This window comes from Mercenaria mercenaria, chromosome 4 (genome assembly GCF_021730395.1).
Source record: "Mercenaria mercenaria strain notata chromosome 4, MADL_Memer_1, whole genome shotgun sequence".
NCBI classification, from domain to species: domain Eukaryota; kingdom Metazoa; phylum Mollusca; class Bivalvia; order Venerida; family Veneridae; genus Mercenaria; species Mercenaria mercenaria.
In genome coordinates this window covers 53,669,035-53,813,213 of record NC_069364.1, presented here as the reverse complement: position 1 = coordinate 53,813,213, position 144,179 = coordinate 53,669,035, and the positions used below count along the sequence as shown (strand labels likewise).

The following is a 144,179-nucleotide window of genomic DNA, read 5'->3' as shown; positions in this document are numbered from 1 at the left end:
AAGGTTAAATATCAAAAGAGTTTTAAGTTCAAAAGGGGGAATAATTTGACCAAAATGCATATCAGTTATGGGACTTGCTGCTCTTAACTAGTTTTATAACCTCGAAGGCACATGTGAAGTTTCAATTCAATATCTGCATTCGTTTTGGAGATAGAAACTTGCATGTAAAACTTTAACCAGAATTTTCAAAGTCCAAAAGGGGGCATAATTTGCCCAAAATACATGCCAGAGTTATGGGACTTGATCCAGTGAGGTTAGTAATTGATCTAGAAAAAGAAAAAATAAGTTTCAAATCTATATGCCTTTTAGAAATAGCTGTATGTACTTGCACGCAAAACTTTAACCAGAATTTGCTAAGTCCAAAAGGGGGCATAATTTGGCCAAAATGAAGGTCAGAGTTATGGGACTTGCTGCTATCAACTAGTTTTATAACCCCGAAGACACATGTGAAGTTTCAAATCAATATCTGCATTAGTTTTGGAGATAATAACTTGCATGTAAAACTTTAACCAAAATTTTCTAAGTCTAAAAGGGGGCATAATTTGCTCAAAAACATGTCAGAGTTATGGGACTTGACCCAGTGAGGTTGGTAATTGATCTAGAGAAAGAAAAAGTAAGTTTCAAATCTATATGCCTTTCAAAAATAGCTGTATGTACTTGCACGCAAAACTTAAACCAGAATTTTCTAAGTCTAAAAGGGGGCATAACTTGGCCAAAACGAAAGTCAGAGTTATGGGACTTGCTGCTATCAACTAGTTTTATAACCCCGAAGACACATGTGAAGTTTCAAATCAATATCTGCATTAGTTTTGGAGATAGTAACTTGCATGTAAAACTTTAACCAAAATTTTCTAAGTCCAAAAGGGGGCATAATTTGCTCAAAATACATGTCAGAGTTATGGGTCTTGACCCAGTGAGGTTGGTAATTGATCTAGAAAAAGAAAAAGTAAGTTTCAAATCTATATGCCTTTTAAAAAAAGCTGTATGTACTTGCACGCAAAACTTTAACCAGAATTTCCTAAGTCCAAAAGGGGGCATAATTTGGCAAAATGAAAGTCAGAGTTATGGGACTTGCTGCTATCAACTAGTTTTATAACCCCGAAGACACATGTGAAGTTTCAAATCAATATCTGCATTAGTTTTGGAGATAGTAACTTGCATGTAAAACTTTAACCAAAATTTTCTAAGTCCAAAAGGGGGCATAATTTGCTCAAAATACATGTCAGAGTTATGGGACTTGACCCAGAGAGGTTGGTAATTGACCTAGAAAAAGAAAAAAATAGTTTCAAAGCTATATGCCTTTAATTGATGGCTGTATGTACTTGCATGCAAAAACTTAACCAAGGTGTGACGCTGACGCCGACGCCGACGCCGACGTGAGTAGAATAGCTAGACTATTCTTCGAATAGTCGAGCTAAAAATTGTATTAACAAAGTATTTATATATTGATAATAAATACAAGTTAAAATGGTATACAAGGGGCCTATGGACTCTACACTTCCATAACGGGTCCTGTTTCTGTTACATTTACCAATCTATTTCCAGATAATGTAAAGAAACAAACATATCAAACATGAGACCTGTAACAAGGAACCAAATAGCTGAAGAAAGCATTTTTTTTGCATAATTTTGTGTACTGTTGACTGAAGCAGGGATGAAATATATTGTGTCCGTAGCCCTATATTAGTCTGTATTTTAAGTATGCAACCATTCTATATTTGAATTCAGGAACTTCTTTTCTAGGTTTAAACATGTTTTATTTAAGAAATAATTTATAGCAAAACAGTGCTTTATCACTATTTATACACGATGGGCAGTTAATCAGCGGACATATTAATTTCACGAGGGCACAGCCCTAGTGAAATTATTTCGGACGACGTATAACCGCCCGAGTGTATAAATAGTGATTATGATAAAGCACTACTTTGCTATAAATTATTTCGATTATGATGATTTCTTTATTGTATAATTTATATCAAATATAATCATAATGGAACTGTTTCTTCGCGCAAGCATGGCGCCAATAGTAGGTCTTTGTTTATACACTCCAGGACCGGAACAGTAATACGTCTTGCGGTAGATTTGTTCATGTTCTTCTTATGATGAAACAGTTTGTTCACTTGTGTCTTTACACAGTTTAAATAATCTAAATGCCAAAAAAAAAAAAAATAATAAATAAAATAAATTTGTTAGTTACCGTACATAATGCTCTTAAATGATCTAAGAATTATAAGACTGTCAGAAAATGTCACTAATTCTGGAAACTGACTATGAAATATTATACTGCAGCAACTATTTTACTAGTACCCATACATGGATGTAGAGTCCGTAGGCCTTGATATCAGTTTGTATTGGGTTCTGTATCAGAAAAGTGTTTAAAGTTATTATCTGAAACCTTTAGTTCTATTTATATATATATTTCTTAATAGGTTTCAAGGAAGCTTGCCATACTCTTCTTAGTTTTCTGTTCAGAATGTAAATTGGAAGGCAGTGCATATTGTCTCATTTGATGGTACTTTGATATCCAGCTCTGGATATATTATGAAATTCATAAAATCAATTTTATATTCCATAAAGCAATATTGAAAACATCTTAATGCAACTATTTAACTTATTTTCAACACCATGAATAACGTTTTCTGTGTTATCTAGGTATGTTATGCTTTGGCATGTAGAGTCCGTAGGCCCTAAGAGGTGTGGTTCCTTGAGCATCCGTAACTTTTTTATTTCACATAATTGAAGAAAACCCTGATAGATTCTTGTGCTCAAAGGATGTACCTTGAAATCACATGATAAGATATGAAATTTTGATTGAGTTTAAAATTCACCATATGTGCAACATCAGGGGTACCCATTATCTTGGCTATGCTGATAAATAAAATCTTTCCCCGCTTAGAAAGGCTCTATCATTAGCGAAAAAGTACCAGATCATATTTAAGTAAAACATATAGTAATGGTAAATCTAAGTTATAATTACACCATTGTACTCAACAACTTGTCTGTAGTCAGAGCATCAAACCTTCTTTTGCGTTTTTCTCCACTATCTTAAAAATGGAGTTATACCGTCTTGGCATTAACCCCTCGAATTATGTCAGATCAAATTGTAATTTGCCTTTAAATGAAAATACAGTTCCTGATTTTGTATTTTTGTTTTCTGACATATTCTTAAATCTGGGTAGCTATTATACAGTTGTGTTGATTCAGTTTTGAACTTCACCGTATGAAAAAATACTTTAGATATAATTTAATGTTTTATATATATATTTATTTTATGTTTTCCAGTGAATTATAGAGTTTTCTCAGTGAAATAAAAGTGATAATCCACAGTTTTGAAACAGTAGATTATCATTTTTATTTTCACTGTTTTTGCCGAACTAGTTCCGGTCCTCCGTCGTGACTGAAGTCAAATTGTATACCGAGCGTTATGAATACCGGAGACCATAATGACGATGACGTCGTTAAAATGACGTCATTTGCGTTATGCTTTCTGTTGATCTTTCGCGCGATTTTCGACATTTTATAAATTACGCGACAAAAGTAGAGTTTTACACATGAAATAAAAAGAAAATTTGTTTGTGTCAGTGAAATATCAATTTTATTTCACTCGTGAGCACCAAAAAAAGTCATTTTCACTCGTGGCTACGCCACTCGTGAAAATATCAGTTTTTGATGCTCACTTGTGAAATAGAATTGATATTTCACTGAAACAAACAAATATCCTCTATATATTTCAGTTGTTTATCCAAAAGAACGTTTTTTTTGCCAAACATATAGTTAATGTAAAATTCTGACATGAATGTGAGACAAATAATGATTACAAATCTTTTGGGGAAAATGTACGTATGAAAAAGTTTTATTAAAGTATTAAAGTATGATATATTTCTGTACCAAGCCATTAATTAGAAATTATCTCCTTCTTGCTCTGAACAGTCCTCATTTAGAGAACTAAACAGTACCTAGTCTTGTTATGCATAGTGTTGGCATGTTTCAGTCCAGTGATTTTCAGTGGAGTTATCGCACTTTTTCGGCGACGCCGTCTAAATTCGTTTTCGTTAGCTATGCCACGTGACTTCAGTTTGCAAATCAAACTACTTGATAACGCATTATAGATAATTTATCAAAATGGAAGATTTATGTAACACTCTGCCTGATTGGACGAGAGTGTCATATTCTTTCACTCTGTTGATTGTGCTACGCTGAGTGAAATGTAGACAAAGCGTTTATCCTAAACGACGCTGTTCACAGTTTTAAAGCTAACTTTGGCTCAGCATATTTAGCAAGAATATTGATATATCTCAAAATGATAAGTAAGTTTAATAAATATGATAAAAATCTGTTCAAATACCAACATATATCAAATTAAAGAAAGAGCTGAATACGGTCTGCGTATCACATGAATAAGGGTGTGATAAGAGTCTTTTATGTAGAGAAGTGCTTTTTAAAAGATTTTACTTGTTACAATTGTCATCTGTATATAAAAAGGTTTCTTGCTTTTGTGATTTGTTCAGATTGCATATTAAAATGAGTACTTGTTTGCTTTGATATATTTGTTATAAATTATTTAACCGATTTATTATATATAAATATTTTTCTTTAGTATGGTATGCAGATATTGAACTCAGTTGAAATCTGTTTTATTATATATATGCTATATAATGACTGAATCTCATTACACTGAAATGAAGGTACGTACGCTGCATACAGTTTATCTATGTGATATGACTACGGTCAAACTTTGCTTATGAAACAGAAATATTGAAATAATTACAATTGTATGTTTTGCTTGACCGTCACTTTTTATAGGTGTGACGTCATTGTCCAAAGATTCATGAATTAGCGAATATGCATTTGTTAAAGCGGGATCAGTTGGCCTATTTTAGAAATAAATAAAAATAATAAATAAAAAATCCTTTAATTGATTTTTTCTCATGTATTCTAATAAAACTTGATTTGTAGCAGCTTTATTAGGCCCGCAGCCAACTTTTTTCAGCTGGGACATTTAACCCCTTTTAGGGGTTGCTAGAGCTAAAACTAGAAATGCCTTTATACAGCGTCTCATGAACAGCTTGGTGGATCTTTGTCATACTTGGTCTGGAGCATCATTATAAGGTCCTCTTCCAAATTTATTTATATAGGAACTTGGGCCCTATTAGGGACCACTATAGCTAAAAGTAGATATGCCTTTCTTCGCATTAACCACTAAAATGTAATGGGTTTTTATCAAACTCGATGTGTAACAATATCGTAAGGTCTCGTGCTATTTTGTTACAAATGGGGATAGGGGCCAATTTAGCTAAAAATATAAACACGTTTAATGACCTCTTCTCACGAACCGCTTCATGAATCTTCATCAAACTACTGCTGTAATTATTCGTTTAAGAATAAACGAAACAAAATTGCAACCCTACGAAACCTTTGCGAAAAATTAAAAGAGAACGATTTAAATTGTTAAAGTGTGGCGTTTTTTTGCAATTTGAAAAATGTTAGATGAAAGATGAATGGTAGATGAAAAATTCATAAACTTCTTTTACTTATTACAATTCGCCGACCATCATTTTTAAAGATATTTCTTGTTAGTCTTATTTACAGTGTTCACACTACTTGCTGTATATAGTTGGGTTGAAAGTCACCAAATTGAACGATTGATCGGTGTGAAGCGTAGTTGTGTACATCATTTGCATGTTCCAGTTTTGATGATTTTTAAGGGAATTACGACGTTTGATTTGTCAAATTCTATAAAGTCTTTGCTAATTCTCCTGGCTGGTATTCTGCAAAACTTCATAGGAATGATCAATGACAAGTCTAGTTACTATAAACAATGTACTAGTAGTTAGAATATTATGGGTCGAGATAAGTTCTTTAATTGTGGCATTTTACAATGTCGGTGAGTTAAGTTGTGGAAGCATACGTTCTTCGGAAAACACTCCCTTGCTAAGTACTAGTATAGACACAACTGAAATAAATAAAACGTGCGAGATTGATTAATAACATTTGATACGCTGCATACTACATCTCACAAAGTCACATTCCTGGTGGTAATTTGCAATGTACATGTCATTTGACAGCATGCATGAAAAAGTTCTTTACGGTTGAGGTTATTCCAGGGTTGGCTAGCGTATTTCCCTCCCCATTCCGACGCATGATATATTGCCAAAGCTGTTTTCCTAAAATTCCAAAGATGTTAGTACCGCTATTTGAAACTCATGGAAAACGTCAACTTCCTGCAATTCATTTTAATGCCCGCCAAATGAAACCCGAATCTGAATGTGGATAATCCCTGTGATTATTCCCCTGAATAATATATGGACCTGTGTATGGCGGGCTGAAAAAGATAAAGATATTGAAGGAGCAACTTTCCCTTTTGAAATAAAATATCTGCTATGAAATTTAAACAGACCTATCGTTTGTACATAATGTTTTATTTTTGAGAGAATCTAGAGTTACTTTAAATCCACTGTTACGCGGCCAACTGAAAAAAACTTAGTACACTTAGAACACAACGTACAGTTGAATGTTAACATCAAATAATCAAAGAAATATATGTCGAGCGATGGAAACAAGATTTTGTACGATCGAAATAAGATTTCGTGCGCTCGAGATAAGATTTCATGCGCTAGAGATAATGTGTCGAGCGTTCGGGGACTATAGGAATGCACTTTTCCGTCATTCCGTCTTTCCGTCATTTCGTCATTCTGTCATTCCGTCATTCCGTCCGTCCGCCAATTCGGGTCCCGTCCATAACTCTTTTATCCATGAAGGGATTTTATTATTACTTGGCACAAATGTTCCCCATGATGAGACGACGTGTCATGTGCAAAACCCGGACCCCTAGCTTAAAGGTCAAGGTCACAATTGGAGGTCAAAGGTCAACAGGGCTTTTTTCCTGTTCGGTCCATAACTCTCTCATCCATGAAGGGATTTTAGTATCACTTGGCACAATTGTACCTCATAATAACACGATGTGTCATGCACAACTTTCAGACCCCTAGCTCAAAGGTCAAGGTCACACTTAGTAGTCAAATGTTAACATGGCATGAACAGGGTCTGTTTCGTGTCCCGTCCATAACTGTTTCATCCATGAAGGGATTTTAATATTACTTGACACAAATGTTCCCCATGATGTGACGACGTGTCATGCGCAAAACCTGCACCCCTAACTCAAAGGTCAAAGTCACAGTTAGAGGTCAAAGGTCAACAGGGCTTTTTTCCTGTCCGGTCCATAACTCTCTCATCCATGAAGGGATTTTAAAATCAATTGGCAAAATTTATGTCATAATAAGACAATGTGTCGTGCACAACTTTCAGACCCCTAGCTCAAAGGTCAAGGTCACACTTAGTAGTCAAATGTTAACATGGCATGAACAGGGTCTGTTTCGTGTCCGGTCCATAACTCTGTCATTTATTAAGGGATTTCAATATTACTTGGCACAGATGTTCTCCATGATGAGACAACGTGTCATGTGTAAATCCCGGAGCCCTTGCTCAAAGGTCAAGGTCATACTTAGAGGTCAAAGGTCTAATTCAAGAAGGACTTTGTCTGGAGCATTTCTTCTTTATGCATGGAGGGATTTTAATGTAACTTGGCACAAATGTTTACCACCATAAGACAAATTGTCTTGCGCCAGAACCAGGTCGCTAGGTCTAAGGTCAAGGTCATACTTAGAGGTCAAAGGTCAAATTCAAGAATTACTTTGTCTGGAGCATTTCTTCTTCATGCATGGAGAGATTTTGATGTAACTTGGCACAGATGTTCACCACCATGAGGCACACTTTTTTTATAATTACGTCCCTTTGTTGTTACTATAAATAGATTACATCGTAACTCTTTTATTACTGGCCGTAGGGAAAAATCGAGACCACTTTTGTGTGGTACAACATGCATGTTACATCCAATATTTAGGTGTATTTTGATCTATCTCTACCTGGTAAAGATTTTCTTGTGGACTTACATTTTATAGATTTTTTTTTTGTTAGGATTAATTTCACTTTGTTGTTACTATAAATAACTTTTATGATAACTTTTTTGTATAATCGGCCAAAAAAAATTCCAAATGAAAACAAATGTACGTTTTTATATATGCACATTTTAATCCAAGTGCTTTGTTATATTATATTGTATAGATAGTACAATATTGTTTATACATCATTGACAAATATCAGTTCATTATGTTATACTGCAGTAGAGAAAATTAGGTGCCTTCCAGTAGGGGTCTTTGTATTGCATGGCAATGCTTCATTCACTTGTTTATCCTTTAGCAAGAGAGTTATGATGAACCAAGTTCGATCACCAGCAGATATGAAACAGGTCCTGCCCACTATTGGCCATGTTTTGTGCCAATCAAAATTGTGAACAATCTAAGTTAAATGTTCCAATGGCATATTGTTTTGCCAAGACATAAACAACGTAAGCCATGATTAGTTAACGTTTTTAGTTAAATCATTTATTCTGAAATCGAATATGCTGTTTGGACAAGAAGATGTACAAAGTGTCCACTTTAGAAATATAGGGAACAAGAGGACAAAGATGGTCCTATATCACTCACCCGAGTGATATTTGTGTCAGTGGAAGTATATCATATGGCATACATATAAAACAAACGGACTGGGAATAGAAATGCCTTTGTACTGCATTTATACCATTTGTAGAGTGGAGGGAAATCCCAGTACTAATTGAATATGAAGGCAGTGCTGCCGAGTTAAAAATTATCTTCTACTTTCCACCTTTGGTGTCCATGTTGTTCATTAGAACTATGTGATAAATTTTGGCAAGTTGAAAAGTGTGTGTCACAGTTTGAATTTTAAGTCTATTTTTCTGGGCTGTACAGCACAGTCACAATAAAAAGTAAAGCGTTCAGTGCCAATGTCAAAGATGTTTTTATGTATTGCGGTCATTGCTAATGACAAATACCTATCTGAATTGTCAAAGGTCCTTTTAATTTACCATATTTTATGGCTAAATACCGTGATTTTCAGGAATGTATGAAAAGACATATTTGAATTGTCAAAGGTTCTGTCAATGTAATATATTATACCTAAATGCAATGAATTTCAGAAATGTCTGAAAAACATGTTTATTAGCTATTTTAATATAGCATACTGGTTTCCAAGTCTATAATTTTTCTTGTTTCACATGTTGGAGTAAAGACGATTCACTCCGGAATTGTCTACCCTGATTGTCTAGGTCCACTAGATCACATAAATGAAATTTAGAACCAATCATGCAAGTATTTACCAAACTATGCTCATTTTAATTAAAGACAAAGGGAGGTAATTTAAAATAACATCAGTCCAGAGTTATCTACCCTGATAATCTGAGAACACCTTAAGACATACACTTGAACTTTAAAATCAGTCATATACACATGATTAGGACTGGTGAAGAAAGAAAAATGCAAAACAATCTAAATTATATCATTTTTTGTAATCCTACTAAACTGATTTAGCTCTTGGAACTCATCAAAGATCTTTTGATCATACACATTCTGTGCATGTGTAAATATATATTATTTTATTACTCAAAATAAAAACCAAATATCTCATACATCACTGTTTTATTCATCAAGAATATGCATTGATACTTATAACGATAGTTAAACATACGCCCGAAATTGAAGATGCAAAACTCATTAATAATATTTCGAAAGTTTCTTATAAATACACTCAGGGTGTGGCGGGCGGGTAAATAGTTCTGACGTTACCGACGGTGTAGCTAGCCAAATGTGAGAGAACTGCACGAGATTATTGGTATTTATATTATATCAACTGGGTATATGTACCAGCATCAATAGGAACCAATTCAGATCAGCCAAGTGTAAAAATATCAATAACACGTTTATCTAGCAAAAACAGACGGCAATTTAACATACTAGCAGACGGCAATTAACAAGCAACAATTTGAGAAAAATAAATTAAATTATTTTAATTCTAAAATAATTTTCATCATTTTATTACTCAAAATAAAAAACAAATATCTCATACAACACTGTTTTATTCATCAAGAATATGCATTGATACTTATAACGATAGTTAAACATACGCATGATAATATTTAATTAAATTAGGTAAAAGTATGTATATTGATAATATTGGGAGTTGATCGGCCGCTCATGACCCAACAAGGGTCTCACCGTGTAGAGTCGTTAAAAGCACAGCAAAATCCGTCGACCGAGAAGAGAACAGACGCACCAACCCAAGGCTTGTAAACATCACTTACTGTAACAGCGCAACTGCGCAATCCATCGAACATCGAATTGTGAATCTTACCCAGCCGGGGTGTCACCGAGATGTGGTCAAATGCACAACCCGAGCCAATGTAGAGCGAGACAATATAACACAACGGACCGCAAGGCAAAGCAATGCAAGACACTTTGTACTTTGTAACAGGTATCACTCAAACGCAAAGTAACGCAAGACACTTTGTACTTTGTAACAGGTATCACTCAAAGGCAAAGCAACGCAAGACAGTTTGTACTTTGTACTTTATATCAGGTATCACTCAAATGCAAACACACAACAATTTCAATTGAACGTCGATCTACCTTTCCACCCATTTCGGGTTTCACCGTGTAATGAGCGAAACCGCAACACGAGTCAATGAAAGGCAAGGCAAAGTGACGCCACTGAGAGCAACGCCACATACGCAACGCTAGATAGGAATTGCCAAGTACTAGGACAAAACCTTTTACTATCCAGTTAACACAAACTGGTAAACATATGGCACCCCAAAGTACGCAACTTGAAAGCAAACACACAGACACCGTATCCGCTCACCTCACGGCTGACAGAATTTTACCGCCACAATAAATTTATAATTTATCCGCCTAAATTCTACGGCCTTTCAAACTATTCTTTAAAATTGTATCTCTTATGTAATCTATATAAAACTCTAGTGCTACCTTCTTAAACTGTACTCCATCTGACCGAAACAAAATATGGCTTAGCATCAATGTCGAGCCTAATTATAATGTATTTGCCACCTGAACAAACTAACACGCGGCAGGCCATATATTGCTAAATCTAACCTTACCAATTCGAAAGCTATGTGTTTTATATAACTTGCATTAAAGAATAGAGAGTACAAGCTCCCCCTTTAAAGATTTGATTGAAACGGCAGAAAAAAACTGATATTTTACTCCATATTAACGAGTAGAGGTCCTGAACTTACGATCGTTTCTCTGTACATTGAGATAATTAATGCACATACAGGAAACATTATGTCTGCGCCTATAGAAATTTTTATGTGACCCGATTTCCGACTCCTTAGTTTTGAAATAACGAAGTTTGATAGATACATATTTCGTTGTTTTCGAATTTTTATATACGCATATTTGTTATCAACTATGGACAAGTCTGAAACTTGAACAATTCGTATGTTTATCGTTTGCTTACACAAACAAACCGAAGTATGATACAATAAACAAAGTCTAAAATATTTTCATCTCGTATTCCTCATAAAGCGTGCACGGGAAGCAGTTGCATGTGATTTTTCTTAAAGACTTCGTCGATGGAGCCCGATTGTCTCGGGTAATACGATTTCTTCGACAGCCGTCCTACAGTTTATCTATGATGAAAACCATATGCAAGTGAAAACCCCGTGCAGTTTGTGAAATTAATTTAAGCCTGTAATGTAAGTTAAATTCGTCTTTCACAAAACAACATACCCTATAAGAAAATAATGTGATGGATTGGTATCGGTCATTGTTAAGGTAAACGGTAAGTGAATCAAAAATTTTCAAATTATTTAATAGCTGTATTGTACGTAACCGAGGTGTAAGTGCTATTTAAGATTATAACAAAGTTCGAACTCTGTGGATCTGCATCAGGAGCTGCTTATCTGAATCTGAATAACTTTCATCAAGATAATGCGTCAAAAAAGTCATCGTGACGACCTGGTACATGTTTAGCGTTAATAAGGAAGCAATAAAATCTGACAAAATACATGATAGTTTGTTCAAGATACTTATAATTGCCCTATTGAGGCAAAAGAGCTTTTAGTTTTATTTATTTATTTATTTGTCGTAGTTGTTTAATAAGTCTGATGATCCCCCAAACAAAACCTCCGCTAAGATTGGAAACAATTCCGTCATTGTTATGTCTGCTGTGAGTCCGCGTCTGTACCATGAATCAGGCCACCAGTGACGTTGAAAATAAATACCAAAATCTAAATTTTTACCCGGGCACTATCAGAAGACAAAATTGTAATTCTTAGTTTGTAACACAGAAAAAAAAACTGAAATCCAACAGATTTTTTTTTTTTTTTTTTTTTAAATTATTTTTTTTGTAAGAATCATAACATTGTTAAATCTCTTAATTCGTGTATGATGATATGGTTCTGTCAGACCATAAACGGCGAGTAAAGATCGACCGGTTTACAATGGCCCGACAGCAGAAATTCAAAGACCCTATCAAAGATCGTACTTTCTTAAAGTTGATTTAAGTTTTGCAAAATGTCATTAATTGTTTTGATTTAGGGGCCTGCTTCCTGTATTTATAATAGGAATTTTACGACCATCTGGTTCGAATCTAACTCTAAACCTAAAAATACCAGTACTTCCTTAGGGCCTTCGGTCTTTTCATTTGCCAAGGAAACACCCAACACTGATGTTGTGTAAAGCATAGGTGTAAGACTAGGTCATTTTTCTCCTTAATAGTAATCTTAGTAGTGTAACAATTTATTAGTGTTCAACTTTGATTTATGCAGACTCTAAAATCTAGCAAACCTTTCAAATGTTATGTACCTGATTAAGTACCAAATGGAAGCGACTTTGAACTATCAAAATAGATTTTTTTTGTAAATCCTAGTTATTCAAAATCCAAAAGTTTGATAAGAACTAAGTGAAACGATAAATGCAGTTGATATCTGATTTACTATTCGTAAGTCCGGAATTGGGTTTTCCCAAATCCGTGTACAACAATACAAGTACCGCCAAACCTATCAAAGTTAATCAATTCTTTGAGTTGACAAGCAAACTGATAATATTTAGTAAAGATTGGTATGTCAACGCCCTCGTGTATAAGATTTACAAATAAGTTTTTAATTTGTGTTCGTGTGTGAATTTAATATTTTGACATACTTCAATGCTACATAATGCAATCTATTTATAAATGGTTAAATTGAACCTGCAGCGCATGAATGACGTAAACCGAGATCCGAAGCGTCCTAATTATTGAACCCATTTATATTAACCGTTAACAAGATCGTTCATTGTATGGTAAATGATGAATCCCTCTATATTCACCTGAAATATTTTTGTGTATTAAACATTTTATTGAAATCATGAAATTTAGCACTGGTACCGGCTACTCGGCCAATTTCAATTTCATTTTTAATTTGCGTATTGATTAATTCTGAATTCAGTGAAACGTATTTTATTATTATTATTGTTATTCTTAAACTGAACATAGCACTGCTTCCATGAACTTAAAAGACATTTTATTCAAAAGATAAAATGTTCCAATTGTTATGTTTCCTAAACTGACCCCTGACTCTGCCACGGAATCTGAGGAGTGACCGTGATCCCCTTTGACGAAGGAAGCTCGAAAAGATGAAGACTTTTGATTACCTAAAGACTTGATATGCGCATTGAGATTTGTACACCTTACATCGTAGGAAAATCTGCAAATAAACCACGTACGATTACATAAATTTCAGTCATAATACGTAAGAACTGATTAGTTTGATTCCTGGTAACTGGTTTAACCTGCATGTAATAGCAGCATAAGTTATTGTTTGTCTTAGACCATGGGGCTGAAATGCTAGTTTGACATAAAAGAAATTGTTCGTCATAACTCATAAGTTCTCCTAGCGCAATGCGCGATCTCTAAAGTTATACATATAATACAATATCTCATCAATTTTGTAAGAATTCCTATACTGAAACGAAGGTGATAGATGCATTTGTCCATTTCTCGAAATAGTTAATATTTTCTGTACATTCAATGCGCCAATAACTATTCAGATTAACTGCCAAGCCCTTGCAAAATATGGACAATCCGACTGAGCCTTTCGGTTGCAATACTTAATTTATCTACTCGCCTTTATAGTAGTCGCAACTTGACCGCGATGGTTGACCTTAGGCTGACTATTCATATCGATTGTTTCATTGTAGAAATCAAGGGTGCTTAGGGTAGCCGTGTATATTTATATGGAATGAGTTTGTATACAGTGCAGTATCAAAGTATATATACTTACATTTGATCACTCAGTAGGTAAGAGCGTTGGTCTACGGATCACGGGGTCGTGAGTTCGATCCTCGGGCGGGGCGTATGTTCTCCGTGACTATTTGATAAACGACATTGTGTCTGACATCATTAGTCCTCCACCTCTGATTCATGTGGGGAAATTGGCAGTTACTTGCGGAGAACAGGTTTGTACTGGTACAGAATCCAGGAAAACTGGTTAGGTTAACTGCCCGCCGTTACATAACTGAAATACTGTTGAAAAATGGCGTTAAACCCAAAACAAACAAACAAACAAACATTTGATCAGTTAAAACTTTCCAGTACACTAATTTATATTTACACAAATTGATATTTCCTTTTTCTCGTGCAGCTCGTTTTTTAACGTACACTCCTTTTCAATAATAAGCTGTGCCTTATTAGGTATTATAATGCAAAGGTCAACCATCGGGGTCAAGTTGCGTCTACTAGTTGTCGCAACTTGACCGCGATGGTTGACCTTAGGCTGATTATTCATATCGATTATTTTATTATAGAAATCAAGGGTGCTTAGGGTAGCCGTGTATATTTATATGGAATTAGTTTGTATACAATACAGCATCAAAGTATTTATACTAACATTTGATCAGTTAAAACCTTCCAATACACTTATCATATTCACACAAATTGATATTTCCTCTTTCTCATGCAGCTCGTGTTTTACGTACACTCCTTTTCAATAATAGGTTGTGCCTCATTGTGTATTATAATGCAAAGGTGAACCATCGGGGTCAAGTTGCGTCCACTATACCTTTTAACCGTAAATTGTCACTGAGAAAGCATGGAAATCCTGACTATGAACAGAGACTCCTGTCAAAATAGAGTCCATCAAATTAAATTATACGTTTATGTATATAAAATACCTGTGATTTTGCGAGCTAAGTGTAGCACGTGACCGTTAACTGTTACCTGTTGTCATCAAAAGTTACATACTCAGCAAAATTTGAATAGCCGCGGAGCAGGGTTTACTGATATTGTATGCAAAAATAGAGTTTTGAAAAGGATAACTTGCAGGCGCGTGCGTAGCTAATATATTTGCGCCGCCACACCCCATTCGTGAATATTATCAAAAGACCTAAGGAACTATGTTTAAATAACAAACAATCTACTTAAATCTGTGATATTTTTATTCGACATACCGGCAGAAGATTGGTAACACCGTCAACAACATTCTCTTCTAAAGCATCTGCACCTAGATTCCATCTCAACATTGTCCTGAGGATCATACTGCAGAATATTTCTGTTGCAAGGATTCCTCCGAAGTATCAGTTCCCGCCTTCAACCACGAGGCATTGCAATGATAATTTAAACGTGTAAATAGTTCTGACGTTACCGACGGTGTAGCTAGCCAAATGTGAGAGAACTGCACGAGATTATTGGTATTTATATTATATCAACTGGGTACCAGTATCAATAGGAACCAGTTCAGATCAGCCAAGTGTAACAATATCAATGACACGATTATCTAGCAAAAACAGACGACAATTTAACATACTAGCAGACGGTAATTAACAAGCAACAATTTGAGAAAAAATAAATTAAATTATTTCAATTCTAAAATAATTTTCATTATTTAGATTGGTGAGGAAATGAAGTTATTGAGTGTAAACGAGGGAAAATATAACAATTTCTGTAATATCAAGGGCGAGTAACTCTAGTCCTAATGGTCAGATTTCATTCAAAATCGAACTCCTCTGAGATCATCATATTATACACATTTTGTATATTAAATATGATTGGATTGCTGAAGGAATGAAGGCGTTATAGTGCGAACAATGTAAAATATATGGATTTTTGCAAAATAAAGGCCCATAACTCTCGTCCTACCCGTCCGATTTTGCTCAAAATTGAACTCATCCAAGATTTTACATACACTATGTAAATATGTTTTGGATTGGTGAATGAATGAAGGTGCTGGAGTGTAAACAACAAAAAAATATAGTACTTTTGTAAATCAAGGGCACATAACTCTGGGCCTACAAGCCCGATGTTGCTTATAATCAAAGTAATATAAGACCTTGAGGTCATACACATTCTTTATAAATATGATTAGGATTGGTGAAGAAATGAAGATGTAAGAGTGTAAACAAGTTGAAATACAGAAACTTTCGTCGATCAAGGGCACATAACTCTTGTCCTACTAGCCCGATTTCGCAAATAATCTAATTCATTCAAGATCTTGAAGTTATTTTGTCAATCAAATGCACATAAATCTGGACATACTAATCTGATCTAGCCTATAATCGAACACATCCGAGGTCTTTTGACCAGAAACATTGTGACTAAGATTGATTAAGATTGCTTAAAAATGTTGATGCTAGAATGTAAACAAACTAAACGTGAACGGACGGACGACAGACAGACGGATGGACGACGGACAATCATCGACCCTAATAGCTCACCATGAGACCTCGGCTCAGGTGAGCTAAAAATCAACCCGCCAATCCCGGAGACGAATTCAACAATTTTGATAGAAAGTCATCAAGGAAATATTCTGAAATATACTTTCTTTGAAACTGTTTGTTCAATTTTAGTATAATACCAAATAGTTATTAATCTTGGTCGTATTGACTGTGCCAAATGTTCTCTACATTTATTGTCAGAAATAAAACGACGGCACATAGATGACATAGTTGTTTTTATACTAATACCCGCGCACGTAATAACTAATACGTGCACACGTATTAGTATAAAAACCATCAACGCACATATAAATAGAAATTATACCTGCACACGTATAACTTATTGTATACGCACGTAATAGCTAATACGTGCGCACGTATTAGTTTCAAACATTACCTCACGTATTGGTATAAAAAAAAATCAGCGCACATATTAGTAGCAAAAACAACATATGCGCACTTATTAGTTTAAAAACATCTGCACACGTATAGGTATAAAACATCTGCGCACGTATTAGGTATTACGTGCGCACATATTACTTTATACGTGCATATATAGCTTTATACTAGTTCATGTGCACGTGCTGATATGTGCACTGATTATTTTCATCATAGTACGTGCGCACGTATTAGTATAAAAACATCTTTGTCACTCTGTGCCACCGTACAATAATGTATCACAAATGCTTTTTACTTAGATTGTACGGTCTTTCATGACAGAAGCTTACTTGCTAGAAAACTCGGATTATCAATCTAGAACCATTATGACCCTTATATTTATAGAAAGTATGTCGCGAGCGCCAAACAAATTATCTCGAGCGTAAGCCATCTAATATCGAAAGCACGATATCTTGTCAAGATCGCACGAAATCTTTATAAACGACATCTAATCATCTTATCTCCAGCGCACGAAACTTATCTTGAGTGCATAACTTTATATTTCTATCGCATGACATCTTATCTGAAACATGCGACATCTTTTCTCGGTTGCACGAAATATAATGTCGAGCGCTTGAATTAATTTAATTGAAAAAAATAAGTTTATGTCCCAAACAAACCACCGTAAGAACGTGTTTTGTGGTGATAATATCATAGAATGAAAGGCTTTGTTTTAAAATATATCTCATTAAGGAATACTGAAGCTCTTGTTTTGATTAACAATATAAAATAACGAGTTTTGTTTAGTTTAATTTAGCTTAACCCTTGTTGAATGTTTCAAATACCAAACTTCCTTATTGCTTCAAGAAAATTTTGTTTTAATTTACTACTTTCAAATGAAATATAACTATCTATCAACAACGAATTTGATGGATACACTCACGCTCTGTGCATATCGGATAACAACAGATGCAGCACTAAGAACAACTGAAAATAGATTCTACTGCCGTTTTACACCTTTAGATAGACAATATATGCAATGTGTCGGTCGTTAAATGTCTATCCGGAACTTGACCGTCACTGAGACACAAACGAAGATCATGTTCATCAGCGGTATTTTCAGATAGAATTGCTCTGGCAGCAACTAGTAACAAGAGCGGCAAGCTTGTTGGTATTTAATAGAGCTACATTCCTGTAATTCTACAGCTCAGTTTTACTGAGTGACCAAGGATGTACATTAATTTTCAACATATAAAAAGCAACGAAATGCTTAGTTTTAGGTTGTCATAATGAATACAGGAACTTTGCAGAGATCATTACATAATAAGGCGGAAAAGAAACGGTTACCTCATTCCCTACTTGAGAGTTATCTGGAGTTATCAGACATTTAAAGATCCATAATAGTCATCATTTTGTGTACAGTCTACAATAATATTGCAAACACCGTAACACAATAACACAAAAATACACCTTATTTCGTATTGATGAGGTATCTGGAGTTATCAGACATTTTAATGTTTTATAACTATAGTTATCATTTATATCTACATTCTACAATAATATTGCAAAGACCATAACACAATAACGGGAAAATAGACCTTATCCCTTGTTCGCTAGTTCCAAAAAGTTTTCGTGTTTATCTTCATTTTGAAATAAGTTTGCATACATCCTAACACATTAGGGGCAGTATGGGAGAGAGAAGCCTTACACCTTATTTTTTGTTCCATAAAAGTAACCATTTTTCTCATTATTTTGAAGTAATGTATTCATTATTACCTGCTCATTTTCTCATTATATTGTACTTAATGGCAATATTTACGTATTATTAGGTTCTTATCTAATTAGTTGTGGACAATTCGTATGACAATTCTGTCATAACCTATCTTTTATCTATTGATTTATTTATTTAATCCGCTTTATGTCTGATCACTAAATGCAGTTGTCTTTAATATTATACTTAGGTCTAAAAATGTTTGTTTCCGGTATCCCGACCAAACCCTAAATTTTTGGCCTAAATGTTTTTATGGACTTAAAAATATTTCGTTCAACTTTTTATCAAAAAAATGCAAACCTGCACTTTTTATGCTTTAAACATGGTCAGTGATGTTAGAAATCAACTTACCGATGCTCTAAAGGCATAACCCCCTTAATTGTATTCATGTTTTGACACAAAAATAATTTTCGAAAAGTCTCACTTAATAAAAAAAAAAATAAAAAAAAAGATATTTCCGACCTACCTACCCATATGTTTCTTAGAATGTTTCCGGAAACCAAGAATATTTTAGGCCTAATCATTGGTATAGTGTATGCAAGTTTTAGATCAACCAACAATTATCTTTAAATTAATTAAAAATTGGTATTGCAGATCTAAACTCTCATTATATTAATATTGTTCTACTTCTCTGATCGGTATCAAGATTTTTTAAAGATTTGTTTACTACATACGTTTATCAATGGTGTTTCATGACGCTATTTTGAAAGACACTTTAGATACATTTTCCGATTCAGATGTCAGTTACAATTGTATAAATGTGCATTTTTTCTTTCTCAATTTTGGCTACCAGATTTGTAATTTAAACATATCACCGAGACTGAAATTTATAAATTAAGATATAGATGGAGCTTTAAAATATTGTGTATTGTGCTATTTATTTCACTACTCTAAAGGTAAATTGTTATTTTCTACATATGAAATTGTATGTTCCTCTTTAACTCCGATAATTTCAACTAAAACTTCCTGAATTCATAAAAAGAAAACAACTAAAATGGATGGACTCAAACTCAAACAATATGTGAGGTTATTTCTGACTGGTTGTTTGTCGACACAAGGTAACATTTCAGTTGTAAAGGGTAGATATTTTATAGAAATTAGCTTTTAATCTTTAGTTTGAATGACTTACATATTGCAATACCTTAACAGATTTCAAATTGCTGAGGAAAACATAAAGAATATAAATATCACTTACAGTATTATTAATTATTGCATTTCAACCATATTTCATGTGCATTTACGATCTGTTCCTTGTCTTCGGGATATTCTTTCAATATACACTACTCAATTCATGCCAAAAGCCTTAATTTTCTTTGACAGTATTGCGAGTCTTCATTTCCAAACAAGTTGTCACTTGTTGGGAACTACTAACGCATCAAAATGTGCTCCTAAACATGTAGAAATTATGGGATTTTGGCTGTCGCATTATTGGGTGCATTAAGTAGGAACTGATCTTTCACAATACACCTTCTTATAAAAAGTGGACAGTAATATTAATGATCTGTTAGAGCATATGTCTATGCAAAAATATCAACAATCGTTTGAATTATCATCTTTTTAAATGAAATATTGAATTGTTACAAGTGTCGCCAAAATCATGTTAACATCCGTAACCGCAATTCAGTGTGCTTTGAATACGAGTTATTTTGTTCATACCCTCTATGTTTTGCCTTCCGTTCATCATTTATAGCCCCATAGGGCAATACAAATACAAAATCAAATGATTTTATTCATGCTCAATTCGTCGTTAGCATCAAAATCATCTCATGTGAATTAAGACAAAAAAAATATTAACATCCGTTGATCATATTTACTGAAACTTACGCAGATTAGCCCATGATTTGACATGTCTGAATATACAAATAACATATATAAATCAAAATAAAATGAATGAGGGACAATAGGTTGCCTTGTTCGTCTTCCAATACTTAGAAAGTAACGATTTTATTAATGTCCGTGACCATTAACTTCCGTGATGTTTTTAACGGTATGGTATCGGTTTTTATGGTGTCCTCACAATGCAGTTAGTTTAATAGACGCAAAGTCTCGCCAGAAGTTGAATCCCGCCATCACTTTGAAAATCAGTTCATGCCCCTGAAACTAAATATTGTTTAACTTTACGGATTTTATAAGAGGTAGGTTATTTTTTTATTGTTTTTCCTCAGATCGTATTGTGAAAATACATATTTGTGCACAGTAGATCAAGAAAATTGTTTAGAATATATTGCGTGATCACTGATAATAAATTCAGCAGTGTCCAAGTGACATAATATGAAGAGATGGCGCTTTTTCAAGCTCCGATATTAGAAGGTAACGGGTGTTAATAATTACACTGGCTATTTCTATCGAGGTACTGAAGTCATCTTTGGGCGCACATTGTTATATAATTTGTTTTACATGGAAGAGTGGACAGAGCTGAATACCTTATAACTATATGGTATGGAGAAACAATATCTATAATAGCTTATGTACAGCAGTGGTAACGGATGTTAAATTTATATGATTTTCTTTAAAGTATGTTGAAAATGTTCATTTATACAATACATTACCTACATTAATTAACAGAGAACAATGTTGGTTATCATTTATTGTATCATAGCTCGGTGTTTTTTCTTAACAAATTTGGTGCGGGTAAATCGTATACACTGAGTACAGGGTGCGGTAACTAAAAGTGTGCAGGTATTTAATACCCGCACTCTAGTTACCGCACTGTTGGATAGGAAAGTATGCCAGCGTGTCTGGAATAGTAGACAGTGAAGTGTACTTTATTACTTACCTGGGCTTTACACATTTGTAAATCGAGGATTTTAAGTACTCACTGAACTGCTGTATATGACAATGTGGAACGCCTACAAGTACTATATTTGGATGGCTATGATACAAAACAGAAAGAACATTAAAACTCTCGGGTAAACGATTTATACTCGGGGGCTATGCCCCCTCGTAAAAATCGTTTACCCTCGAGTTTCAATGCTCTTTCTATTACTAATAGGTTACAGTTAGGATAACTGGCTTGTTTATCCATTCTGATTCAGTTAGAGTTGTATCAAATGTAACGGATGTTAACACAATAAATGTAGTTGTAATTTCCGAAATAACTGTTTGTACAGTGATGATTTGTTATTAATATTAACCTTTTATATCTCCATTGATACCGTTGATTGTCCGTAAGTAGTCTTAAGAATGTGTTATTCTTTCTAAAACAATGAATACATTGACAATAAAGAATAACATGAATTTATGTAATGTTTACTTAGAGTCTTATGCAGAGACAACGCTTTTATGCAGGCATAAACTTACTACTTCAAACATTGATTTGTTAATATTTATTTCAGAATGGTTTTGTCAAGAGCAGAAATCCAAAGAAGGTATCGAGAGAGAAAGAAATCAGAGTCGGGAGCATTCTTGAAGAAAGATAGAGATCGAAAACGAAAAGCGTGCATACCAACTTCTGAACTACGATGAAAAAAGTGCTAAGAAAAGAAGGAACCAACTTTAGAAAGAGTTAAACGTCACAATCACATTGGAGTAGACACTGATATTGATAAATCAGAGGAGAAGACAAAGATTAACTTTATGGAAGAATCAGGGAAAATTGGAGACGGTTTTCGCTGGCCTAACAAGAGAGATGAAATATGGATTTCTAATCAGGATATCATTACTAAAATACCTGAACCATATCAATCTGGGAAAACTAAGAGACACTTTAAGTTGGCCAAAGAAATAAATGATCTAATTGAAACGCTTTATGAAAAGAAGCTTTGTGAGATAAACTTGAAATGATCTTGTAAAACGTCGTCAGTCATGACGATTCTTAAAAATGGTAGTCACATTTATTAACCTCCGTTACCAAACACAGTTGAACTTAGCAGTACCAAACATACTACATGGAATGTTTATATGTTTCTATATAAGCAGGAACTATTAATTTTAATATGCAGCTGCTTTAAGTGACAGTGGTTTAGACTGCTCTATCTGAAAATGGAGATTTTTATCAGTCTTCGTCATTATTGTTTGTTTGTTCAGCCTTTTAATAAAATAAAAATAGTTTCTCTCTTGATTATTTTATTTGTTCGTATGTTAGTTATTGCAAAGATGTAATTTGCATTATAAGTTGAAGCCCAGCCCTATTAATATGAATGTTTTAATGTACGAAATTAAAGTTTTAAATTAGTTAACAAGTCTATTAACATCCGTTACAATATGAAGCTGCTTTAAATTATGGTCTGACATGCATGTCATTTGTTCTTAGATAGATGCCTATCTCTATCTGAGTTCTGTTTATTGTATTGTTTCAAAAACGACAGCTAAACTGGATCTGATGTTTCAAAAATATATTAAATCAAACATGAAGTAAAAGTAAACATGAGAAAATGTTAAACGTATTATGAAGGGTGATGTTTATCAATCCTCCCTCGTGATCTGATCAGTGTCTGCAATATAGTATTCATGATATCATATTTCTAAAACGTGTAGGAGGTAAAAAGTAAAAATTTCGGAATTCAATCTTGAAAAGTCATATTTTAAGAATAATAAACTTTCGTATCGATTTCGAAACCTTACTTTTTCACATCTTTTTAAACCCAAATGGCACAAAAAATATAGGAATGGCTGATTTAATATTGGAAATATGTGAAGTCAGTAAGATAAATGGGGCAGGGGAACGCCTGGTCACAGACGTCGTGACCATAAAACAACCAAATAAAGACGTCTTCAATACGTCTTTTGTTTGCTGGGTTAAGTATGAAATCAATTCAGAGTAATTTGCCAGAATTTTCAACTTTATAGGAATCAATGCCTATCTTTGTTTTTATTATCCCTTAAATCTATTCATTCAAGTTTTTACCCATTTCCATGAAATAAATTGGCTGCAAATGTTAGCCCAGATGTATTTCATATATCGTCTACATATTTCATATTATGCTGACCGTCTTCTATACGTTTATTATACCAAATGTATAACTGTCAAAATGGACTTGAGATAAATCTGCATACCCTTTTCAGTTCTGTCGAGTGCTGAATGCACTTTCGAAGAAGGATTTTGTGATTGGGAGAGAGATAGAACAGATGATTACGACTGGATAAGAACACAAGGTGACAGCATGGATGACAGTTTACCATCTTCCCGAATCAAGACAGGTCGACCTTTTTAGCTCACCTGTCACAAAGTCCGTCCGTCCGTCCGTCCGTGCGTGCGTGCGTCAGTCCGTAAACTTTTGCTTGTGACCACTCTAGAGGTCACATTTTTCATGGGATCTTTATGAAAGTTGGTCAGAATGTTCATCTTGATGATATCTAGGTCAAGTTCGAAACTGGGTCAACTGCGGGTAAAAAACTAGGTCAGTAGGTCAAATAATAGAAAATCCTTGTGACCTCTCTAGAGGTCATATTTTTCATGGGATCTGCGTAAAAATTAGTCAGTATGTTCATCTTGATGATATCTAGGTCAAGTTTGAAACTGGGTCAGGTCCAGTCTAAAACTAGGTGAGTAGGTCAAATAAGAGAAAAACCTTGTGACCTCTGTAGAGGCCATATTTTTCATGGGATCTGCATGAAAACTGGTTGGAATGTTTATCTTGATGATATCTAGGTGAAGTTTGAAACTGGGTCAACTGCAGTCCAAAACTAGGTCAGTAGGTCTAAAAATAGAAAATCCTTGTGACCTCCCTAGAGGCCATATTTTTCAATGGATCTTAATGAAAATTGGTCAGAATGTTCATCTTGATGATATCTAAGTCAAATTTGAAACTGGGTCATGTGCGGTCCTAAACTTGGTCATTAGGTCAAATGATAGAAAAACCTTGTGACCTCTCTAGAGGTCATATTTTTCATGGGATCTGCTTGAAAACTAGTCAGAATGTTCATCTTGATGATATCTAGGTCAAGTTCGAAACTGGGTTACGTGCCGATAAAAACTAGGTCAGTAGGTCTCAAAATAGAAAAACCTTGTGACTCTCTAGTTTAAGAAAGCTAACTGATTTAAAACAACTTTTTTGATGACAAATCAAATTGAATTCATTACTCCAGATATAGCATCTCCGTATACTCTTTTGTATCTCTGTATAAGGCTATATCTCACTTAACGCCATAAATGAAATCGGTTGATGATTAGTACAAAGTAATATGTACATTAAAAGTAGAAAGCTTTCGTTTCATATTTACAGATGGCTTTTTCATTGCATTCACTAATAATCGAACAGACAATGTAACAAATAGAGTAACTGCTAAAGTCAACAATAAACAGTATTCACAAGGACTAGCTTGCTTTCGATTATGGTACTCACGTACTAGTGGAAACAGAATTACAATTAACGTTTACGTTTTGAAGACAAAATGGCAAAAGGAAACATCAATTGTCTTGAGAAACGCCGATGAAGGAAAGTGGATGCATGTATACATGAACTTTAACGCTTCGAAAGATTTCAAAGTGAGTACAGTCGCACTTTTGTGAATTTCTTTCTTTCAAAACACTGCATAGTTTTTTATGTGTAAAAGCTTCTGCAAGTATCAAGATTGATACTTTTAACACTTTTGGTTTCACCGTTTGTCTCAAATATTAAAATTATCTGCGTCTTATGAATTATTCTATCACTTCTAGTATAGTTTTGGTATTTTTACAAATTCATATCAGGTATTGCTTGCAGTGACGCGTTTCTTTAATATTTATTGCGCCCTTCCGGATACCAATTCATCATTTCCTTACTTTTCTACATGTATTCGAATATGCCCTTTTATTTTAGTCTGAGACAAGCTGAAATTCCACCTGCAACGTGAAAACATTTCGTGTTTGTGCGTGCAGACATCGTTTGAAACGTATACCAGTCATAGAGAGAATAAGACACTTAAGTTATCTGAATATGTATGAATATGATATTCTTACATGTTAGATAGCATTTCTTATTCTAAACAGGGTTTAGCTATCAAAATTCAGAACAATACAATATTCATATTTTTACTAATTGATTGTACAAAGTTAATGTGTGCTTGAAAAATCTCGATGTGTTTTTAAAACCTAAACCTAAACTTAAAACGTACGTTTTAACCTCAACAAAGTCTTTTCCATAAATTCTTGGACATTTGTAACAATAAGCCGCGTGCCGAACTGTTCAATTCTTATAAACATGCCACAATCAAACCAGGTGCTTGGTAGGAGATTAGGTCTTTGGTCTGGTGTACTTCCAGTTTCATACAGGCTTACAAACTTTATGCGTTTGTTTGATGTAGTTGCAATATTGTTTCAGATTGAGTTTGTCGGTAATCTTGGCACAAACAGAGTGGGATATGTAGCTGTTGATGATACTGTTATAACAACTGGCATGCTATGCTCAGCAGGATCGAATATATAACATTGTTCTAACAAACGTAACTATGTACATATTATTATTGTGTATTCAAAACCGTTTTTACTAGCGGCTCAAATTAAAACTCGTACTTGAGTTTCATTTGAAAAACATTGCTATACATGCTAAATCAAAAAAGCTCAGTCGTATTAAATACTTTATATCTTAACATCTTGAACAATTTTGCAGTTTCGAAATATCTATCTATTTCGTCTGACTGAAGTGTATTGTGATATTTACGAAATTGTTTCCTTATCCAATCGGCTGCTTGAAGTTACATAACATAGGAAACAGTGACAAATTTGCATCATGTAGATAAGGAATTTGAACTAAAGTGTATTAGACTGATAATTCAGATTGTGACTTTGAAAATGGATTCTGCGCTTGGAAGCAACTGTTACAAAACTCTGAAGATGACTTTAACTGGAAAAGAAGTGGCAGCACTCCTAGTGCCAATACTGGACCAGAGAAAGATCATACTTTTGGAAGTAGCAAATAAGTCAAATAGTAGAAATGACACTATAACATAACTATTTAAACAGATACTACAATATGAGTATTTGAATCTCTTTTATCTCTTGTATTGCTTACTATGATTTCGTGCCAATTATGGATGCAATCACTTTGTCTTTACAAGTACAATGTTTTTTCTAACCTTTAAAAGTTAGCATGATATGTATAGTTTTATGTCATATCGTTCTTTTTTATAATTTGCAGATGGATATTACATATACATTGAATCAAATAAAAAAGATGAAAATAATACTGCTTGACTGTCAGTTTTACTTGACGGCAATGGACAAAAATGTTTCTTATTTTGTTTCTACATGTATGGGGAAGATGTCAACTATCTTCATATATATGTTACAACGCACGCCGATGGTGAACAACATGTATATTCTGCACACAAAAGCAAGAGAAAGCAATGGGTAGAAGCGCAAATCGAGGTTATTGATAAGGCTTATCAGGTACAGGATTGACTTGCATGAACTTTATCAAAAAGTTGATATAGTTATTAGAAAACGCCATATATTTTGTTTAGATAAATGTTTGTTTCTGTCACAATATTCCACTAAATGATTGTAAAGCATTGTGAATTTTTTTAAATACAGATAATTTAATTTAAACACAGTTTTAAAATCTTAACACAACGTAAATAGAAATAATGGAAATCCACAGGTCACCCAACACGGCATAAATGAAAATGTCACAGGCTAAGTACAATTAACGTATATTTCAGATCATACTTGAAGGTGTAATAGGTATTGGTGATTTAGGAGACATAGCCGTTGATGATATAATGATAAGATCTGGTGTTTGTAAACCAAGTAAGATCAATGAGTCAGGAGATCACATCAGTTATACATGTCTTGTATAGAATGTATCATCTTATCATGTACTTAATGATATATTAATAGCGATAAGGTTTGTAGTATCCTCCATGTGAAGAAGACATCAAGCATGCTCACGGAAAGTCGACGGTTTTACTCAGATGCCCGTGCATGTCTTAACACGGAGCATCATCTTGGTCTTCCTACACCATCAAATACCAGAAGAGTCGCCATATAACCTGAACTGTGTAGGTGTGAACCAAAACAATCGGGAAAAAATTATATATATATCTATGTATGATTGATTTCTATGAAAAAAACACACATTTTTTAGATTAATGAGTATAAACGTCCAAACGTTATTATTTGGGAATGAATGACTATTAAATATTTTCATTCGAGGTATCCTATTTTTAATTCTATTGTAAATTTAAACATAAATTTGATACTGGAACCAGAATTTTAAAACAAATCCTCCAAAATAACACATTTGAGGTCGATCAATACACGTACACTTTAAACAATTGTAAATAGTAGATCCATGTTAAAATCATAATTATCAATTTTCCAGTTTTCTGTTTACTGTTTTGTTTATTTTAGGTGAAAAAGGAGGAGCTCTTACTGCAGTTTATATTTTGGTTCCAACAATCATTACCGTTGTAGTGGTCAGTAGTGTTGCAATATTTATATGGAGGTATGATAAATTTTCCAACAGTTTGCAATAAACGCGATCTTTATAAGATTACAGTTTGATAGAACATGAACATAAGATTTCTTATATATTAAATGTATTTATGATTGATATCAGGAATTGAAAAAAGTAACATTTTTATATTAAGTTGCTGGACAAAAATGAGTTCTAAACGCTGACTATTAAATTTAGATTTTTGACAGGCAACGTTAAGTGCACATAAATTTGTATTTCTCCTTTAAAGGAAAAGATATTCGAGCAAAAAAACATCCTCTGATGCTCCACGTGAATCACCGTCAGAAACTACAGGTTCTGTCAATTCTTCAAGAACCAATGAAACGTACACAGGTCATATCGTTGAAACTCAAAACAATAATATGCACTCTAAGGCAAGTAAAGTAGCTTCTGATGAAAGTGAATATACGGTAATTACTGACGACAATATTCAGCCACATGACTTTAACAAAACGGAATACAGCATTATTAATATGAACCAGAAAATTAAGCAAGACAATGATCACGTTTATGATCATCTGAAACATGCATTATAACATACTCGTTTCTATTCCCGTTAAGATACAATGGAACCGGAAAGTCAATATTTTACCATACACTGACGCCTGAATTTCATATCGGGTGCGTTATGTAATTTAATGTATGTCGTTGCATTAATTCCTTTATGAAGTTCTTTATTGTCAATGCTTTTTAACAGAGCCATATTATTGACATTACATTTATACGTGTAGAAACGTATGTGATAAACAGCTTACTATTTTGTCATCGGGAAGTATGTACTCGATCTTTAGCTCCTCATGTCGCTCAATATTTTCGCTGCAGAACTCGTGCATATTTCCGAATACAAAGTTATCGCCTCATATTGATAAATCATACTCTCATGTGTTGCCAAAGAACAATGACAATTTTGATAGAGTCGATGGGTCCGGGAAGTTTGCTGCATCTGCAAATCAAGCTCAGAGAGGAGACTTCAACCCTGCTGTTTAGAGTTGGACGGAAAGACTTACAAACATAACGACGGGACAATTCATTGTAGTTTAAAACAAATCACACCAAGTTTCCCGTTTAAAATTGAAGATAACCTTGATGTAAAATACGACCGGGCAAAATCCCGGGACCTCGATCCGTCAGTTGCAAAACGTGATGACTATTCGCATTTGCTTACTGCGGATTCAAATACAGATCCTGTGATAGAAAAGCGAGCTAATTGTCTTAAAAAGAGTACAGGTAATACTAAAGAGAATGCTGAAGAAGACAAGTGTTTTACTGTATTGGCAAAAGATGGGAACTTTGATGATCTCCCTGGAACACAGGATTCGTGTATTCATTTATAACTTAGTTTTAGGAAAAGAGCAATGAATGTGGAAAAGAGCTTATATTTGCTATCTCTGATTATTATCGTATTAATATTTTTATTTATTTCTGAGACAAGCTGATCTAACAGTTACTTTTATCAAAAATAAGAAGTACAGAATACAAACATTGTGTCTAGAATATATTGGAGAATGAAATCAGAAGAAACATAAAATCTGTATACGCCATTGTATTATCACTCTGTTGGTTAGTTTATTAACAGACAAGTAGGTATAACAGAGTGATATGTCTGAACCTACGGGCCCAGTTTATATGTTTGACAAAAGTACCATCGGTTCTTTAAGGAGTATTCATGGCAGTCGCCTTATCTAAATCTATATCATAAGTAAAACAATTTTAGTGTATGTCAATTTATTGAATTCCTATTGATTACGTTTAAAACTGTGTTGCTCTAGTGTTATTGCATTCAAATCAAAATCAGGAAAAAACGCCAGCAGTACGCTTTATGAAAATAAAGTATCTCACAAAGTTACTTTAGATTATATAAGGTCTCAAGAACGTGTAATACTGGGATATACAGATATTTTAAAAGATAAATAGTGCCTCTTTAAAGAATATAGAGAAAATTGGCATGTACGTGAAACACAAATATGCAGTTTACAAGCACAAATGCGACGTAGAGTAATACATCAACCTCAATATGTCTTAAAACATATGAACTTGGTGAAATGGATTTTTGTATTGTTGACTTCCGAATAGAAGACGAGAATGGTCTGACTTATAACGACACGTGGAGAAATGAAAATCATATGAACCTAAAGAAGTGTATATTTAAATGTATCTACCATTTTATTGTTATCCCTCCTTTTACTTGTGAGAAGGTTGCTTAGAAAAATGAGATTGTTTTCAATTCCGAAAATAAGAACAAGCAAGAAGATTGATCCGGAGGCATATGTTGAGGTTATTTCAAGAATTTTGTTTATTCGGTTGCTTGCATTTTCTGTTAAAAATATCACATCAATAAAGATACCATTTACATTTACTTGTTCGCATTAGGCCCCAGGTCAAGTGCCTTCAGTAAATTGTATAAGTATGTTTTCAAATTCAAACAATCACTTGTTTCAAACTGTTAGGTTTAAAACAATTTATTATTTTATTTTAAACATATTCTGTTCTTTCCATTGTTATGAGTGTTCAACTGCTTTGTGAATAAAGTGCCCTGCATGAACGCTATACCGATTCCTTGTTAAAGAAAATAGTTTCTAATTTAAATTCGGACAAAGATACTGGCATAATCGAAGACATTTATTCATCAAAAGTTTTTAATGCAATAATAGGATATATACCTTCTGCTTTTATCATGACGTTGTACAGGTAACCGTTTTTACCTTCGTTTTAAACTAATACTATTTTAATAATATAATACCTTTAAATGGTGTATAACATTGCCAAATTTACGAGGGTGATTCAGTAAATTTTGTCACTGGTCTTTGTATGCCTTATTTATCAAACAGATCAAGACATTTCCCTTCAAGTCATCCATTCAAAGTATTATACCGTTATAGAAACAATCCTTTGGAGTCTTGCTATCCCTGACCAAAATGCTGCAAAGTAGTGTCCCCTTAGTATACTGTTGAGATAATGAAATATTCAGAACCAAGGACACTTCTGGTGGTATATTGTTAGCCATCGAGCATTTTCGTAAGCAAGAGAAATTGGAAAACGTCACAAGGACTTAGGTTATGGTAGTAAGGCGGTCACTCAGCCTGAATGACTTTTCTTGTTTTTCTAAACTGTAAAATAATAATTTTTTTGACTTCTGTGGGCGTCCGCATCATCATGAATATTTTAATGCCTTTCAAACATTTATTTGGGGGTTTATTTTGATAGATGTTTTGATAGCCGCAAGTACTTTATAGTCACTGAATTTGCTTGTGATGTTTTTACCCTCTGTGTAAAGTATTTGTACAACGGGGCTGCTCTAAATATTAAATCTCCTTGAACATTTTGTCAATTTCCAATATTCTACTTTGTCTGAATTTTACTCAGCCATTGTTATTAGCCTTTACCCTGCTATATTTCTAAATTGGACTGGTCCATCAATCAATTTGGGGCAGTACCACTTACCATTCAAAGGGTGTTTACTGAAAAATTACCAACTGTAAAGCGGACAGTGCTGACCATGATCAGACTGCACTGATGTGCAGGCTGATCTTTGTCTGCACTGGTTGCAAAGGCAAAATTCACTTGCCGCCAGCAGGTTAAATGTTAATTGTCCTTAGGTTTCAAAATAAAGAGCCATGTTTCAACCCGAGTGAGCAACTCAAGAGCTTTCTTGAATTAGAATTAACAAATTAGCAGTTAATTTGCCTAACCTAAACATTTTTAGTCCGGTGTCAACATATGGAGGACCCATCTAGCACAAACTTTCTTTAATTTCAAACGGGCTGTCAGAGTAAGAAGGACGTGCCCATAATGCGAGTTTGTTATTTTTTACCCTTTTGAAATTTTGATCCAACCGAATCCTCTTCTTACTATCACTACAGAATTGCCATGGATACAACACATTTCAGATTATATCTCTTTCGGAGAAATTAGCAAAGAAACCCAGGCTTTAGTGTTAGCCCTGAGTCTACTTTTTTATTCACTTTTCATTATAGCATTGAAATACAGCCACTGCATATGAGTGTTGATACTTCCACAATGCATAACTTGGGCAACTGTTAGCAGCTAGCTTTACCATAATGTAGGACTGCAATTAGAAAGGAGAACTTATTATTTACATTACACATATACTTTGGATAAGTTTTATGAGAAGTGAAGAGAATTGTACCATAACGAATGTAGGTTCAACCTTAACCAGACCAACTTTGGCTTTGCACCAAGACTCAGTCCGGTCATGAAATATGCTTGCGTCAGTTAAATCAGTGACAAACGCTGCTCAAATGGTAGTTTTAATCATAAAACGTCAGGTTAAACGACACAAGCTCTAGTTGCTCTCGGCCATAGGAATCTGAAAATGCTTTGGACCATAGCAAAGTTGTGTTCTTTCCAGAAACTAGCCGTTACCGTACTTATATATTTTCCTTTGAGCAATATATGAGACATAATAACGAAATTATGTGTAATTCAAGTTGATAGTGGCAAGAGGTGGCATATTTAATTATTTGAATAAATCTCAGGATTTCCATGGATATTTCCGGCTGCCAAGGGTGTATCTTTGTATGGAAGGAGCGTTGGTCTTTGTTTCATGAAACTCCATCGAGTATCAAGAAAATAAACGACAAAAATGTTACCTAACCGAGCCAATTTTTGTTCAAGTTTTCTCGTCACCTTAGCTAATAAGTCACGTGGGTTTGCCACCGTGTGTATAGAAAGTTCAAGAACAATACAAAATGTACTTTTATGGCATGTACAGATCATTTCAAACTTTAAGTTTCGAGGATTATCGAAATTTCATCTAATATATTTAACGACGCGTGTAGTCGCATGAAAATTTACTTTTAAAACAAAAAAAGGATGTATTATAAATAAAATGATAGAATAGATTAGTAAAAGTATCACTGTTTTGTAAATATGTGTGATGAATTGTTATTGACTATTTAAATCAGATAGAAGGTTTATTAATATTTTCTAGCAATCTCTTGCTCATAACAGTCATGAATTTAAAACTGCGTTGCCTTTAATTTCTTCCGCCGGCCACTACAAGTGTTACAAGTGGTGTCAGGAGTGGGATAACCATATAGGAACCCACACGGCTAATAAGAAATAATCGCGTAATGCTTACAAGAGAATGACACAACATTCTGAAGATATGTAAACAAACGTATCAAAGTACTAGAAGTATAATGTAAACAAGAATAAAAGCAAAGAGTATCACAGTATAAACATATCACAGGGCTTATTAATAACAATAGATATCAATATATAAATAGGGACATATATGAATAAAGAAAGAAATAAAGAAAGAACTAGAATAGTATTGTTACTACAAGTAAGCCTTAACAAACACAGCTGTTTATTTTACATTTATTTGCTGATAAATATTACTTACTCTGACAGTGAAGTAAGAAGCATGTGACACTACTCAGTCTCCAGAACAACAAGAACTACCGCAACCTCTAGTTTCAGTGGTGAATGCAGAGGAAAGTGACACAGATATGCCACATCATTATCAACATCAAACACCTCGACAAAGACCCACTATGAGAGAACAGCCAGCTCTGTCTCAGAGCAGAAATCACTCAAATAAATCAAAATTATTATGATATCAGGTATTTGGGTCTGTCAGTAGATCAACCAGGTCCCTATGATGGTCAGCAGCCAAAGAATGTCCATTTAACAATTAAACCTCAGTGTTTCAGTGGTGAGGAAGACTGTTATATGAGGTATGCGCTGAACTTAGCCAATGGACTGATTGGGAGCGAGCATTAGCACTTCTTGCCAGACTGCGGGGTGAAGCTCAGAACTTGTCTATGACAATTAATAGTGCCGAGAGGGAGAAAAATACTCAGACATAGTGTACTACCTTAGCCAAAGGTTTGGTAAAGCCAGACAGCAACTAATGTGGATGACAAGGTTTGAAGCCCGGTTTAAATGTCCCAATTTGCTAAGCTTGGAAATGATTTGTGCCGGTTAGCTCAGCGTACTTACCCATCTATTACCCATGATGCCCAGGAGATGATTGCACTTAACCAACTGTACAATAAAATCTGTAAAAAGATCCGTTGGAAGCAAAGAATGGAACCAAGAAGAATAAAAGCAGACATGGTTTGATTGCGTCTGTTCATGAAAGGTAATGGTACTGTGCAACACCTTTCCTAAGCGGAATTCTATTACACATGAATGGACTCCGTGATCCCAAAGGACAAGAAAATATAACAACACAAGTGTGTTTCGGCTGTACAATGATGACACAGACTCTCCAATAGCTCCAGGACTGCGTTAAGAAGCTCTCCGAAGCACGAAACGAACTGAGAAACAGATGAGGTAATCATGCTCTAAAGCAATGCTTTCAATGTCAGTCTCTCCTGTCCATCTCATTAAGACCAGTCCATACAACATGCATGGGTCCCATCAGGCACATCAAATAAACAAAGACTATGGCTACTGATGGCACCTCAACACAACCAAGTGCCAAAACCTAACACTCAGAACCAAGATCATGCAACTCTGCCATAGAAGAGACAGGAAAGCACCAGGCCGTCAACCCAGTAGGCCCACACTCGATGGCGTGCAATGAGCCTTAAATTCCTGAAAATAAAATAAAAAAAACAAGTTATGCAGATACAACATTTAAACACTGAAAAATGCGAAATTTCTATGTCTGAAGCTCTCAAATACGAACATATTTCACATCTGATGCATAATGACACTTTCAGACAACATCAAAAAGGACCTTTTGAACGATTTGACGAAGTTCCAAAATTTCTATGCTTTGCTCCGTTACGAACCCCTTTGGGATTTGTATTTTTCAGTGTTCAAATATATTTTCGTAGATAAAAAGCTGACATATCGTGCTAAAGCCCGAGTATTTTCAAATCGTTAGAAGGTTCTGAAAATGTACTCCCAAATAGCACAAAAGCAAAGAAAAAACAAGTCAACGCACACATATTTAAACGTGGTGACCCCTGCGCGTCACTATAGACCAATGCAAACGCGACCTTTGTTTACAAGTTTAGCCATTTTCTTTACTTCTGGAAAAAGCCGAAGGTCGTTTGACGTCATTTTTTGTGTCTTCAAAAGCATACGTATGCCTGGTGAGATTGCATGGGAATGTGCTAGAAGTCCTAATGATATCAACAATTTGGACGAAACTGCAAGCATCTGCTATTAACGAGCCTTTTCCGTTGGCTTATATAAACGTTTCAAAGCAATGGGGTTTTTTTTCTGAATTTGTCGACTTAATGAAGGATAAGAATGAAGAAAGAGGAGAAATTTTAGGATCTGTTTCAATGCACCAGAAAAAGAAAGATGTTAATTAAGATCTGGTGTTACAAGAACTACCTCTAACCCCTTGCTGAATGTAAAACTTGGTTGTGTACATCGCCTAATGATTTCAGTTGTCTTTGTTTCATCGAATTCTACATTTTTGTCCTAACATTCCCTATGTAATTTGGTTAATTTTAAACAAACCCTTACAGTAATGGTCGGTGTCAAGCCTTATTTTGCATATTGTCGGCATGTTCGGTTCAGTAATTCTCAGTGGAGTAATTGCCCTTCATTTGTTGTATTTTACAATGCCATCTTGGGCAAATTTCTGGTTCAATTATGTGATACATTGTACGACCATTCTGTTTGTCTTTTATGATATATTGGCAATTTCCTAACACCATCAGGCAGATTCTCACAACTCCTTACAAGAATTATCAATGCCAAGGCTTGTTATGTTTATTGTTGGAATTATCCATTCCAGTTATTTCCAGTGAAGTTATATGACCCTTAATTAGTCGTATATGGAGTGTTTACGCTTAATGCTGTATATAGTTAGGTTGAATTTCACCAAACCTCAGGAGCGATCGGTTTGAAGCGTAGTTGTGCATATCTTATCGGCATGTTTCAGTTTAATGATTCTTTTCAGCGGAGTAATGACGTTTGATTTGTCAAGTACATTAATGTATGAACTACTTCTCTTAGTCTGAATTCCAAAAGAAAACTTCATAGGAGTGATAAATGCCAAACCTAGTTTCGTAAGTCGTCGGAATATTATGATTTAGTAATATTCTTTGCAGTTATAGCCTTTATTTTGTGGTATTTTACAATGTCAACACGTTAGGTTGTGAGATAAGTACAATTTTCGGTAAAAATATTTGGCTTAGTACAGTCATGCTGAAAATAGATAATGCGTGAGATACTGATTAACAAGCTTTGATTCGCTGCATATTTTTTCTCACATAATCACATTCTTGGCTGTAAATTGCAATGTATATGTCATTTGACAGCATGAACATGTTCTTAAAGCTGAGGTTATGTTATTCCAGGTTGGATTTCGTATTTCGCACCATATTCGGATGTATGATATTTTGCTAAAGTTATTTTCCAAAAAGGTTTGTTCAGTTATTTGAAATTCAAGGGAACACTTAAAAAGAATGCACGCCAAACGAAACACTTATCTAATTTTGGATTTTCTCTGTGATTATTCGCCTAATATATTGTCCTATGTACGGCTGGCTGAAAAAGATAAACACGTTGAAGGAGTAACTTCCCATTTTTAATAAAAAATATCTACTATGAAATTAAACAGATCTATCGTACGAACACGCTTTATTTATTCAATAGAGAAACTAGAGCTTCTCTTATATCCGCTGCTACGCGACTAACATGAAAATATTTACTCAGTACACAGCTGAATGTTAAAATGAAATAATCATAAATAATATGTCGTGAAATACTTTTCGAATATTATACGATCGAAATAAGACTTCTTGAGCTCGAGATATGCGTCGAGCGATTGAGATTATTTTTTATTTATCGTTAAGCAATAGAGTTATGATGTACAAAGATCAGTCACTAGCCGATATAAAACAGGTCCTCGACCACTAAGTTACATGTTCCAATGGCCTATTGTTTTGTTAAAACATACATCAAAGCCCTAAAAGGACTGATAGTCAGTGCTTATTGAGTGATATGGCCGATACACCTGGAAGAATCAACACTTCATTGTACATAGACCGGTCATAATTTGAACAATGTTGGTAGAGGTCCACTAGAGAAAGCTACATGCCAAATATCTAAGCTCTGTGCATTGTGGTTCAAGACAAGAAGATATTAAAGGTCTTCCCTATACAACTCTATGTAAAACTAATTTTGCTACAGGGTGGGGCCAATGTCAACCCTAACACTAACCCTGAACCTAACCCTAACTCTAATCCTAAACCTAACAACTAGAGTGGAGTGATTCCGAATATTTCGAATGTGAATATAAAGTTCATAATTATTCTAGAATCCGTTGCTGCTTGTTTTTTCTTGTTGTTGTTTTGAACAGTAGTCCTCAGTTGCTCACACACTCACCCAATACCAAGATTATAAAAAATAAATATGGGACAACTTTTTACACGTCGAGAATATTTGTGTGACGCGGTCACATAGAAATAGAAGGAAAACTCAAACGACGCGAGGTAGAAACTTGGTAGTTGATTTAAACTTATAGCCAGTTGCTAAAGCACTGTCTAAATACGTAAGCCATGGTCGCTTAACGATTGTGGTTAATCATGTAATTAATCATTTTATCGGACAAGCCGTTTAGACAAGATGTTCAAAGTAAAGTATCCGCTTTATAAATATAGGCAAACATAAGCCCGCCGATCGCGGGGATGTTCTCTACATGTATCGTGAGAATAATGCGGTGGCATAGAATTGTTTTTATACTAATACGTGTGCACGTGATAACTTTTAAGTTCGCACGTATTAGTATAAAAACAACAGTTATAGTAGTAGAAATAACATCTGCACACGTATAACTTCCTACCTGTGTACGTTATAGATAATACGTGCGCACTGGGGCCGAAATGCGACTATAGGCGTTATATTTTCTACCCCTGTTGCGTCGATATGCGACTATACGCGCGTTATCAGGACTCCCCAGGACGGCGATTGACGAGTATAGTCGTGGCACCGAGATCATGATAATTGCGATAAGTACTTGTTAATTTTTGATAATCTTAACAAAAGCAAAAATACTTTGCATACTGTTTTTTTTTTTTTTTGCTGTAATAACTACTAGTTGTGCTAATAATTAGTTCCCTTGTTAAAATAAATGTCTGTAACTATGCGGTAATGTAAATGAAATAAAAACACGATCTCCGCTGTGTTCGTTCATACTGTATTTCAAAAGAGTAAAATAATGTCGTCGGCCAGAGTTCTTTCTTAAAATGAAGAAAATATTTATTTATTATCATGCTGATTCTGAAATATTAGTTCCGTCGGATGATGATTCGATGCGATTCCATTATCAGACAAATGAATGGTCGGAAAATGTTAAGTTTAGAAGGCTGAAATATTGGTACACTTACATCACATACGATACAAATAGATAAAAATAACACAACGAAGCATGTTTCATAAAATACAAAAAAAAAAAAAGAATATGTAAATAAACGCATGTTTGTAAATTTAATAATTATTCAAAGATGGATGTAAATATTACAACTTAACTGTCTCAGCGCGTGACACACAACATTTGTGTACATGTTTAGAAATAGATTATACATCAAAATAAACCACTGATATTCACACAAAAACGGGTGTAAATTTATGTAATGCTGATGTAAATATTCAGTGATGCATTTCTATTTATTATAATTTAATGTTCAAATATCTATTAAACGCAATAGGTGTGTTAAAATTGTTTAGTGAAAATTTTGTTCTGTTTGGATATAAGCTACGGACGAAATTTGATATAAAAAATATTTGTTCAAACTTCGAGTACTTTGTAAGTATATTTTAATTTTCACCAAAGTTAATAAATGTTCCCTGCATGTTTTCAACTGACTGCACGCGAGTGTGATTATGATAAGGTTAGATAATGTTCTTCGACGTCAGGTGGTAATTCTTATCCCGCCGCAGCAGGTATGTTACGATATCGGCCTCAGGGAGTTAAAAACATTACCGCACTTATTAATGTAAAAAACATCAGCGCACATACTAGTAGAAAAGAAAATCTGTGCACGTATACATGTAACTTATCAAGCGCGCACGTAATAGCTAATATTTGCGCACGTATGAGATTAAAACATCTGCACGTGTATTGGTATAAAACCACCTGCGCACGTAATAGGTATTACACAGCACGTATTACTTTAGGGATCCGGACAAAACCACCTTCGGACAAGACCCCCTTTGCTCATTTTTGCATAGGCGAACAAACTCCCTTAACTTTTTAACACGGAATAAAAAACAAACCCTCCGCTGAATTTTGAAATGACAAGAGCCCATAGATTTTTTATACGGAGGACATATCCCCCTTAGCTTTTTTACAAGGAAGACAAAACGACAAAAAATATCTTTATCCTAGTATCAAAAGTGCAAATAATACACGTTAATCATTTTATTAAGAGGAGTTTATTAATAGCGTACAAAATAAATGTGATACTTTTCAAGAAATCAACGATAAATTGATGAGTGGAGAATATAATATCGATCAATGTATGAAATGTTTTTCAGATACTGTATTTGATATTTCTTATTCGTGCTATGGTAAAACTTTCAGTAATATTCCAAAACCAAAGAAGCGGAAGTTTAACTATGATTGTAAAATTGCTAAAAATAAATTTTATGATGCTAAACGTCGACTGTCTACTGTAAAATCTGATGAAAACAGATTATATATGCTTGAGTGTAGAAAATTTCAAAGGTTAAACAATAAATATAAATTCTATAATAAAGAAAAAGCAAATATGGCTAATTTGAGTAAAAAAGCACCACGTAAATTCTAGAAGTATGTTAAAAAGTATAAATCTACTAATAGTCTTGATTCCAGTGTTAGTCTAGAGGAGTTTAAAAATCATTTCGAAAATTTATCCAATAAAAATCAGGGCCATGTGAATGATGATGTGTTAAACAATGTAAGTGATGAGCCTGTTAATATTGAATGTCTTGATAGAACTATTTCTATCGAAGAAGTAGAAAAAACTATACGTCTTCTGAATCGTTATAAAAGCTGTGACTTGGATAAAAATGTTTCTGATTTCTTTATAGATGTAGATAGTGTAATATTGCCATTTTTATGTACAATGTTCAACTACATTTATGATAATTGTATATATCCTGAGGCATGGTCTAAGGGTGTCATCTGTCCAATCTATAAAAAGGGTGATAAAAATATCCCCTCAAATTACAGAGGAATTACCTTAGTAAATGTTATTGGAAAAATTTACTCGTTGATATTAAGAAACCGTTCAATAAATGGTGCGAAAGTGAACATATATTTAATGATAGCCAATATGGCTTTCGTGATGGTCGGTCTACGGCAGATGCTTTTTTCATATTACATGCTGTTATACAAAAAGTGTTATCAAAAAAGTCTAAACTGTGGTGCATCTTTATTGACTATCAAAGAGCTTTTGATACCGTTAATAGAGATGCACTGTGGACAAAACTTATACAATCAGGAATTAGTTGTAAAATGACCAATATGATAAAATGCATATATAAAAATGTACAAGCATGTGTTAAAATGTCTATTTCTATGAATATGTCTAACTTTTTTGACGTAACAATTAGATTAAAACAAGGCGAATCATTATCACCGTTACTTTTCATATTGTTCATCAATGACATTGTTGAAAATATTGATTTTAATACCTTAACTGACAAAGATTATGATCTGTTATCCATGTATATGATTTTATTTGCCGACGATATAGTTTTGTTTACCACTGATCCTGGTAGTTTACAAGCTCAGATAGATGCTGTGCATCATTATTCAGAAAAATAGGGACTTAAAATCAATGTGAATAAAACTAAGATTTGTGTGTTTGAAAAACGAAAACAAAATGTTTATCCAGAATTTTACATAAATAATGAAAAAGTTGACATTGTTGATAATTTTGTATATCTTGGTGTTAAATTTACGTACACTGAAAATATAGTAAATGCGGTTAAAGCATTACACGATCAAGCCCTTAGGGCGTACAATAATCTGTTGTGTGTATTTGATTAATTACAACTTTATATTAAAACTAAGCTATCACTTTTTGATTCAATGATCGTTCCTATTTTAACATATGGCTGTGAAGTATGGGGTATTTATAATTACAAAGATGTTGATAAACTACATATACGTTTTTGTAAATACATTCTTGGTGTAAAATACCAAACTCCAAACTATGCTGTGTTAGGCGAACTTGGTAGATTTCCTTTGTCTGTTATTTGTATGGAAAGGGATATAAAATTTTGGATAAAGATGATGAAAAATAATAACGCACCTGTATATTCAACGTATAATGATTTATGTAATAATGTTACTACTGTTTGCTGGGCAAGTAGATTAAATTCAATTGTTGATCACCTTGGTTTTGCAAATGTTAGACTCAATTTTGATAGAAGTATGAACTATGACAACTTGTTTAAATTAAGGATAAGAGATCAATTTGTCCAAGACTGGGGGGATTGTATTAATTCTATGCCAAAATTAGATTATTATTGTAAATATAAGAATGATTTTTGTTTCGAAAAATATCTCGATGTTATAGCAAACGATAAATTAAGAAAACAATTAACATGTATACGATTATCTTCACACTCTTTAGAAATTGAAATAGGTAGATACAATAATGTTGACAGACAAAACAGATTGTGCAAATTATGTTCACAAAATATGATAGAATCTGAATACCATTTTATGTTATGCTGCCCTCTGTATCAATGTGTCAGATTAAAGTATCTAGGTCGATGTTCCTGGCCTAGCATACAAAAATTCAATGCATTAATGTCAACACAAAATAGAACACGGTTGCTAAATATTGCAAGATTTGTGAAAGAAGCGCTATGCTTACGTAAAAATACTCTTGAAAACTGATTTTGATATGTCTACTGATCGATGATTGTATTTGTGCGTTTATGTGCTTTTACTGTTTGTAAATTCTCTTGTGTATATATTTGTTGTCTTTGCCATAAGTTATCACTATTGTTAATGGCCAAAGGCAAATGTTTTGCCGATTGCTAATAAACTTGAAACTATTAATTCTATTAACGCCGAATAACAGCAAAGACATATACAGCAAAATAAATCAATATGTGACAATATGTTCAATAAATTGTTTATCTGTAATTATGTACATCTACTGTCTGTGAATAGAATGAGGTGTCTTGAAAATAATTATGATTAAAGATTTAAAGTATAATTATAATTGCATAACAGATGCCCATATTCTATCATAAGTATATACAGCTTTTACAGTTTGTCCCTTAATAACTAAAATTATTCGGACTGAAAAATGAACATTTCCAAAATTACTCCATATGTCATACATCTAAATGTTTTTTGAAAAAAAAATATAATCACTTACGTGTTAATATTATTTAAAACATACTTTGTTGAATAATTATGATTATTTATTGCAGTTTTATATCTTTCAATCACTGTATTTCATGATGTTTCATTTATTCACTTGTATCTACTTATTCATGTTTAGTAGCAGAGACACATGTAAAATATATACATATATACAATAAGCACAATAAGTTAATTTTGTGATTCATTTGCATGTAATGAGAATGGACAAATGAAACACAACATACTAAACATATAATTCAAAACATTACAAAATAGCACATACAACAGCACATAACAAGTATAATTAACAGACATTACATAAAAACACATAACAAAGCACATAACAAATATTCACATGCATACACAATCACAAAGCTTATATTCCAATCATTTTTTGTCACAATTATTCAACTTATTATTCAATGTAGTCGGATACACTGTCCCACTGCATACAGAATCTCAGGAAGTGTTTTCTCCTTTTTGAGGAACTGCTGGCACAATGTTTTCAGGCGTTTCTGATGCACTATTTAGCTTTACGATATCTCTTTGCTGATGATTGACCCTGTAGGTAGCGGTATGTTTCTGATTCGACCATAGAGGCACAAATGATTCTTCACGGAACCTTTTCACTTAGACTGTTCACACCATTTAATTTGTGAAAATACATGGTCTCTTTCAGAAGCTTACGTGCTGGAAAACTCGGATTTACAATCTAGAACAATCAAGACCCTTATGTTTTTGGAAAGAATGTCGCGAGCGCTTAACAAATTATCTCGAGCGCACGCCATCAAATATCGAGAGCGCGAGATCTTGTTACGATCGCACGACATCGAACCTCTATCACATGATATCTTGTCTCGAACACCCGACATCTGATAATATTAACGAAATGTGATGTCGAGCGCTCAAGATAATCTAACTGAAAAACAAGAAATATCTTTATAAAAGATACAAGGCCGCATTAAGCCAATTCACACTTTAAGTCATGAAACATGCACGCACTCTGAACATTTACATACGAGAGGGTTTTTACAATGTATAAAGCAAAATAAAATGTAATTTTCAATGTAAAATACTCATGTTTGCATGTAGAACATATTTTACAGAACACATATAGTTATTTTAAACATAATCTAGGAAACTTTGATAAAAAATAGAGTAAAAAGAGGGGCCAAAAAACGGGGGACAAAATTACCAATTTGAAAGCGTCTAGGGAAACGAAATGACCAGAATGGCGACAAGTTGGCTGGAAGACGAGTTTACTAGGGGACGATTTGACTGTAAATCGTTTACGGGAGATATTTCTGTGTCAGAGTGTCAGAGTTTGCAGGTTTGTAGTCGATTTCTCTATCGAGGAAATTCAGGTTTATGCCGTAGGCTATTTCCGTATGAAACTTGCAACGGAATTCACTGTCTTACAATACAGCTCAGAGCACCTGAACGCCTCTTAAGAAAATATTATCTATTCCATTCGAAAACCTGTGGAATTTTTCATCCACAAATCAAAATGTACAGTTTTAATCAGCTGTTAAATGACCTTCACTCCAGATATTTACAGGAAGTAAATGTGAATTCCGGTCTGTGGCCGGAAAAATAAGTTTATGTCCTAAATAAACCACCGTTAGATCGTGTTTCCTGGTGATGATATCATAGCGAAGAAGGTTTTGTTTCAAAAAATATCTGATTAAGGAATATATTGAAACTCTTGTTTTGGTTAACAGTATCAAATAACGAGTTTTGTTTAGCTGATTTTAGCTGAACCTTTTTAATACCAAACTTCCTTATTGCTTCAAATAAGATTTTCTTTAATTTACTACCTTCAAATGATACGGAAATAAAACTATCTTGCAAAAACGAGAATACATCGTGTAATTCTACGGAGATCATATAACAACAATTGCAGCACTGAGTACAACTGAAAACAGATTGTATGACCGTTTATCATCTTCAGATAGATATGTCTATCCGCTGTTTGATTCTGAAACTTGACCGTCACTTTGACACAAACGAAGATCACGTTCATCAGTGTTATTTCCAGATAGAATTGCTCTGACAGTAACTAGTAAAGAACGTGGCAAGATATGACGGTCGGCTTGTTGATATTTAATACATCTACATTCCTGTAATTCTACAGCTCAATTTTGCTGAGTGACCAGGGGTGCACATTAGTTTTCTACATATCATAGGGATGACATTTAAGTTTCCTTGCATACGATATAGAAAGCAACGAAATGCTTTGTGTTATGTTATCACAATGAAGTAAGGAATTTTGCAGAGATCATTACACATTAAGGGGAAAAAGAAACCTGATTCCTTATTGGTGAGTTATCAGTCGTTGTAAGTTCCATTATAGTTATCATTTTCATCTACATTCTACAATAATGTTGCAAAGATTATTACACAGAAACGGGAGAATAGACCTTATTTTTTATTCGCTAGTTTCAAAAAAGTTATCGTACCTATACGGCATATTTGCGTATAATTAGGTTCTTATCTAATTAACTTTGGACAATTCGTGTGACAATTATGCCACAACATATCTTTTATCTGTTTCATTGTCTTTATTATACATATCATTAATATAGTGTATGCTAGTTTTAGATCACACAAACAATTATCTTTATATTAAAACATATGGCAGAAGTAAACTCTCATTATATCCATATCTTCCTACTTCTCTGATCAGTATCAAGATTCGTTTACTATATTCCTTCATTAATGGTGTTTCATAATATTTTGAAAGGCAATTGACATAGTGACTATTACATTTTCCGCTTCAGATGTTATTTAAAATTGTGTGAATGTGAAGTTTTATTTCCGTAATTTCGGCTACCGGATATTTAATTTAAATATATCATCGAGACTGAAATTTATAAATGCATAAGATATGGATGGATTTTTAAGATATTGTATGTTGTGCTTTTTATTTCACACCCCTAAAGGTAAATTGTTCTTTTCTATTTATGAATTGTATGTTCCTCTTTAACTTCGACAATTTCAAATAAAGCTTCATGAATTTATAAAAAGAAAACAACTTAAATGGATGGATGGACTATGTGAAATCATTTCTTACTGGTTGTTTGTCGACACAAGGTTACATTTCAATTGTAAATGGTAGATATTTCAAAAATTAGGTTTTATTTTGTTTTGAAAACAAATTTATAAGGAAAACTGAAAGAATGTAAATATCGTTTACAATATCATGAATTATTGGATCTAATATTGGAAATATGTGGAGTCAGTAAGATAAATGGGGGAGCGGGACGCCACGCCCCCATATTCATCATACTGACCACACATATTGCCGTGAAGGGCAACTAACAAATCCTATAATTGATAATTCTGGACCAGTTATTTACATCCCAGAACGACATGAATACGGTATATATAGGGGGTCACCATGTGACCACAGTTTTAGAAATGAAAATGCTAGAATCTTATGGGATGAAAAACGTTTTGGGGGTAGGAGATGGGTAGGGGGTTAACGCCGTTTGTCAACAGTATTTCAGTTATACAACGGCGGGCAGTTTACCTAACCAGTGTTCCTGTATTCTGTACCAGTACAAAACTGTTCTCCGCAAGTTACTGCCAACTTCCCTACATGAATCAGAGCTGGATGACGAATGATTACAGACAAAGTGTTTTTACCAAATCGTCACGGAGAACATACGCCTTGTCCAGGCTCGAACTCACGACCTAGAGATCCGTAGACCTGCGCTCTCCCTACTGAGCTAAGAGGGCGAACGGAAGTAAAACAAGAAAATGAAATTTCAATTTTATAAAACACTTTCATCATATTAAATTAAGAATACACATGTGCCCCAAAAATATTAGATATTTATGATATTTGGTTTAATTTTACTGATTTTAAATAAATACATGTTTGAAACACTTGAATAGTAATAAATTTTGGTGGTTAAAGTATTTGCTTTATGGACGTGCAATTAAAGTATCTACTTGAAAATTCGGATAAACTACTTGATCTCAAAGTAAACATTGCCAAACAGCAACTTTATTATTCATCAAATCCGTCCTAAACATTTTATTTTAACAATATAAGAAATATTACACGAAGTTTCGAAACGTGATTTATTTTAACCCGCCGTTACATGACTGAAATACTGTTGAAAAACGGCGTTAAACCCAAAACAAAGATTTATTTTAAAATTTCCCCTTGACTTACACATATGAGACTTAAATATGTAAAAAGAAACTCATTGACAATCAAACATCGTCAGTATCATAATAATGGAAAAAGGTCATACCGTGAAGGTGATTGTACCTTCCAGTTTATATTCACTACTTACGAAATTGACAAAATGAATTCAAACGTGCAACCCCAACGGAATAAAAACAAAATTTAATTAATATTGTGTTTCGTCTGTATACTAGACTGATTGGCAATGTAGGTGAACTGAGGCAAGCAAGTGATAACGGAACAACTCCTTATGTTTTAAAAGTGAACACAGATGAGAAAAAGCAGGCTCCAAGAACACGAACAGTCGAATGATACAGACAGAACGAAACAGCATTTAGTAGAAGATACTTAAAGAAACAACATGAATATCATAAGTATTTCCAAACACCATGTTGTTACAAAGCGATTTCAGTTATATCACAACTATTTTTACCTAAATGCAAACGTGTTTCAGCTCCTTATAACATATGTTAACAGCGCGCGATGAATGCTTTGTACACTTTGACGTACATAAGAGGTCACCTGTATACAACGTGATTCTGCTTAAAACGGCCACCGACTATACGAACCGTAAGAATTCCCTATAAAATGTCTCTGTGTACAGCGTGACACTGTCTAATGCGGTCAACTGCTAGTAAAAATGTCAGTAAAATGCACTATAATGGTCACTAAACCTCTTGCGTGCTACATTATCAACATTAATTAAAATTTAATGTTGACGAACTTGGGACTCTAAAGATGGTAAAATGTAAGTGGAAAATGTTTGCGTAAATGCTATTATTAAAGTTCTGTTGTTTCTTTTTATACTTTTCATGTATTTAGTATCCTTAATGTTTGTAAATTAATTAATTATCTGATTAAAGGACAAAAATCTCCTTCATCCTACGTGTAAGAAAACATTACTCTTGTGCACCACGTCCACTTTGCCTACAAACTTTCAAACTTCTGAATTCCGGAAACTTCCAAAAACCGAACTTTTAGGCTGGTCCGGAGGTCGTTCGGTTTTCGGAAGTTACACTGTATACATTCTCTGTATATTCTCTGTATATTACTTTTTAAGTAGATATATAAATCTTAATTTACCATTTCAGGAAATCGAACACAGTTTTTATTTTGACAACTCTTTTGACATCATACCATACATTGTTTTTTCCCATTGCTTCCTTAGGGAAAATTACCTGTTAACCAATCAAACGCACTCTATTTTTATATAAACACCATTTTCTACCTTAAAAACATACTAGTCTGGTGGAATAGGCGATAACAAATAAGAAATGTGCTATATTTAGATAACTTCTTTCAGTGACCGAAACAGATGCCTGGCATCTGTTATCATTTAACCAGATCTTCTTTTTTTAACTCTTTTAATCGATATGTTCAGTTAGCTTATATAAGGAAGCTACACTTCACGGTGTAGCGTATTTTATAACATGTACTGGGAGGGACTAACCGTCAGGAATATGACGGCATATGGTCAGGAATTAGTTCTATAAAAACTGGTCAGAACCGGATTAATCAGTCTACTTTAGCGTGGGTTAGATAAACACAAAGAAAAATACGCGTTTTGGCCCACCGCCATCCCCTACACCACTGTAGTTATTAAAAATACAAGGAGGTACCCATGTCAAAAACTTTTAAATGTTATTGTTTTGACTGCTATTACGAACAAACCCCTACATTTTGTGTCTATTCATAAATTTTATACATTGGTTTACAATTTTGCCATTTCGGACGAACCCTTCACATTTCGTTACCATTCGTTAATCTTATACATCTGTTTTCACTAATTGTTTTATAGAAAAATGATTTCCAATACAACGCTTATACATTTGTATTACAATTCAATGATTATATGTTGTACAAATAAATAAGGTTATCCCATGACCATTTAACAACAGATATGTGTTAAGTTTTCTCTCCCAGTAAGGGTCATAAATATATATATCGACCTAAACAAGCAGATTATACGCCATTAATGTTTTGATTTATGCTACCCTTAAATTATCAGACCAATAGCTCATAGATCATGATTATGGTTTGCTATCCTTAAACATATATTTGCCTTTATATTATTCATTATTATTTTATTTTTATTGTAGCGTCTACATCAACATAATACAGAGTAAATAAAATAGGAGTAAAAATCTCATTCTAAAATGTACATGTAACATTACAGTCATTTCTTAAGCGCAACGCCGCTGTTCCTGTTGGAGCATACTAAAAGTAATGTATTGCTTGAGTCTCCTTATCCTAAAGTAATCCGTTTCCGAAATAGCTAAGGGTACAAAAACTGAATATTCAGGGCTTAAATATTGCGCATTCATGGCTTATGTATATTTAATAATGTCTTTGCTTGCAAATTTAAGTACGTAATAGTAAAATAGGACAAAAACAAGCTCCAACTTGCAGAATTGGTTAAGCAACTATGTCGCGACAACTTTATCGAAGGAAAATTGCCGCAATGACACGTGCAACTGAAAATGCTATAAAACTTTGAAAACTTTCAAGCTGAGACATGGTTTTTTTCATGCAGTTAAGTTACTGACACTACATAAATGAACTTGATGCTATTATAGAAAGCCGGTATTACTTATAGGTAAAATAGTATAAAATAAGGTAATCACACTGCACTTCCGGGCTATTCAGATTATGGTTTAAAGACAGAATACTCTATTTTTTCCCAGTTAAAGTGGCATTTTCATTATATATATATATATATATATATATATATATATATATATATATATATATATATATATATATATAAGCCAGTTCCTGTTTTCATTGTGGATCTGTATTTGAAATTTTGGTAGCATTTTCCAGGAGATGTTTCTGCATTTATAGAAATGTAAACAAACCTTATTACACATGTAAGTTGTCAGTTTGGAAGATATTTCAAAGTGTTGATTTGTCAGACAAAATAATTGACTCCTTGGGTTTTTTGTTTCTGGTTTATAGGTCATATATGAACATAAGTCTAATCATTCGTTTTAGAACAGATCTTGCTATGTGTTACAGCTCTCAGAAGATTGTTAATTTTAATTTCATATAGAACATTATGCAAATTTATTTACTACTGTATTAACGTATTGCTCGTTTAGAATAAAGGGACATGGGCTAAACTGTTTCACCAAGATAGGTTTTACTGTACAACTGTAAATTATGTATCATAAAACACTCTGTCCAAACTGGCTATTTCGTGTGAATCTTAATTTGTAGATTTCAATTCTAACTCTAGTAATGTTAACTTATTAAGTTTCATAGGGGACTTATTTCAGTTCAATTTTATTGATTGGTGCAATTGAAACTGCAAATTATATTATGTTTGTCTGACATACGGATAGGGACTTTACCATTAAGGTGCTTTTAGACGGGTATAATTCAAATATGAACTTCTGGCGAATCCGTGAATTGCACAAACTCTAAAATAACATCCAATCCTTATATGTACATTTTAAAAGTAGTTTAATGAAAAAAGGTGGTATCTATCCATAATAATTGGAAAATAATGATAGATGTTAGACTATCGACATTTCCAACTTGTAGACAGAATAATCAATTAGACCCGTCCATGTTGTATTAAAAATACATGCCGGTAAAATTTTCTGTTTTAATTTGAAAATCAATTTTATCCTATAAAAATAAATATTTCGACTCGATTTTGATTGTCTGAACGCCACCGCTTGTTTATGTCCGACACTGTACAAAGATATTACACAAATGTTGTAGATACGTTAATAAAGGTTTATTTTTTTCTATAAAATGTAGTAAATGTAATAATGTGAACGTTCATTGTTGATGATTCTTCCCGTTTCCACAATAACTGATATAATAACTTCGGTTTGTTTTCAATCCAGAGTAGTTTGCCTGATTTGTTACCTTATGTTAAGCACCACGATAAAAAAATCGGTGCTCTTGTTGCATTACTCTTTAAATCTACTCACGACAAGTTTTTACACATTGCTGTTTAGCCCATATGTATTTTATGTATCATTTAGAATATTTCATATATTTTGAACGTCTACTAAAGGTTTCTCATACAAAATGTATAACTGTCAAAATGGACTCAAGATAAACCTGCATACCATTTTCAGTTCTATCGAGTACTGAATGCACTTTCGAAGACGGATTTTGTGACTGGGAGAATACTGAAACGGGCAAATGGATAAGAACACAAGGTGACAGCATGAATGACAGTTTACCATCTCCCCGTACCAAGACAGGTCAACCTTTACATTATATTCTAATATGACCAACAATGCTTTAATCATCACAACGATGTTATGTTGACGTCACGTCAACGTGATATTTAGCGTCATGTACGCATCGATTAATAGCGCTTTCAAATTTCATGAAATATTTTACTTAATAATATGTTTTAAACGAAATGTCACATTGCACAAATGTTTTGATCAATTTATACACATACTGAATTAGTTATTCCTTTTGCTAAATAATTCGCAATAATTTTCGCTCGAACTGAATTCTGCCGCAAGACGTATAACCGTTTCCGGTCCTGGCGTGTTTTAACAAATATCTACTATTGGCGCCATGCGTGCGCGAAGAAACAGTTCCATCATATTTGATATAAATTTTACAATAAAGAACATATTAGAATCGAAATAATTTATAGCAAAACAGTGCTTTATCACTATTTATACACTCGGGCTGTTATACATCGTCCGAAATAATTTCACTTGGGCTGCGCCCTCGTGAAATTATTACGCCCGTCGTGTATGAATAGTGATAAAGCACTGTTTTGCTATAAATTATTTCTTAATTAAAAAAGCTAACTGATTTAAAACAACATTTTTGATGACAAATCAAATTGAATTCATTACTCGAGATAAGCATCTTCATATACTCTTTTGTATCTCTGTATAAGGCTAAATCTCACTTAATTCACTTAATATCATAAGTTAAATCGGTTAATAATTATTGCATTAAACAAAGTAACATGTACATTAGAAGTAGAAAGCTTTCGTTTAATATTTACAGATGGCTTTTTCATTGCAATAACTAATAATCGAACAGAAAGTGAAACAAATACAGTAACTGCTAAAGTCATCAGTCCACCATATTCACTAGGACTTGCTTGTTTTCGATTATGGTACTCACTTACTACTAGACGAAACAGCATTACAGTTAACGTTCGGAAGACAACAGGTCCAAAAAAAAGAGTTACTGTAGCTTTCTTGAGAAACACCGATAAAGGAAAATGGATGCAAGTATACATAAATCTTAACCATTCGACGTCTTTCAAAGTGAGTACAGTCACATTTTTGGGAATTTGATTATTTTGAGACCTGTACATTTTCAGTATGTGTTAAAACTTCTGGAAGTATCAAGATCGATAGATAAGAAACATCAAAATGGAACACTTTAAGTTTCACCGTTTGTCACAAAATTAATGCTAAAGTTATTTGTGAGTTATGGATTATTTTATCACTTCAAGTTTATTACTTCAAGTATAGTTTTGGTATTTTTATAAATTTATTTCAGGTATTTTTTGTAGTTACGCGTTTCTTTAATATGCATTGCCCCTTTTCGCTTACCAATTCATCATTACTTTTAAATATGTACAAGTCATAGAGAGAATAAGACACTTAAGTTATTTGAATATGCAAGGATATGCTTATATGTTAGATAGCATTTCTTATTTTAAACAGGGTTAAGATGTCAAAACTCAGGAAAATACAATATTCACATTTATATTCATTGATTGTACATGGTTAATGTTTGCTTGCAAAATCTCGATGTGTCTCTAAAACTTAAGTCTGTACCTAATCGTACATTTTAACCTCAGACAAGTCTTTTCCATAAAATTCTTGGATAATATGCCGCGCCGAACTGTTCTGTTCTTATAAACATGCCGCAATCAAACCAGGTGCTTGGTAGGAGATTAGGTATTTTGGTCTGGTGTGTTTCAAGTTTCATACAGGCTTACAAACTATATGCGTTTGTTTGATATAGATTTAATGTTGTTTCAGATTGAGATTGTTGGTAATCTTGGCAACGACAATGCGGGATATGTAGCTGTTGATGATACTGTTATAACATCTGGCATATTATGTTCAGCAGGTTCGAATATAAAACATTGTTCTTCATTTAATAAGACTAATTTTATTAAAAACGTAACTTTGTACATATATTTATTGTGTATTCAAAACCGTTTATACTAGCGGCTCAAATTAAAATGTATTCTTAGTTTCATTTGAAAAACATTGCCTTACATGCTAAAACAAAACAGCTTAGCCGAACACGCAGTCGTATTAAAAACTTGATATCTTAACATCTTGAACAATTTTGCAATTTCGGAATATCTATCAATTTTATCTGACTGAAGTGTATTGTGATATTTACGAATAACTAATTGTTTCCTATATCCATTCGGCTGCTTGAAGTTACATAACATAGGAAACAGTGACAAGTTTGTTTCATGTAGATAAGGAATTGGAACTAAAGTGTATTAGACTGATAATTCAGATTGTGACTTTGAAAATGGATTCTGCGCTTGGAAGCAACTGTTACAAAAATCTGAAGATGACTTCAACTGGAAAAGAAGACGTGGCAGCACTCCTAGTGAAAATACTGGGCCAGAGAACGATCATACTTCTGGAGGTAGCATATATGTCAAATCATGGAAATGATACTACAATATAACTATCTAAACAGACACTACAATATGAATATTTGAATTGCTTTTATCTCTTGTAATGCTTACTATGATTACATGTTAAATATTTTATGTTAACACTTTGTCATATACGTACCGGTTGTCTTCTTAACAAGCGCACTACTTTTTATACTTTTAACATTTCGTATGATATGTTCATTTATATGTTACATCGTTTGTTTTTATAATTTGCAGATGGATATTACATATACATTGAATCAAATAAAAAAGAGGAAAATAATATTTCTAGACTGACAGTTTTACTTGACGGCATTGGACAAAAATGTTTCTCATTTTGGTTCTACATGTATGGGGATGATGTCAACTCTCTTCATGTATATGTAGAAACGCACGCCGATGGTGAAAAACGTGTATTTTCGGCACACAAAAGCAAGGGAAAGCAATGGATAGAAGCACAAATCGAGATCATTGATAAGGTTTATCAGGTACAGGATTGACTTGCATGAGTTTTATCAAAAATGTGATATAGTTAATAGAAAACGCCATATCTTTTGTTTAGATAAACGTCTGTTTCTGTCAAATAATGCCATTTATTATCAAACATTGTGAAATTTTTAAAAGACAGATAATTTAATTTAAACAAACATAATTTCAAAAAATAAACACAATGTAATAGAATAATCGAAAACCACAGGTCTCCCAACACGGCATTAATGAAAATGTTGCAGGCTAAGTACGATTAACGTATATTTCAGATAATACTTGAAGGTGTAATAGGTGCTGGTGATTTAGGAGACATAGCCGTCGATGATATAACGATAAGATCTGGTGCTTGTAAACCAAGTAAGATCAATGAAGATCACATCAGCTATATGTGCCTTGTGTAGAATGTATTATCTTATCATATGCTTTTTATGGCCTAGTGGTAAATTAACACCGAAAAGGTTTGTAGAAGAAGACATCAAGCATGTTCTTGGAAGGTCGGTGGTTTTACTCAGGTGCCCGAGCATGTCTTAATACGGAGCCCCAGCTGGGTCTTACCCCATCATCAAAGACCAGTAAAGTCGCCATATAACCTGAATTGTTTAGGTGTGAACCTAGAAAATCGGAAAGAAAAGAATATATATATAGAAAAAAAAATCAATTTTTTTTAGATTAATGAGTATAAACGTCAAAACGTTCCCTTTTATTATTATCGGGGAATGAATGACTACTAAATATTTTCATTCGAGGAATCCTATTTTAATTTAATTATAAATCTAAACATGAATTTGATACTCGAACCAGAATTTTCAACAAAAATACTTCAACATACTTAAAGTTATCTAAAATAACACATTTGAAGTCGATCAATCATAGTTTTAAACAATCTTCGCATTATTTAATAGGTATACCCGTTAATCAATTGTAAATAACAGATCCTTGTGTAGGTTATATTCTTCAAACCATAATTCTCAGTCTTCCAATTTTCTCTTTTCGTTGGTTTTCATCATTATGTTTGAAAATACTGCTTTGTTTATTTTAGGTGAAAAAGGAGGATCTCTTATTGCAGTTTATATTTTGGTTCCAATAATCATTACAATAATTGTTGTGGTCGGTAGTGTGGCAATATTTATATGGAGGTATGATAAATGTTTGAACAGCTTTGCAATTGTCGCGCTCTTAATTAGCGTTCGGTTTGACAGAACATGAACATAAAATTTTCATATACTATTATTAAATGTATTAATTTTATGAACAATATTAGGAATTGAAAAAAAATTAAACATTTTATATATTGCGTTCCTGGACACAAAAATGAGTACTAAACGCTGACTATTAAATTTAGATTTTTGACAGGCAAGTTTATGTTATTTAATGTTATTTCAATTTGAACATTAAGTGCACATAAATTTGTATAACTCTTTTGAAGGAAAAGATGTTCAAGCAAAAGGACACCCTCTGATGTTCCACGTTCTTCAATAACCAATAAAACATACACAGGTCATATCGTTGAAAATCAAAACAATAATAAGCACGCTAAGGCAAGCAAAACAGCTTCTGATGGAAGTGAATATGCGGTTATTACTGACGACAATATTCAGCCACAAGACTCTAACAAAACTGAATACAACACTATTAACATGAACCAAAAAGTCCAACATGACCGCGATTACGGTTATGATCGTCTGAAACACACCTTATCGCCTTTTGTTGATAAATCATACTCACATGTGTTGCCAAACGACAACAACAGTTTCGACAGAACAGATGGTACCGAAAAGCCGTTGGCTGCATCTAGAAATGAAAATCAGAAAGGAGGCATCGATCCTGTTGTTTCAAAGTCAAAGGAAAAGACAGGTATCGGGTCTACTCCTTGTGATACTACACAAAACACACCAAAATTCGCGTTTGAAATGGAAGATGAGCTTGATGTAGAATACGATCACGCCAAAGCCGGAGGCCTCGATCCAGCCGTTGCAAAGCGTGACGATTATTCGCATTTGCGTAGTGCGGATTCAAATGCACATGCTATAAAAGACAGGCAAGAAAATGCTAAAAAAGACATGTATTTTGCTATATTGGAAAAAGATGGGAACTTTGAAGATGACCCTGGAACACAGGACTCGTGCAGTCATGACTACTTCGTTCTAGAAAAAGAGCAATAAGACTCGTAAGAGCTTGTGTTTGCTATCACATGTGCATATTATCAATGAGTTTTGTTTTCTATTTTGGGCAAGCTGTTCTAACAGTTACTTTTATCAACAGTAAATAATGTACCGTATTTCTAGTATATACTGGCTCCTCTTAGCAATGGAATAAGACGAGACATAAAGTATGAGTATAAATTGTTATCAGTATATTGGTTTGTTTATATAATAACAAGTAGGCATAGTTGAGTGATAGGTCTGAAACACTTAGTTAACAACCCACTGTTATAAAGATTAATCGCGGTAGCTGTATTAAAAGTGGGAAAAACATTATGCTTTATGAAAAGAAGGAATTTGCTTGATAGGAAAGGCAGATTGAATTTTTATCTATTGACTTCCAAGCAGCAATGTTAAGAGAATTTTCTGACTTAATAAAAGGACGTTATTAAATGGCATTTGTATGAAACTATACAAGAGTAAATTAAAATGTATTTAACTTAATAACGTAATAACTGTAAATATTCAAGACTTTATAGTAAATATTGACCTTTGCTTGTGAGCATGATGCTTGAGAGGATAAGATGAATGCTGGCTAAATACTGTCATACTTATGTTACTTGGAATCCGAAAATAAGGGCAAGTGGAACGGTTGAAGACAGAGGCATTTGATGAATTTTGTTTTCCTTCTCCATGATAAATATCATAAAATTTAAAATAAGAATCTTTAAATACCTTTATATTTACTTGTTCCCAGTTTTGCCGATCAGATGTTTAATCTTTCAACCAAAGCCAGCTCAAGCTCCTTTGATAAACTATACACGCCGATATTCAGGTTCAAAATAATCTTAGTTCAAACTATAAGGTTTGGACCTAATGTTTAGCTTTTTATTAAACATTCATTTGATAAAGTTTCTGTTCCTTCCACTTTTATGAATTCCCAGCTGTACTAGAACAAATGCGTCCTGAATAAATGATACACAGAGTCCATGTGTATCCCGCCTAAGATACTTGCATTCTCGAAGACATAGTTTTCTTTGTGAAGAGTGGGTTTTTTGTCAATACAATGATAGGATATCTTCTACGTTTATCGTCTAATCGTTTCCTCGTTTTTTACTAATTTTATTAAAATATCGCATGACTCTAAAATGCATCTTGCTCATATTAACAACATCTAAAATAGTTATGCAAGAAGTGCATTTGAAATATTGATTACTATTTACCAGCTTGATCTTAGCTTACAAATCCGTATTAGTTTCAATGTTAATTTAGTAATTTCCTCTAAGAGATGACTTTCAATTGCAATGCTAATGTAGCAATGTCCTCTAAGAGATGACTTTTAATTTCAATGTTAATTTAGTACTTCCCTCTAAGAGATGACTTTCAGTTGCAATGTTAATGTAGTAATGTCCTCTAAGAGATGACTTTAAATTGCAATGTTAATTTAGTAACTCCTTCAAGCTTTGAAATTATCATTTAAGACAACTGTAGTAATAATCACCTATCTTGTTTATAACAGCAGGCAATGTTTTAGAACTTTCTTATAGGTAGTACTTTTTAGGCAACACTCCTACATTATAATGAAGGTTTTTGGAATTTCAATTAGCTTCTTATCAAGATTTGTCAAGGCAATTATCTGCATCGTTTTACCGCACGGAATGAATCAGCTATACAGGGATTTAATTTTATACACAAAATATAATCTTAGTTTAAATGAAGTGTATAAATAACATTTTACATGAAAAAAGTACAAATAAAATACGAGCCATTACAACAGAGTATAACGTTGGTATGGTGCACCAGAGTTGGTACCTTGACAATGACACGAAAAGAAATTTACTGGCGAAGCCTTAGGTAATATGAAACAAAATCAACGGAGACATCGCATTGCATACCCAGCCCCCTATTTACTGAATTATTATAAACTTAAAGTAATATTAATGTTCAACATCATCGAAAGATGAATTCCATTTTAACCAACAATATTGTGTGAAAGACATGGATACACTATATGCAAGTCACGTTATACTGTAATGCTTTTACTGGGCAATTTGGCGTTTAATGTATTACTGAAGAATCAAACGGATATCAGTGGAGGTCACAAATCTCTGAGAGGTGTTTACGTGTCTGGTAATATAAAATAAAACAAATATAATTATGAAATTGGTTAAAACACGAATATTTTAATGAAAATATTTTTAAGACATGTATTGTTTGTGATAGAAATTAATGAAATACAAGTTGTAACATTCAAAAACTGTATTCAAAATGACGTTTTGATATAGATTGCAATTTTGATAATGAAATATGTGCGTAGAGCCAAAATCCAAATTAAGTAGACAGAAATGTGTTTTATCTCCTCATCCTGAAGCTTCAAAGGAGGACAATACGGGCGGAAGAAAATCCATTTTAAATGAGTTATACTTGACAGGAAATATAATACAAATGTAAAGCCTTTATCGGTTCATAATTGACACAATAAATACATTTTGTAAACAGGTTTTATTATCTCATATCACCATCTCAATTTAAAAGAAGAACGTCTTTTTACAACATTTTAGTTCATTTTAGTTTATAGATGTTTATAGTTTCCTTATTTATTTGAAATTATTTCATTTATTATCTTCAAACTGTGCTCATTTAAATCATTAAAATATATATCATTGGATTTGTTCTATATGATTGTCATTTTCAAGGTTTTGATTTAAAATGAAGATTTTACAGGAGCAAAAGTACATAATTTTCCATAAGTTATGAAAAATTGTCGCTGTGTTTTTTTTTAAAGAATCAAGGATTCCCATTCTATGTACAAAAGTTATTTAAACAAACTGTTAACCCTAGAGAAAACTCGAGACAAGCTGGATTCTGGACAAGGAGGTAGGGGCGTAGACGTTTCTTAATTAACCTTCGCATGGTGTAAGTATGTATCTGACCTAACAAACGTTCGAGGCAGGACTACCTTTTACAATGTCTCGTCCGTAAGAATATTAAGAAGTAATCTATTTTCATAAATTCTTTGGAGATATCCTTTGGAAGCATAGAATGCAACAAAGCAACATAAAAACAGTTTAGGGTTTTATTGAGTCTGTTCATGGGAGGTAATGAAAAGTACAGCATTCTTCACCCCTCTTTAGCACCGGTTAAAGCGGAATATTATTTAAGTAAAAGGGAATTTATTCAGAGATCCCAGTAATACCACTGCGTCCAAGTAGGTTGAGACTTTTTAAGACGTCACAAGGTATATAATGACTGCTAATGTGATAGTTGATAAAATCTTTTGAAAGGTGCTTTGGAAAAATAATTCTGTATGAAGATCCCTTAGAAGCATTAAAGGCAACTAAGCACTAAGCAACATAACAGCAGACTCGGTATTATTGAGTCTTTTTATGAGAGTTTAAATGTTTATATGTTTAACATTGCTCACGCCCCTGAAGCACCGACAGAAACAAAATTCTATTATAATAGTAACAATGAGTGTGCTCCATGATATATATTTTTAAAAACCGAGTCTAAGTACGGCAATACTTTTACAATGCCACACGGCACTTAATGACTGTAGTTTTGATAGTTAATAAAATATGTGGAAAGATTTCTTGGAAGTATGGAACGCAATGAAGCGACATAATAGCAGACTAGGTATATTTGAATCTATTTATGAGAGGTAACGAAATGTGCAACACCCTTCACGCTCCGTGTCACCGGCTTAAGCGGAACTCTATAATAGTAAAATTGAATGTAATCCATGATCCAAAACGTCCAAAAAATAAAATTATAGCAACACTGTTTGCTTGCTTCTATCTAGGTTTCTGTCCGTGCCTAAAATGATGCCCAGACACCCGAAATCAATGACATCTCGCAAGTTACTATAAAATATATTCATGTGTAGATGTGACGTTAAAACTAACACTAAAAGGAAACAAAACAAAAATAAAACGAGGTAAAATTAGTCCTTACAGAAATTCTAAGGTATGAAGGATATAGAACTCAGATGGACTTGGATGTTTGTTTTCATTCATATAGTAACGGCTATATGACACTGATCATTTGGCAAATTCGTTTAGCTTTTGCGGCGTACGCTGTTTCGCCGCGGGCAACCGGCTAGGCAATCTTTTGACTTCACGGCATTGCCCGGTCTATCCGGCGAACGTGCGCCGGTCTTGCGGCAAATAAGGTATTTTCGCGATATAAAAAGGTAGAAATATACCGCAAGAAATATTTTGCTAACTTATTTTGAACTGACCTCAATAGAAAATCATAACATAGATAACTTTTTTATTATTATATTTTGCAGTTCACGCCGAGGCGTTCTTTATGATCAATAGACCGGCGAGAATTTTTTTCTTGCCGCTCACGTGACCGGTATGTCCCAGGTTGCGTGAAATGAATTGGTCCATTTTTCGATTTGCAATCCAATGAACTATTGTAGACATTTCAATATTTTGTAGACTCTGGTTGCAAACATATGTCACTATATCTTTAAGAAACTAACATTGCAAACACGTCTATGGTATGACGCAGCCAGGTATATTTCATATTCTACTCTAAAAATGCATTATTGCGTTGTTTAAAATTCAACAATTTGTTTAAACTTTAAATATCTTCCTTATTACCCGCTTAAAATAACAATATAGCCATAATGAAGACAATAAAAAGTAAACTTCCTGATTATGAGACGAAATTGTAAAATCATCTGGCGGATATTTATATATTTTGATTGGAATTTACATATCATTACAAAAAGCAGGTACAATTTCATAAGTCTGTACTGTATATTTCGGAATGACTAATTGGGATCGAGAGAGTGTTATCTTAATTTGTAATGTAATTTATGCTATTACATGTAATTTTCAATATGTTGGACAAACCAACCAAATGTGCTGTAAACGCATGAATAGTCATTGATTTAAGATAAATCATTATCTAGATTTCTGAACATTTTAATTCCAACCTTTACACAATTGATGACTTTGCATTCATGCCCATAGAACACATAAATGGTGATTGGAAACGTCAATCCTTAGCCTGCTGGTGGCAAGTGATTTTGCCTTTGCCTTTGTGACCAGTGCAGACCAAGATCAGCCTGCACATAGAAAGAACATTTGAAGCGTTTATGGACAATAAATTTATAAAATCCTTTTCAAATATCCTTGTCGAAAAAGAACCTCAAGTGACTGACTACATTTTTATCGCAAACACATTGTCATTGATACAATTCCTTTTGTTTCAGAAACTTCAGTATCAAAGAATACAACAACACCCACAGTTATACAGTTTTTCTGTTATAACAAGAATTAAGACCGCAATGAATACAACGACAGAAATGGGCAACTTTACGACTAGTTCCACTGAACATTTAAATATGACGAATGATGTGTCACAAGAATCCATATCAAACGAACCTTACGAAAATACAACAAGTGAAGGTAATGATAACATTTTGTATGTAATCCACCATGAGTATCATTATATATTTTTTTACAGTCTTTTGAAAGCCTGATGTCAGTTTTACAGGACATTTTCATTAATATGTTTAAATAAACTGTCACTATCTTGCTATCTATGGATCAAATGAAACATTTCCCTAAGATGTTTCATAGTAATATTTTATTGCCATATATTTCTTTCGTTTTATGTTAACTAATAAGTTCATTGTATGTGTAAACGGAATTCAGGAGGCATGCGAAGCAATACTGGAAAAATCAGTTCACCGTTTTTGCAAAGTAGTCAATAATGCTGAAAGGCCTGTATTGTTTTATTTCAAGATTGCGACGTCTTTTCACACCAGAAGTTAGATACAACCACCGTTCAGAGTATTGCGGTTCTAGCTACTACCATAGCCTTAGTGGAATTTGTGATTATAATGGTACTTCTTAGAAGGTATAGGAAAATATAAATTCTAGCTGCATTTTTGTCCTCGAGTATGCACTCGTCAACAGTTTGGATAAAATTTTTCTTCATTTTCTTTTCCACAAAGTTTGGCATAGAATGTATATATGGCACTGAAAAATAGTATTGTTGGTGAAAATAAAAGTTAGATATTGGTAAAAATACAAGAAGTATTTAAATTTTCTGCTTTATTTCAAACGCGTTGCAACGGTTTACTACCTTCTGTACAATTTCTTGGATATCTATAAGAATATCTTGCAAAAACCTTATGTCAATAGATTTTAACCACTAGTCACTTTGATAATCCTCACTTTTTATGGAATTTTTAAAGAAATTATTTGTCCCTTTAAATGATATTTCAGCAAAGTTACAAAGCTTTAAAATATCACATGCAGTAAAAAGTTGTATTTCAATTAATTCACATGTATGTATGTAGCCTCCTCAGCGTCTTCAGACGCGAATCACGAGCGAATAATTAAATATCATGTTGTATTACCCTACATTCTTGATCTACTTCCAGATTTTGGCATTCAAAATGTAATTTAAAAGGAGTCCACATACTTGAAAAACAAGAAGAATGTTGCGAGCTTGGGATTGTCAACAAAGTTTACAAATATAGTTATCACAATGAACATGATGCTGTTACAGAGAAAAAGACATCATCACTACTAGAAACGAAAACAAATGACAATACTGGCAAGACTGGATGTAACAAAACACAACGGAGAGACCCAGGCTATATAGATATTGACTTGACTGCAGATATACCAATAGAGTCTGAAAATGTCGGCCATCATACAAATATGAAAGAAACAGAATTTTTTGATAAAACATATTCCCATATTGAAGCGAGTCCTATGTTTTCACTTGCGACAGATGGTTCTTCATACAGTCATATCAAGCGAAACAATGATGACAATACACAGGACCAAACTGACACAAATAGGTGCACAATTATAAAAGGACAAAAGTCCTATATTCGTACCGACGATGATACGGAATATGACCATGCAGTTTACAGAAAAGGCCATCAGTCCATTGCAGATAATAAAACCTATTCTCGTATCAGCTGCGTTGTTCCAAGACAGAACCCGTCTTTTAGAGTGAAACAGACGTCAGTTGATGTCACAGCCGAAAAACCTTACAACTGGTACGATGATACTGTTATACAGGAAGCAGAAAACTGTAGCACAGGATTATCTGAAAAATATTGTGAAAAATCTGATGAAAGCGAGAGAATAAAGCTTGAAGAAAACTCAATTTGCAAAAATGAGCAAACTTCTTATCACAAATATAAATATAGCGTAGTAAAGAAACAAGACATACGAGTAAGACAACAGCCGAAGTCTTCATCAGTTAAACGAAAAGAAACAGATGGCTCGTCCAAACATTTGAAGCATAGAGAGTATACTGAAGTCAAAATACAAAGTAAGGATCTTGCGGCTACCGAAAGCACGAGTAGCATTACTGATTTGAACATTCAACAACCTTTAAAACACATTGTAGTAATGAACGATAGTACAAATGAAACTCATCAATTACCAGAGTCTGCCATTGACAGCACAGGAAAAGCACTTCCGCAAATTCAGTTAACTAACGAGTCGTCAGTACTGAAAACGGAGGAAAGTTGTGCAAATAGTAATAAAAGCAAGATTTCTGAAATCTCGGGTGGCACAAAAGGAAATGCAACTGGCCCTCACTATAAATACAGCAAAGTGAGAAAGAAAAGCACAATTTTAATAAACCAAAGAATTTCAACAACTGACTGTTCAGATAAAGTTACAGTACAAAAGCCGTTAGGTAAAACATCTTTGTCATTAAATTCTGAAAACAAGATTGTCATAACGGAAGCGAGAAAAACTGTTGAAGTTCCAGATGATGTCGACACAGAAACATCTGATCATGCTGCTGGTGACAAAGACTTTCTTATTGACCCAGAGGATCAAAGTCATGAATATATTAATATCATGAAGGTTTAAGTTTTATAGCAGCAATACTTATCATGGAAACATTAGTTAAAAGAACTCCTTAAACCCAATAATTTCAATTTACTTACAACCGTATTAAAACTCACAATTGTTTGCTTATTTGTAATTGGTGTAGAATGAATAGAAGTGGAAACATCAACTACAAAGAGGCTTTCATCGGAAAATCTCATTGGCTAAATGATATAAATCTAACAGGTTTAGTTGGCCAGGTTTGAAGTTATAACATTGGTCTGTGTGAATAACCCTCGTATATTGCATCTTCCAGTGTTCAGAGCATATGGAAGCAGCCGAAACAGCCAGCTGGGGTTCTTTTTGTAGACACTGGACTGAATTTAACTTGAATCTGCTTTAAATTTTCAAGTGCATTAGGGTAGATATACTTACCAGCGCTGTAGAGATGTAGGTTTATGATGGTCGATTCAGCTATATTGAAATAGACGAACGTTTTAGCAGTCAATTGAAAAAAAGGATTATTCTTACATACAGTTTTCAAAACCTTTCTTTGTGATAATGAGATTATAACCGTTCTTTTATTTGTTATATGTTTCTTGCTCACCACGAATCATTATGTGTAACCTTATCATGGTATCTCATAAAATTCATGTTATGATCATTTGTCTCTGTTAGTTTTGATACACACTATGTGACAAAATTACTATAGCTTTAAGCCATTTGATAGCTGGCCTTTCTTTCGGTACTGTGGACAATAATATAACAATTCCTTACGGATTTAGGTGCAGTTTGAGGTTAACATCCTAGATTGTGCAGAGTTACCGTAAAAACAAATACCCGAGAACCGGATATTTCCATTTGCATAGATATAAATGACTTTTTCTGTTTGTGTGCATTAAGAACGATTTCATTCGTAATGGATGTATATGTGCTCATTTTTAGCGACATAGATATTTAAAACATACATGTATATTCTGCAAAACTATCTTCAATAGATCCTGAGTAATGCAAATAGGACTGTTCTACACGGAAACCCAAAATACAAATGATGTGGCAGCAAATGATATGTCTTTTGTACATTTAGAAACGATACCAATCGAATGCTGAAATATCCGTCGATAGTTAGAGAGAGATATCATCACAAGCATTTAATTGCACCATCTATTCGAATTGTATTCTCACAAATCTTGAGAACCTGGCAACCAAAACGAAGTCTGTTTTGTTGCAAATGTCCTGTTTAAACGTTACGGTATGTATGTGAGCAGCATCAAAGTTAATAAACGCTTTCAAACTTTAGAGCAGTCATTGTCTTTTTTTGGTAAGCATACCTTTAAACGGTTGATGATAGTGTACAAATTGAAAGATGAACAAGTTCATGATAGAAATTTAGCCGGGTTAGGGTTATGTAGAAGTAATAGCGTTACTTTCTAAACGATATTATCATTTGATTCCAAGAATCGATTGCACAAACCAGTTTCAATATTCTAAAGAAATAATTAGATAAATATACAGAAACAAAACACTAACCCGCCGTTTGCTTTTTTGCAAATAGTTTAAAAATCACTGTGTGTTCGGATTTAACGTCCTTTCTTCGACAATTTTTCAGTCATATAAACGATGGTGTCTTGTAGCAGTGAGCGCAATGCCCAACTTTATAGTGCTGCCTCTCTGGAATATCACACCGTAGACACGTGGCATGATACCCGACCCAGTCACATTATGCTGACATCGGGCTGACCAGTCCTAGCTATCCTCTTAATGTTAAGCGCCAAGCGAGGAAGCTACTAGTAATTTTTTTACGACTTTGGTAAGTATTAACATATCAAAATATTAGGAGTATTGAATTACGCAAAAATATATATATTATTCATTTTACTACCAAAGTCTGATATTGAAAAGTCACAAAAATACACATGAAAGATGCGGGTTTTTTGTAATATATACAACTTATAGACGATGTTGCTCATAGCAGACCTGAATCGGTCTTCCGTGCATGTCCGGAGGTGATCACCAATGGGGGCGCACGGCAAACGCAAAGCATTCATGTCCGCAGGCATTTAGTGTATACAACAAATGTATTATGTATAATACACTGACTAAAGGTTATGGTGCGCATTACCATGGTTACAAAATATAAACATTTTTCACACACTTTTCACTCAATTTTCTTGAATCTTGTAAATACTGGAGTCTACAGACGCTCTAGGTCTGCAGCTAGTCACAGTCATTAATTTTTAAATACCTTACGATAGATAATAACAAAACTACATAAGGCAAATTTCTGTTAACATTGCCGTATAACCGGTAGCAGATAATCATGTATTATTGTCGTTACTGAAACACAACATAGTACAACTATTCTAGTGTCCGAGGATACAATATCAGTATATTATTCCGCTTTCCGCAAGTAATTGACAACTTCTCCGCACGAATCAAAAATGAAATACGAAATTCAATGTCTTTAATGAAAGTTTATTTGCATGAACAAGGTATGGCATATATCAAGATTAATATTTTTATATATCAAATATATCTCTTTTATCAAAAAAAAAAATATTATCAAGAAAGTAGTGAAAACTGAAAACCACGAAGCGCCTATAACTTATAAGAAACCACCTGAAAGCGTATATGGAAACAATTTACAGGTGATTTATACTTTGATTACATCAGTTTTGGTTTCAGATCAGTTATCAAAACGAATGTTTGTATACCTTATGGATTTCTTCCTTGTAATATGATCTAATACATTCATCTAAACAAAGGAACGCTGGTGTAAACAACTTTAAAACAGAACAAAAAGACATCAAAATCTTCCTCATTTCTACTGTTCAAAAGGAAATTTCAACAAGAGCGTTCGTCATGGATTATTCACTTAGTTTAATGAGCTATATTTTAATAATTCACTTAAAAGGTAAGAAAGTTTACATATGATTTTTTCCATATAACAACTTAATGTAATACGTCAAATTAGTAATGCATTGCAACATAAACCATTATCTGTAAGATTTCATAAGGGACAGCATGGTAAATAAATAACACTGGACAACATGGTTTTGTTAATCTGAGAATAGAAATGACATCCGAGATTTGCCGAATGTGTTATCATTTTCTGAAGGATGCCAATATCCCATATCTACTGAGCTGGCTTGTGTTATTTGTTTTAATATACCGAGATAGTTTGTACGCATCTACTCTGTCGTAAGATCATCTGACTGAAACGGTTTTGATACGAATACTATCCTGGCTGTTAATCTACAAATATCCTTAGTTGCCGGGTCAAAGAACTGTAACGCTTATATGAAGCGAATAACTCTGTAAATAAATCTGTTTTAGGAATAGTATCAACCACAACAACAAGGGAATGGGCAACAGATATTACAGCTGTGCCTGCTACAATGACTAACTCAACGACTTACTCAACTGCAAATTCTACCTCTTATTCAACTGCTAATACAACCTCGTATTCAACTGCTGATTCAACGGCTTATTCAACTGCTAATTCAACCTCGTATTCAATTGCTGATTCAACGGCTTATTCAACTGCTAATTCAACGACATATTCGACATCTACTTCAACGGAATATCCAAATGCAACAACACCTGAAGGTAATTATTAAGGATTATAAGACAACAGCGTGACATCAATAGCAATTTTAAAATTTTACTATTTTTTACATGAAATAATGCACTATATACCACCGGACTGTTATTCAACTGAAATGATGGTCCCCTAACATCGTATTTTGTTCTTGTTACTATAATGACCAATCCTCTAATTATCATTATACGTATTTGAAATTATTTCATTATATTGTCACTTGTTTACTTGCAGATCCTGATTACACTATAGTATATATTGCAATGCCAGCATCAATCTTAGCCGTGGTAGAACTAGTGATTTTAATATTTCTAATAATCAGGTAAGTCCATTCTATTTTGAAACTGCATGTTAATGTATGATTACTTTGTAATTTATAATTTACACTTGAATGGAAATTCGAATCGTACATTTGTAAATCAGAAAGATAATTGCATTTCCTTCTAATACACTACACCAAAGTTATATTGTCCATAAAAGGGACAGTTGACTTATACATTTGTCAAGTTGGCTTTACTAAAGAGGTAAACAAATTGTTTAAGCAAGTTCTCTAAACACATACATCTAATAGTGTTTTATTTTCCTTTGATCTTCACCACGATATAGGATGATGGTTACAATGAAACAAAAGATACTCAAGTAAGGCGAGCAATCTAGAAATATCAGTTTACACATTACCCTTCGCCACTTCCTCTACTAACAAAACTGCAGTATATCGTGATTAAAAACATACACGTTTTAATTAATTTTTATTTATTTCTAGATGTTATCGGGCGATTGGTGCAAACAACGACCATGTTAAACTGCAGGAGCATGATAACGACGACGGTTTGGAAAACCAATTATTTGCAGTTGTTAACAGAGCCTACACTGGCTTCGTTCCTAGAGAGTGGAATTCTTCTGACGATAAAACACACAGGCCAATATCACAAAAAAGAAGAAGTAATGATGCTGCCACAACTGAAACTAAGATACTTCAACGACGAGATCCAGGTTATATAGATATTGACATAAAAATTGATATGTCAACAGACGAAGATGAGGTTTCTCAACACATAAAAGGTAATGAAAAGGGATTCGTTAATAAAGCGTATTCGGATGTTGAAGGAAAATCACGTTTTTTGCCTTCGGCTGACCGCTCTACGTGCAGTGATATTCAGCATACGTATGACAAAAGTGCATACAACAAAGACACAAAGCACGGCAGCGCTACTCAAGTAATAACGAACAACACTGATACCGATGGTGACACAGAATACGACCATGCAGTAAATAGAAATAGGAGAAGTTATCAAACGTTTGAAAGCAACAGAACGTATTCTCGGTTAGGTAGCGTTGTGCCAAGACATAATCCGTTTTTACGACTCATGGAAGAGACAACCAGTATTACTGATAAACAGTATGAAGGTAATAGAGTACCGGAAACTGGAAAAGCTCCGGAAGAGACTTCGAATGGAAGTAGTAAAGAAGAAACTGCAAGCAGAGATCTAAAGTTAGCAGAAAACCAGAGTCCCACGAGAGATGTAAACCGAAGTCGACAATATAACTACAGCAAAGTAAACAAAATAAGAAAAAGTGAGAAAGACTTACCAAAACCGAGCAAAGAACACGCTGGCAAGAGTAAAGAAGAAACAGATACAAAACCAATAAGCATACATTCGGAGGAGTGTTGTGAACACAAGTCTCAAAATAGTGAAAGTTTTGATTGCAGAAGTGGCTCCAAACACAGCAATGTAAAGAAAGGAAGTAAATGTGCAAGCAAAGAACTTAAGTCGGACATTGACCAATCAGACAATCCGGCCGTACAAAAAGAGGTTGAAAGTACGTCTGGTAGAAGGAAACCGGATAGAAAATATGAACATTCACAAGTAATAAAGAAAACAGGAAATACAGAAAATGTTGCCACGGTGGACAAAAAAGGATCTGGTCATGATCCCAAAAACAAAATGTCTTTTATTGTCTCCGAAGAAGACGGCTTTGACGATCTAAAAAAGAACAAAAAGCATGAATATATTAATATCAAAAAACAAAATACTACTTAAATTTGCAACCTTACTAGTTGTACTTCTGTATTAAATCATTTGTACGACATACTTATCATTTTTTTGAGAAAATGACGGAATTACTCATCCATCAATAGTTTGATAATAACGTATGCGCATTATTGCTTTGCCTTATGCCTTATGCCTAATACACTAATATTCGCAACATAGAAAGTTTAAGTGTATCCTTCTATGCACCTTAAAGGCCTAACAATCTTTTTTTAGAATACATGCTTCGAAACACATTAAACATATTTAACTTTTCACAGGATTTCTGTTATGATATTGAATAAAGTATGATGTATGTTTATTAATGTAAGCAAACTTTTTTTACCGTTTACCTGTACTACTGTACTAACACAATAAAAGAAGTGTTTTACAAACTAAGTATTATCACAATATCTTTTAGAAACAATTTAAACAAAACAAATGATGACATTTTCTACCCCACGTCTCATCTGATAAAGTTCAAATATAATCTTAAAATTTTATCTTTCCAATTTGAAAGGAAGTGTTAAACCTAAAACTTGAAAGGTTTAACAAAATATGACCTAGTTATTCCGACATGGAAGTACATGTATTGTTGTTGAAAACTTACTGCTTAAATTTTAATATACGTTGTGACTAACTATCTAAATAAAAGTCAAAATAACTTTGATAGATTTACTATATTTCTGCCAAATACTTTCAAAGTGTCTGCAAATACTGGTAACCATAATAATATGTTAAGTAAGATGTAAACCTGTGATCTAATTTTAGCAATTACTTACAGCAGTTAGATATACTAAATATAAGAACCCTGCAACGGTCTATTCAGTTAATTATAATTATTTACTTAAATACATTTTTATTTTAACCTTTTCACGATAAAACTAAACTGAAAAATCAATTACACTGATTTAGCAAAATATTGGAGACTATCATAAACACGCACGTAGACAGCTGAATCAATAGCAGTCCGAAGTGTGATAACATCTATCACGGCTAATTGATTTCATCCCAACGTTTCCTTTTTGAGCAATTTACGAGGTGAACGTGATCATAGCCAAGTTCAAATACTTGACAAATCAAAAATAACCATGTCTCATATATTTCGTCTCAGTTAACTATAATTAAGTCAGCAAGTAGAAAACATGGAAACATCGTTTATGCTAATCTTTCTACTTTTCTATTTACCATGGAGCTTTCAAGGTAAGATCTATTCGTTAAAAGTATTATTTTCAAATTAAATTAAAATATGATAAGATATTCCAACACAAACTATAAAAGAATGTTATTTGCTAAAAAGGACAACTGGTTGAAGAAACGTCATATACAGAATAAGCGTTCAAATGATCAGCTATAATAACGAAGAAACATTGATAAAACTCTACTTAAAATGAAAGACAAATAACTCATGAAAAGAACAGTGTTTTCAGAAAGTTCTGGGAGCTTACCCCTTCACCACCAGGGAGGTTTAGCCACTCTGCTTACTCGATACATCGGGCAGCCCCATTTCGAATACACGACACTTAACATGTGGTTATGGATTGGAATATGAGATAATGCCTAATAAACAGTTGTTACGTAAATTAAGCTCACAACTTATTTGAAAGCTTTTACAGGGACCTTACCAACCACTCTACCAGTGTGGCCGGTACTGAGTTTACCTGTGCAATAATTCCATGTTCAATACATGTTATCAAATAAACAGTTTTTTATCGGGCGGCAGTATTTACATTTATAGTTCGTTAAATATTAGTATAAAGGTATTTTGAAATCCAGGAGTAAATCAGAAAAAAATCCAATAACTCGTTTAAACCCTTATTGATTTGTCTTTTGTATAGAACTTCATGTTCCTGAAGGTTTCCTTGGATGTGTCTTGGACAGTTTGGACCGTGTTTTAGAACACAAGTTGAATAGATCTGATTCAAACTGCGGAGATGAATGTATGCATCGATGTTTGACAGAGGGATTTAGATATGCTGGAACGGAGGTGCATTGCTTCTTCTATTCTTCATGACGCCTAACTGTATTTTCTTCTTTCGAACAATTAAATGTACATTTATAAGCATTGGTTATACTGGCAAGCGATAAATCATCATTTAATTGGATAAAAGGACAATTCATCTTTCAAATTTGCACTGGTTTCAAAACATTAAAAGCATTATTGAGAACGAGCTAAGACAAGTAAATTTAATAAAAAAAAAATAAAGACATTCACGATGCACAATTTACACTGATACTGTAAACATTAAGAAGCAACTGTACGCAGTGTTATTCTATTTCAAGTCACATGCAATTATTATTCCATTTTACCAGTGCAAAAGGTTTGTGCATATTCAAATCGCAATCCAACATTATCAAAATGAATTAAAAAAACAACAACAAAAAGCAGTTACTAATAGATGGTGCGTATGCAAAATCAACAACACATTTCATTACTATCGCATGTTTAAGGATGTTGGTAGAACATGTACATGTAATGCTATAGATGACATTCTGTTATTGTCTATACATGCTATAATGTCTGACCATATTGTCGATATAATATATATTACAATGTATATACTACAGTTTGGTGTCGAGTGTTACTGTGGGAACACCTGTAAGAACTGTCAAAATACAACAGGATGTAACATCAAATGCCCAGGAAACAGAAATGAGTTTTGCGGCGGCGGAAGCTTTAGATTATCACTTTATGATACAAGTATTAAAGTACTTTATATTTTATCCAGCTTTACTTTAGTTAATATGCCAGAAATATGCTTCAGTTACGTCATTGTCAAACAAAGCAGCATGCAGTCTTTTGGATGAACATGTGTGTATGCATGGTCGCTGTGTAGGCTGTTATGATTCCAAAGGAAACCATGTCTCTTAAGTTTGCTATGCAGTTTCGAAATACTGAAAACGGTTTTCTGATTTATTTGTCTTTTTCTGAATTGTCTTTCCAGTTTCAAATATAAACAAATCATACAGAATTATAGACAATGTTATTAATTGATATGATTTATGTATGGCAGACAATAAGGGGACATACTGTATACTAACTTCCTTATGTCCATGTTGTTTTGTTATTGAATGGCATGCACTAAGAAATATTTCATAAATGATTGATTTCATCATTGAAATGGATTCATATATTTAGGGTCGTTTTATTTATAATATTGTGCAATAAATGTAATTGTAGGAATGACATGCAGTGGCGCAAACTACAGCAATGTTATTTATTGATATAACTTATTTATGACAGAATCTGAAACATAATGTGTACTAACTTCGTCAGGTCCATGTTGCTTTGTAATTGAATGGCATGCACTAAGAAATACTTTATTTATGATTGATTTCAACATTGGAATGGATGCATACATGTAGGACCGTTAAGTTTATACTAATGTGTTATGAATGTATTTGTAGGAGTGCCTTCGGCGCAAATTTTAGCAACAGAAACACTTTCGTCAACGACAAAAGGTAATACATTTTGTTGATAACTTTGGTAAGGTACATGTACTTTTATATCCAATTGAGTATATCTGCAAGATTTTTTCTTGTATCAAAGAAAACTATTCCTAAAAAGGTTTGGTACGCTTTCTAGATTATTACACAATATTTATCGTACTACCAATAATATTCATTAACCGGGCAACACTTACCATCCTACTCATTTAACGGGCAACACTTACTATCCCAGTCATCAACCAGGCTACACTTACTATCTTACTTATCAACCAGGCAACACTTATCATCTTACTCATTAACTGGGCAACACTCATCACCCTTCTCATTAACCGGGCAACACGTATCATCCTTCTCATCATCTAGGCAACATTTATTGTCCTACTCATTAACCGGGCAATGCTGATCATCCTACTCATCAACTGGGCAACACCTGTCATCCCACTACACTTATCATCCTACTCACTAACCGGGCAACACTCATCATCCTATGAATCAACCGGTCAACACCTGTGATCCCACTACACTTATCATCCTACTCACTAACCGGGCAACACTCATCATCCTATGAATCAACCGGGCAACACCAGTCATCCCACTACACTTATCATCCTACTCACTAACCGGGAAACACTCATCATCCTATTAATCAACCGGGCAACACTTGTCATCCTACTACCTTTATCATCCTACTCACTAACCGGGAAACACTCATCATCCTATTAATCAACCGCGCAACACCTGTTATCCTACTACACTTATCATCCTACTCACTAACCGGGCAACACTCATCATCCTATTCATCAACCGGGCAACACCTGTCATCCTATTACACTTATCATCCTACTCACTAACCGGGCAACACTCATCATCCTATTCATCAACCGGGCAACACCTGTCATCCTACTGCACTTATCATCCTACTCACTAACTGGGCAACACTCATAATCCTATTCATCAATCGGGCAACACTTTTCATCCTGCCCATTAACCGTTTTTACAGTTAAAGTTAATTTGTTTCAAAATATAAATCATTAAAAACCTTACTTACTATGATTAAGTAGAAATAATGAGTCAAATTTGATATTTTCAGCAAGTACAGACTTTGTTCACACCGCTGTTTTCATCTCAGTTCCGGTCTCAGTTGTAGTCATTGCAGTCTGTGTTGTTATGATAATTATATGTTGGAGGTAAATGCTTCTCATTTTAAAAAATCTCTTAAACAAACAAAGGTGTATCTGTGTGTTTCAATATTGAATTCGAATTTCACCGACTGCAAAATGTCTTGCAGAGTAAAATGTTTTTAAATTTTACATTCGAATAACTATGGAAACTGTAATGTCCCTGTGCATTAGAATCAGTAATCATGATGCTTTTGCTGTCTTCATAGTAATAAATAAATTATAGTTTTGAAAAATAAGAAGACTTATATCGCAGTTTCTGATAAAAATATCTGTTCTAACCCTTATGCTGGACACGCTTGATTCTGCGATTGCGACTAGTGCAGATCATGATCAGCCTGCACGGATGTGCAGGCTGATCATAACCTGCACTGTCCGCCATTCAGTCAGTATCATTTTGATAAGCACCCCTTTAAAGTTAATGTGACTGTCCAAATTGAAAGATAGAAAAACTCAATACCGAAATTTAGAGGGAAAGGGTTAAGACTGTAGGTAGACTACTTCACATTATACATGAATATTCTGGGGCATGATGTAACCGTCTTTGAAAGACATACATTGGAAATGTAAAGGGTATCAAAACAAAATGTAACATTGAAAATAAACTAATTCTTTGAAGTCGCCGAGTACATCATTAATACTACTCGGTCGAGCTTCGAAGACCAGGTACTACTATAAGACATGTACATAAAGATTTCGTTAATTTGCTCTGACATTTGAACTATTCCGCTGTTTTACAAACTTTAACTACTACCAGAAATGTCTTCGTACCTTGAAACATAATGCTTGAAAACAAATAAACAAATATGTTAAGATAAGGATACTGCACTTTGCCTTTTGTGTATTAACGTCTGCTGAAGCTGAACAGATTCTTGGTGGCCGAGACCGAAGGCCGATGTCACTAACATTTTCAAAGGGCGTCTGCTGACGTTAACACACACACATACACAACACTTGACTGTATTGTCACTATTCCTGCATTATTTTAGAAAACGACATGAAAAATTGTTTTGTTTTCATATGCGATGACTTTATGATTCCGTTACAATTTCAATTAACAGTTCGTTGATCTTAGATATCCATAACCAGGTCGTTTATATCAACAACACTACCAAAGGCATGTATTCAATGTTTTCAAATGATTTTATTTCTCGTTATAACAAACATGATGCATATCGCTTCAAAAAAATCGGTAATCAATAGCAATATATCAAGTGATATATTTTATATTTGAGCACGAACGTGTTGATCTGTTTCCAAGAGATATTGATCAAAAAGTTATACAGTTTGATACTTCCCAAAATCGTCAATATATTTCATACAAGTAAAAAATATCACAAGTTACATTCGATTCAATATGTTCATGGTAATCGACGAACTTTTCCTAACGGCCAATTCGAAAAGAGGGGAAGTAAGCGAGCCGCCCATGTTCTATCCATCTGCGACGCAAGAATGAATATTCGGCCCTGACACAACCGTTATGTAATAACAGCGCATAATTTGTAATAGAAAGAGCATTGAAACTCGAGGGTAAACGATTTGTACGAGGGGGCGTAGCCCCCGAGTATAAATCGTTTACCTGAGAGTTTTAATGTTCTTTCTGTTTTGTATCATAGCCATCCGTATATGGTAGTTCAGTAGGCGTTCCACATTGCAATATGAGTACTTAAAATCCTTGCTTTACAAATGTGTAAAGCCCAGGTGAAATAAACCAATGCAAGAGCAGAAAATCAATAAATATACTGTTCCAGACACGCTGGCATACTTTCCTATCCAACAGTGCAGTAACTAGCGTGCTTGTATTAAATACCTGCACAAGTTTAGTTACCGCACCCTACACTCATTGTACACGATTTACCTGCACCAAATTTGTTAAGAAAAAACACCGAGCTATGATACAATCGTTATTAATGCACGATTTTTGCTCCTGTTAATACATTCCCGGATCCATTGTTAAAAGTACTTTTTATGCAAAAATACTTTTCTTATTACTGTATATGAATTGGCAGGGTTTCCTGAATAATATCTTGGGATTTAACAAATTGAAAGTCTCGAAAGTGTTTACCTGGTGGTCTGTAGTTTATTACATGTTTAAATTGCAAAATTTCTGATTCATAAATATGCTTATTCACACTTTGTTTGCAGGCGCAGACGTGTGTCGCATTCACAAGACATTATTTATGATGATACTGTTGAACTCGAAGGAAATTCAGGTAGTAGGGTTGAATATGACTATTTCGATGTCGTATATGAACTCGAAACAGAAACCGAACATATTAAAGACTATTCAAGCGGGACAAAAACAGCTACTCTCCACAACAAACCTCCTAGCTACGATCACATTTCCAAACTAGTTAAACAGCGTAAAGACAAAAACTACAGCCACCTCAAAGAATTTGATTCTGAACTTAGTCTGAAGAAGGTGAACGGTCCGTATTTAATATCAAGGGGAAATATGCAAACCGGTTTGCGAGTTACAAGTTGTAGTGCAGACGCGCTATATTGCAATGCTTCGGTAATGCCAAATGACAAAACAGAAGAGAAATCTTTTTATCGGCAAACTGCAGACGATGACGTAGACTTGGAATATGACCATGTTAAAACTGGAGAACATATAAAAGAATTGCATACGGACGATAACTATTCACACTTGAGACAGATAGGAAAACAGTGTGCTAAGTACTAAACATCGAAACAATGCACCTTTTTATCATTATCTGCATGCAAACGTGTTTTGATATTTATATTTATATTAAATTTATATTTTTCGGCTTTTAGTTATTATGACAATAAAAACTCTTCTCATTTCAACTTGTTACAAGCTACAGTATATAATTGCATCGTACGAATGCACTGAAAATCCTTATTATATAATGTAAAAGGAAAGAGAAAGCAACTCTATAACTTGCTGACTGAATTATCGTGAGAGCATTTCACTGACATTAAAATTGAGGATATACTAGTAAAATGACCGGTCAACGATGTCAAAAATGTCGATGATTTATATTATGTTTGGCATCATAATCCTGAAATAATTACACATATTTACTGGTAAAGCCCGTGTAATAGGCGCAGCTACGCTAGGTACTGATCACTCTTATGACGTTTCATTCAAACCTTGTGGTATCAAAACAGATGACGTAACCAACGTTGACGTCTGCTGCAAGGAAATGCAGACTAAGTTAAATAGAGGTTCGATCAAACTGAGTTTACTGTCATTTTGTTCACTTGCATTCTAAGTTTCTGGAGGTGCTTTATGAAAAGAACTTTCCTTCTGTAATAAAATAAATACTTGTTTCGATATTATATCTATTATATAGTAAGTGGCTCAAAATTCAAACTAGCTCGACAGAATGTATGAATGTCAAATTCAATAAATTAAGCTGGCTAAATATATACTCAAAAGTGAAAAAACACCCCTTTTACTCAATAGGGACAGCGCCGACATCCGGGGTCGTGAGTTTGATTCCTGAGCAGTATATGATTGCATCGTACGAATGCTCTGAAAATCCTTATAATATAATGTAAAAGGAAAGGGAAAGCAATTTTATAACTTGCTGACTGAATTATCGTGAGAGCATTTCACTGACATTACAATTGAGAATATACTAGTTAAATGACCAGTCAACAATGTCAAAAATGCCGATGACTTATGTTTGGAATCATAATCTTGAAATAATTACACATATTTACAGGTAAAGTCCATGTAATAGGCACAGCTAGGCTAGGTACTGATCACTCCTATGACATTTCATTCATTTCAAACCTTGTGTTATAAAAACAGTTACGTAACCAACGTTGACGTCTGATGCAAGGAAATGCAGACTAAAATCAAATAGTGATTCAATCCAACTGAGTTTACTGTCATTTTGTTCACCTGCATTCTAAGTTTCTGAAGGTGCTTTATGAAAAGTAAAAGTGAAAAAAACGCCCGCTTAGCTCAGTAGGGACAGCGTCGATGTCCGGGGTCGTAAGTTTGATTCCTGAGCGGGTCGTATGTTCTCCGTAACAATTTGATGAAAGACACTTTTCTGAAATTAGATTCATTATTCATCTCTGAATCTGTTATTCATGTGGTAAAGTTGGTAAAGTTGGTAGTTACTTGCGAAGAACTGGTTTGTACTGGTACAGAATCCAAAAGTACTGATACAAGAGAAAGAAGCTGTCACTAGCTGAAGATACGGATTGAAATATCTAGTTCTCGGGTAACTGTTTCCCGGTAACGACGCTCGGTAACACGGCCTCGTTACCGACAAACAGTTACCCTCTCGAGACAAATATTTCCATCCATAACTTCAACAAATGAAAGATTCTAACTTATAGTCTATAAAATATCAACGACATGTTCGACAGTTGCTACTGTTACAAATATATTATCTTTTTTTTTTTTAAATGTTCAGAATGAGGCACATTTTCCGTAAGAATATACAGAATTATTTTGGAAATTACTGCATCATATATAGCTTAATCAAACCGTAGATAAAAGGAAAGTCAAACCCCATACCTCTCCACGCTCCCTCGACACCCCGCCCCCCCCCCCCCCCCCCCCCCCCCCCCTCAAAATATATTTTACTGTATTGTAAATATTCGAAATGGCAGGATTCATATGGAATGATTTTACAATATTACAAAAAAGGCGATCAAAATAAAAAAAAAATAGCGCACAGTAAGGAAGACAAAATTACCTCAGTATGATGGTCTTCAGTGAAAACTACTTAAAGGTATATAATATTTCAGCGGCTTCGTTATTTAAGTCAGGAGTATCCTAGATGAGGAGCGGTTTTTCTTTTATCTAACGCAATTTTTGTATCATGTAAATACCTATATCATCTCAAAAATAAAATATATAATTCAGAAATGTCACGGTGATCTCTGTTTGATATGCACGTTAAAATGGGTTCGAAATCAGTTTTGACCATGTTGTTTTTATCAACATTGCTATTATTCTTAATTATTTTATCGATAGTGCTTTTATTTTTAACAATTTTGTCTAACATATTTCACGATTTTTATTTTGTTATCAATCCTATTCAGATATTCGTCTTTAATACAAATGTATCAGAAAATCATTAATTTCTATGGACATTTATCAACAAATATTACTTACAGTGGACTACTTTGCGCATCAAACTGGTTTCCGCTTCAGTTGCGAGGCACTTCCGTTATACTTTTTGACAACAATAACAAAACACAAAATGAATCAATAAAGTCACTTATAAACCGACTGCTACTAAATAAACTTCGATAATGTGGCAGTTGACCTAAATACAATCGACACCGTTTATTTTCCGATACAGGTAAATCCAATATTTGTTTTACAATGGATCTATGCCGGATTATCATTGAACACCCCTGGACTTATTGGACTCAACTGCCACATTATCAATTCTTATTAGTACTTAGATCAGTGTAAGTATAGTTGTTGTTACAACATTATACATTATACTTGTTCATTACGTTATGAGATAAAGTTTTTCTTGAACTGCATAATCCATTAATTACGTTTAGATGATATTGCATTTACAACTTGTCTGGCCCCGTTTTTACGTGAATGACAGCAGTCTCGTGCAACTCGTGCAAACAGAGTTATGAAAAGTATGGTGGAGAATTCAAGGACAAATTATAAATGACATTAAAGTGAGGATAACTGTATATTCGTCCAGTTTTGATCATTGACATTCCTGCTGTGTATTAGTAAGTTTTGTGAATAAGATTAGAATGTTACTTTTGCACATATACACATTGACTGGACCTCTCAACCAAATTTCATACCTTATTATAGGGATTTTTAATACAAAACATTTTCAAAAGTGTGTTGAATGTGTTTTGATATGTGCATTGTAGTTCATGAATACCAAGTTAAAAATTAATAATGGAACCATTTTCTAGGCCCTTATTGTAAGCCACTCGACTTCGGTAACGATAAATGCTTAATGTATTAAAGGGAATATACTCTTTTAGTTTTGGAATGTGGCATTCCTTGACCACCATATCTTTTCTTATGCACTACTTTGTAAACAAACTAAATAATGTGTTTTAGCTTACATGTGCAAAATGAAAAGAAAGACAGTGAACTTATTTCACTTTTTTTTTCTTTAAATTAGAATCTGTAGGATATTGATAAATGTTTGGACAAAGTAAAGCACTATTATTTTCGCACAAAAAAAAAATAATTAATTGTTGACTTTGACTGTACACAATAAGTCGTATGTAATTCAACAATAACTTTCTTGTTTCAGTTTTTCTCATTTTTATTTTAGTGAGCAATCCTTTGTGTACTTATAACAGTTGAAACAGTATCCATTTCATGTACCAAAACTTTGTACTTTTTTGCAGGTAATTTCATCGTACCCCACCCACTTTCTTCTAAATTCAAAGTATGCTTCCGCTTAATAGTCAATATTTTTAATCATGATGTTCAGTATGAAAATATATTAAGGAACGCCACAAATTTTAGAAATTATATATAATATTTATTAGGTATGATTATATTAAATGTTCGTCAAAATTTAGTGTCACTTGCATGTTCATAACTGTTTATACTACATATAGTAGCTATTCGTTGAATTGTTCGAATTTTCTATTTAAGACTTAAAAATAGAAAATAGTTCAGTATGGTTCAGCAATTAAAGTAGATGTTAAAAACTCACAGAGAATTATTTAGTATATTCAAAGTAAATTCCAGTTTTAGTGTGAAGCCATTATGTAGCCCGATATGTACGACTTACTTTAAGGTTTCATATGTATTTAATTGAATTAAAAAGTCTTCATCAACTTTAATTGCACAGAGTTCACCAGATGTCTTAAGCGTAGTCAAGCGTTCATTAATTGATGCGTTTGACTTGGTTTCAGACTGCGGAATGAGGAACATCACACACGGACAATTTACGGCACTAGAAACAACTTTTGGGAAAACTGCCAAACAGTCATGCCTGTTACATCTTTGCGGGAAATAAGACTGTCACATGCTTTGAAGCTGATTGGAATAGAACTCGTGCAACATGTACCATCAAAGGTATGTAATGGTTGATATCAGTGCATTTAAACAATAACATTTCTTAACTTGTTGTTACATACAGTTACTCAATTCAACATTTTCGGAGAACGTTCTACTTTTTACATGGATTGCGGGATTGTTTTGCAAGAGGTAGATATTCGTGATACAGAGTTGATAAGGGAGAGGAACTATATAAGTTTTCTTTCGTTCTAATCCCTTTCGTATTTGTGTTATTTATGTATACCTGTAAAAGTTTAATTTGATGTTATTTTCGAAATAAATATGTTTAAACTAAAGGGACTACAGAAAATTTTAAGACTGTCCATATAAAGACCGTCCAAATGCAGTTTAGAAAAAACCTGTATCTATTGTTTTTTGCGTAAACTAGTCCGTAAAACAATTACATTTAATAACAATATGTGTTAATAAAGTAAAAGATCAGTTGCAGTACAGTGTTATACTTGTATTTATTATTGACAATAAAACACATCTTATCTCATTATGATAACCTTAATGTGAAACATGAAATTTTTTTAAAAAAATACGGAATTTAGCTCTAACATTTACTGTGTCATGGTTTATTCATGTAGTGAAATTTAAATACAGTCTGAGTTCATACATAATTTCATAATTTGATAGTTAACATGAAACCTGAAGGTTTCACATGAATGTTTTTACATATTACTGAGTAAGTGGAATTTGAACTGACTACATAAAACTGAAAGTCCCATTTCTCAACATTTAACTATGTACTTGTACAGTATGTTACAGTGTTCCGTTTGGACAATCGTGACATTTTATTTAATACTAAACCGCGATGCACGATGGTACGATGACGAAAGCGCGATGGCACGATGATGAAACAACGATGGTACGACGGTGAAAACGCGATGGAACGATGATGAAATCGCGATGGTGCGATGGTACGATGGTGAAATGTCGATGTAATATCGCGTTTTCATCATCGTACCATCGCGTTTTCACCATCGTACCATCGCGTTTTCACCATCGTGTCATCGCGTTTTCATCATCGTACCATCGCATTTTCACCATCGTACCATCGCGTTATCACCATCGTACCATCGCGTTTTCACCATCGTACCATCGCCTTCCGGTGGTCATGCGCAGTGGTACAGTATATGTGTTAGTAAAATCCAGGCTTAATACAATCTCATTTTCACATTGTATTATGTACCTTCTACATCCTAACAAGAATAAGCTGAGTTTGAATAATACCATGTGACTATTACACCCAGCTTTTTATTTACTTTCATGCATACATAAAATACAAAGGCCTTGAAGATTTTACAGTTTCAATGAACTAAGCACTGAACATTTTGTAAAACATTTTGCAAAACAGCAGAATCTAAATGATAAATTTCTTTTCACAAAATACATTGAGATACATTCATCTATTGTTGACAAAAATACAAGTGTATTGGTCTACGCATTTCTAACCGGAAGGCGATGGTACGATGGTGAAAACGCGATGGTGCGATGGTGAAAACGCGATGGCACGATGGTGAAACCACGATGGTACGATGATGATTACGCGATGGCACGATGATGAAAACGCGATGGTACGATGGTGAAACCACGATGGTACGATGATGATAACGCAATGGCACGATGGTGAAAACGCGATGGTACGATGGTGAAAACGCGATGGCACGATGGGATGATGAAAACGCGATGACGCGATGGTGCGATGGTGAAAACGCGATTGTAAGATGATGAAAACGCGATATTACATCGACATTTCACCATCGTACCATCGCTCCATCGCGATTTCATCATCATGCCATCGCGTTTACACCATCGTACCATCGTTGTTCCATCATCGTGCCATCGCGCCATCGCGTTTTCGTCATCGTACCATCGTGCATCGCGGTTTAGTATTAAATAAAATGTCACGATTGTCTAAATGGAACACGGTAGTATGTTCCTCGTACATATGTCCGTTTGTACGTTTAGATATCAATCAGATTAAACAGTCATTTTCCGTTATAAACATGAAATACATTAATTGATAATTGTTATAGCCTTCTTTTGATAATTACTTTCTTTAACATTTGTCAAAAGTTTCAATACTGCTGAATATATTATTGTTTTTTTACCTCTCTTTATGGCTCTTGCTATAACAGTTTATGTGCAATATTTCTTTTTCTTAAAGTGCTTTTCTAACCACGCAAGTACGCATAACATCTATTTGGAAAGCTGTTTCATTTGTTTTTAAGATAAAAATAAAAAAAAAAATATGGACCTTTAAACTGAATCCAGAGCTTTGCGTACACTGGTCACAGGCTATAGAAATCTCTCCTACACCAGTTTCTCATTAAACTACTGCAGCAGCTGAAAATGTATTTCTGATTGGGATTCGATTTCAGCCGGAACATCTTATATGCACAGAAATATTTTATCGTTTCGCAAACATTCATTAATATGCTTTAGCTTCTGTAGACCAATGAAAGAGTCTATATCTAACATTTAAAGATTTACGTTTAGGCTTTGATAGTCACATAATAATTTGTTCTTTAAGATTTCAGAATTCAGATCAGATCTGGTAGGTATTTTGTATACCCTGTAGTGTCAATTGTGCCTTAAAGAATTTGTTAATGATTTTTAGTGGAAAAAAAATGAATATCCACGTGATGTTTTATATACTTCTGCTCGCAATATAATTATGAATGCAAAATAAATCGATTTTTAAAGCGCACCTGTCCAAACTTGGAATTTTAAACAGTAACGTAATAGTAAGTACCGAAAGTGTAAAGATATTGTAAAAATGCTTTATACATCCAATATCCAACTTTCAACTAAATATTTAATTGTTGTATATTTCTTTCAGATGTAGACAATCCTGGATTATGAGCTTCGCGTTAACTGAAATTTGAAAATGAATTATTAGTCTATTCGTTTTGCTTAAGCATACTGTTTTTGAGGACTGTTTTAACCTTTTAGTAAAGTACAATTGTTGATAAGATATTATTTGCGAGAAATGTTTTTCGTTTATGTCCGAGAACAGTACATATTGCGAGTTTAAAACAGCCTTAGATATAAAAAAAATATGCCATTTTATCTACTGCCGTTGTTAGCTCTGAATAATTTACAACAATAGCTAAAGCTATCTATTCCTTTTTGGGCAACAACAGTGATCCTAAAATGTCTAATCAATAGTTGTACGCCTACCATTATTGAATTATTTTTCTTATCATAAAATAAGACTTCCTTTTACTTTCTCTCTTACAGGCTCAGCAGCCAGTTCTTTGGTCGCAGCATATGTTATGTTCCCACATATAGTTGCTCTTACAGTTCTGGTGTCATAAGTCTTTTCGAGGTAACAGGTTCACATATTTGAAATTTAGCCTAATGTAAGATTTAGTGCAAAGTAAAATTTGAAATGAACGCATTTTTCATAGGCATTTTATTTAAATAGTTAATGTGTACCTCCCATAAGTAAGGCTACATTCAGTGTCAATTCATTTTTAACTTTCTTCAATAAATTCATAATATAGTGCAATGTTTATATTTAAAATTGTACTTTTGAATAGACTTTGAAGATATTTCACGTCGACCTCTATATATAAACATTCCTGAAGATCCGTTGGCAAAATATTCTTCAGCCTATACATCTATATGTTTGATTAATTCTCATTTTTGGAATTGGAATATTTGTTGTACAGAAATGTATCTATTCACAGGTATTAAAGACCTTACGGTAAAAAAAAGTACTGAAACAGTTATATAGTGACGTTATTTTGAATGTCTGTGTGTGCGTGCCACTTTACTACATCTAATTAATGAAACAACCTGCATAAGAGCAAAGGCAGACGAACCGACACTGTAAGATGAGGAATATGCTGTTACTTCAGAAGATGATAAGACAGAACAGACAGACTCCGTTTAAACAACATATTGTCGCATATATCTAGACAAAAGACGAAACACGCTGCGATACGACATTGATTCCCTTCTCTTAAAATACATCCTTGTACAACAATGCGCAATTAGATGATAGTTATAACCACCTCAGTATCAAAGATCTGATTAACGCCATACAACATAAACCGGCAATTATATTTCAATAAAGAGATTTAGAGAACTCGGAATTCGAATTTGCTAAAGCAGGAGATACAAGTGTTGATGCTGTAAAAACTGAAATAAAAGAAGTGAACCTGAAAACAAGAACAGTTTCAAAAATGTATTAGTCATATTACAAGTTATTAAATTAAAAGAAGTTGAAATATAAAAAAAAAAACATGACAGTAAACTGAAACCTGATATAAACAGCCAGTTTATTATATATCACACTACTCACGTAACAGAAGGGGAAAAGCAATGTTTCATTATTAAAGTAGGAGAGAAAAAAGTGATGAAGCTAAAGGGAGATATAAAAACATAAATGCTAAAATTGTAGATGTCTAATGTATTTAATCATTTATTTTCTGATTCTGATCGGATTACTAAAAATATAATATGGAGTTTTGAGAAAAGGGTGCAATTTGAAAATACATAAGATACAATATTTTGGTAAAGGCGATAGATGCTCGAAGCTATATAAAATATTCTGCTGGTGAAAAATGCCAATGACCTTTCAGATCAGTTCTATAAAATAGTGTAATGAATTAGCTGGTTTATACAAATACTTTATGGAATAGTATTAAACGGAATAACTTCATGAAAGTGGAAAAACAGGCTCTGCTTATAAACAATGGGTTAAAAGAATTCTTCGCAGACAACTAACTTGCTCTAAATTGTTACTATTCGAAACGATTGACGATTCAGTACACAATATATTGATTTTCAACATGATGATCAATAAAGAAGAAAGAAAGACTATCGACACAAGAAATGAACCATACGTCAGTACGATCTTCAGTGCTAAGTGGTTATAAAATATTAAAAGCATATAATATTTCAACGGCTAAGTTTAAATGAGGCATCATCTAGAAGATTTTCAGTATTTACTAAACTTGTAAAATGTGTATTTATACTTATATATTTTTTATATTACCCCGGACACTGTTGGTGAACGTGCAAGGTAAAATTTATCTATATTTATTTCACTTTACGTAATATTTTGTATAAATATACACCTAACGAAGGGCAAAAGACTGTTAATGTAACAGTGCTTTATTAATCGCTGTGTGCATTTAACAATTTATCTTACATAGGATTTTACTTTCCATTGATAGTTTCAATGACTGGAATGGTAAAACAATAGGCAAACTAAATGGTATTGTTTCCTATTTTCTTTCATGTTTGTATTGTTCTGGTTGTTTTATTTTTATTTATTTTTTTTTCAAATAATTTTACGTGAGAATGTCATGAAAGCTAATTTATAATGTTCTTGTTGTCCCACTTTCAGCATCGCCGTTATGTTGAAATATTAATTACTAAATGCATAAACGATATGTATATTCATGGGAAGTATTTTTACATGTTAATGCCTGTTGTATGTTATTGGTCTACATAAAACATATTTAGAAAAAAGACGCAAAAAGCAACTGTAATATATAGTAGTATAGTGATAGATTGCTTATAAATATAACCAAAGAATCAGAATATCATTGATAGTTTTGTTTTTGACCAAGAATAATATACAATGTTTTATTTAAATTCCATGAATGAAATGACGAAATGACTTAAAATGACTAAGTAAATAACAGCCTAAAAGAATATAAGACGCAACCAAGATAAAAAAAGTCAGACTAGGTTTCCATGCCCTTGTTTCCTTTAGGTAGGTTACTGACCGTTCCAAGGCGGTAGCTCTAATTTCAACTTGATTTTGGTTCATATCGTATTCCACTTCAATCACACATGTATACTGAGAAAGTCACGTGAGTTCAGATGCGTTATCAATCAGTACAGATGTTGCTATCAAGCAGATAAGACGAGAATTTGCTGCTTAGAGTTTTTAAAGTAGATGATTTAATTTAGGGACTACGTGTAATATAAAAATAGGAATTATTATATCTAATTTGGAGAATGGATACATTGATTAATCAGACCTTAATTGTGATTTTGTTATTAAAACATTTTTGGATTATTTTATACTGTGATTAGACTTTGATTTTCAAGGAGTGTTTATTGCATGCAGTGCCAGTGTGATGAAGATTTAGTTATGGATGAAACATCTAATCCTATTCAACAAAGCTTGTGGTTATGGATGAAACATTAGAGGAATATCCTGTTCAACAAAGCTTGTGGGCCATAGTATGCCCAATATTTCGGGTCAAACTATACCCATTCATGAGGACCAAAGTATGTCCAAATCTGCGGACCAAATCATGTCTGCAAATGAACCAATGCAAGCAATGTTGCAACAGTAGACTTTACTTATGAATATGTTGAAAACTCTGCAGACTTTAAAATCTATGGAAGAAGATTGTCTTAATGGCATTTCTTTCCATTTGAAAGAGGAGGAATATTAATAAGTCGAAACGGCATAGACCTGATAGGGTTGTGATGAGGCTGAAATGGCATAGACCTCATAGGGTTGTGATGAGGCCGAAATGGCATAGACTCGATAGGTTTGTGATGAGGCCGAAATGGCATAGACCTGATAGGGTTGAGAAAAGGCCGAAATGGCATAGACCCGATAGGGTTGTGATGAGGCCGAAATTCCATAGAACCGATAGGGTTGTGATGAGGCGAAATGGCATAGAGCGATAGGGTTGAGTTGAAGCCGAAATGGCATAGAACCGAAAGGGTTGAGATAAAGCCAAAATGGCACTTAGGACCCGAAAGGGTCATATTTATCAAGCCAAAATGGCAAATTCCCACAGGGTACCATACCATGTATAAAAGATTAAAAAACTACATGCTCAAGGTAACTGTTCATAAAACTTCAAGGGTTATTAGGGACATAAGTCCATATTACATGCTTTTAGCTCGCCATTTCATGAAAAGGTCTTCAAAATGGTTTTCAATGAGCTTAATTGTTTTATTCAAAAGCAATTTAAATACCAGTATGGTAATCCAAAAATCGATGTTAAAAGTAACATTGTACAATATTTATTTATTGATACTGACTATAGAATTATAGTTTGACCTTTTTTCTGAAAAAGAAACGGTCAGTTAGGTCATAGTGATAAATAAAATGGAGCACTACATCTTAGCTCTACACTGCTCTTTAGATGGGGTCTTAGATAAGATCTTAAGATAAAGTGAAGCAATTTACTGCTCTGCTTTCCAGACATTTTCCCATGGATTCTGAGAGTGGAAGTGGGTTACTGCCTGCTGAAGTGACCACAGAGGCACTTGAAGGGCAAAACAGCATGTCAAGATTTAAGGATAAAGGGGAGAAACTCCTACTGAATTTGACCGAAACAGCTGTATATATTGACAGTCATCAAAGTGGTCAGAACTTCAAAAGTCTATGAGAAAGTTGCAACAAGACGTTAATAACTTGAAAAGGAAAAACAATCATAAGACGAAACAGAGCCTTATGCTAAGCAAAGCAGAAAGCTGTCTGAGGAGGGGGAAAGTACTAGTAAATCTTCAGACCAGATTGATATTGATGAAATAATTGATCAGTTCCTGGAAGATAATGAAGAGTCCTCCAAAAATGGATTTGATGAGGACTTTCTCCAAGAACTTGGGGAGTTTTATCCAATCTCAAGCAGAAACAGAGGAGAAGGTATCTGATAGTCTTGCAACATTGGCAAATGACTGCTTGAAAGCACCCATAGATGAGGACAAGCTACAAAAATTGCATTTAAAATATTGAAGACCAGAAGACATTGAATACCTCCAGACCCTAAGGTGGACAATAATTTATGGAGATAGTTAGATGAGGAGGCAAAGTCCATCGATGTTCAAAATCAAAACACCATTTCCCAGTTGTCAACAGTTCTTGTGCCAATAATTCATGCACTTGACTCCATAAAATCAAAAGATCCAGCAGCACCACAAAAGATAAAGGAATATGTTGGGGACGCCACTGTTATGAATAAGAAATCAACAGGTGGTCAATGAGATATACAACCACATTAACTACCTACAGCTTAAGGCTGTTTTATTAGCACTGCAGTCTTTCTGTAAAGATTACAGGATATTCACATCAAAATACGATCAGATAATACAGTCACAGTTATTTGCATAAACAAACAAGGGTCAAGTAAATCAAAGCTTAATGACATAACCCGGGAAATATGGCTGTTTGCCATATAGAGGAAGATATGGTTATCTGCGGAACATGTAAAGGGCTCTGACAATGTGCAGGCAGATCAGGAATCATGAAAGTTTAACTTAGACACAGAATGGAAGTTAAATGAACATGTGTTCAAATCTATTTGTAATGTTTTCAGTACACCAGATACTGATCTTTTTGCAAATAGACTGAATTGTCAAGTGTCTAGATATTACTTATGGAGAGCAGACCCAAATGCTGTTGCAGTAGATGCATTTTTGCAGTCTTGGTCAAATGAACTTAACTATCTTTTTCCTCCTTTCGACGTGATAGGGCAGGTATTACAAAAATACAACAAGAACAAGCGGAAGCAATAATTGTTGCACCAGCATGGTAAACACAAGTTTGGTTCCCGCAAATGATAAAAATGTGCATAACATCCCCACTTCTGTTACCAGTCAGAGAAAACCTACACATGTTACAGGACAAAATATGCAATCATTCATTAAAGAAAATACATTTAGCAGTTTTTCGAGTCTCGGGAGAAGCTCAAAGCCAAAGGCTTATCAAACAATGTTTGCAATCGTTGAAAAGTACCAAAAAACTTAGTATGGGGATTATTTTTGTTGTGAACGGAATACCATCCATTTTCACCACATGTGAACAATGTTTTAGAATTCTTAGCTAGTTTGTATCATTGTGGATTAAGATATAGTGCCAATAATACTGCAAGATCAGCCATCAGTTCATTTCTCATGACAGATGGTCTAAATTACCCTGTGGGTCAACATAATTTGGTGAAAAGATTTATGAGAGGAGTTTTCATGTTACGACCTGCCTTGCCCAGGTATAATGTTAGATGGGATGTAAATAGAGTTCTAAGTTACCTTGAAAATGTAAGTGTTGAGAATAATTTGAAACAGCTTACAATGAATGTTGTTCTGTTATTATGTTTATTGTCTGGATAAAGACTGCAATCTTTGCACTTAATTGATATTAGGAATATTGAAATTTCAGATTCATATGTAAAAATAAGGTACGGTGATTCTTTGAAACAATGCAGGCCAAATTATCATTATAAGCGAATTAATGTTTAAGGAATATCCACTCAAAACATTGTGTATTAAACGGTTTCTCTTCTTCGGCAGTATCTCAATGAGACAATACTACTTACTGTGAATAAACAATCACTGTTAATACGTTTTTTGTAAACCGCATAAAAAAGTATCTAAGGATACTATTGGACGATGGGTGAATTTTTTTTTAAACATGCAGTGATAGACGGTTCTATATTCAGGCTGCACAGCTGTAGATCAGCATCAGTTTCTCAGGCGAATAGAACAAGGTTGCCATTGGCAACAATATTAAGAACACAAGGGTGATCAAGGGAGTGCACATTTAGGACGTTTTACCATAGGCCAGTTACTAATGGCACTTCATTTGCTGAAGCTGTGTTATCTAGAACTCAGATCTGTTTACCTTCAACTTGATAAATTGCTTTTCCAGGATTTATTTACACAGGTGGCAGTCAAAGACTGCGGAAAATTTTACAGATCTTCCTAATATGTCACAGTACAGAGTCATGCACGTAAGAGGCATTATGCTTCACTGATATAATGATGTAAATAAACTTGATTATTCCAAGTATATGTCAATTATTTCTAACTTTTAATTATAGTCCCATAGTTAACAGTTGTAGCTGGATGGTCTCTAAAATTCTCACGTGACTTTCTCAGTATACATGTGTAATTGAAGTGGAATTAATAAATTATACGAAATTTATTGAAGTATGATTATGATTCCATGAAATCACACATGATACTGAGACAGTTACTTGCCCAGGTTTCCCAGCCCGTTTGGTGACACTAACATCCAACTGCTAGTACTCTGAAATCTGATTGATAACGCATCTGATCTCACGTAACTGTCTCAGTATCATGTGTGATTTCATGGAATAATAATCATACTTCAATAAATTTCGTATAATTTATTAATTATATGTTGTGTATATTGTGTGGTATATTGATGATGTTACTTTCCTTACTCCCCGTCAATCAACCTATTTAACGTCCCCTCTCCCTTTTGCTATGACGAAGTTAGGTATCCTCTATATACTGCGTTTTTGGAGCATGACATTCTCTGTTTAATATTCATCCTTATTTTTCCCCTTCCCAAAAAAATCCCTATTCTTTCCTCTGCTCTATCCCCATTTTTTGTATCTTTCTTATAAACAAAATGTTGCTTTTTTATTCCCGAAGTAACCGTCTGCTGAATGTATATCTTTCCATTAGTTTCTTTCTACATTTTTTGTGGCCGGCCTACTTTGTGATGTATGACTCTGATTGTGTCTGCTATGCTCTGTGCTTCTAGGAAATCTACCGTTACCTTTTAATTTTCATTGAGTTTAAATTTGACCGTAAATGGAATTTGCAACAATCCTTAGGCTTCCCCTACCCCACGGCTAGTACTGACATAAACGGACTTCTTATGTAGGCCGCAATGATCCAAAAGGACCAGACAGTGCTATTTTGCAACACGTGTGTTAGTGATTTATCAGTTGGAGATAACTCTCATTTATAATATCATGCAACTATGTAATATTGTTCAGAACTATTTCCTGATTTTAATTCTTAAGTGATTTTGTTACTAAATTTTCCATGAAGGTTTCCCTATATTCCTTTATTTGCTTGTTTTGTCCTGCTTTTATGCTTTCTGTAGTATATCGATGTAATTTAGTTTAAATCTCAGTCATTAGCATATCAATACGTGTAAACCACCAGTCCTTCAGCGTTTCACTTTGGGGAGATTGCACTTCTGGAACGTCGAATCACTATAGCCATGCTAATGATAAACCTTTCAATATTTTCATAGTTTTCACTACTTTTTAACCAATGTGGAATAAATTTACACCATTCTCAAAATTTCACTTATATATCAAGGCATAATTGTTTTTAAATTAATGGTATGATCAAATATATGACTAATCGGGCTAAATATTTGTTTTTGAAATTATTGATTATTGAAATTCACACCGAGCTTTCAGCGCTCTATTAATTCTTATTTGTTAGAGGGAAGAACATGATCAAGGCGATGAACTATAAGGGAAATGTATTTGTGATTTAAAGTTCTGCAAATAAAATTTTAGACTTCTGCAGAAGTAATATTCTAGTCTTTGCACCGTCAACAGTACAACATTTGTTCAATTTGTTATCCTTTCTTATCAACCGATAAGAAAATGAAATCATCTGTATACAAAAAAGAGAGTTTTGCATTTGAACAGAATGTAGTTATCTTAGTGTGAAAAACCACATAACTTTCATATTTAAATATTATCTTACTCATCGATACCAAAATAACATCATATTTATACAAGAACAAATTTGAAACAAGATCATCATGATTGTGATCATCATGTACATTTGTATATCAATTTATCACTTTAATCAGTTATAAAGATCAAATGAAAAATGATATTTTGTTTCAAATTTGTTTAGTATCAAATCGACACAATTTAGGTCATATAATCAAACATGAGCAAAGATGCAAAACGTAGTAATATAGCCACAACAATCTAATATCTTATTTGTATAATTTTTAATTTAATGGTCGGTGCTATTTTCCTGTTAGCTCCAAAGCAAAAGAAACAAGAGGGCCATGACGGCCCTATACATCGCTCACCAGGGTTGATCTGGCCTACTGACCTAGTTTTTGACCCCGCATGACCAAGAGTTGAACATGACCTAAAGATCATCAAGACAAACATTCTGACTAAATTTCCTAAAGATTTGGTTACAACTGTGGACTCTAGAGTGTTCACAAACTTTTCCTGTGATTTGACCGGTGACCTAGTTTTTGACCCCATATGACCCAGATTCAAACTTGACCTATAGATTACCAAAACAAACACTCTGACTAATTCCCATGAGTTTCAAACTTAAATTGTGGTCTCTAGAGTGATAGAATTTCCTTTCATCTGGCCTAGTGACCTAGTTTTTGACCCCACATGACCCAGATTCATACTTGACCTAGAAATGATAAAGACAAACATTCTGACCCAGTTTCATAAAGACTGAGTCACAAATGTGGCCTCTAAAGTGTTCACAAGCTTTTCCTTTGATTTGACCAGGTGACCTAGTTTTTAACTCCACATGACCCAGTTTCGAACTTGACCTAGAGATCATCAAGACTAACATTCTGACCATGTTTGATAAAGATTGGGTCACAAATGTGGTCTCTAGAGTGTTCACAAGCTTTTTCTATGATTTAACCTACTGACCTAGTTTTTGACCACACATAATACAATTTCAAAGTTGACCTAGAGGTTATCAAGACAAACATTCTGACCAAGCTTCATAAAGATTGGGTGAAAAATGTGGTCTCTAGAGTGTTCACAAGCTTTTCCTATGATCTGACCTACTGACCTAGTTTTTGACCCCACAAAACCCAGTTTCAAACCTGACCTAGAGATCATCAAGACTAACATCCTGACCATGTTTCATCAAGATCGGATTACAAATGTGGTCTCCAGCGTGTTCACAGTCTTTTCCCATGATTTAACCTACTGACCTAGTATTTGACCCCACAGAACCCAGTTTCAAACTTGACCTAGAGATCATCAATACTAACATTCTGACCAAGCTTCATAAAGATTGGATTACGAATGTGGTCTCTAGAGTGTTCACAAACTTTTCCTATGATTTAACCTACTGACCTAGTATTTGACTCCTCATGACCCAGTTACAAAAGTAACCTAGAGATCATCAAAACTAACATTCTGACCATGTTTCATAAAGATTGGATTACAAATATGGTCTCTAGAGTGTTCACAAGCTTTTCCTATGATTTAAACTACTGACCTAGTTTTTGTCTCCAAATGACCCAATCTCGAACTTGACCTAGAGATCATCAAGACTAACATTCTGACCATGTTTCATAAAGATTGGATTACAAATGTGGTCTCTAGAATGTTCACAAGCTTTTGCCTATGATTTAATCTACTGACCTAGTTTCTGACTCCACATAATCCAATTTCAAACATATCCTAGAGATCATCAAGACAAACATTCTGACTAAGTTTCATAAAGATTGGGTCAAAAATGTGGTCTCTAGAGTGTTCACAAGCTTTTCCATTGATCTGACCTACTGACCTAGTTTTAGACCCCACATAACCCAATTTCAAACTTGACCTAGAGGTTATCAAGATGAACATTCTGACCATGATTCATAAAGATTGGGTCAAAAATGTGGTCTCTAGAGTGATCACAAGCTTTTCCTCTGATCTGATCTACAGACCTAGTTTTCAATCCCACATAACCCAGTTTCAAATTTATTCTAGCGATTATCAAGACAAATATTCTGACTAAGTTTCATAAAGATTGGGTCAAAAATGTGGTCTCTAGAGTGTTTACAAGGCAAATGTTGACGGACTACGGACGACGGACGACTGACGACGCACGACGCACGTCGACGGACGCTGGACAATGACCGGTCAATAACTCACCTTGAGCACTTTGTGCTCTGGTGAGCTAAAAAGTCAGTGAATTTGCGCTAACATTTTCAAACTCATATACTATACTTTATTATTGCGTTTTTTAAAGGGAGTTAATGTACATAAGTCCCGAAGGTTTCCCTATTATTTCTGACAATTCTATACCACCAATTATAGCATTTCATATACGGCCTATAAATGCCATTTATACAGGAATATTTGAAATAATCATCCCGACGAAGCTGTCGACAAACATATACAGGGTTCTCGTTTATATGCTTGTAATTTAAGGTATCAAGTATTACTTTCAATCATTTACCTTGGTTTGTATATTTACTGAATGCAAAATAAACATTCATTAGTGTTGTGTTTTCTGATTGTGCGACAATTTTTACTGAACATTCAATGAATGCTCTAGACATTGTACCTTTGTCATGACGTTTACTGCAATTCATCGAAGTTAAAATAATATTGAAGAAAGGTTAAAACTTGTAATAATTAGGTAGTCCCTATAGCAAGCCCAGAGATGACACAAATTATATAATAAAAAAAAACAATAAACAAGTCAAAGCAGCAAAGTAAAACACCATTATTAGGCCAACGTTAGAATATTGCTCAATGACTTGTATCTATGGCAAAACACTTTACCTTAACAGTAAAACTGAGTGTGTCTAGGGTAGTGATGAGAAAATGCTGAATATTTCCAGTGAAAATCTCTCTAACATGTTCTTTTTATAAATGAAGGTTGTCACCAGGATTTATTCCAGCTGATTGAACTGAAGCAATTTCTTATACTTCGTGTAATTCAATAGTTTAAAAGCTCGTTTTATGTTTATCTCCGTCGAAAAAGGTACTCAGTAACCTAAGAGAAAGGAAATCATGAATATTTAATACTTTTCAACTTATTTCGGATTTAGTTTTACATAAAGTAGTCTAGTTTATTAATAGATTCACTAGATTACCGATGAAAGCTAAGAAGACATATATCTCTGAGCTCCCGTATTTCCATATTTTAAGCAAGCACGACTGCCAGTGATATTTTCGACGACGACTTCAGCGCCATTACACGGGCTGTTCTGGATCCATGCTGGTCGCATACGCACGATGTTGGTGCGGCTCATTTGTGATTGCAATTTTTATTATTATTAACCACTTTGAATTAAAATTAAATAGCTCAAACTATGTTTCTGAAGTATCATTGTAATTATCAAAGCATTTGAGCTGTTTTTAGTTGAAATACATAGGTCGCGTGGTTTAATTCCATGGTAACATTCATTTAGTTCACGATGTCTGCAACGTCATTTTAACACAATTGTGTTTTGTAGTGTGTCTCCTGCAGCTTATTCATTATTTTAGCATAAATCAACCATTTTTCTTCAAATATTGGACAGGTTTATATGATTGAATGTTTATGCAAACACATTAAGTGTGTCGTAAATGTTGTCGTACATTTCTAAACATTCGCTTCCGCTTGTACATACGCGCATTCAAATGTACTACCTCATCAACTGACCACTTAATGAACCATAATCATCTGATACCATCAAGTAACCGCATCCCCCTGCAACAAATATGATTCCAAGAAAATCACATTCTGGAATGCTCCTCCCACATCTATTTAGTCTAAGCCTTCTCTGACAAAATGGCGGTGGTCACTTTCTTTCAGTCTCCACATGTCTTACCGTCTTTTTAACACGTGGTATTCTATTTGATTCGTTTTTTTAGCTCACCTGTCACGAAGAGCTATTGTGACCGCTTGATGTCCGTCGTGCGTCGTCCGTCATGCGTCAACAATTTCTAAAAAAATCTTCTTCTTGAAAACCACTAAGCAGAATTACACCAAACTTCACAGAAATGATCCTTGGGGAGCCCCCTTTTAAAATTGTTCAAAGAATTGAATTCCTTATAGAACTCTGGTTGCCATGGCAACCGAAAGTAAAAACTTTAAAAACTTTCTTTTCCAAAACCACATGGCCTAGGGCTTTGATATCTGGTGTGTAGCATCATCTAGTGGTCCTCTACCAAAATTGTTCAAATTATCCCCCTAGGGTCAAATATGGCCCCGCCCCGGGGGTCACATTGTTTATATAGACTTATATATGGAAAATTTTGAAAATCTTCTTGTAAAAAACTACGTGGCCTAGGGCTTTGGTATTATCTCCCTAGGGTCAAATATTGTCCCGCCCCAGGGGTCACATGGTTTATATAGACTTATATAGGGAAAACTTTGAAAATCTTTTTCTATAAAACCACATGGCCTAGGGCTATGATATTTGGTATGTAGCATCATCTAGTGGTCCTTTACCAAGATTGTCAAAATTATTCTCTTAGGATTAAATTTGACCCCGCCCCGGGGGTCCCAAATTTTACATAAACTTATATAGGAAAAAAGTTTAAAAATCTTCTTGTCTGAAACCAAAACACTTAGACCTTTGATATTAGGTTTGTAGCATTGTCTTATGATCCTCAACCAAAATTGCTCAAATTGTACCCATTGGCTAAAAAGAGGCCTAACCCTGGGGGTCCCAATTTTTATATAGACTTACATAGGAAAAAGCTTTAAAAATCTTCTTGTCTTAAACCATACGATCTAGGCTTTTGATATTTGGTATGATGCATTGTCTAGTAGTCCTCTACCAAAATTGTTCAAATTATGCCCCTGGGGTTAAAAGAGGCCCCGCCCTGGGGTCACTTAGTTATTATGTGAGTTATATAGGAAAAGTACTTAAAAGTCATCTGAGCCTATTTCCAAGACTGTTTAATTATAATTACGTGATGACCCCAAGTGATATGATGTCACTTGACTGTGACCTTGACCTACTGACCTACTTTCCTGTTTTTTTTAAAATACAGCCTTGAAATTTTGATGACATACACAGTTTTGCAAAACAAATCGTAAAACTGAATTTCATTGACCATGAATGTGACATACTGACTTTCTTAATATTTTATCATCAGTTTGACATTTGAAACATGTAGCTCATATTACTCAGGTGAGCGATTCAGGGTCATCATGACCCTCTTGTTAACATTGCGGCTCATCATTGTAAAATAATAACCGTTTCTCCAGGTATTTGCTAAACGTATTTTATCCGTACGGTGGCAAAGCGCCTGACACGATTTAATAGGCTTATCGGTCATTCTGTAAGGGGTAGTATATGGGTAATAGTGTATAAAATTATGGTCCTTTATTTCTTAGGTGAAAACAACATTTTATAAAGATATATATATCTATATAAATACACATAAATATATGTCATTTTCTTTCATAGTTTTTATAGTAACTTAATAAAGTGAAGATAACAAAATTACATATTTAAGTTTAACAAAATATAAAATATCTGTAATAAAAAGTTGTCCGAGTCGAGAGTTCGATTATGTGTGTATACTTAGCTGTTATTCTTTCATTTTTGTTTCAGCGGCATATTATCCCGACGGCTATAAAGGTTGCCACGTAGAAAAAGAAGACAGAATACTGGAATTGAAACTTCCAGATTCACAAACTAACAGTGGTAACAACTGTAAAGACATGTGTACGGTGTTTGAATACCGATATGCTGGTACCGAGGTAACTGCTTTATGGCTTGCTAATTTCTGGTAAAGTATTAACTAAATCTACGAACTTCTTTGAAAAAGCAATCTCTGGATAGTTTTAGGGCATACAACCTATTTGAAGAATAACTGAATTTAAACGATAAATGCCGCGCGATATCAATTATTGTTGTGAATGTCTTTTTCAGTTTGCGACGGAATGTTTCTGTGGAAATAAACTAAAGGACTATGGGAAAACACCCGATTCGGAATGCAATATGACATGTTCAGGCAATGTAGATGAATACTGTGGAAGGGAATGGCGAATATCTATCTATGACATTGGGGGTATGCCGGAAAACTCTATATGTAGTCTGAGAGTGTAAATTAACAAGTAGAACATACTTTCTAAATATAAAGTTATATTAAAGATTGAGGTAATTTCGTATATTCAACATTTATTTTTGTCTAATCACGTGATATATCAATATTTGCATAATAATAGTATGTTTTCTGCCTGCAAAGAAAACAAAACGTGTTTATAAAGATATTATATATATATATATATATATATATATATATATATATATTATACCACATTTATATAGCACTCTTTTCATGCACTTGTACACGTTCAAAAGTGCTTTACAGAATAAATCGCAAAAATACAAACAAATACGTATACAAAGATAATGCATTCCACATTAACAAAAATCATGAATGAAAACAAGTATAATTTAAAACAAGATAAAAACATAAATGTATCGGTCAGTTAACAAAATATTGTACAAAGAAGTGGGTTTTGAGCAGGCTTTTGAAAGCAGCTAGCGTGTCAGCTTCCCTGATCTTGACAGGAAGGGAGTTCCAAAGCTTTGGAGCAGTGCACGAAAAGCTGCGATTGCCATACATCATGGTTTTAGATTTTGGCATAACCAGTGACAGCTTGTCTTGTGATCTTAGGGTCCTGACCGGTTTATACACTTCTAGCATATTCCTAATATAGGCAGGGGACTGATTGTGTAAAGCCTTAAAGGTGTGGGTCAGAACCTTGTACTGCACCCTGTATTTCACTGGCAACCAGTGAAGCTCCTTCAGAACCGGTGTTATATGATTGCGACGGGGCGTCTTAGTGATTACGCGAGCTGCAGTGTTCTGGACATGTTGCAACTTGTTAAGTGTGCTGTTTGGTATACCACTTAACAAGGCATTACAGTAGTCTAACCGTGAAGTAACCACGCTGTTTATAAGGGTTTTTGTGGCATCACTGGTAAGATACCGTCTGATGTGACCTATTCTGCGAAGTTGTGCATATCCAGCCCGGCACACCGAGTTGACTTGTTGTTCCATATCCATACCACTGTCAAATACTGCTCCAATATTCCTAACACATTTCGTGGATTTTATCACAGAATCACCGACCTTCACAGAAACGTCATCAATGTACTTGGAGTTACGCTTTGATGTCAATAGCTAAGTCATGATATTAATGTTTATATGTTACATGGGAACACACACAAAGTATCTTTGCAAAACACACGGACACTAGCTTTATGGTTAACGTTTCTCCATCGTTAGAATCTAGTATCAGTCAGTATATATTCTAATTGCTAGAAGAATATAATAAAATCAATTGAAAGCATAAAATGTGAACAAACAAAATAACGACAGGCTCTGCTTGATCGAGTGTCTATTCATTAGAAGTGATGTGCTACACCCATCCCACGCCCAAGAACCGGCTTAAGCGGATATCTATTGTATATTGAATGCATTCCATGATCCCAAAATTCAAGAATATCTAACAAAACTGAGTCCATGAAAACCATAACAGTTCGCAGTCTGGTCAGGATTCATGCTGTTCGCTAGCGGTTTCTCTAATTGCAATAGACTTTGAAAGCGAACAGCATGGATCCTGACCAGACTGCGCGGATGCCAATATGTTGGTTTTCTCATGTTTCGGCTCATATCAAGAATGTAATGTGACCAAGCACGTTGATAACAGACTCGGTTTGACATGTCATTTCCTGAGCAATAGTGTGCTACAGCTATCGTGTTTCCAAGCAACGGCATAGCCGTAAATCTAGTTTACACTGAATATATTTCATGAAGCCAAAGGGCAGGCAAATATAACAATACTTAGTCCATGTAAACCAGACTAGAATGCATGCATATCTAAAACAAAACAGGTTTTGTAATATACCAGTTAATACTCTTTAATAAGTTGCATCAAAAAGATCATGACCTGCTCCAGCAACACCGACAGCTTTTTTCAGACTGTTATTACATATATTTATCAAGACGCCATTTCTTCATCTAGTTAGTATAATATCAAGATTTTATGCATACCGACTTTCACTAAGTTAATATAATTTTAAAACAATCATATTCTGTGTTTTATAAACATAACACAGGACTGACAGAAAAAGGAATAAAATATTACATTGTGTTACATTGAAGCGCATAGTGTAATTTATTGTGCGGTTCATTTTGTATATTTGTAGAAATCACGACAGAGCAACAGCTGACAAATCAAACGACGCAACCGACTAGTGCAGGAAATAGAACATTCAAAGGTAAAGTATCCTTTACACTACTAAATTTCTAAAATAGACTGGTCCATCATTCTATTTGGGCAGCACCATTTATTATTTGAAGGGGTGTTTACTGAAAATTTACTGACTGAACAACGAACAGTGCAGACCATGATCAGACTGCACAAATGTGCAGACTGATCTTGGTCTGCGCTGGTCGCAAATGCAGAATCACTTGCCGACAGCAGGCTAAAGGTTAAAGCTGTTATAAGAAAATGCAAGACATTTCTTAATGATATAATATCCTTAAACTAAAACAGGTGAAAACGTGTGTAATGTGCTGATTGTTAACAATTAAACGTGTAACTTGCCTGTAAATGAAAAGCAAACCAAAATTCAGCTGAGACTTAAATGTGTAAAACGTGTAGGTCCCAAAATACAGTTTAGAAACTTAACAGTGTACATGGACAGGCATAAGATTTCCATGCCTCATACTTCCAGCTGTAAATTTGTTCTTAGACAGAAAACTGAACATACACATTTCCAGCAGTCTTCAATGAAACAAATAGTAATGTATGTAACATTAGGAGGTATACTATATTTTGCAGATATTGGAATTGGATTTAAGCAAATTTATTTCGTATTCTGTCTTTGCTTACCTGGTCACTCCTTAATGCCTATTTTGTAGGTATTTCTGTCCTTGATAGTGACTTACTATTCATCTTTAAACGTTTTTCTCCTCAGCTTTCATCCCTAAAAGATTTTATTCTTTCCGCTGGTTTGTCATATGCACAACGGTAACGTTTTCATTGTTACATCTGTAATTTTCATGATATTTCTAAAAAAAAAATACCGGTGAAATGCTTTATACTGTCATCTAGAGCTTCGAGGATGGGATCAAAAGTAATGCCACTGCACTGGCTGATGATAACCGCTATTTTTAGCGCGAGTACAAAATTCACCCCTTGCATGTGTTCCCCGTTGTAATAGCTTTCAATCGACGTATAAACTATACATGAAGACACAATATCTCGCTCACAATTCACATTTGCACAAATTCTACTCGTAGGTGGTTAGGCAAAATGGTTGGTAAAAGTGTAAAAAATGCGAACGAAATTAGGTCTTACATTAAGACTTGCGCTTCACTCGGAAGAGGTTCAAAAGGACATTTATGCTGACATATGTGCTGTTTATGGTGGTAATGAAATGTCCTTTTCCAAAGTTTGCAGATGGTTTAGGAAATTTTGTGCAGGCGTGGAGTCAAAAATGCGCCTAAAACAATTCGACCTAAGTCTGCAAGTAGTCCAAGGATTGTTGAAAAAATCAAACAAATAGTACTTTCTGACGCAAGACTTCTCAGCAGATTGCGGACATGGTTGGCATTTCAAAAGCATCTGTGTATCGCATTCTGCGAAATATTTTGAAATTGAAGAAGAAAAGTGCTAGATGGGTCCCGCATTTGATCACTGATGAGCAAAACCGCACGCGCGTTAAGATGGCGCGCAAGCTTTTGAAAAGGTTTCCAAGACACGATCAAAAACATTTATGAATGTAGTAACAGGTGATGTGTCTTGGAAACATTTCTTCGAACTGCATCGAAAAATTAGTAACCGAGTATGGCTCAACAAAAATGCCAGAAGGCCTTGCATTACCAAAAGGATTGCAAGTGTGGAAAAGGTTATGTATGCCATATTTTTCACTACTAAATGTCTCGCAATCCAGGTTCCTGTACCTAAAGGGCAAGTCAAGTTTTATAAGAAAAAAGCTAGGATTATGACGTCGTTTTTGAATGAACAGGGAGTATATGTTCTAGTAGAACACCCACCCTATTCTCCGGATCTAGTCCTCTGTGACTTTTTCCTTTTCCCTCGTCTCAAGAAAAAGCTTGCAGGCAGAAAATATACATCCCGCCAAAAGTTGGGGGCCGCCATATTTAACCTCCTTAGTGATATACCTAAAAAAAGACTATCAGAAAGCTTTTAAGGATTGGATTAAAAGATTGAAACGTTATGTATCTGTCAAAGGAGATTACTTTGAAGGTTTGAAATAAAGATTTTCTTAATCCAACCTTCAGTTGTCATTTAACACCATTGGTTGCATTACATTTGATCCCAACCTCGTATATTAGAGTCAATAAAATAAAGTGGTTTTGACATCCGTGCATTTCGTAATCTGTTCGCGAATTCAACTAATCCTTATTAAGATAATTCGGACATCTCGCATATAAATTTAAGAGTTTCTTTCGTTAAAATTCTGTCATTCGGTTTTATCAATATGCTGACAGAATTTGATCTTCAATATGGAAAAACATTTATCGGAAACTGCTGAGGTATTTCGTAGCATTTAAACTTGATTTAGACTTGTGTCAGTTTCGCAATACCTCAAAAATACTAGTATTTTAAATTTCCTCAAGGTTAGCCGTTTGTTTTATTCCAGTTAGTAGCATAGAGAGCATATCAAAATTAATGTCTCAATTTTATAAAAGGGCTATGTTATTTCATTTGCATGCAAACAACTGCTGATTAAAATGCTAAGAGCTGATAAATATCTTCTCAATCCTGCAGAAAAGATGTTTTAAGTAATCAGTAATTGATCAATAAAATTTGTCTTCAACGTTTTATCAATAATCAATCCCATTATCATGTCAAATATACAGAGAAACAAACATTTAAGATAGTTGGGGAATAGACTACGCAATTCCCACCGCCTGTGAAAAGTTTTAATTAATCTATACATTCTGACCGTCGAAGGTGTGAAAAGTTTTGACACCTCTGCTCGAGTTTGCCAGAAGCAATAAGGAGTAAATGAATACACAGGGACCAGGTGTCATGCTCGAGCGATCGAGTTATTGATGCTTGACCCAGCCATGGTAATTTCACATAGAAAATAAAAGGAAATTGGCCGGGGGCCACATGAATTGCTCGAGCGAGCCCGGGTGCTCGAGTCATCGATGCTCGAGCGAGCGGTATATTTTTCTTAACATTGAAATTTCGAAATTAACCCATTTCTAAACAAACCTGAAATATGCCGAAACGTCACGGCAACGGCTTCAAACACATTAAGTGGCAGGGGCCAGTTTCGGATTTGACCCGGGTACTTTTTCTAAATAAAATAGACAGATGCACTTTAAAGGCATTTATATTCAACTGGTTATTTATGATGTTTATAGAACTGAGGATGCCTGCGTACGAGCAGTTATTGTGTAAAGTAAATATTTGCTTGAATCGATTTCCCTAGCTCCTTGTAGGCGGCTGGGTCTAAAGTCATACCTGAGGTAACGGAATTCAGACGAAATGGAAACGGTCATCCATCCATCCAGATTCAGCTCAAAATTGCGGAAAAAGTAAACGGTTACGAAACACTTTTCTTCCCACCATTATTTTCGTCTGGCCGCATGCTTTAAAAATATACATGTGTTTTAGGTCAGTCATTTGCAGATAATACGGTACAGGTCGCGCAAGATGTGCATTTTGGGCCATTTTTTGCCTCAAAATTTAGTGTCCTGAAACCTGCGTTTTACTCGTTTTTATCACAGAAGCAACAGAATCGGCAGGCTGAAAATGCCACATATTGAAGTGCTAAGTCTATGCAATACATTTGCTCAAACTTGCCTTGAATTTTTCAAAATTAGATTTTTCATGGTTTTTTTTCGCACTGGTATCAGCGCGGGTATTTTCAAATCTACTGTCCCTTGCTCCCATAAGCACTAATTTGTCTCTCTTTTATTTTCAAGGCTATGGCTACGATACGCTTACGATTATGTGGCTTACAGTGGTAATAACTGCGTTCCGATAAACACTGGTAGGTATATGCTTTATCTGACTAGTTTGATGTTTCAGTTATCCCCCATATGATACATAGACGTCTAATTATATATGAGTCGTGCCATGGGAAAACCAACATAGTGGCTTTGCGACCAGCATGGATCCAGACCAGCCAGCTAATGGTTTCTGTAATTGCTATAGGCTTTGAAAGCGAACAGCATGGATCCTGACCAGACTGCGCAGATGCGCAGGCTGGTCTGGATCCATGCTGGTCGCAAACCCACTGTGTTGGTTTTCTCATGGCGCAGCTCATATATAATATATGTACAAATTATTACACTAAGGGGAAAGCTGTTAAATACCTAGCGGCTCAAAAACTTAATTAAGGTTCGGAATAAAACAAATTTCCAATGTACAATTTGATCAAACTTCGGTTATTGATATTTTAGGTCGTACTATAATTTGGAAAATAAAAAAAAAGAAGACTGATTTGAAAAAACTGGAACCTGAGGCAGGATTTTATTATGGAAGTTATGGAAGTTTTTTATCTGTAAAAGATTCTGCAATGTAAAATCTCAAAGTTGTAATATAACATAATTGAGCCGTGCCATGGGAAAACCAACATAGTGGGTGTGCGACCAGCATGGATCCAGACCAGCCTGCGCATCCGCGCAGTCTGGTCAGGATCCATGCTGTTCGCTAACAGTTTCTCCAATTCCAATAGGCTTTAAAAGCGAACAGCATGGAGCCTGACCAGACTGCGTGGATGCGCAGGCTGGTCTGGATCCATGCTGGTCGCACACCCACTATGTTGGTTTTCCCATGGCACGGCTCATATTATCTATCAAATGGTCGAATAAATTGTAAATGTTCGAGCGCATATTTTTGAGACTTTGTCCAAGATGAAAAAAGAGACCCTAACGTTTCAAGCGGTATTGAAGACATTGTTTGAAATTACTGCACGTTTTAACATTTCAATTTGTCCTTTTATGATAGTTACATTTATTTAAATTCACACAGAATTGCCAATAATTCGTAGACTGTTTTTCGATTCTGCATGTCGGGTACGTTACACGGAAAAAGACGTTACATCATTATGAAGTGTGCAGAAATACTTTCAAATTATTTGCTTTGCTTTGTTTTTTGTAAATATCCTCATTGTTATGTATTACATGTTCTGTTTATGTTTCAGAAAGATGAAATGCAATGGAATTCAGCTTAAAGTTTCTTAAAGCAATATATAAACATTTAAACCACAGCTAATATGCAACAAAAAACTGTCGTCAATTTCAATTTCTTTTCAGTTTGTTTTAAAACTATATATATATAAGTACTGTAACAGTAAATGTTTTCAAAGAAGCTGACTTACCAGTGTACCATGTTCCATATGACATTGTATTGAACGTCTTACACGAGAACTTGGTAAGATTCGCTGTCAGTTTGCAAAAAAATAAATAAAAAGTACCCAAGTGCTAAAAAAAGCCCCGAAAAGTGACAATAACACCAGTCTTATGCAAGAATACATAATTATATACATTGATCGATAAAAAGTTATACGTTTACATAGCTATGCCTTTTTAATGCACATAAATGTGACAAATTATCACTTCTTTAACAAATGTGCAATACATATTGTTCGCGCTTGTGTTTACAGACATTCCATACAATGAACAATCTCTGCTGTAAGAAGGGATAGTAACGTGTAAATATCATGGCATTTCCTATTCAGCTAGACTCTTATTTTAGTATAGACATATTTAAAAGTGGGTGTGGTAAATTTACATTTGAAATATTATTTTTTGTTGGGTTTAACGTCTCTCCGACACAATTATAGGTCATATGGAGACTTTCCAGCTTTGGTGGTGGAGGAAGACTCCAGATGCCCCTCCGTGCATTATTTCATCACGAGCGGGCACGAGGATAGAACCACCGACCTTCCGTAAGCCAACTGGATGCCTCCCTCACATGAAGAATTCAACGCCCCATGTGAAGACTCGAACCCACATAGATGAGGGGCAAGTGATTTGAAGTCAGTGTCCTTAACCACTCGGCCACGGAGGCCCCTTTGAAATGTTATATAATCAGTAAACTATATAAGTTCAAACATAAGTAACTTACTATTAATTGTAACATAAATATTTCTTTTCAATCACATGTTGTTATAATTACTGGCCAAAAATATATCAAGTTAATTCCAGAATGACGACAAGACGGCTACCGTAATTATTTTGAACTTTTTAATAACAAAAAGAATGTTATAAATGTAAATGCTTCATTTTATTGACTTTCATGCATAATAACCAGTGTACAGTTTTTATGAAGCGGGATCTGATAATTTATATGTTGTTAGAAATGTGTCTCCCGCTTTGAGTGCGGGAGGTCGTGAGTTCGATCACCAACCGCGTCATACCAAAGACGTAAAAATTGGTACTACCAGCTTCCTTGCGTGGTGCTCAGCAGTAAAGGATAGTAGACAGCTCGGTGTCAGAATAATGTGACAAATTGTCCGCATAGCAATGGGTATTAAATCATCAACAGACATTCACGAACATATTCCAAGTTGTCGGAATCATCTTCAGTAAAATAAGCTAGCATCTGTCTCCGGAAACTAGCAAGTCGAAGAAGACTTTTATGCCACACTTTCTCGAACTAAACTGAATAGTATGCAAAATATGAATGTAAAGCTCATTTTACTATTCATATCTATCCCACTGTTTGTAATTGATGATATAATGTTTCAGAAGTTGGTTTCTCTTCCAAGAATCAAGGCACAATGTCAAAGACAAAGCAATACAATCGCATATGTGAACAATTGCACTTGAGTTTAACGGCACAAGTGGCTATCATCCGGCACAACAAGTCATTCTGGGGTCTTCGACATAGTAATGGGTGTTAAATCAGACATTCATGACCATATTCACAGTTGTCGGAATATTGGATCTTCAGTCAAATATAATTATATAAGTTAAAATCTGTCTCTACTAGCAAGCCAAAGAAGGCTTTATATCCAACAGTTTAGAACTAAACTGGATATTATGCCAAATATGAAATGACAGTTAACTGTCCATATATATCCTACTATTTATAAGTGGTGATTAAAAGTGGTGATGATATGGTTTAGAAGTTGGTTTCTCCTGAAAGAGTCTTTTCGTTAGAAAACACAATAGGTCCTCTAAACATATGTCAGAAAACTGGTAATTTTAAAGATGTCCGATTAGTTAGAAAAAAAAATAGGAAAGTCTACAATATAGCTTAAACATACCGGTATATCTTGAATGTATTTTATTTGATGGTATGGTATTTGTTCAATGGATTGGAACACCGACATAAAATGTACGGAAAAGGTTGAAGTGAAGACGTGTAATTAACGCGTAAGCGAAAAAATATCCCTTTTGATAAATGCAGTAGAATCAAACCTAGCACAAGAAAGAATATATACAGAATACACTCAAAAAATGCAAGTAAAATTCCCACAATAATGACGAATTGGTCACTACTGATGGACAATGTGAATAAACAGTAATAGTTGCTTTTGATAGCAACAACATGATGTGACCTTAAACTTGACGACGGATAGATAGACACCAGCTTATACTTCATGCAGCATTCTTCGCTGACCAACTCTCCTATTATAACCAGTCTAAATAGATAAGCCGCACCATGAGAAAACCAACTTAGTGCATTTGCGACCGGCATGGAGCCAGACCAGCCTGCATCCGCGCAGTCTGGTTAGGATTCATGCAATCTGACTAAAATACATCTCCAATTATGCTACGCTTAGGATCTAAAGACGTGCTATTGATGGCCTTGTTCTGACTACCCTTCCGCTAGCCAATCAGAGCCTTGCTTCCAACATTTTGAATGTGAAAGTAGAAGTTTAAAAAATCTATATTTAGCCTGGTTTTTTCATAGACGACCACATCGCGACTACGCTCTCGTGTTTTGAGAGAAATCATATGTCACGGTACGGACTTATTCATGTAAGGTGTCAGACAGCCGGTTAGCTCAGTCGGTAGGTCACTCGCCCTGTAAGCGGGGGGTCACGGGTTCGAACCCCGGACTGACTGCACATTTTTCTCACCCTTTGACATTCGACGCTATTTTGATGGTTCAGTCAAATGCTTGTTGAAACGAGTCGTCTGATTGGTTCAAATAAAAATAGATTTGCGAAATACAGAAAGATGAATGTAAATGGGTCATCCTCAGAACTTCTTTCAGAAGATCAAGTACTTTAGTCAGATTGGGATTCATGCCGTTTGCTTTTAAAGCCTATTGCAATTAGAGAAACCGTTAGCTAACAGCATGGATCCTGAGCAGACTGCGCGGATGCACAGGCTGGTCTGCATCCATGCTGGTCGCAAATGCACTATGTTGATTTTTCTCATGTTGCGGCTTAGATATCTTTGATTTTTCTCACTGTTCTATTTTAGATACTTTTTATCTATAACGAGGCGAATTTCTACACAAAACAATTATCAAGGTTTGTTACCGTACGTTATATACAAGGAAAACTAACAACATACTAGCTATTGCGTAAAGGACAAGAAGACAGCTTTTGAGACGATTATTTCAAATACCGTTTTCTCGTTCAAAGACCTGGTCCGCGTTTCATGGAGAGTCTTAAGTTAGTCCTATGTCCTAGGGCCTAGGACCAAAATTAGGATGGAATAGGATTGCACTTAAGACCGTTTCAATAAACAGTCTTATCTTTAGTCACCGACTTAGTCCTAACTTTTGACTTAGGACCAATTTGTACTCTTGAATTGAAGTTAAAAAATATAGCGCACGCGCAGTTTGCCGCAATATGTCATTCGTCTGCGACAAAATAAGGGAAGCGCCGCAGGAAAGCTACAGAACAGGTCGGACTCTGAATACCTTGTTCTTACAGAGGCTGTAAAGATCTTTCTCCCAGTAAGAATAGGGGAAACATGCTGCTTTTGTTACCAATAGCGCTTACTAGAGTGTCTGGGAGTCGGCGGTTGATCGGTAACTTTTGACATTTCTGTGTTAATTTTTCTTTCGTATAGACTTTAGTCATATTTAACAAGGGAAGCAACTAGATTTTGGAAAAAGCGGAAATATTTTTATGATGTTCAATTCCGGAGGAAAATCAGATTTAATTAAGAGTTGGCTGCATGATGTGTCAGTCATGTAACCGGCATATTCATCTATGTGCAGGAGTGATGGCTGAATACAGAATTATTTATTAGTTGGACAACAGTGAATACAGGTAACTGTACCATTAACCGGATATATATGCAACAACGGTGCAAGAATCAGCAGTGTGTCTACATTAGTTTACTACAGACTCTCGGGATATTGTTAAGATCGGGGAAGAAAAATTTTGATCGGGTGAGACAAGTGAATAATTCCAGTAGAGGAGAAAATTATCCCCTCCCCCCCCCCCCCCAAAAAAAAAGTGTCTAGGGGTATGGATCAGTACCTAACCTATAGAATCCATATATGGCCCAAAATGTGCACTGCTGCACAACTGTGTCCATTTGTAACCTACTATATGCATTCAGTTACTGGGGTTACTTACTATATTGCTTTGGTTACTAGTGTCAGTGCACAAGTGTCCGTTTACAACCCATTATATTCCTTTGGTTACCAAGGTTACATACTCTATGACTTTGGTTACTGCAGTATTTGGTTAATAGAATCTGGTGCTAGTTGTAGAGGATACTATATTTTATCTTTGAAACCAGGAGATGATTTCAAATGTTTGCTCTCGTATTTTTCTTATCAATTTAAATACATTGTATGTGACAGGAAACAACTTTAGTCTTTAACAAGAAGAATCTTACAGATTTATAATTCTTCAATCCCGAGCAATTTGTACACCGTAATTCTTGTTTTTCTCAGGACTGACGAGTTCAAATATTTATCTGAAGGTTTTCTTTAGTAATCAAGTCATGAATTGTTGAATTTGTTTTACACATGGGTAAATAAATAACATGACTACTGGAAATCGCTGTTAAAATTTCATATTCAATAGATATGCATCAAACCCGTGCGAGATTAATTATAAATAAAATATTTACAAAAAGCGCCAACTTTATGATAACTAATAATTGAACCGCGCCATGAGAAAACCAACATAGTGCGTTTGCGACCAGCATGGATCCAGACCAGCCTGTGCATCTGCGCAGTCTGACCAGGATCCATGCTGTTCGCTAACGGTTTCTCTAATTGCAATAGGCTTTGGATTCGAACAGCATGGATCCTGACAAGAATGCGTGGATGCGCAGGCTTGTCTGGATCCATGCTGGTCGCAAAGCCACTATGTTGGTTTTCTCACGGCGAGGCTCATATTAACTTTCCCCAGCAATTACCTTATACATTAGAAATACAGTAGGTAATATTACATGTATATTCGTTACCGGGCCCCTAGCCACTTCCCTGCAATTTCTTTGGAAACGTTCATAACCAAGAAATACCAAATGAACTGACACAAACAGAGTAAAAAAATCTGATATTTTATTGACAAGTCCTTTTCTTTAATATTTTGGACAGGAAGATCATGGTATATGTTTTCCACACATTCGTTGACCATTACGAGAAACAAAATTAAATGAAGATTTCACAAACAATTCCGGAACTCTATATTTATTTTTGTGTTACTCGGTTATTTACATTTGGAAAGAAAATGTAAACTATCGAGCGAAAGCTGGTATCTGTGAACAATTTACAAATGTAGATTGAATTGTTAGATGAACACTGATTCAGTATTACTTGATATTTCATTTGCAACAAAATGAAAGATCAAAATAACCCAAAATACATGGAAAAAGGAAGTCCATACTCCTACACAATCTTTTACAAAAAAAGCTGACATGTTGATTTCTGGCATTGTTTGCATTCATTTGGTATTATGATTTTCGTTAGTACCAAAATATTAATGTAATTTAAAGATTGATATTGCTGCTTATAAATGGAATTTATTAAGTAGATATTAAAACCCCAAGGCTTGTTACAAAACAATTTTCAGACAAACTGTTAACATTTTTATTTTGTTTATATTAGGTCACAGCATGCGGACAGAGATCCTCAGCTCATATGGTAGCCAGGGTTTAGCAGTGAGCTGACTCAAAAGATGCCATTTATTGATTTAATGTGGATAATCCATTCAGATCATTCACCAATGATGTACAACACTGATGGAACTGAAGGCAATACTTGCACTGATGGTCAGGGCTGGTTATTTAAAGTATATATAGTATGTATAGATCAACTTACTCTTAATGTTTCCTGTATTTGTGAAATTATAATACCAAACCATGCTAGATTTTAATCTTGCTCAAAGGAAGTTAATGGGAAGAACATTAAATAGAATTATCATGATCATGCTGGCAAAAAGTATTGAAACCCCATAGTTAATTTTAATGGAAGAACTTCATTCACAAGCTTTTGAATGTGGTCAGTTTGATTTTGACCAAGTGATGGCTTCAGTGGTTTGAAAATTTAACATCTGATACTTTATATTTCTAGCTCAGAAGATAGAGCACTAGACTATGAATCAAAACGCTACAAGTTTAATCCCTTGGCTATGCATCTATTCTCTTAAAACTGAAACTGAAATGTTTTCAGCTTCAGTTTCATTCTCTTAAACAGTTTGAGAGAATAACATGTCTGAAGTCTTTCATCCTCCATTTCTTTCTCATTTACAATGGTGACTTGTCAGTATTGATACTGTAAATAGCTACAGTCAAAGAATGACAGTAAATATAGGAACACTTAATAGGTTAACTGAACACCATTACATAGCTGAAATACTGTGCCAAAATTGAATTGTATTTAAACAACAACAAAAAAAGGAAATTTTGCAAGTGAATATACATACCAGAAATAAATTTAATGATAATATACTATTTTATTACATAGAAAAATCCTTTTCAGATTAGATGTACCTCCTGATGTACCTCCTTAAATACGAGATTTCTGCCATGTGAAAGGAGCAAGTTGAAAGACGCACTGTTGGAGATGGGGTCCATGAACCTTATGTATACAGCTATATGAACAAGGGCTGGAACAAAGCAGACAAGACTGGACTTTTAATTGTTAATGAATATTTTAAGTTGTATGTCACCAGTATAATAGGGTTATTATAAAAGTAGTTAGATCTTGGATGTGGTATTTGGCTTGGAGTGCATTTTCCCAGACCTGGAACACACGAGGCCTGCAAAGGCAAAGTCTGACCCGCTGTGGTAAAATCGCCAAAGGCCTAATACAACCTCCCAGATCAAGCTACTGTTACAATCGTACTTTAATTTTTTATCTCCATGTACTAAAAATCATTTCACAAAAATACCATATCGTTACAGGTGATATATTAAATTTGGTAAGCCTTTAAAGTTTAAATTCATGTTGCTGTTCTTGTTTATACACAATTGATTACCGCGCCTTGTTTACATGTGGGATTTATTGTTTGAAAGCGAAATAAAAATGTTTAAAATGAATAAGAAAATGTCATTATAAAAAACTTGCACTTTTATGTTAAGGGAGTAGTGACAGGAAATTTTCCTTTTTTTGTAGCTCAACCTGATCACAAAGTGCTCAGGGGTGAGTAATTGTTATCACTCATTGCATGTCTGTCCTCCCGTCCATACTTTTCTTAACCTACATCTCTTTTTTACATAGGAAAATCTTAAATAATCTTCTTTTCAAAAACCAGAAGACCTACAGCTAAGATATTTAACATGTAGCATTGCATAGTGGATCTCTACTAAAGTTGCTCAGATCATGACCCCGGGATCAAAATTGACCCTGCCCCAGGGGTCACTTGATTTTACATTGATTTCTATAGGAAAATCTTCCAAGAAACTTCAAATAATTCTGAACAATCGCGATTTTGCTTCTTTGAGAAATACTTCTAGACAGTCCAGCCATTGTCTCGAGAAACCCGAGAAAAATCGCAGGGCGCAAGTTTAGATTTTTAGAGAAATATAATCAAGATTTTTTTTTCTCAGACAAATACCATGAAGGCGGCCATCTTTGATTTCGGAGTGTTTTTGTCTTAAGACTATCCTAGGACTATCGTAAGACTGCTCAATAGCAGTCCTAGACTTAGGATCGATTTTGGTCATAAACTTAGGACTAAAAATTTGGGACTGTTTTTATGACTTTCTTTGAAACGCAAAATTGTCACAGTTTTGGTCTTAAGACTGTTTTAAGACTTAGGACTCTCCACGAAACGCACCCCTGGGTATGTTTCGGGCCCTTACCTGTTTTTAAGAAAATACACAAAACAGTACGTATCACTTTAGACAAAAGGAGTGCAGGTCTGTAAACGAGCTTCGCTACGAAAGGCAAAACGCTATGTATTGTTATCAAGGAATAAAAGTGTGGATGAAGCCGAGGTCACAGCTTCTTTGGGTGGGATTGGGGTTTATGGACAAATAAAACTATAAAAGTAATTTATATAAAAAAATTAAAGAGGTACAGTTCGTCTTGTTCCACTGAATTTGCAAGAAATTTCTAGAATTCTATTCGAAACTGAATAGGGAAGTTCACACATCTTTGAATTTGTTCTTTATTATCTAACTTGTTTCATTAAAACATGACAGAGTATCTAATATGATTAGTTTAAAATGTTATTACATTCATTCAGTCTCTAAGTGTTGTTTTAATAGATGCACATGCTGTCCTCACCTTCATTTGTATTAAGCAATAATAATATCTGTCATGTGTTTACGAATCGGATAGAAATATCCGTCCCGAGGGCGCAGGTGGCCGAGGGATGGATATTTCCATCCGATTCGTAAACACATGACTGATATTTTTTCTTGCATATCGTATACATGTTAGCATTTTATTCTGGCAGATTTTTTTTCTTGCATACCGTATTTTACAAAAGGTAGAAATATTTTCTTTTTAGCACTCTTTCTAATAGTACAGAAAGAACACAAAGCGCGGAAATTAACGTCCGTAAGCAGAAGTGACGTCATGATGTTTTGCGTTACGCACAATAACAAAGTACCAATTTAGTTTTATCGTTTGTAGCGTAACGTTATGTTTTTACGGTAAACTAACGTATTTTGAATCAAGAAATATACTATAAGGAACGGAGAGAAACTATCAAGGTACCTGCTTTTTTCGTATTTTACATAAACATTATATTATCAGTACATGAACCACTAGTTGTCATTAACAGCACGAGAGTCATCTGGCATGGGGGTGGGTGCCAGATGGGTTTTGCCGGCATGGGTAAAATCACCGGAAACGCCAGTCCGGTGTTCAAGAATACGTTCTACCGTAAAAATATTATTTGGGATCATTTGAGCCGCACCATGAGAAAACCAACAAAGTGCATTTGCGACCAGCATGGATCTAGACCAGCCTGCGTATCCACACAGTCTGGTCAGGATTCATGCTGTTCGCTTTCAAAGCCTATTGCAATTAGAGAAACCGTTAGCGAACAGCATGGATCCTGACCAGGCTGTGCGGAAACGAAGGCTGGTCTGAACCCACGCTGGTCGCAAATGCACTATGTTGATTTTCTCATGGTGCGGCTCAAATTCCAGTTTAGATAATCATTCATCATTACTCGAAATACTTCAGATGTTATCTATGTACTTACATGTAACGCACATAATTGTAGTATACAATACACTGTGGAAACCAAACGACCTCTTAAAACCAGGAAATAAAATTCGAAATTTCCAAAAAAAAACTTCTGTTATCATTTTCGGTAAACTGGACACTCAGTTGAAGACGTTCGTGTTCAACAGGTGGAACAATTGGAATACAAAGTTAACATTACCTCTGATTTTAATGATTATCGGAGTGAACGGCACGGAGGACTGTCTTTTATTATCTTTGGCGGAAATTGGAGTTCTCTATGCAATATTTAAAGTAACCAAAACGTACGTAGTCCGTTATGTCAAAGAAAGACTACGAAAATAAGCTTTTGAAGCAATATAAAGTACATTTTAATCACATATTGTCAGCCTTTAAAAATCACTGGGTGGAAATAAGGAACATATCTAGACAGTATCTTAATATCTTTTAAGTGGACTTTGTGCGTAGTTTAAAGCAACCCTTAATTTAAAAACTGTGAAAAAACAAGATATATATATCAAACAGGGAATGCCACGTTCTATAAATGCCAAAACGAAACTCACAACACGCAGATGTGCACACTACCAACACACACACACACACGCACACAGGAGCGTGCGCGCACACACACACACCCACACACACATACACAACACACACAAATATTTTTTTTATTCAGGTCATCAGTAAAAACATAAGACTGCCACCGTCTTTTCTTTCATTTAAACTTATATCACGGATTTGCAGGATAGTAATTTAAATACACAAACTGATAAAAAGGCAGCAAAAATTCAGCGATGACGCAAAGGAATATATTTTAGTCCTTGACAAAATAAAGATTTAGTATGTAGGCTTCCCCCAGATATCAAGGAATTTCCCCCATTCCCCCATTTACCCTTAATTCATGCAATCAGCATCCAATTTTATAACTTTTCTGACAATGTACGAATTGATACAATCTGTCAAACTGCGATTTGTTGCTATTCTAACATGCGGTACGCATAATTTAGTTCAGAAGATAGGATGACCACTTATGTGCTCTGCTCTCCCAAATGATGTGGTGAACTTGTAGGAAGTTTAAATAACATCTGAATATGCGGGGCCCAAATTATCTACTTGTCCGTATGTTTTTACCTATTTTTTACCTAAATACACCCAAAGGGGACCTTATATGTATAGATAAGATGTCGTGCGCATGAGATAAGATGTCGTGCGCTCGAGATAAGATGTCGTGCGCTCAAGATAAGATGTCGTGTACACGAGATAAGATGTCGTGCGCATGAGATAAAATGTCCAGCGCACGAGATAAGATGTCGTGCGCTCGAAATAAGATGTCGTGCGCTCGAGATAAGATGTCGTGCGGTCGAGATAAGATGTCTTGCGCTCAAGAATGTCTTGTACACGAGATAAGATGTTGTTCGCATGAGATAAGATGTCGAGCGCACGAGATAAGATGTCGTGCGCTCGAGATAAGATGTCTTGCGCACGAGCTAAGATGTCGAACGCTCGAAAGAAGATGTCGTGCGCTCGAGATAAGATGTCGTGTACACGAGATAAGATGTCGAGCGCTCGAGATAAGATGTCGCGCGCACGAGGTGATTTAATCTTAAAAAATAAATGCGCAACATAGTTACCGAAGTCTGTTTTATATTTTTCTTAACGTATCTTAACTACTTTTTCATGACTGTTTTATTATATGATACTTGGTGGTGTGTTGTCTCGGATGGCATGAATTGCGACCGCCTCGCAGATATTTTGGCATGACACTGGGACGCTTGACCGTATGAAAGTACTTCTTTTATTTTTTGAATGCAAATGAGAGTGGATAAATAGCAAAGGCTAGGTTCGTGTAAACGTTTGAAGTTACGGTCTGGATACATTTATTTCACAAAATTTGCCAAACTAGTTTAATGACTCAAAAAGGCGGGTTGCAAATCTTAAGCAACAATAGTGCTTATATATGAGGCTACGTTTAATCTTTGCCATTTTTCTTAAAAACATAAACATAAAAAAATCATTTCCCTTATGTCACCTCAATGAAGAGGAACGTTTATTTAAAGCATTAATACCACCCAACGCTTATTTTTTTATTAAGTACGTTAAGTCATTTCTGTTTATTTAAAAAAAGTGTGTAAAGGAAGTGACGAAAAAACCTGACGTCTTGAGAGGGTATTTAGTTTTTATAGGCTCAGTGATAAATCAATTAAAAAAATCTTTGTAAACAGTTTCTTACAAATCTAATTCAAACATGTATCCATTTTTGAGACGTGTCACAATCTAAACAAAAATGTTTGTTTAGCAAAATGAAGGATCGATTTATATTACTTCTTTCATATTTTTCGCAGTATTGTGAAAATCTCATAAATTCATTTCCTGCATTGCTTGTTTACTCAAGTTATATGTCACATCGACACAAGATCTTAAGTTGACATCACAGCGTTTAATGGCGGGGGAAAGGAGCCCCTCTTGACATTGTATTTGGACATAGGCGGCCACCTAGATAGAACAATCTTAGGTAACATCCCAGCGACGGAGGAACAAACAAGGAGCCCCTCTGGACATTGTTCTTTGGACATAGGCAACCACATAGATAGAACAACTAACCTATCTTCCGGCAGCTAGTTTGATGGTTCACTCATTGCCTATGTATTTTAAAATGATTCTACATTCAAAACAAGGTTTCGAACCAATGCCGTCGACGGGTAAATGTTTCAAATTTAGCGACTTTAATCACTCGGTAATCCCCGCTCCTCCCTTCCCCGACTTCTGTCCCTATTGACCTTTCCCCACTACACAAACACACATACATGGATACATACCGAAAATTGTAGTTATGATAACATTTCTTTAAACGGTATACTTAAGAAACTAAAACCTTCAACATTATTAATTTTAGAATATCAGTAATTCAACGAATATCACTTAACATATAAATTAAATAAATATCTTGCTTGACTACATCAATGTTAGCGCTTAAACCTTTACAATGTGAAAAGTAACATCCGCCTTCGGAAGAAATTTATGAAAGACACTTTGCTGTAACTAAGTCAGATCATGTGTTCCGATGAGTTTCCTCGTAAAACGTAATCGCTTTAGTGATGACATAGTAAACAGGGATGTTAATGTCTTTCTTATGAACTCAGTTTCCAGGAAAGCCATTCACATCCTTCACCAGTTCTAAAGGCTGACGCTAGTTTAGATGATTTATATGAATGGTAATTGTACCAGGCACCTTGTACCTTTATTTATTTATTTTTTTTTTTTTTTTTTTTTTTTTTGAATGAAGGATTTGGTATCATAACTATTTTCATTTTCCCATTCTGATTTCAAACATTGAGAAATAAAATATTCGTAAAGTAAACATCGTCAGTTGCCTTAGCGTTTGCAATCTCTCGATTTTAAAGTACAATGATAGCCTTATTCTTTAAAAAGATAAATCCTAGCTACATAGCTTAACTTTTTCTCATTGTTTGCTAAAATAGACACACAAAATGTGTACATGTTATAAAACTACGTTACTTTTCAATTAAAATAAGATATTTCCGTTTCAGTATAATCGATTTCACAGACATCCGTTTTTTATTAATTCAGCTGAAACGACATTATACGTAATTCATTTATAAACAAGAAATAAATTACTTACGCGGTATTTGCGACATTAAAATCTTTGTTTGTGTTAGGCACATGGCTTTTAATAAGCACATGAATGAAGCCGGATAACTTTATATGATATTATATTGACATGAACACATACATCTTTTGCAGTAAATAGATACACATTATAAGTCGATCTATGAATAGAGGTAAGTTTTGAGCTAGGGTGAAGAAAAGTTAAACTTGATATAATGACGAACAGTTAACATGTGTGTATCAGATGAGAGTAAAATGATTATGTGTAACAATAATATATTTCAGAAGTAACGCACTTTTAAAAGACTTTGTTGATCTTTGATCAGTATAACACAAAGAGTCTGGTGTTTTCGTGTTTCAAGAAAAAAATGGCAAGCCAGTCGTTCCGCCATTTTCATACAAACGTAATATCCTTGTCCAAAGACAAGATTCCTGCGAATTTTCAGGATTCCAGTAGACTAAAACCAAATATGAATAGTGTTGAGAAAATCCATTCTGAAGACAAATTTAAACCTGTTTTGTAAGTCCATATTATAGCTGGCAATTCTACTTTTTTCTTAACAAATTTTACAATATGTTTGTCCATTTTAAAATTTTTAATGTGGAACTTCTTAAAGTAACAGCTGTGTGCGAATAGCACTCGTAATTTGAATAAGCTGCATTTATAAAGGTTTTTAAGATGTTTTACCGAATGTTCCTCTTATAATTATTTTGAGGAACGTCACAACAGCTATTACTAGATACCAACAGCATCAGAGTTGGGGTTGGTGTCGTATGTAGATACTCTGTTAACGATTCTCAGCAAGCTGTCACGATGATGAAATATGGTCATTTTAATACTTTGCCATTACCTTTTCAACGAAACTTTCGTTTTGCGAGTGCCATCTAGGTAATATCTTAGTATAGTAAACATCACAATTAAGTAAAACTGCACACACTGCTTCGCTTTGGTAATTACAACTGAATGATATACGCTCCATTACTTTTACTATCAGTTTTATGAAACTATTTTAGTAAATAGCCATTTTTTTCAACAAAATTATTAATCTCGACTGTCACAGAGTTAGTATCCCTGTAACTATATAATTATGGAAACAAACTGAATGAGAATATGTTGTTGTAAAACAAACTAAACATATGTTCAAAACGCTGTCTGCTAACAAATATTATTGCTGTTTAGCTTCTACCATACGACATATTGTCGTTGAAGTAAATAACATATTTTCAGAAAGCCCGCCCGACAAACGTTGCAACAATTTTGAAAATGAAAATTCCCTGCCAGAACAAACTAACGGACACGGAACTAAACCGTATCATTACAATTTACTTTAAAAATCTAATGAAAATGGACGGATTTTGACTTTGCTTTGACTTAATTAAATGTTTTATGCATTTTATATTTGCAAATGATTCAGTGATCACTTATTGCGAACACGAAAGTAACTCTGGAAAACAGTTAAAAATTTCACTCTTTCTCTTACAAATTAGTTGAAATACGTAATGTATGTGTATGTAAATCTCATATGAGATTGTTTTGGTCTAAACAACTTAGATTTTGTGTTCGATTTCCGAGCGAGATTAGTGTTTTTAAATTTGTGACAGAAGTCATTGGTTATAGTTCTTGTTTTTAATTTATCGCGAGAGGTGCAGCTGTTAAGCATAGGATAAGTCGAAAGGAAAATGAATTTTATAGAAACATGTAATGTATATAATTTAGCAGAATTTTAAAGCTGAGAGCCAACCATCCTTTCCGAAAATTAACCCCTATTTACTGTATCTGACGCACTGACATTGTATAAATCATGAACACGTACTCCGCAAGGTTACCTTTGGTACACTTTGACATCTATTTCGAACCTTACAGATATATGTTATAGATAAAGAAACAATTCCTTCAGGGAGAACAGCATCATAACCTTTGATAAAATTAAGATATCGGACGCTGTTACTTGTTTCATTTCGGTTTTCTAGATATAACACATTCTTCACATCTTTATGTTTTAAGTGCTCCCGCCCCTTATGTTAATGACTGTTTGCACGGCCGGTTTTCTATTGATACTGATGATATTTTTCTCAAAATGAATACAAAGCGGCATACCTCATTTAGGATACATTAAACAAATACAAAGATCGTCCGTTCATTTCAAGTGTCGGATTAAGTTATTGACTTTTCTGACGAAGTCGTTTCTTTTCCAGAACCAATTGAAACTTATTTACATATCCGCCTTTTGCTCCGTTTTCATATGTTATAAATGCTGTAACTCCCGTGTTCCTCGCCTCATATCAAATAACTTACGCTAGAAGGAAGAATGTATACTTTTATTCTACGTCTATATGTATTGATAGCAATATGGATCTTACAAGGTAAATGAATTTTTCAAGCGATATTTTCTTTCTGAAACAAGTATTTTTCTGCTTTTTTAACGAACCCATTAAGCTCATTTAGTATTAAATATATACAAAGTATGGTTCTGTATTATCTCGCTCCATATCGTATTGTAAAATCCGAAATTCCTTCTGAAATATGAAATGTCATACCGTTGAATGTGAATGTGGTAGTGAAGCAAGTCAAAAATATTTAGTTTTGATTAACTAAAATAAAACAAATATCCAAGTTTACGCCGCTATTCGGTTATTTCAAGATGCAGAATGTAACATAAAAATAGCTTATTCCATAATTTCTGCTCTATTGACTTTTCAACTGTGTTTTAGTCTCTTTTTTATAGTTAATTTAATTTTACTAAAATAACTATTTGTCCAAGTAGTGTTCCTAAATGACTTTGCACTACAAATCATTCTTTTGTAATGTACATTTTGCTTTGCAAATGAGTTTAATGTTATGCGTTGCTGCAGCTTCCTATACAGTCAAATAAGCCGTATTTGGGATCCGCGTAATTGTTCAGTCTACGACAGAGAGGCGGGTTTCCTTTCACGTTCTTGCTCATAGATCTCAAAGGAACCAGTCGATGTTTTTAAACACCGTTTCTTTGAATATAAGGACGTCTGAATATCTCATAAAATGAAAATATGTTCGGGAAGCTTATAGTTACCAAAAAAACTTTTTAAAACCAAACTGTTTCAAACGTATTTGATGATGAAATTTAACATAATAAACATTAGCATAGGAATTGAGAATACGATAAAGCAGTTTTATTAGTTCAGAAGCTTAGATGTTGTAAAATATAAAACTGTCGAACTATGTGTAAGAGCGGAGGTATGATGCGTTTCTGACCTGCAGTTTAATATACACATTTAGTTCATAATAATATATTTAGTTAAATATATTCTTATACTTTTTGTTATTTTTCACAGTAAAAAGTCTTCACTATCCTGAGGGCTATGTAGGCTGCTACAAGGATTCTTATTTTAGAGTTTTACCTACAGAACTGGAGTATCTGGATTTGAACTGTGCTGCTACATGTAAAGGTGAATGTAAGAAAGAGGGATTCAGATATGCTGGCACAGAGGTAAATATACTATTTAAAACAACACACCTATTATTTGAAATATGTCAATATCTTTAACAATACTAACGGAACCTTTCAGAAGTTATAGGCACTTATTGCAAACTGTTTTGATACTTTATCAAAATTACAGTAAAATCAAGCTATACCATTGTCAGTTAATATATGAAATGACTCTGAAATGGCTTAAACCTATTTTATGTGAAGTCAATGAAATCATTTAAATGACCAGCGAAATTATTTGAGTATAGAAAAGAGAAAAAATGAAAACAACGTGATAGTCCTGCCTTATGTAAGATGGCATGTAACATTTGTGGATACTCAACCATCTTCTAGTAAACATTCAACAAACGCACTACGGTATTCATGCAAATGGTATTCGTTCGTTTCATCAAAACCTTTTATAAACGGGGAAAGATAGTTAAACGAATGACTTTTCTAAAATTTAATAATATTTGTATCAACACATTATTCTTTAAAAATTCAAAAGAAAAAGAATACTCATAAGATATTGGTACAATATCAGATGTTGGGTCTGCTGATTTGCTCAGTATAAATTATAAATGTGAGTTTTAAAAAAAAGTGTCTTGTGAAAAGAAAACATATGTCAGAAGAACAGAAAACGAGTACTTTAACACGTTATTTCGAGGAATGTTATGATAAAGCTGCAAAAAGTCAAACATGTTAAATGCCTAAATTTCATGTCTGCTATGTAAGAAGTCACTCAACAGTAAATGTTTAAAAGTAGGATTGACATATTTATGAGCTACTGTCAAAAAAGTAAACGCAGTAATGTCACCCAAATTACAGGGCTTGTACTAGATATATTAATCCAACTGTATTAAACATATTTGAAATCAGATACTAATGATAAAATATTAAGTGAAAGATGGGAGTATATCTTTAAGAAAACAATGCTTATTACAAATGATTTTAGCACTAACATTAACAAAGAAATGTAAAGAATTTTCGTCAGAATTTTTATCACGTAGAAATATATCTACTGCCTGTATGTTACAGAGTGGCGAAGAATGTTTCTGTGGGAATGAAATTAATCAGAACCACGACACACTCCCTGATACGGAATGTAACGTCCCATGCCCTGGTCAAAAAGACGAAAACTGTGGCGGGCACTGGCGTATATCCATATACGGTATGTAACATGAGGCTGCTGATTTCATTTACAAGATACGTCATTATCGTGTTGTGCTTTTAATGACATAAATATATCAATAATTAGTTTCACTCTATGTTGTTCAGTGAAATACTGAAATTTGTCAAGGAAATAGAATTGATATTTCCACTGTTCATTTTGTAATTATTTGTAAATATATATTTATTTTTAATTAGTAAAAAAATACATGGCTTTTATCTAAGAAACAGCGGTCTGATCAGATATTTAAGATATCGGAAACATTGTGAAACAATGTTATTTTAATATGAAATTTTACCTGATTTATGCTATATCACTGATTTCAGATACATCTGAAACAAATAAACATCTAAGTGGGTCCACAACAGTGACAAGAGACGTTTTTTCACCTGTCGTAACAGTTTCACAAACCCAAGCCGGAGGAACGCAAGACCCGGCGACACCCACCACAGCTTCTGATGAAATACCAACAGAAGCTTCTGATCCGACTGTACTGCAGTTCATAACTTCATCAGCTGCCACAATTTCACCAACACAAGCTGTAAGAACACAAAACCTAACGAAGCATACAACAGCTACTAATGGAAGCAAATCAGTAGTTTCTGATCCGACTACACAACAGTTAATTTCTTCAACAGCCAACATAGTTTCAACGAAAGATGTAAGAATACAAAACCTGACGACGCCTACAACAGCTACTGATGAAATAAAGTTAGAAGTTTCTGATCCAACTACACCACAATTAATTCTTTCAACAGCCAACACAGTTTCAACGAAAGATGTAAGAAATCAGAACCGGACGACGCCTACAACAGCTACTAATGAAATAAAGTCAGAAGTTTCTGATCCAACTATACAACAATTAATTCCTTCAACAGCCAACACAGTTTCAACGAAAGATGTAAGAATGCAAAACGTGACGACGCCTATAACAGCTACCGATGAAATAAAGCCAAACGTTTCTGATCCATTTATACCACAATTAATTCCTTCAACAGCCGACACAGTTTCAACGAAAGATGTAAGAATACAAAACCTGACGACGCCTACAACAGCTACCGATGAAATAAAGTCAGAAGTTTCTGATCCAACTACACCACAATTAATTTCTTCAACAGCCAACACAGTTTCAACGAAAGATGTAAGAATACAAAACCTGACGACGCCTACAACAGTAACTGATGAAATAAAGCCAGAAGACTTTGATCCAACTACACCACAATTAATTCCTTCAAAAGCCAACACAGTTTCAACGAACGATGTAAGAATTCAAAACCTGACGACGCCTATAACAGCTACCGATGAAATAAAGTCAGAAGTTTCTGATCCAACTACACCACAATTAATTCCTTCAACAGCCAACACAGTTTCAACAAAAGATATAAGAATACAAAACCTGACGACGCCTACAACAGCTACTGATGAAATAAAGTCAGAAGGTTCTGATCCAACTACACCACAATTAATTCCTTCAACAGCCAACACATTTTCAACGAAAGATGTAAGAAAACAAAACCTGACGACGCCTATAACAGCTACCGATGAAATAAAGTCAGAAGTTTCTAATCCAACTACACCACAATTAATTTCTTCAACAGCCAACACAGTTTCAACGAAAGATGTAAGAATACAAAACCTGACGACGCCTGCAACAGTTACTGATGAAATAAAGCCAGAAGACTTTGATCCAACTACACCACAATTAATTCTTCAACAGACAACACAGTTTCAACGAAAGATGTAAGATTACAAAACGTGACGACGGCTACAACAGCTACCGATGAAATACTAAAAGAAGTTCCTGATGAGACTACACCGCGATAACACACTTTCAACGGCTAGCACAGTTTCATCAACGTATACTGCTGGAACAAAAATGCCGGTATGTGTTACTAATATTTAGAATCTTGATGTTTTTATATAAATGTAGGTAAGTGAATATTGTTTAGTCGTCATTATTCGAACCAAATATGTCACCTTGTGAGACATAATAGCAAGCAAACCCAAACGTGACTAATATTTGACCAATTTCATCTTGTATAAGACTCTAGTCAGCATTCATTTTTCATTCATCAATTAACTATTTTTGGTACACTTTGATATCTATTTCGAACCTTACAGATACATGTTATATATAAAGAAACAATTCCTTCAGGGAGAAAAGCATTATAACCTTTGATAATATTAAGATATCGGACGATGTTACTTGTGTCATTTCGGTTTTCTAGATATAACACATTCTGCAAATTACAAAAACTATGTTAATTGTATATGAAAAAAAAATGATTGCCTTCACATCTTTATGTTTTAAGTGCTCCCGCCCCTTATGTTAATGACTGTTTGCACGGCCAGTTTTCTATTGATACTGATGATATTTTTCTCAAAATGAATAGAAAGCGGCATACCTCATTTAGGATACATTAAACAAATACAAAGATTGTCCGTTCATTTCAAGTGTCGGATTAAGTTATTGACTTTTCTGACGAAGTCGTTTCGTTTTCAGAACCAATTGAAACTTATTTACATATCCGCCTTTTGTTCCGTTTTCATATGTTATAAATGCTGTAACTCCCGTGTTCCTCGCCTCATATCAAATAACTTACGCTAGAAGGAAGAATGTATACTTTTATTCTACGTCTATATGTATTGATAGCAATATGGATCTTACAAGGTAAATGAATTTTTCAAGCGATATTTTCTTTCTGAAACAAGTATTTTTCTGCTTTTTTAACGAACCCATTAAGCTCATTTAGTATTAAATATATACAAAGTATGGTTCTGTATTATCTCGCTCCATATCGTATTGTAAAATCCGAAATTCCTTCTGAAATATGAAATGTCATACCGTTGAATGTGAATGTGGTAGTGAAGCAAGTCAAAAATATTTAGTTTTGATTAACTAAAATAAAACAAATATCCAAGTTTACGCCGCTATTCGGTTATTTCAAGATGCAGAATGTAACATAAAAATAGCTTATTCCATAATTTCTGCTCTATTGACCTTTCAACTGTGTTTTAGTCTCTTTTTTTATAGTTCATTTAATTTTACTAAAATGACTATTTGTCCAAGTAGTGTTCCTAAATGACTTTGCACTACAAATCATTCTTTTGTAATGTACATTTTGCTTTGCAAATGAGTTTAATGTCATGCGTTGCTGCGGCTTCCTATACAGTCAAATAAGCCGTATTTTGGATCCGTGTAATTATTCAGTCTACGACAGAGAGGCGGGTTTCCTTTCAGGTTCTTGCTCATAGATCTCAAAGGAACCAGTCGATGTTTTTAAACACCGTTCGTTTGAATATAAGGACGTCTGAATATCTCATAAAATGAAAATATGTTCGGGAAGCTTATAGTTACCAAAAAAAACTTTTTAAAACCAAACTCTTTCAAACGTATTTGATGATGAAATTTAACATAATAAACATTAGCATAGGAATTGAGAATACGATAAAGCAGTTTTATTAGTTCAGAAGCTTAGATGTTGTAAAATACAGACATACACCTTTTGTCATTTATTGACTACTGTACTTGACGCATCCCAGCAAGAGCGAGTTTTGTAATATAATTATAAACAAACATTTTTGACATGCCTCGTTCTTATTATACCAAAATTTCTTGTATTATTACAAGAAAATAATAGATACTATCACATAGTATTTTTACATTTATACCGAACAAAGTTGGAAAATGAAAAGACCGACACTTTTCATGAAGTTTACAAACAGTCAGATAGCAATATAAAACTGTCGAACTATGTGTAAGAGCGGAGGTATGATGCGTTTCTGACCTGCAGTTTAATATACACATTTAGTTCATAATAATATATTTAGTTAAATATATTCTTATACTTTTTGTTATTTTTCACAGTAAAAAGTCTTTACTACCCTGAGGGCTATGTAGGCTGCTACAAGGATTCTTATTTTAGAGTTTTACCTACAGAACTGGAGTATCTGGATTTGAACTGTGCTGCTACATGTAAAGGTGAATGTAAGAAAGAGGGATTCAGATATGCTGGTACAGAGGTAAATATACTATTTAAAACAACACACCTGTTATTTGAAATATGTCAATATCTTTAACAATACTAACGGAACCTTTCAGAAGTTATAGGCACTTATTGCAAACTGTTTTGATACTTTATCAAAATTACAGCAAAATCAAGCTATACCATTGTCAGTTAATATATGAAATGACTCTGAAATGGCTTAAACCTATTTTATGTGAAGTCAGTGAAATCATTTAAATGACCAGCGAAATTATTTGAGTATAGAAAAGAGAAAAAATGAAAACAACGTGATAGTCCTGCCTTATGTAAGATGGCATGTAACATTTGTGGATATTCAACCATCTTCTAGTAAACATTCAACAAACGCACTACGGTATTCATACAAATGGTATTCGTTCGTTTCATCAAAACCTTTTATAAACGGGGAAAGATAGTTAAACGAATGACTTTTCTAAAATTTAATAATATTTGTATCAACACATTATTCTTTAAAAATTCAAAAGAAAAAGAATACTCATAAGATATTGGTACAATATCAAATGTTGGGTCTGCTGATTTGCTCAGTATAAATTATAAATGTGAGTTTTTAAAAAAAAGTGTCTTGTGAAAAGAAAACATATGTCAGAAGAACAGAAAACGAGTACTTTAACACGTTATTTCGAGGAATGTTATGATAAAGCTGCAAAAAGTCAAACATATTAAATGCCTAAATTTCATGTCTGCTATGTAAGAAGTCACTCAACAGTAAATGTTTGAACGTAGGATTGACAAATTTATGAGCTACTGTCAAAAAATAAACGCAGTAATGTCACCCAAATTACAGGGCTTGTACTAGATATATTAATCCAACTATATTAAACATATTTGAAATCAGATTCTAATGATAAATATTAAGTGAAAGATGGGAGTATAATCTTTAAGAAAACAATGCTTATTACAAATGATTTTAGCACTAACATTAACAAAGAATTGTAAAGAATTTTCCTCAGAATTTTTATCAAGTAGAAATATATCTACTGCCTGTATGTTACAGAGTGGCGAAGAATGTTTTTGTGGGAATGAAATTAATCAGAACCATGACAAACTCCCTACACGGAATGTAACGTCCATGCTCTGGGCAAAAAGACGAAAACTGTGGCGGGCACTGGCGTATATCCATATACGGTATGTAACATGAGGCTGCTGATTTCATTTACAAGATACGTCATTATCTTGTTGTGTTTTTAATGACATAAATATATCAATAATTAGTTTCACTCTATGTTGTTCAGTGAAATACTGAAATTTGACAAGGAAATAAAATTGATATTTTCACTGTTCATTTTGTAATTCTTTGTAAAATATATTTATTTTAAATTAGTAAAAAAACATGGCTTTTATCTAAGAAACAGCGGTCTGATCAGATATTTAAGATATCGGAAACATTGTGAAACAATGTTATTTTAATATGAAAATTTACCTGATTTATGCTATATCATTGATTTCAGATACATCTGAAACAAACAAACATCTAAGTGGGTCCACAACAGTGACAAGAGACGTTTTTTCACCTGTCGTAACAGTTTCACAAACCCAAGCCGGAGGAACGCAAGACCCGGCGACACCCACCACAGCTACTGATGAAATACCAACAGAAGCTTCTGATCCGACTGCACTGCAGTTCATAACTTCATCAGCTGCCACAATTTCATCAACACAAGCTGTAAGAACACAAAACCTAACGAAGCATACAACAGCTACTAATGGAATCAAATCAGAAGTTTCTGGTCCGACTACACAACAATTAATTTCTTCAACAGCCAACACAGTTTCAACGAAAGATGTAAGAATACAAAACCTGACGACGCCTATAACAGCTACCGATGAAATAAAGTCAGAAGTTTCTGATCCAACTACACCACAATTAATTCCTTCAACAGCCAACACAGTTTCAACGAACGATGTAAGAATTCAAAACCTGACGACGCCTATAACAGCTACCGATGAAATAAAGTCAGAAGTTTCTGATCCAACTACACCACAATTAATTCCTTCAACAGCCAACACAGTTTCAACAAAGATATAAGAATACAAAACCTGACGACGCCTACAACAGCTACTGATGAAATAAAGTCAGAAGGTTCTGATCCAACTACACCACAATTAATTCCTTCAACAGCCAACACATTTTCAACGAAAGATGTAAGAATACAAAACCTGACGACGCCTATAACAGCTACCGATGAAATAAAGTCAGAAGTTTCTAATCCAACTACACCACAATTAATTTCTTCAACAGCCAACACAGTTTCAACGAAAGATGTAAGAATACAAAACCTGACGACGCCTGCAACAGTTACTGATGAAATAAAGCCAGAAGACTTTGATCCAACTACACCACAATTAATTCCTTCAACAGACAACACAGTTTCAACGAAAGATGTAAGATTACAAAACGTGACGACGGCTACAACAGCTACCGATGAAATACTAAAAGAAGTTCCTGATGAGACTACACCGCGATACACACTTTCAACGGCTAGCACAGTTTCATCAACGTATACTGCTGGAAACAAAAATGCCGGTATGTGTTACTAATATTTAGAATCTTTGATGTTTTTATATAAATGTAGGTAAGTGAATATTGTTTAGTCGTCATTATTCGAACCAAATATGGTCACCTTGTGAGACATAATAGCAAGCAAACCCAAACGTGACTAATATTTGACCAATTTCATCTTTGTATAAGACTCTAGTCAGCATTCATTTTTCATTCATCAATTAACTATTTTTGGTACACTTTGATATCTATTTCGAACCTTACAGATACATGTTATATATAAAGAAACAATTCCTTCAGGGAGAAAAGCATTATAACCTTTGATAATATTAAGATATCGGACGATGTTACTTGTGTCATTTCGGTTTTCTAGATATAACACATTCTGCAAATTACAAAAACTATGTTAATTGTATATGAAAAAAAAAATGATTGCCTTCACATCTTTATGTTTTAAGTGCTCCCGCCCCTTATGTTAATGACTGTTTGCACGGCCAGTTTTCTATTGATACTGATGATATTTTTCTCAAAATGAATAGAAAGCGGCATACCTCATTTAGGATACATTAAACAAATACAAAGATTGTCCGTTCATTTCAAGTGTCGGATTAAGTTATTGACTTTTCTGACGAAGTCGTTTCGTTTTCAGAACCAATTGAAACTTATTTACATATCCGCCTTTTGTTCCGTTTTCATATGTTATAAATGCTGTAACTCCCGTGTTCCTCGCCTCATATCAAATAACTTACGCTAGAAGGAAGAATGTATACTTTTATTCTACGTCTATATGTATTGATAGCAATATGGATCTTACAAGGTAAATGAATTTTTCAAGCGATATTTTCTTTCTGAAACAAGTATTTTTCTGCTTTTTAACGAACCCATTAAGCTCATTTAGTATTAAATATATACAAAGTATGGTTCTGTATTATCTCGCTCCATATCGTATTGTAAAATCCGAAATTCCTTCTGAAATATGAAATGTCATACCGTTGAATGTGAATGTGGTAGTGAAGCAAGTCAAAAATATTTAGTTTTGATTAACTAAAATAAAACAAATATCCAAGTTTACGCCGCTATTCGGTTATTTCAAGATGCAGAATGTAACATAAAAATAGCTTATTCCATAATTTCTGCTCTATTGACCTTTCAACTGTGTTTTAGTCTCTTTTTTTATAGTTCATTTAATTTTACTAAAATGACTATTTGTCCAAGTAGTGTTCCTAAATGACTTTGCACTACAAATCATTCTTTTGTAATGTACATTTTGCTTTGCAAATGAGTTTAATGTCATGCGTTGCTGCGGCTTCCTATACAGTCAAATAAGCCGTATTTTGGATCCGTGTAATTATTCAGTCTACGACAGAGAGGCGGGTTTCCTTTCAGGTTCTTGCTCATAGATCTCAAAGGAACCAGTCGATGTTTTTAAACACCGTTCGTTTGAATATAAGGACGTCTGAATATCTCATAAAATGAAAATATGTTCGGGAAGCTTATAGTTACCAAAAAAAACTTTTTAAAACCAAACTCTTTCAAACGTATTTGATGATGAAATTTAACATAATAAACATTAGCATAGGAATTGAGAATACGATAAAGCAGTTTTATTAGTTCAGAAGCTTAGATGTTGTAAAATACAGACATACACCTTTTGTCATTTATTGACTACTGTACTTGACGCATCCCAGCAAGAGCGAGTTTTGTAATATAATTATAAACAAACATTTTTGACATGCCTCGTTCTTATTATACCAAAATTTCTTGTATTATTACAAGAAAATAATAGATACTATCACATAGTATTTTTACATTTATACCGAACAAAGTTGGAAAATGAAAAGACCGACACTTTTCATGAAGTTTACAAACAGTCAGATAGCAATATAAAACTGTCGAACTATGTGTAAGAGCGGAGGTATGATGCGTTTCTGACCTGCAGTTTAATATACACATTTAGTTCATAATAATATATTTAGTTAAATATATTCTTATACTTTTTGTTATTTTTCACAGTAAAAAGTCTTTACTACCCTGAGGGCTATGTAGGCTGCTACAAGGATTCTTATTTTAGAGTTTTACCTACAGAACTGGAGTATCTGGATTTGAACTGTGCTGCTACATGTAAAGGTGAATGTAAGAAAGAGGGATTCAGATATGCTGGTACAGAGGTAAATATACTATTTAAAACAACACACCTGTTATTTGAAATATGTCAATATCTTTAACAATACTAACGGAACCTTTCAGAAGTTATAGGCACTTATTGCAAACTGTTTTGATACTTTATCAAAATTACAGCAAAATCAAGCTATACCATTGTCAGTTAATATATGAAATGACTCTGAAATGGCTTAAACCTATTTTATGTGAAGTCAGTGAAATCATTTAAATGACCAGCGAAATTATTTGAGTATAGAAAAGAGAAAAAATGAAAACAACGTGATAGTCCTGCCTTATGTAAGATGGCATGTAACATTTGTGGATATTCAACCATCTTCTAGTAAACATTCAACAAACGCACTACGGTATTCATACAAATGGTATTCGTTCGTTTCATCAAAACCTTTTATAAACGGGGAAAGATAGTTAAACGAATGACTTTTCTAAAATTTAATAATATTTGTATCAACACATTATTCTTTAAAAATTCAAAAGAAAAAGAATACTCATAAGATATTGGTACAATATCAAATGTTGGGTCTGCTGATTTGCTCAGTATAAATTATAAATGTGAGTTTTTAAAAAAAAGTGTCTTGTGAAAAGAAAACATATGTCAGAAGAACAGAAAACGAGTACTTTAACACGTTATTTCGAGGAATGTTATGATAAAGCTGCAAAAAGTCAAACATATTAAATGCCTAAATTTCATGTCTGCTATGTAAGAAGTCACTCAACAGTAAATGTTTGAACGTAGGATTGACAAATTTATGAGCTACTGTCAAAAAAATAAACGCAGTAATGTCACCCAAATTACAGGGCTTGTACTAGATATATTAATCCAACTATATTAAACATATTTGAAATCAGATTCTAATGATAAAATATTAAGTGAAAGATGGGAGTATATCTTTAAGAAAACAATGCTTATTACAAATGATTTTAGCACTAACATTAACAAAGAATTGTAAAGAATTTTCCTCAGAATTTTTATCAAGTAGAAATATATCTACTGCCTGTATGTTACAGAGTGGCGAAGAATGTTTTTGTGGGAATGAAATTAATCAGAACCATGACAAACTCCCTAACACGGAATGTAACGTCCCATGCTCTGGGCAAAAAGACGAAAACTGTGGCGGGCACTGGCGTATATCCATATACGGTATGTAACATGAGGCTGCTGATTTCATTTACAAGATACGTCATTATCTTGTTGTGTTTTTAATGACATAAATATATCAATAATTAGTTTCACTCTATGTTGTTCAGTGAAATACTGAAATTTGACAAGGAAATAAAATTGATATTTTCACTGTTCATTTTGTAATTCTTTGTAAATATATATTTATTTTAAATTAGTAAAAAAACATGGCTTTTATCTAAGAAACAGCGGTCTGATCAGATATTTAAGATATCGGAAACATTGTGAAACAATGTTATTTTAATATGAAAATTTACCTGATTTATGCTATATCATTGATTTCAGATACATCTGAAACAAACAAACATCTAAGTGGGTCCACAACAGTGACAAGAGACGTTTTTTCACCTGTCGTAACAGTTTCACAAACCCAAGCCGGAGGAACGCAAGACCCGGCGACACCCACCACAGCTACTGATGAAATACCAACAGAAGCTTCTGATCCGACTGCACTGCAGTTCATAACTTCATCAGCTGCCACAATTTCATCAACACAAGCTGTAAGAACACAAAACCTAACGAAGCATACAACAGCTACTAATGGAATCAAATCAGAAGTTTCTGGTCCGACTACACAACAATTAATTTCTTCAACAGCCAACACAGTTTCAACGAAAGATGTAAGAATACAAAACCTGACGACGCCTATAACAGCTACCGATGAAATAAAGTCAGAAGTTTCTGATCCAACTACACCACAATTAATTCCTTCAACAGCCAACACAGTTTCAACGAACGATGTAAGAATTCAAAACCTGACGACGCCTATAACAGCTACCGATGAAATAAAGTCAGAAGTTTCTGATCCAACTACACCACAATTAATTCCTTCAACAGCCAACACAGTTTCAACAAAAGATATAAGAATACAAAACCTGACGACGCCTACAACAGCTACTGATGAAATAAAGTCAGAAGGTTCTGATCCAACTACACCACAATTAATTCCTTCAACAGCCAACACATTTTCAACGAAAGATGTAAGAATACAAAACCTGACGACGCCTATAACAGCTACCGATGAAATAAAGTCAGAAGTTTCTAATCCAACTACACCACAATTAATTTCTTCAACAGCCAACACAGTTTCAACGAAAGATGTAAGAATACAAAACCTGACGACGCCTGCAACAGTTACTGATGAAATAAAGCCAGAAGACTTTGATCCAACTACACCACAATTAATTCCTTCAACAGACAACACAGTTTCAACGAAAGATGTAAGATTACAAAACGTGACGACGGCTACAACAGCTACCGATGAAATACTAAAAGAAGTTCCTGATGAGACTACACCGCGATACACACTTTCAACGGCTAGCACAGTTTCATCAACGTATACTGCTGGAAACAAAAATGCCGGTATGTGTTACTAATATTTAGAATCTTTGATGTTTTTATATAAATGTAGGTAAGTGAATATTGTTTAGTCGTCATTATTCGAACCAAATATGGTCACCTTGTGAGACATAATAGCAAGCAAACCCAAACGTGACTAATATTTGACCAATTTCATCTTTGTATAAGACTCTAGTCAGCATTCATTTTTCATTCATCAATTAACTATTTTTGGTACACTTTGATATCTATTTCGAACCTTACAGATACATGTTATATATAAAGAAACAATTCCTTCAGGGAGAAAAGCATTATAACCTTTGATAATATTAAGATATCGGACGATGTTACTTGTGTCATTTCGGTTTTCTAGATATAACACATTCTGCAAATTACAAAAACTATGTTAATTGTATATGAAAAAAAAATGATTGCCTTCACATCTTTATGTTTTAAGTGCTCCCGCCCCTTATGTTAATGACTGTTTGCACGGCCAGTTTTCTATTGATACTGATGATATTTTTCTCAAAATGAATAGAAAGCGGCATACCTCATTTAGGATACATTAAACAAATACAAAGATTGTCCGTTCATTTCAAGTGTCGGATTAAGTTATTGACTTTTCTGACGAAGTCGTTTCGTTTTCAGAACCAATTGAAACTTATTTACATATCCGCCTTTTGTTCCGTTTTCATATGTTATAAATGCTGTAACTCCCGTGTTCCTCGCCTCATATCAAATAACTTACGCTAGAAGGAAGAATGTATACTTTTATTCTACGTCTATATGTATTGATAGCAATATGGATCTTACAAGGTAAATGAATTTTTCAAGCGATATTTTCTTTCTGAAACAAGTATTTTTCTGCTTTTTTAACGAACCCATTAAGCTCATTTAGTATTAAATATATACAAAGTATGGTTCTGTATTATCTCGCTCCATATCGTATTGTAAAATCCGAAATTCCTTCTGAAATATGAAATGTCATACCGTTGAATGTGAATGTGGTAGTGAAGCAAGTCAAAAATATTTAGTTTTGATTAACTAAAATAAAACAAATATCCAAGTTTACGCCGCTATTCGGTTATTTCAAGATGCAGAATGTAACATAAAAATAGCTTATTCCATAATTTCTGCTCTATTGACCTTTCAACTGTGTTTTAGTCTCTTTTTTTATAGTTCATTTAATTTTACTAAAATGACTATTTGTCCAAGTAGTGTTCCTAAATGACTTTGCACTACAAATCATTCTTTTGTAATGTACATTTTGCTTTGCAAATGAGTTTAATGTCATGCGTTGCTGCGGCTTCCTATACAGTCAAATAAGCCGTATTTTGGATCCGTGTAATTATTCAGTCTACGACAGAGAGGCGGGTTTCCTTCAGGTTCTTGCTCATAGATCTCAAAGGAACCAGTCGATGTTTTTAAACACCGTTCGTTTGAATATAAGGACGTCTGAATATCTCATAAAATGAAAATATGTTCGGGAAGCTTATAGTTACCAAAAAAAACTTTTTAAAACCAAACTCTTTCAAACGTATTTGATGATGAAATTTAACATAATAAACATTAGCATAGGAATTGAGAATACGATAAAGCAGTTTTATTAGTTCAGAAGCTTAGATGTTGTAAAATACAGACATACACCTTTTGTCATTTATTGACTACTGTACTTGACGCATCCCAGCAAGAGCGAGTTTTGTAATATAATTATAAACAAACATTTTTGACATGCCTCGTTCTTATTATACCAAAATTTCTTGTATTATTACAAGAAAATAATAGATACTATCACATAGTATTTTTACATTTATACCGAACAAAGTTGGAAAATGAAAAGACCGACACTTTTCATGAAGTTTACAAACAGTCAGATAGCAATATAAAACTGTCGAACTATGTGTAAGAGCGGAGGTATGATGCGTTTCTGACCTGCAGTTTAATATACACATTTAGTTCATAATAATATATTTAGTTAAATATATTCTTATACTTTTTGTTATTTTTCACAGTAAAAAGTCTTCACTACCCTGAGGGCTATGTAGGCTGCTACAAGGATTCTTATTTTAGAGTTTTACCTACAGAACTGGAGTATCTGGATTTGAACTGTGCTGCTACATGTAAAGGTGAATGTAAGAAAGAGGGATTCAGATATGCGGGCACAGAGGTAAATATACTATTTAAAACAACACACCTGTTATTTGAAATATGTCAATATCTTTAACAATACTAACGGAACCTTTCAGAAGTTATAGGCACTTATTGCAAACTGTTTTGATACTTTATCAAAATTACAGCAAAATCAAGCTATACCATTGTCAGTTAATATATGAAATTACTCTGAAATGGCTTAAACTTATTTTATGTGAAGTCAGTGAAATCATTTAAATGACCAGCGAAATTATTTGAGTATAGAAAAGAGAAAAAATGAAAACAACGTGATAGTCCTGCCTTATGTAAGGTGGCATGTAACATTTGTGGATATTCAACCATCTTCTAGTAAACATTCAACAAACGCACTACGGTATTCATACAAATGGTATTCGTTCGTTTCATCAAAACCTTTTATAAACGGGGAAAGATAGTTAAACGAATGACTTTTTTAAAATTTAATAATATTTGTATCTACACATTATTCTTTAAAAATTCAAAAGAAAAAGAATACTCATAAGATATTGGTACAATATCAAATGTTGGGTCTGCTGATTTGCTCAGTATAAACTATAAATGTGAGTTTTAAAAAAAAAGTGTCTTGTGAAAAGAAAACATATGTCAGAAGAACAGAAAACGAGTACTTTAACACGTTATTTCGAGGAATGTTATGATAAAGCTGCAAAAAGTCAAACATGTTAAATGCCTAAATTTCATGTCTGCTATGTAAGAAGTCACTCAACAGTAAATGTTTAAACGTAGGATTGACATATTTATGAGCTACTTTCAAAAAAGTAAACGCAGTAATGTCACCCAAATTACAGGGCTTGTACTAGATATATTAATCCAACTGTATTAAACATATTTGAAATCAGATTCTAATGATGAAATATTAAGTGAAAGATGGGAGAAAATCTTTAAGAAAACAATGCTTATTATAAATGATTTTAGCACTAACATTAACAAAGAAATGTAAAGAATTTCCGTCAGAATTTTTATCATGTAGAAATATGTCTACTGCCTGTATGTTACAGAGTGGCGAAGAATGTTTTTGTGGGAATGAAATTAATCAGAACCACGACACACTCCCTGATACGGAATGTAACGTCCTATGCCCTGGTCAAAAAGACGAAAACTGTGGCGGGCACTGGCGTATATCCATATACGGTATGTAACATGAGGCTGCTGATTTCATTTACAAGATACGTCATTATCTTGTGGTGTTTTTAATGACATAGATATATCAATAATTAGTTTCACTCTATGTTGTTCAGTGAAATACTGAAATTTGTCAAGGAAATAGAATTAATATTTTCACTGTTCGTTTTGTAATTCTTTGTAAATATATATTTATTTTTAATTAGTAAAAAAAAACATGACTTGTATCTAAGAAACAGCGGTCTGATCAGATATCTAAGATATCGGAAACATTGTGAAACAATGTTATTTCAATATGAAAATTTACCTGATTTATGCTATATCATTGATTTCAGATACATCTGAAACAAATAAACATCTAAGTGGGTCCACAACAGTGACAAGAGACGTTTCTTCACCTGTCGTAATAGTTTCACAAACCCAAGCCGGAGGAACGCAAGGCCCGGCGACACCCACCACAGCTACTGATGAAATACCAACAGAAGCTTCTGATCCGACTGCACTGCAGTTCATAACTTCATCAGCAGCTACAATTTCACCAACACAAGCTGTAAGAACACAAAACCTAACGAAGCATACAGCAGCTACTAATGGAAGCAAATCAGAAGTTTCTGATCCGACTACACAACAATTAATTTCTTCAACAGCCAACACAGTTTCAACGAAAGATGTAAGAATACAAAACCTGACGACGCCTACAACAGCTACTGATGAAATAAAGTCAGAAGTTTCTGATCAAACTACACCACAGTTAATTCTTTCAACAGCCAACACAGTTTCAACGAAAGATGTAAGAATACAGAACCTCACGACGCCTACAACAGCTACTAATGAAATAAAGTCAGAAGTTTCTGATCCAACTATACAACAATTAATTCTTTCAACAGCCAACACAGTTTCAACGAAAGATGTAAGAATACAAAACCTGACGACACCTATAACAGCTACTGATGAAATAAAGCCAAACGTTTCTGATCCATTTACACCACACTTAATTCCTTCAACAGCCAACACAGTTTCAACGAAAGATGTAAGAATACAAAACCCGACGACGCCTACAACAGCTACTGATGAAATAAAGTTAGAAGTTTCTGATCAAACTACACCACAATTAATTCTTTCAACAGCCAACACAGTTTCAACGAAAGATGTAAGAAATCAGAACCTCACGACGCCTACAACAGCTACTAATGAAATAAAGTCAGAAGTTTCTGATCCAACTATACAACAATTAATTCCTTCAACAGCCAAAACTGTTTCAACGAAAGATATAAGAATACAAAACCTGACGACGCCTACAACAGCTACTGATGAAATAAAGTCAGAAGTTTCTGATCCAACTACACCACAATTAATTTCTTCAACAACCAACACAGTTTCAACAAAAGATGTAAGAATACAAAACCTGACGACGCCTACAACAGTAACTGATGAAATAAAGCCAGAAGACTTTGATCCAACTACACCACAATTAATTCCTTCAACAGCCAACACAGTTTCAACGAACGATGTAAGAATTCAAAACCTGACGACACCTATAACAGCTACCGATGAAATAAAGTCAAAAGTTTCTGATCCAACTACACCACAATTAATTCCTTCAACAGCCAACACAGTTTTAACAAAAGATGTAAGAATACAAAACCTGACGACGCCTACAACAGCTACTGATGAAATAAAGTCAGACGGTTCTGATCCAACTACACCACAATTGATTCCTTCAACAGCCAACACAGTTTCAACGAACGATGTAAGAATTCAAAACCTGACGACGCCTATAACAGCTACCGATGGAATAAAGTCAGAAGTTTCTAATCCAACTACACCACAATTAATTTCTTCAACAGCCAACACAGTTTCAACGAAAGATGTAAGAATACAAAACCCGACGACGCCTACAACAGTTACTGATGAAATAAAGCCAGAAGACTTTGATCCAACTACACCACAATTAATTCCTTCAACAGCCAACACAGTTTCAACGAAAGATGTAAGATTACAAAACGTGACGACGCCTACAACAGCTACCGATGAAATACTTAAAGAAGTTCCTGATGAAACTACACCGCGATACTCACTTTCAACGGCCAGCACAGTTTCATCAACGTATACTGCTGGAAACAAAAATTCCGGTATGTGTTACTAATATTTTGAATCTTTGATGTTTTGATATAAATGTAGGTAAGTGAATATAGTTTAGTCGTCATTATTCGAACCAAATATGGTCACCTTGTGAGACATAATAGCAAGCAAACCCAAATGTAACTAATATTTGACCAATTTCATCTTTGTATAAGACTCTAGTCAGCATTCATTTTTTTATTCATCAATTAACTATTCTTGTATTTTGATAATTAACAAGTTCGCGCTCTTTTTTAAGAATACTTTAACCAACTTGAACTTTTTAGTTCATTATAACTGAATCTATTTACAGTAAATAAACACCAATTTGGTCACATGATTATCATGTAGTGCTATTATTTTATTTAAAGTTAAGTATGGTCGTTATATTATTCTTATCTGAAACTGTTCTGTGCGACGTGCACATTTTGAAATTGGATAGAGATTTTCGATGCCTATGAGTAAATTCTAATATAATATTATTCTACCTAAATAATGGTATGTATACCGACCGTGGACAGGAAAGCAAAAATCTATAAATCTGTAAATCTAGTTATCACATGTTTGGCGTCATGTAAATAAAAAAATCAATTGTTTAATAACATGTAGGCGTTGGCGCCGTTTTAAGTAAAGGGAACGTTAGTAGAACTGATTAGATTTAAAGGGTTCAGAAAGAGCTAAATGCGATAATTCAGCATGAAAAAATAAAAGACGGAAGATGTTTATTCTAAATAGCTACCTACGGAAGTCTCTATTAGAATGTCATTCTAGGTATTTTGTTGTGTTCGTCGTTGGAATCTGAAAAAAAAATTTCTGTTGAGTTTAAGTTTTAAAATTGCTGTACCATGCCATGCAGTGATAGGGGCAGAAAATTTAGACCATACTTCTTAATAATTCAAAATGATAATAGCTAAAGCTTTGAATTTGAAAATGATAAATAAATATTACATGTTTATGTTATCAATCAGTGAATAGTGCATACATGATAAAAAGGTATACCAGTTACTTCGCCGAAGTGCTGGAATTTTATTCACAATGACCTCTTTAAAGACTGTTTAATGATAAATCTATTACAGGTTCAAGAAAAAAGTCGTTTCCGTTAATATATGTATTGATTCCAGTTGGTGTCATAGCAGCGGTTGTTGCAACATCTGTGGTCATGCTACTGAAACGGAGGTAACTCTGAGTGTGTAAATGTGCATCCGTTTGTTTGACTTTATATAATAAACACGTATGCTTGTTTATGGTTGTGTTACTTGATATGTGCCTGTGCTTGAGATAGAAATAATGTGATTTATAATTGAGTTTTAATTCAATCTAAAAGGTCTCAGTCCTAAATTTGATAGATATATGACAATATCATATGTCTGTTTATTTTACTTTGTCTTTTACGACAGTCAGGAGGTCACATTTGAAAACCTACCACAACAGAAAATGTGTACTTTTGGCATACAAATCGCACATTATATAAAATGAAGTATTAAAAGCAAAATTAGATAATGGTTTACCACGTAGAAATAAATTTTACCTAGATATACCAAGCTTTGTGCGTACTGCTACATTAATTTTACTGCCAACTGGTTGTTGTAAATCAGTTGGTACTGGTGTCTTCTGATTTATGTTTTGTAATTGGTCTTAATATGCCAGTGCTATGCACGAGTGCTTAAAAACCTAATTGTCCAATTAACTTCTAATTTCAGGCGAAAAAGTGTACATTTGTTACCCGACGTAAGGTATCATGCAGCTTGTTCTACACGAGAAACATTTGAAGACGATACAGAAGCTAGTCAATTTTTGAAGAATATGTCTAAACATAATGCTACAAACCTCTCAGCTTAAATAAAGTACAACGTCCACAGTTTACTATCCTCATACGTGCCAGGGACTCTTGAACATTACAAACCCATCGTTGGAGAGTACAAGTACCATTGATAGACAAGAGATAATCCAACATGCCGACTTTTACGTGAAAATAACTAGGATGCGTAGATGATTGCATAATACAGCTGAACGTCTAAGAAGAAAAAGAGGCGTATTTCACCACAGTTGTATTTTTTTTTCTATTGTGAAAACTAAAAATCACTGATTTCAATTTTAGAGAAAATGTCACTTATGTCCGCGCTTAACCACTACTAGATCTAGTGACATATTAAACCTTCTGACATCTATAACTCCTTCTGACATTTATAACTCAAGAGGGCCTTGCTGACACTATATAAATTACCTCAAAATTTTTATACGTTATTACTTAATATTTTACCTTACTACTATGTTAGAAACCTTACCAAGTATTTCAATTTTTTGCGTGGTTTTGTTCTGTACTACTTTTGTGACTTTGATAAAAACAAATTACTCCAAAAGAACAAAATGTGTTAAATATGTGAAATCTGAACTAGATCTATGTATATTATGATTTTTTTTCTAAATATATTTTGTATTATTCAAAGGCAGTAACGATGTTTTCATCTAATTTTAATTCTGTCATTTCGAATCAAAAATAAACGTCAATTATTTTGAAAAATATTCTTATCTAGTGGAAATAAAAAATATAAAAAAGTACTGATGTAGTGCAATTAAAACTCTTTATATAGAAGAATCTAGTTTTAGTGATAATTTATCTGACACACGTCAGATTGGCTATACCGTGTTGTTTCGGTTTTTGCCGAAGGCCATAGCATGAATATAACACCCAATTGTATTTTCTGTAGCTCAAAATGGTATATGTATTTCGTCCTTTCTTGTAGTTGTTTTTATTGTATGCTAATGGAAAACCTTCGGCAAAAAAAATGCGAAAGACGCCTATTTTTCAAGTTAACATTAATCATCAAGCAGGATTCTATACGAGGGGAATTCAGAAAATTTTGAGACTAACGTGCTTCCATAGAAAGTATTACAGGCACAGATTTCAAAAATAATATACATTAAATAGGCATAGGAAAAAGAGATCAATATAATTGCACCTTTACTAATCCTACCAGGTGTTCTGTATTACAAAAGTGCTTCTATTGTGACATTTTGGTACAAGCAAAACTGTATTATCTGCACTGTAAAATACTTACTGGTATTTCATTTTATTAGCGGCTTGTTAAAAGTTAATTTTTACCATAAGTAAGTTGACAAAATCATAGGAACCAGTAGTTCAGGGGTAAATCAAACACATATTAATAAATCCTAAATGATTTTGTTGTGCAGAAATGTATAATACTGCGTCTTAAACCGTTTTCTTTTTCTACTCTATTGTGTAATTGCAAGGGAAGTAAACTAATAAATATCGCTGCTTTAACGTACTAGCCCAAGGCAAGAGTTGACATTCTTTGCGGATCACAACTTTGAATTAAATATTAAAATTTCTGTTATTGATATTAGCAAAACTATCATACATTGCACATTTGTGAACTCATTTTTGTTAATTTCAAGGACTTGGAAATCAATTTCTAGACTTTATTTAATGTATTTCTATCAATGAAAATGTTAGGGTCTATCTCTACATTAAAAATTTCAATACAACTGGTTTTGTTATAGCTAATTTGCAAGCGTTTTAACAAATCACATTCGTATTACATTGGTGTTATTTGATCGTAAGTATGAAACCTCGAGGTAGGAAGGAAATTAGGTTCTACATACAAATGCGCTGTATCCCGAATTAACAAGCCAAGCAGATATTGCAGGGTTTAAAAGTTAAAAAAAAACACCACGACCTAGTGACCTACTTTTTCCTCCCACATGAACTTCATGCAAATCGTTCTGATAATACTGAACCAGGTATAATACAGCTCTTCTACAAGATGACAGATGGACAAGTTAGGCCCTCCCTAAATTAATGTATTTTCACAACTTCATCTGCAAACTTATTCAGTAATTCTCTTTTCAATATAGTTTTATAAACATAGAAAAATAACTTACACTGTAGAAACAAAGTGTGGTCTAAACCAACCTTAATACATCAAACTACATTAATTTAATGACATACTGATAGATTAAACTCATTGTCTTGACCTTATATATATGTCACTATCAATTTGTAACTAGATACTTGTTATTTAAGAAATAATAAGTTCCCAAGAGTGGTTTATCGTAGAATAAACCGTGTTTTGAGTTCTTATGCGTAACAATATATCACGAAGGCCGTAAGCCTGAGTGATATATCATTTCGCATAAGAACGAAAAACTAGGGTTATTTAGAGGTTAATACGCGACAGAGCCAGGCCGGGAGGTGATAATCGTAACCCTAACCCGATTATCACCTCCCGGCCAGGCTCTA

At 34.1% G+C, this 144,179-nt stretch overlaps 6 protein-coding genes and 2 long non-coding RNA genes across 17 annotated transcripts; all 8 read left to right on the top strand.

Annotated features, from left to right (window-relative positions):
• The first annotated feature begins 24,735 nt into the window (after window positions 1–24,735).
• LOC123551757 (apical endosomal glycoprotein-like) lies at window positions 24,736–30,692 on the top strand. 2 transcript variants are annotated; one of them, XR_008370607.1, is made up of 7 exons: window positions 24,736–25,195; window positions 26,010–26,130; window positions 26,465–26,596; window positions 26,826–27,076; window positions 27,349–27,687; window positions 28,040–28,133; window positions 28,375–30,692. XR_008370607.1 is itself a non-coding variant. In XM_045340923.2 (7 exons), the coding sequence occupies exons 4-7, from the start codon at window positions 26,936–26,938 to the stop codon at window positions 28,679–28,681; spliced, it is 630 nt and encodes a 209-aa protein (XP_045196858.2). In that variant the 5' UTR covers window positions 24,736–25,195; window positions 26,010–26,130; window positions 26,465–26,596; window positions 26,826–26,935; the 3' UTR covers window positions 28,682–30,692. The 2 variants fall into 2 exon arrangements, 1 of the variants encoding a protein (XP_045196858.2); XM_045340923.2 differs by having other exon boundaries at window positions 27,349–27,436.
• Window positions 30,693–45,199: 14,507 nt separating this feature from the next.
• LOC123551748 (MAM and LDL-receptor class A domain-containing protein 1-like) lies at window positions 45,200–56,128 on the top strand. 7 transcript variants are annotated; one of them, XM_053541262.1, is made up of 10 exons: window positions 45,209–45,395; window positions 46,846–47,025; window positions 50,746–50,829; window positions 51,650–51,915; window positions 52,642–52,732; window positions 53,138–53,272; window positions 53,523–53,773; window positions 54,044–54,131; window positions 54,814–54,910; window positions 55,201–56,128. In XM_053541262.1, the coding sequence occupies exons 2-10, from the start codon at window positions 47,013–47,015 to the stop codon at window positions 55,934–55,936; spliced, it is 1,761 nt and encodes a 586-aa protein (XP_053397237.1). In that variant the 5' UTR covers window positions 45,209–45,395; window positions 46,846–47,012; the 3' UTR covers window positions 55,937–56,128. The 7 variants fall into 7 exon arrangements, with proteins under 7 accessions (XP_053397235.1, XP_045196840.2, XP_045196841.2 ...); XM_045340907.2 differs by having other exon boundaries at window positions 45,243–45,395; window positions 50,746–50,874; XM_053541260.1 differs by lacking the exon at window positions 46,846–47,025 and having other exon boundaries at window positions 45,200–45,395.
• Window positions 56,129–58,620: 2,492 nt separating this feature from the next.
• On the top strand, window positions 58,621–65,661 carry LOC128556369 (uncharacterized). Of its 3 annotated transcripts, none has more exons than XM_053541259.1 (4): window positions 58,621–58,792; window positions 61,143–61,338; window positions 61,678–61,792; window positions 62,322–65,661. In XM_053541259.1, exons 2-4 carry the CDS (start codon window positions 61,218–61,220, stop codon window positions 63,778–63,780), a joined length of 1,695 nt encoding a protein of 564 aa, XP_053397234.1. In that variant the 5' UTR covers window positions 58,621–58,792; window positions 61,143–61,217; the 3' UTR covers window positions 63,781–65,661. The 3 variants fall into 3 exon arrangements, with proteins under 3 accessions (XP_053397234.1, XP_053397233.1, XP_053397232.1); XM_053541258.1 differs by lacking the exon at window positions 58,621–58,792 and adding an exon at window positions 58,838–60,659; XM_053541257.1 differs by lacking the exon at window positions 58,621–58,792 and having other exon boundaries at window positions 60,682–61,338.
• Window positions 65,662–66,438: 777 nt separating this feature from the next.
• Window positions 66,439–69,647, top strand: LOC123553399 (uncharacterized). Its single transcript, XM_053541255.1, has 4 exons — window positions 66,439–66,652; window positions 67,075–67,347; window positions 67,574–67,661; window positions 68,103–69,647. Exons 1-4 carry the CDS (start codon window positions 66,601–66,603, stop codon window positions 69,379–69,381), a joined length of 1,692 nt encoding a protein of 563 aa, XP_053397230.1. The 5' UTR covers window positions 66,439–66,600; the 3' UTR covers window positions 69,382–69,647.
• Window positions 69,648–70,408: 761 nt separating this feature from the next.
• Window positions 70,409–76,765, top strand: LOC128556368 (uncharacterized). Its single transcript, XM_053541256.1, has 6 exons — window positions 70,409–70,572; window positions 71,208–71,356; window positions 71,938–72,070; window positions 72,778–72,831; window positions 73,910–74,006; window positions 76,143–76,765. Exons 1-6 carry the CDS (start codon window positions 70,515–70,517, stop codon window positions 76,681–76,683), a joined length of 1,032 nt encoding a protein of 343 aa, XP_053397231.1. The 5' UTR covers window positions 70,409–70,514; the 3' UTR covers window positions 76,684–76,765.
• A 4,090-nt stretch (window positions 76,766–80,855) lies between these two features.
• On the top strand, window positions 80,856–86,462 carry LOC128556367 (uncharacterized). Its single transcript, XR_008370606.1, has 3 exons — window positions 80,856–81,012; window positions 84,244–84,331; window positions 84,696–86,462. It is a non-coding gene; the product is annotated as an uncharacterized LOC128556367 (long non-coding RNA).
• A 22,955-nt stretch (window positions 86,463–109,417) lies between these two features.
• Window positions 109,418–113,086, top strand: LOC128556366 (uncharacterized). The gene is made up of 3 exons (XR_008370605.1): window positions 109,418–109,669; window positions 111,466–111,658; window positions 112,339–113,086. It is a non-coding gene; the product is annotated as an uncharacterized LOC128556366 (long non-coding RNA).
• A 5,706-nt stretch (window positions 113,087–118,792) lies between these two features.
• On the top strand, window positions 118,793–141,757 carry LOC123552881 (mucin-17-like). The gene is made up of 16 exons (XM_053542207.1): window positions 118,793–118,802; window positions 121,942–122,096; window positions 123,114–123,246; window positions 123,573–124,986; window positions 127,173–127,269; window positions 128,363–128,417; window positions 128,741–129,245; window positions 129,293–129,816; window positions 131,806–131,960; window positions 132,979–133,111; window positions 133,436–134,512; window positions 136,501–136,655; window positions 137,674–137,806; window positions 138,133–139,929; window positions 141,040–141,094; window positions 141,619–141,757. The coding sequence occupies exons 1-16, from the start codon at window positions 118,793–118,795 to the stop codon at window positions 141,755–141,757; spliced, it is 6,537 nt and encodes a 2,178-aa protein (XP_053398182.1).
• The last annotated feature ends 2,422 nt before the right edge of the window (window positions 141,758–144,179 follow it).

Excerpts from the sequence above, each read along its gene's own strand:
- LOC123551757 (XM_045340923.2), top strand. The coding sequence starts at position 26,936 with ATGTATGGGGAAGATGTCAACTATCTTCATATATATGTTACAACGCAC. Across the intron at positions 27,437-28,039 it reads ATCTGGTGTTTGTAAACCAA|GTGAAAAAGGAGGAGCTCTT; the intron begins GTAAGATCAATG and ends TGTTTATTTTAG. Across the intron at positions 28,134-28,374 it reads GTTGCAATATTTATATGGAG|GAAAAGATATTCGAGCAAAA; the intron begins GTATGATAAATT and ends TCTCCTTTAAAG.
- LOC123551748 (XM_045340905.2), top strand. The coding sequence starts at position 45,341 with ATGGATGGATTTTTAAGATATTGTATGTTGTGCTTTTTATTTCACACC. Across the intron at positions 50,875-51,649 it reads ATCTCCCCGTACCAAGACAG|ATGGCTTTTTCATTGCAATA; the intron begins GTCAACCTTTAC and ends TAATATTTACAG. Across the intron at positions 53,273-53,522 it reads GAACGATCATACTTCTGGAG|ATGGATATTACATATACATT; the intron begins GTAGCATATATG and ends TATAATTTGCAG.
- LOC128556369 (XM_053541257.1), top strand. The coding sequence starts at position 61,026 with ATGGACAATAAATTTATAAAATCCTTTTCAAATATCCTTGTCGAAAAA. Across the intron at positions 61,339-61,677 it reads CGAAAATACAACAAGTGAAG|ATTGCGACGTCTTTTCACAC; the intron begins GTAATGATAACA and ends TTTTATTTCAAG. Across the intron at positions 61,793-62,321 it reads ATAATGGTACTTCTTAGAAG|ATTTTGGCATTCAAAATGTA; the intron begins GTATAGGAAAAT and ends ATCTACTTCCAG.
- LOC123553399 (XM_053541255.1), top strand. The coding sequence starts at position 66,601 with ATGGATTATTCACTTAGTTTAATGAGCTATATTTTAATAATTCACTTA. Across the intron at positions 66,653-67,074 it reads TTTAATAATTCACTTAAAAG|GAATAGTATCAACCACAACA; the intron begins GTAAGAAAGTTT and ends AATCTGTTTTAG. Across the intron at positions 67,662-68,102 it reads TTAATATTTCTAATAATCAG|ATGTTATCGGGCGATTGGTG; the intron begins GTAAGTCCATTC and ends ATTTATTTCTAG.
- LOC128556368 (XM_053541256.1), top strand. The coding sequence starts at position 70,515 with ATGGAAACATCGTTTATGCTAATCTTTCTACTTTTCTATTTACCATGG. Across the intron at positions 72,071-72,777 it reads ATTATCACTTTATGATACAA|GAGTGCCTTCGGCGCAAATT; the intron begins GTATTAAAGTAC and ends ATGTATTTGTAG. Across the intron at positions 74,007-76,142 it reads ATGATAATTATATGTTGGAG|GCGCAGACGTGTGTCGCATT; the intron begins GTAAATGCTTCT and ends CTTTGTTTGCAG.
- LOC123552881 (XM_053542207.1), top strand. Across the intron at positions 129,246-129,292 it reads ACAGCTACCGATGAAATAAA|CCAACACAGTTTCAACAAAG; the intron begins GTCAGAAGTTTC and ends TTCCTTCAACAG. Across the intron at positions 129,817-131,805 it reads TGCTGGAAACAAAAATGCCG|TAAAAAGTCTTTACTACCCT; the intron begins GTATGTGTTACT and ends TATTTTTCACAG.